At 38.2% G+C, this 144,179-nt stretch overlaps 1 protein-coding gene across 3 annotated transcripts; it reads right to left on the bottom strand.

Annotated features, from left to right (window-relative positions):
* Positions 1-26,037: 26,037 nt before the first annotated feature.
* Positions 26,038-110,624, bottom strand: DDHD1 (DDHD domain containing 1). Of its 3 annotated transcripts, XM_082853068.1 has the most exons (15): positions 109,669-110,624; positions 76,302-76,475; positions 75,643-75,663; positions 68,609-68,710; positions 66,610-66,738; positions 65,380-65,527; positions 56,892-56,998; positions 51,072-51,178; positions 43,647-43,909; positions 41,749-41,824; positions 38,390-38,539; positions 35,753-36,005; positions 34,547-34,738; positions 31,873-31,956; positions 26,038-26,962 (listed from the first exon to the last, which is right to left on the bottom strand). In XM_082853068.1, exons 1-15 carry the CDS (start codon positions 110,519-110,521, stop codon positions 26,781-26,783), a joined length of 2,841 nt encoding a protein of 946 aa, XP_082709194.1. In that variant the 5' UTR covers positions 110,522-110,624; the 3' UTR covers positions 26,038-26,780. The 3 variants fall into 3 exon arrangements, with proteins under 3 accessions (XP_082709194.1, XP_082709192.1, XP_082709193.1); XM_082853066.1 differs by lacking the exons at positions 68,609-68,710; positions 75,643-75,663; XM_082853067.1 differs by lacking the exons at positions 35,753-36,005; positions 68,609-68,710; positions 75,643-75,663 and having other exon boundaries at positions 26,886-26,962.
* Between the last annotated feature and the right edge of the window lie 33,555 nt (positions 110,625-144,179).

Raw genomic sequence — 144,179 nt, 5'->3', positions numbered from 1 at the left:
GCTGTCTGTGACTTGAGGTGATGGTAGTGGATAGAGGAGATAGACATCAACTGAGGCAATTCTCAGTCTTAGAATATTTGAGCTCTGCTTTCCTGAAATGTTGTTAAGTATCCTGTACCAGCTTTCTTTCATCCAGCTGGAGGTTGCATTCTCTTCTTGGGGGTGTGGGGAGGAATATTTTTGAGTTTGGGTTTGGACAACTATTTCCTGAAGATATACGTGTGGTCCTCAAACCAGAGGGAAGCCTGGTCACAATGCTTACTTTTGACCCTATCCTGTGCAATCCTTTGACTGAGTCTGGAGAAACACAAAGGATTAGCTTAAAAAATGTGTAGCAGCAGAAACCTGGTAATGAAAACTAATTAACCGCATGATAGTACCATTACTTGAAAGATATTAACTTTAAGTTTGAACCCAAATTAACAAAATGAAAATTTATACCCAGCAAGGCTCTCATTCAGATTTGGGGAAATCAAAAGCTTTACAGAGAAGCAAAAGCTAAAAGAATTCAGCACCACAAGACCAGCATTGCAAAAAATGCTAAAGGAACTTCTCTAGGTGGATAAGAAAAGGCCACAACTAGAAACAAGAAAATTACTAATGGAAAAGCTCACTGGTAAAGGCAAACATAGAGTAAAGGTAGGAAATCATCCACACACAAATATGGTATCAAAACCAGCAGTCGTGCGAAGAGGAGAGTACAAATGCAGGATATTAGAAATGCATTTGAAATTAAAAGGCCAGCACTTAAAACAATCTTGTTTATATATAGACTGCTATATCAAAACCTCATGGTAACTACAAACCAAAAATCTACAATAGATACACACACACAAAAGAAAAAGGAATCCAAACACAACGCTAAAGTGAGTTATCAAATCACAAGAGAAGAGAACAAAACAGGAAGGGGAGAAAAAACACCTACAAAAACAAATCTAAAATGATTAACAAAATGGCAATACGAACATACATATCAATAATTACATTAAATATAAACAAAATTAAATGTTTCAACCAAAAGACATAGACTGGCTGAATGGATAACAAAAACTCTTAGAGGAAAACATAGGCAAAACACTCTTTGACATAAATTGTATCAGTATCTTTTTCAATCCATAGGGTAATGTAAATAAAACAAAAATAAACAAATGGGACCTAATTAAACTCAAAAGCTCTTGCACTTCAAAGGAAACCATAAACAGAACGAAAAGACAACCCACAGAATGGGAGAAAATATTTGGAAATGATGTGACCAACAAGGGATTAATCTCCAAAATTTACAAACAGCTCATGTAGCTCAATATCAAAAAACAAACAACTCAATCCAAAAATGGGCAGAAGATCTAAATAGACATTTCTCCAAAGAAGACACATTGATGCCAAGATGCTCAACATCGGTAATTACTAGAGAAATGTAAATCAAAACTGCAATGAGATATCACCTCGCACCGGTCAGAATGGCCATCATCAAAAAGTCTACAAACAATAAATGCTGGAGATGGTGTGGAGTAAGGGAACCCTCCTACACTGCTGGTGGGAATGTAAATTGGTACAGGCACTATGGAGAACAGTATGGAAGTTCCTTAAAAAACTAAATATGATCCAGCAATCCCACTCCTGGGCATATATCCAGAGAAAACCATGGTTCAAAAGGATACCTGCACCCCAATGTTCATTGCAGTGCTGTTTACAATAGCCAAGACATGGAAGCAACCTAAATGTCCATCAACAGATGAATGGATAAAGAAGATGTGGTACATATATACAATGGAATATTACTCAGCCATTAAAAAGAATGAAATAATGCCATTTGCAGCAACATGGCTGGCCTGGAGATTATCATACTAAGTGAAGTAAGTCAGACAAAGACAAATATCATATGATATTGCTTATATGTGGAATCTAACAAAAATGATACAAATGAACTTATTTCCAAAACAGAAACAGATTCACAGACTTAGAAAACAAACTTATAGTTACCAAAGGGGAAAGGTGGGGGAAAGGGATAAATTGGGAGTTTGGGACTGACATATACATACTACTATATTTATTTGTTTGTTTATTTATTATTATATTTTTTTTGGTTTGGTATTTTTTTGGTATTATTTTTCTGGTTGTGTCATGTGGCTTTTTTTAGTTCCCCAACAAGGAATTGAACCTGGGCCCACGGCAGTGAAAGCCCATGTCCTAACCACTGGACCGCCAGGGATTCCCCACACTGCCATATTTAAAATAGATAACCAACAAGGATCTACTGCATAGCACAGGAAACTCTACTCAATATTCTGTAATAACCTAAATGGGAAAAGAATTTGAAAAAGAATAGTTACATGTATATATATAACTGAATCACTTTGCTATACACCTGAAACTAACACAACATTGTAAATCAACTATACTCCAATATGAAATAAAAATTAAAGAAAAAAAGATAATGTATATATAGTAGATATTTATAATATTGGTTGCCCAGTGTCCAAAAGCTTTACCTATCTGGGAGGAACCCTAAGATAATAATAGAGAAGCAGCCCCCCTCCACTATGGAGGCCAAAAGGGCTGTTATCCCCCTGGGAGTATGAGCAAGGACAAGACCTAAGCACAGCCAATCAAATGCTGCCACCGGGACTTTATATCCTGAGGGGGTGACAACACAGTTCAGGCCAATTAGGGATGCTTCCTGGTGGCTGTGCAGGGAGGAGTGTCTGTAAGGGCAAAGTGCATGTCCAATGACAGTAGAACCCAGCACAAGGATGGTAGGCATCCAGTGGTGCAGATACCAGTCTTGGGGTACTGAGTGCCCTGTCGGTGAGTGGCACGTCCTGAGCAGCCTGCCACTGTGGCGAGTATCTGATCCATTTCTACTTTTCTTTGCTTCTAGGAGCCACCAGATACCCATCCAATACATTCCATTTCTACTTAAGGAACTGTAGTTGGTTTCTGTTATTTACAATCAAGAACCCTGACAAGTATAATGTATCTGGGTTCAGGATTCAAAAATCAACTGAGAAGACCTGGATACTTGGCAATTCATTGAAACAGACTTCGGAATTTTTGTGCACCATGATATAATGGGTCAATAAAGTGGTGTGGCTGCCAGAGGCTACAGTGGGTAGGACAAAGAAGGTCAGAGGCCTGCTTCCTCATCCTTCTGCTCTTGTTAACTACAACTAGAGTGTATTTTCCTGTTTAAAGCATTTTATTTTAATGCAGACAGGGACAAATTAAAATTTGTCCAGTGGGAGAGTGATTAGGAAGGTGATGAGTCTTTATATGAAGAACCGGAGAAATTTAACTTAGAAAAGCCATACGGAGGACATTCTATGATTCTTTTAAATTATGTTACCACTGAGATAATTTTATAAAAATGTAATGGTACAAAGGCAGATGAAAAATGGCCTTAAAAAACAGCACCCACTGTCTGCACCAAATATCGGATCTGGGTAGATATCACAAAAAGTGAGAGAAAATGAGAGATGAAACCTTCCAGATGGGACTAGGATGAGGAACGAGTGTTGTTTGAACAACTAACTTCCATCACTAGTAGAATGAGCCTGGAGGGACCATTTCCTGGTTCCACCCACTTTCCTCCTGGAGGCCCTTACTCATGGGATGCAGATCTCTTCCTCCCATAAAATGTTTATAAAATAACTAAATAACTGGAGTCCAGAGGCTCCAGATGAGTCACCTTTTCCATCATAGAAGAAATACAAGATCTAAATTTACTGAAATATTCCAAAGGTATACTATTGTACACTCTCATATTCTCACTTTGCTTTCTGGTTTCTAATGTATGAAAGTGAGTGATAAGCCCCAAATCCTGTTATTTCCTTGCAACTTCATAATAAATCTAAGGCCACTTCCATCATCAGTGTGTCCCTGAGGATAATGGTGATTATTTTGAATTAACTATTTCAAGTAAGAAATGATAAATATATCTCGGAAGTGCATTTATTACTTGCATATCTCCTCTAACTTCTATGTGGAATGTAAGAATTGAAATAATTAAGGTTATTTTGCATTTGCAAGAAATAAACATCTCTGAAGGTCATTAAACTCTTTTGCTAGCTTGTATGTAAACTGGTTCTACCACTCTCAGGATCCACTGGCATCAGGAATTGAGAAAAGTTGTGGGGAAACGAAGGCCTCCCCCACCTTCAACTCTCCTTGGCAGAGCACGGAGGACCAAGGCTTCTCCAGGGGAAATACAATCTGGCGATTCAATACCAGCAGGATTTAGAGAGTCAAATAAGAGCTTCATTCAGGCTCATGAGGGCTGCTAAAAGCAATATTGCTGTGAGGATCCTTCTGACTACTGAGCATGCATATTAACCAGCCTAACTTTTGTTCCGTGTTTTTACAGTTATGGCAAATGATCTCGGTTAAGCCATCTCTTCTTCTCCCTGTCCTGTCTTGTGACACATATTTCAGCAAAGTCTGATTGAGGCTTAAAGAACAATCTGTACCAACAGAACAGGCTGTAAGCTCCTTAGGGGGTTGAGAAGGTGTGGAGAGAGGGAGGCTTGGCTTACTGAGTTTTCTCTCTCTTGCACTTAAGAACACTTACAAGCAGGTAGTAAAGGACTGCTGGATTGAATTGAACTAAAAGGAGTGGAACTAACCGGCCCATAATATCAAAACCATACACAAACAAGGAATATTTGCTAGGTAGCTAAACAATTAAATTAATAGATAAAGCAACATTTTGGCAGGGAGAGAAGCTGGGGAAGTATTTTTCCTTGATCTTCATATTATAGCTTGACCCATTGTAGAATAATTTATTAAGAAATAAGAAAAGAGAGGAAGGCCATTTTAAAGAAAGTCAATAAGCATAGCATTTTTTTTTTTTTTTTTACTCCTATTGTCATATTAGATTTGCTACTTAGGAGAAATTGTCAACAATTCCAAAATTAAAAAATTACAAGACAGTTAAATTTATAATTATATTTACCTAAAACAAAGGAAAAAATTATAATTATATTTACCTAAAACAAAGGAAAAAATTAAGGACTTTATTCCATTTCTCTTCACTAAAATTTAATTCTCTCTCTTTAAAAAATTCTTCATATGGAGGGCAATAGAAATGACATACTAATTTTTATTTATTTAAACAACTTCCAAAATGCTACATTAGGCATGAACTGGCATTATTGCACCTAGTACAGCAAAAGGAAGGAATGCATAAAGATAAAAGTAGATTTTAAAGAATTAAAAAACAGAAAAATAGTAATACTAATAAATAAATCCAAACCCAACAAAATTAATAATTAACCCTACTTTCACCAATGGACAGATCATCCAAAATGAAAATAAATAAGGAAACACAAGCTTTAAATGATACATTAAAAAAGATGGACTTAATTGATATTTATAGGACATTCCATCCAAAAACAACAGAATACACATTCTTCTCAAGTGCTCATGGAACAATCTCCAGGATAGATCATATGTTGGGTCACAAATCAAGCCTTGGTAAAATTAAGAAAATTGAAACCATATCAAGTATCTTTTCCGACCACAACGCTATGAGACTAGATAACAATTACAGGAAAAAATCTGTAAAAAATACAAACACATGAAGGCTAAACAATACACTCCTTAATAACAAAGTGATCACTGAAGAAATCAAAGCGGAAATCAAAAAATACCTAGAAACAAATGACAATGGAGACACGACAACCCAAAACCTACGGGATGCAGCAAAAGCAGTTCTAACAAGGAAGTTTATAGCAATACAATCCTACCTTAAGAAACAGGAAACATCTCAAATAAACAACTTAACCTTGCACCTAAAGCGATTAGAGAAAGAAGAACAAAAAACCCCCAAAGTTAGCAGAAGGAAAGAAATCATAAAGATCAGATCAGAAATAAATAAAAAAGAAATGAATGAAATGATAGCAAAGATCAATAAAACTAAAAGTTGGTTCTCTGATAAGATAAAATTAATAAACCATTAGCCAGACTCATCAAGAAAAAAAGGGAGAAGACTCAAATCAATAAAATTAGAAATGAAAAAGGAGAAGTAACAACGAACACTGCAGAAATACAAAGGATCATGAGAGATTACTACAAGCAACTCTATGCCAATAAAATGGATAACCTGGAAGAAATGGACAAATTCTTAGAAATGCACAACCTGCCGAGACTGAACCAGGAAGAAATAGAAAATATGAACACACCAATCACAAGCACTGAAATTGAAACTGTGATTAAAAATCTTCCAACAAACAAAAGCCCAGGACTAGATGGCTTCACAGGCGAATTCTATCAAACATTTAGAGGACAGCTAACACCTATCCTTCTCAAACTCTTCCAAAATATAGCAGAGGAAGGAACACTCCCAAACTCATTCTATGAGGCCACCATCACCCTGATACCAAAGCCAGACAAAAATGTCACAAAGAAAGAAAACTACAGGCCAATATCACTGATGAACATAGATGCAAAAATCCTCAACAAAATACTACCAAACAGAATCCAACAGTACATTAAAAGGATCATACACCATGATCAAGTGGGGTTTATTCCAGGAATGCAAGGATTCTTCAATATACTCAAATCATTCAATGCGATACACCGTATTAACAAATTGAAGGAGAAAAATCACATGATCATCTCAATAGATGCAGAGAAAGCTTCTGACAAAATTCAACGCCCATTTATGATAAAAACCCTGCAGAAAGTAGGCATAGAGGGAACTTTCCTCAACATAATAAAGGCCATATATGACAAACCCACAGCCAACATCGTCCTCAATGGTGAAAAACTGAAAGCGTTTCCACTAAGATCAGGAACAAGACAGGTTGCCCACTCTCACCACTATTATTCAACATAGCTTTGGAAGTTTTAGCCACAGCAATCAGAGAAGAAAAAGAAATAAAAAGAATTCAAATTGGAAAAGAAGAAGTAAAGCTGTCACTGTGTGCAGATGACATGATACTATACATAGAGAACCATAAAGACGCTACCAGAAAACTACTAGAGCTAATCAATGAATTTGGTAAAGTAGCAGGATACAAAATTAATGCACAGAAATCTCTGGCATTCCTATACACTAATGATGAAAAATCTGAAAGTGAAATCAAGAAAACACTCCCATTTATGATTGCAACAAAAAGAATAAAATATCTAGGAATAAACCTACCTAAGGAAACAAAAGACCTGTATGCAGAAAATTATAAGACAGTGATGAAAGAAATTAAGGATGATACAAAGAGATGGAGAGATATACCATGTTCTTGGATTGGAAGAATCAACATTGTGAAAATGACTCTACTACCCAAAGCAATCTACAGATTCAATGCAATCCCTATCAATCTACCACTGGCATTTTTCACAGAACTAGAACAAAAAATTTCACAATTTGTATGGAAACACAAAAGACCCCAAATAGCCAAAGCAATCTTGAGAACGAAAAACGGAGCTGTAGGAATCAGGCTCCCTGACTTCAGACTATACTACAAAGCTACAGTAATCAAGACAGTGTGGTACTGGCACAAAAACAGAAAGATAGATCAATGGAACAGTATAGAAAGCCCAGAGATAAACCCATGCACATGTGGTCACTTTATCTTTGATAAAAGAGGCAAGAATATACAGTGGAGAAAAGACAGCCTCTTCAATAAGTGGTGCTGGGAAAACTGGACAGCTACATGTAAAAGTAAGAAATTAGAACACTTCCTAACACCATACCATACACAAAAATAAACTCAAAATGGATTAAAGACCTAAATGTAAGGCCAGACACTATCAAACTCTTAGAGGAAAACATAGACAGAACACTCTATGACATAAATCACAGCAAGATCCCTTTTGACCCACCTCCTAGAGAAATGGAAATAAAAACAAAAATAAACAAATCGGACCTAATGAAACGTAAAAGCTTTTGCACAGCAAAGGAAACCATAAACAAGACCAAAAGACAACCCTCAGAATGGGAGAAAATATTTGCAAATGAAGCAACTGACAAAGGAGTAATCTCCAAAATTTACAAGCAGCTCATTCATGCAGCTCAATATCAAAAAAACACACAACCCAATCCAAAAATGGGCAGAAGACCTAAATAGACATATCTCCAAAGAAGATATACAGACTGCCAACAAACACATGAAAGAATGCTCAACATCATTAATCAGTAGAGAAATGCAAATCAAAACTACAATGAGATATCATCTCACACCAGTCAGAATGGCCATCATCAAAAAATCTAGAAACAATAAATGCTGGAGAGGGTGTGGAGAAAAGGGAACCCTCTTGCACTGCTGGTGGGAATGTGAATTGGAACAGCCACTATGGAGAACAGTATGGAGGTTCCTTAAAAAACTACAAACAGAACTACCATATGACCCAGCAATCTCACTACTGGGCATATACCCTGAGAAAACCATAATTCAAAAAGAGTCATGTACCAAAATGTTCATTGCGGCTCTATTTACAATAACTCAGAGATGGAAACAACCTAAGTGTCCATCATCAGATGAATGGATAAAGAAGATGTGGCACATATATACAATGGAATATTACTCAGCCATAAAAAGAAACGAAATTGAGTTATTTGTAGTGAGGTGGATGGACCTAGAGTCTGTCATACCGAATGAAGTAAGTCAGAAAGAGAAAAACAAATACTGTATGCTAACACATATATATGGAATCTAAAAAAAAAAAAAAAAAGTTTATGAAGAACAGAGGGGCAGGACAGGAATAAAGATGCAGACATAGAGAATGGACTTGAGGACACGGGAAGGGGGAAGGATAAGCTGGGACAAAGTGAGAGAGTGGCATGGACATATATACACTACCAAATGTAAAATAGATAGCTCGTGGGAAGCAGCCGCATAGCACAGGGAGATCAGCTTGGTGCTTTGTGACCACCTAAAGGGGTGGGATAGGGAGGGTGGGAGGGAGGGAGATGCAAGAGGGAAGAGATATGGTAACATATGTATATGTATAACTGATTCACTTTGTTATAAAGCAGAAACTTAACACACTATTGTAAAGCAATTATACTCCAATAAAGATGTTAAATAAATAAATAAATACATTTATTTATTTATGTTTGGCTGCATTGCGTCTTTGTTGCTGCACGTGGGCTTTCTCTAGTTGCAGTGAGTGGGGGCTACTCTCCGTTGCAGTGTGCGGGCTTCTCATTGTGGTGGCTTCTCTTGTTGCGGAGCATGGGCTTTAGGCGCACGGGCTTCAGTAGTTGTGGTACGCCGACTCAGTAGTTGTGGCTTGCAGGCTCTAGAGTACAGGCTCAGTAGTTGTGGTGCACGGGCCTATTTGCTCCACGGCATGTAGGATCATCCTGGACCAGGGCTTGAACCCATGTCCCCTGCATTGGCAGGTGGACTCTCAACCACTGTGCCACCGGGGAAGTCCCAATAATTAACACTATTTTTAAAATGGAGAATGCACACAAACTAAAAATAGGAAATGGAAATAAATTAATAATCACAGACATAATGGAAATGAAAAAGCCTTATAGGGCTTCCTTGCTGGCGCAGTGGTTGAGAGTCTGCCTGCCGATCCGTGCCCCGGTCCGGAAAGATCCCACATGCCGCAGAGCGGCTGGGCCTGTGAGCCATGGCCGCTGAGCCTGTGCATCCGGAGCCTGTGTTCCGCAACGGGAGAGGCCACAACAGTGAGAGGCCTGCGTATCGCAAAAAAAATAAAAATAAAAAATAAAAATGCTTATAAAAGCTGATTTTGCTCAGCTCTATGCAAATAAATTTTTTAAATGCACAAAATAGATTATTTTCTAGTAAAATATTAATTGCCAATGTTGTCCTCAGAAGAGACGATCAAAACATAGCAATTACTATGAGAGAAATGTGAAAAGTTGTCAAATTTCCTACCAAAAATAAACAAATAAATAACACCCTAGTCAGAAATGATTTTACTAGTAAATTTTACCAACTTTTAACTAAAAGATGACACCAAATGTTCTAGAGTATGTAGAAAAGACAAAAAACCTCCAGATCCTCCTGACAAAGCCAACCTAAAACCGATAGCAAAACATGACAAAGGAACACAAAACAGAAATCACGGACCCAAAGCACTTATGAGTGTCAATGCAAAGACTCCAAACAGATTCAACATCACATAAAAAGAATAGCATACCGGGCTTCCTTGGTGGCGCAGTGGCTGAGAGTCCGCCTGCTGATGCAGGGGACACGGGTTCATGCCCCCTTCCGCGAAGATCCCACATGCCGCGGAGCGGCTGGGCCCGTGAGCCATGGCCGCTGAGCCTGCGCGTCCGGAGCCTGTGCTCTGCAGTGGGAGAGGCCACAGCAGTGAGAGGCCCGTGTACCGCAAAAAAAAAAAAAAAAAAAAAAAAGAGAGAAATCATATGATCATCTTCATATGTCCTTTTAGAAAGCATTTAAAAAATTTCAACAATTCTTGATTAAAATGCTTAAAACATGATATAATCACGTTATATCATTCATATATATATATCCCAACCGGAAAGCCTATGCTCTTATGCTCCATAGGGAAACAGAAGGATGTCTACCCTCACAATTATAACCCAACATCATCCTTCTGGAGATAATAGCGTACCTAATTAGACAACAGAAATAAATAAGAGGTACAAATATTGGACTGTAAAGATAGAATTAAGATTAACCATTATTAATAGATAATATGATTACACACTTGAAAAACTCAAGAAAGAAAATCATATGAAAAAATATGATAAACAACATGAGTATTCACTAAGGTAATTAGGAACAAAGTAAATGTAAAAAATCATTAGCCTTTCTTTTAGGAAAGCTATATGAAATTGCCAATATTTAACTTTTTTAGACTCACAGAAATGGCAGTTCCATATAGCTTAACCTAATGTATACAAATAACAACCACTGAGAAAACATAACAGGTAAAAGAGGCCATTTATAATAGTCACAAAAAAGACAAAATATTCAATACTTCAGTACAGGATAAAACTAAGAAATGTTCACAATCCATACAAAGAAAACTAAGAGAAAAGCTCTAAGAGACACAAAATAAAACTTGAGTGGAAAAACACATCCTTTTCTGAGATAGGACGTTTCAACGTCAAGAAGATGCCTGCTTCATCCCAATTAATCTAGAAATATAACACAATCTCAATGAAAACACCAAAAGAAAATTTTTTTAAGTAGAAAAACTGATTTTAAAGTTCTTACTGGAAAAAAAAAAAAAGTAATGGCCAAGAACTTTATGTAAAAACAGGAGAACAGTGAAGGAAGACCAGCCTTACAAGATAACATAGCATTATAAAACTGCAGTAGTCTAGTGTGTGTGCTTTGTGAATGAAGTCAACGGAATAGATTCCAGAATACAGAAATACACTTATATATAAAGAATTTTAGCATGATAAAAGTGGTATTTTAATTAAATAGGGAAAGGATTGATTATTAAATTAAAAACTGTTGGACAGTTAGTTAACTGAGGGATGATGTGAAAAGCAATACTTCACCTAAAGACCAAGATAAATTTGAGATAGATCAACAGATTTAAAAGTAAACAAACGAATAGAAAAAAACATGGAAAGATTTTTGTGAGATTCTAAATTCTTAGGAAGTTCTTTGGAGAAAGAATTTTGGAAGCTCTTTGGAGGAGCAAGCATTTAAAAAATCTCAGGAGAAATTAGAAGTTTTAAGAAGTCTGATTTTCTGACCATCAGTTGAAGAATGTGTTGGTTTAAACTTCTGAAAGTTTCCTCTTAGAGATAGGAGTGGGGAATTCCAAGCACTTCCTTTGTGCCTGTTTAAACTGTTGATAAATAAATGTATTGCCTCTTTCACAATCTCATTGTGCAGGTCTTTAGTGGAGGGAGGTATAACACAGAAGTCAGGTGAATTACCTTCTGCTTTGAAATTCGAAGGGAATTAGTTTGAGCTCTCAAGTGCCTCCTCAGGGAAATCTGGGTAGTCTGTGCATTTTCCAATCACCTCAGTATTTGAAGAATTAATTTCATTTATCAATTGTTCTGCATTGCTTTGTCCCAATGAGGAGCATCAGCCCTTTCCCCCTCATCTCCCCTTAAATTATCATTGACACAAGGCATTTATGTATGGAGTGAACTTTATAGAAGGTTGCTTGGTTTCCCTTTTCCTTTGAGACCCTTTTCACACTTTCTTACCTTAAACTTACCTGGGCTCTCGGGTTCTCTACTCATCAGCTCAATTCTCTTTATGTGCAGAACTATTTTGATCTTTTCCAGGCCTGCCTGTGCATATCTCCAAACTCATCAGTGTGTTTTGCAAAAACAATGGCTCATCTAAGGGAAGGTGAACCTTGAGCCACAAGGAGAAATACTGGCAAAGACTTTTCTTTTTGGCCTCTATGTGAAGTGGGGAGCAGATATTTTGCCACAGGTAGGAATCACTATTCCACTGTCCTTAGAAGGCAGAAGTGGCTACAGTCAGTTTTGGTCTTACATAATTTGCTTCTTCTCCATCATAAAAAGGACCAGATTTCATAGCCTCTGTGAAAGAATTTTCCTCCTTGCCTAACATTATTCACTACATAAAAGAAACATGAAACAATATAAAGGTAAAACAAAACAATAAACTCATTATGCAGCTCCTAGGTCCTGTGAGAAAGTGTTAGATCTAAATCCTGTTATGCATATTTGAATACTATTCCTAAAATGTTTGGACCACACAGAGGCTAGTATTCATGGGCAAGTGTTATGATTTTAAAAGTTACTTAGGTTATTAGGTTTGACTTGAAGTCATGTCCCTGCCAACACTTCAGTTAGTTCTTTCAGAATACTGGGACAGATCACTCTACTTTTAAAGATTCTGATCCTCTATTCCTTTAAATGTTTGGGTAAGACATTTCTTTCCTGTTTCCAACTTTCTACAATTTCCCAGTATCTTCCTCTGGGATAATAATAATATTTCTATTGCTCAGTACTCTCAAAGAAGAAGAGACATTTGCATTCCATAGTATTTAGACTGTGGTACGTAAAGGTATCCCAGATTATTCTTCATATTATTTTATTTCTGCTATCAGTGGTTGTATTGTTGTTGTTGTTGTTTTTTAAACACATACTTTCCAATAGGTAACTCACACATACAGTTAAAAATTCAAAAGGCATAAAAGACTATATACCTAAAAGTGAGTTTCCCTCCCACTCCTATCCCTCATCTATCTAATCCTCTTTTGCAGAGGAAACCACTGGGACTAGTTTCTTACCTTTCCAAGGTATTTTATACCCCCCAACCCTCTTCACAATAGATTACATTCTATACATTCTACATTCTATACACGCTGTTCTGCGTTTTGGTTTTCACTTAACCATATAGCTTGGGGATTGTTTTATATCTGTACATCCAGAACTGCCTTATCTTTAATTTCTTAAATCTTTAAAGTGCACATCATTCCACTTTATGGAGGTACCATCATTTATTTAACCAATCCCAATCAATGGACATTTACATTAGTTCTAATCTTTTGCTGTCACTAACAGTTCTGCAATGAATTACTTTTATATGTAGGTCATTTTGCACACGTGAGAACATTTGAAGGATACATTTGTAGAAACAGAATTGCTGAATTGAAGGGTATGGGCATTTACAATTTTGATAGCTATCACAAAATTGCCTACCAAAGGGCAAACACCTATTCGTGTTTCCGCTGGCAAACAATTGAGAGTATCTGTTTCCTAGACCCTGACCAACAGAGTACATTATCAAGCTTTTTGAACTTTGTCAGCCTTACAGGGGAAAAGTGGTACCTCATACTTTTAATTTAGATTCTTCTCACTGAGTGATTTAAAATATCAACTTTATCATAGACTAAATTTATCTATTTGATGCCTTTCTTGGCTTTCTAGTTTATTCCATTGGTCTCTCTTGTCTCTTCATACACTGTAGTGTTTTCATCACAGTAGCTTTACACTATGTTTTACTTGATAGTAGGTCTAATTACCCTTATTACTCTCCTTTCCCCTAAGAAATTTCCTTGCTATTCTTGTTTATTTTTCCAATATAAATTTGAGAAATAATTTGTCTTCAAATAAAATCCTGCTGTATTTTTATTGAGATTGCATCATATCAATAGATTACTTAGGGATATCACCACTCACTTGTTATTTAAGGCTTACCATTTCTTGTCCATATCTTTTGAATAATATCTTCCTTGTGCTTATAACACTGTCTTAAATAAAATGTTTTCTTATTCATTCTTCACAGCATCTTTGGAAACAGGCAGGGAAGATAGGAGATACAGGATTAGTCCCAGATTATATTTGATAGAAGATCTTAACCCACTTTTATATCTACTATTTGGTAATGCCTCACCAGTAAGTAGATTTTAAGAAAATTCAAAAACAAAACAAACCTTTCCACCCACAATTAAATTTTCCTATTGCAAAAGCGAGCAATATAGAAGCACAATTCTGCAGTGTATTTTTTGTGTGGTGATCTGTGGCCGAGCAGTGTGGAATGCATTCCAATCATGGAGTAACAATCTCAAGAGAATTTTGAAACCAGAGTTGGCTTGAATGCTGTACAATGACACCCAGCATCTTGGCTTACTTCCCAGATTTTCCCTTTTTGGTTTTCTAGCAAGTTTGGTCATGCCTGGGAATTTGCTGAATATGGTACTTGGATCAGTGACTTCCTGAATGTTACGCTGGGATCAATGGCATTTGTCTGCCCAAGGGGTTTTGGACTATAATTTTTAGATAAACCTCTGTTGTAAATAAGTTCTCAGGAAGCCCTGGCACGAGGGTGCAGACAGGAAGGGCAGTTTGTGAATTGTTAATGGAAGGCAAAGATCTTGTGAGAGTATGTTCTACTGTGAATAGTACTGAGTTGCATACCTGGGCACACTGGTGTTCCAGCTGGAGGATCGTCAAGTTTTTAAGTAAATATCTAATGTATTTATAAGCTATCTTTAATGCCACCCTTGACACTCATTAAAGGTCAGCCAAGACTTGATAAACTGTTGCTAATCTGCAGTAACCTGGCCACTGCCTACCATCACCCTAGTTCAATTAACATGGAGAGAGCCGAGAAAGCGCCTACATTAGTTACTGAATTACTTAGGACACAAATATGTGTTGACATATATCTGAGTATATTTTTGGATTACATTTCCAAAACAAGTACTGTGTGCATCATTTATTTTTAGTCAACACTTTTCTCCTCAATGTCATGTGTAATTAAGACCTGACTTAGGTAAAATATTTTAAAAATGTACAGCAGTGTGACACACATACTTAGGTAACATCTGAGGCTTTTTGGCACCGCATAAATGAGAACTTTCTTTAGCTCGTCCCTCTGCAACAAAAAGACTACTGTGTTCTAAACTAGAATGTTATGCAAGAATCTGAATAGTGTACAGTTTACTGAATGCTCAGCCTGTTTAGTGACATACCAAAAAGTAGGACAAAGGCTAAAAGCAAAAATGTGGGGCAAGTTTTAAGCAGTGAAGTTAAAGGCATATGGATGCTGAAATGTTTAATTATCAAGGCAGAGACCAGGTTGTAAAATCTAGCTAATAAAAGTATAAAGATGAGCTGTGAATGGGATAGTTGTTTGATTCAATGATCTCACTTGTTTGTTGAGCATTAAGAGTGTTGCCAAAATTCTGAAATTAGACCACTGTGAACAAAGAATGGTGATGGTGAGATGGTGTTTTATATCACTTGCCTTTTATTTCCACTATCACGGCAACTCCTTAGATTATAAATATTAACCATTTATACATGAGAAATTAACGAAAGGTGAGGCAAAATGGGGAGCAAAAGTAAAGTGTTACAGTAAATTAGGTAAAGGGTGCATAAAGTTAGGACAGCATTTTCAAGTCTAAGAAAATGACATAAACACAAATTTCATGATTCTACTAAATACAAATTTCATGATTCTCCTCATACTAATAGAATTTGTGTCAAAAAAGTCACATGAGAATCTGACGAACCTCTTAGAGAAATGTAAAACGTGATTTAAACTAGAGAGGGGACTTCCCTGGCAGTCCAGAGGTTAAGACTCCGTGGTTCTAATGCAGGGGATGCAGGTTGGATCCCTGGTCGGGGAGCTAAGATCCCACATGCTGCATGGCGTGGCCCAAAGATAAAAAGAAAAAGAAAAAACAAAAAAAAACTAGAGGGAATTCTAGTTCCTTTTGATGACAATTATTCATTTATGGACTCCTTAGGGAGCTCTATATAGCTCAGAACCTGAGTGTCTTCATATATATATATATGTCATTGTAGAGAACTGTCTGAAAGATTTCAGAGTCTGAATTCTGCAATAGACTTCACACCATTAAAAATGTGGTTCCAGGATATTATGACAGATTACAATACAGGATATTTTTCAGCCTTCCAAAATCTAGGGAATGTGAGTTAACCATTCCCAGGACTGTTTTATTCCTGGGTGATAATATTTAGGTGCTGTGTGTACTTAAAGGAGTACAGGTAAGATTATACTCATTGGGCAACTCACTTGTCAAGACATCGGCCATTTCTGCTCCTAGCCCTGAAGGGGGAAAAGCAGGATGTGATCACCTTGGTTTATTCCTCTCGTGAAATATGCTCATTTCTATCCTACTTGCAAGCACTGTGGTTATTTTTACCAGCATCTGAGACCACAAGCAGGGGAGTAAGCTAGAATTTTGACTGAGTTACAATTCTCGGGCTTTTACCTATAGATAGTGCGGTAGGGTAGAGTCTGGTCCTGAGGCCCATCTGGACTGTTTTCCCACACATTGCACTGGGAGAGGCAGCACAGTACAGGCTTGAGCATCATACACCGCAGCTCCGTCTTCTTGTAGCTGTGTGACCAGGGTCTGGTTACCTCAATCTTTCTATGTCTTGGTTTCCTTGTTGAAAAATAAGGCCTGACAACAGTGTTTACCTCAGGAGGGCACTGTAAACATTAAATGAAGGAATTCATCTAAAGCATCTAGAACAGTGCCAGGTAGAGAGCAAACAGGTAAATGTTCACAATAATTTTAACAAAAGCCACATGATTGAGGGTTTAATAAATTTGGCAAGCTAGTAAGCTCTCCCCCTTCCCCCGATGCATATAGACATATCCTTAAATCTTCTTACAGTAGAGAGAGGGAAAAATGAGCAGGGAATCCTTGAGACAGGTGATGTCAGCAAATCTTTACAACCATAGATCTAGTTGAGAAAAATTCCCAGGTTTCAATGTGTCAAGTTGGTTACTATGAGGAGCCAGTCAGCCCCGAATAAGATGCCCCAGTTGTTCCCACTTGCTAGGTCACTTTCCACTGTCACCGCCTGCGGGAGCAGTCCTTCCCCTCTGCAGTGCTGCGGTATCCTTTCCCCACACAGGTCCTCTTCAGTACAGCACTATCAGAGGCATCTGATATCAGTCAACCATCAGAGGCAAAAGTTTTGTGTAAGTACTGACACAAAACTTTGTACATTTATGTACAGGTACAAACTGGTGATCCTCACCCTCCACAAAAGTTATGCTCCCAAAGTTGACAGCTATTCATATGAAACCTGGAAAACATTCCCTTCTTTATAAACAAAACACAACAGAACATTATAACGTCTCTCACAGAAGCAAAGTAATTGACCAACTACCATTTCCCATGAACTCCATCTTCTCCTCCTTTGCTTGTTTTCTCTTCCTTTATGTTTCAGTTGCAGAGAGGGTAAATCATAAATTACTGTCTGGTATAGAGAGAAAATAGTCTGCAGCTGGAAGGAATTGGGAAAGCACTGAGAATTTTCTTTTCCTAATCATGAATGCAGTGATTACTGACTTCAAACTAAGTAAAAGCTCCGTAACTGGGAAATAAGCAGAACACATTCTAGGGTGAGGGGACAGCAAGCGCAAAGGCAGAGCTACGTGAGCATGCACTGCTACGTTTCGAGAACAGCATATGGCAAGAAGGACATACTTCTTGGTCACTGTAGGAAACACCACTGAGTTACTATGGGGCACAAGTTGGGGAGTAATTATGAATACCTAATTAGGCATTTTTGTTCTGCACAGGTAAATACAACAGTCAGTATTTTAAATAGTACACCCAAGATCTATTTTCAAGTTCACCCTGGCATATAATACTTCCTACTTCTTTTCTGCCACATCCTAGGAGCTATTAATTTTGCTTTCTTTGGTTGTGGAAAAAGCAAGATCCCTTCTGTCTGAGCCTCTTGGTTCCATGTAGGGTTTGCCTATTCTCCAGGCTTCTCCCAATTCAGCAATTCCCATGAATTTCGGTCACGTAATTTTCATGGTTATTCCTAGCACGTACACAGTACCAGTCTAGATATAATTCAATAAATTTGAGCCCCTACGATGTAGTGACCTATGGAGAGTCTGATGATGCTCCCTACCTTTTTTTTTTTTTTTTTTTTTGCGGTACGCGGGCCTCTCACTGCTGTGGCCTCTCCCGTTGCAGAGCACAGGCTCCGGACGCGCAGGCTCAGCGGCCACGGCTCACGGGCCCAGCCGCTCCGCGGCATGTGGGACCTTCCCGGACCGGGGCACGAACCCGTGTCCCCTGCATCGGCAGGCGGACTCTCAACCACTGCGCCACCAGGGAAGCCCGATGCTCCCTACCTTTAAAGAGCCTGTCAGTAAGTGAAAAAGCGACAGGTAATCAAACACCAAATCAAGGCAAAATGAAACCAGTGCATAAAACACATTGTTAATGGGGGGTGCTAAGGACTGAATGTCCCCCCTAAAGTCGTATGTTGAGACCTAGTCCCCAATGTGATAGTGTTTAGATGTGGGGCCTTTGGGAGGTGATTAGGTCATGAGGATAGAGCCCTCATGAATGGGATTAGTGTTCTTATCAAGAGGTTGCCGTAGAAGATGCAGTCACTGAGGAAGTGCTCTCTCACCAGACACTGAATCTGCCACTGCCATGAATCGTGGACTTCCCAGTCTCCAGAGCTGAGAGAAATGTTTGCTGTTTATAAGCCACCCAGTTGATGGTATTTTTGCTCCAGCAGCCCAAATGGACTATGATGAGAGCTCACGAGCTGTTATTAATTTCAACCAGAGGATTGAGGAAAGTCTTCAAAAGACATTGTCCTTAAACACAGAATTTCCATTAGGGATGTGGAGGTTAGTTTTGGTCAAATGATTATTAACTTGAATTCTTCTGGACTCAAGGGACAGAAACCCATCTCAAAATAGCTTAAGCAAATATAACAGGAGAGTGGAATTGGGAACGCTGGGGGTGGCATTTGCTTCAGTTCTCCAGGAACTCTTGGCCCTGTTCATCTGTGTGTGCTTCCCTCTCTCCCAGAGCAGAGGGACATAACCCATGTTGCAGGAGGAAGGGGTGGAGTTTGACTACAGGTGGCTCCATGCTCACATCACACCATGTGCCACCAGAGTGTATTGAATAGCCATGGAAGGCTATCTGCACATACGGGCCAGCAACTCAGTCCTATGGAAGTCCTCTTCTTGGTCTAGTTTGGGGCATGTGCCCATCTCTGGGATAATCACTGTGGCTTACGAGATGGGAAATATGGTCTGATCTGAGACATGTACCCATCACCTGGCCACCGTACAGACCGTGCTTTGATCATGCTGTTTTAATAATAGGGACTCACGCGAAACAAAATAATTTTAACCAAGGGTGGGAAAGGTTGCAAGAAGACTTTTATGGGATTAGCAACTTAGAACCACACAGAGTGGGCAGGGCAAGGGCAGTGCTTCATAAGGAGATGGGAGGAGAGGACCCTAAAGGAGGAGAAACAGGATGTTGGGTAGACAAACACAACAGGTAACCACTACAATAACTAAAATGCATGCATTCTTAGGCGAGTGGTGTGCAGCCTGTGACAGAAACGCTGCTGAAGATAGGCAGTGAGAACTCAGGCAGGAGATGCAGGTTGGGCTAGGGTGTAGGGCCTCCAATGATAAATGGAACCATCCAAGGGCTTCAGTTCAAGAGATGTTGTGATCAGACCCATGCCGCCCTATTACCCCCCCCTTCTCTGAAAACGAAATGTCTAAGCTGTCAGACTATCATGACCAGGTGCCAAGCTTCCTTCCTTCCCCATGTTTGCCTTTTCTTTCTCCAGTTCATACACTGTCCCGTCTCAATTCTGTATGTAGTCCCTACATCCTGGCCATTTATTTCCCAATCTAAAGTCAATACCACTTGAGGGAATTGCTTTGTCTAGCACTGAAATGCCTGGATTCTTACAAAATACACCTAAAACCCTACTTTTCAGTCAGTCTGGCACCAACCAAAGGGTGAGAGAAATGGGAAGTTAAGTGGAACTGTCGTAGTGATTGGTCCCAATCTGCATGGGTTCTTGGACTTAATTTTCTATCAGTGATCACATATTCAGATTAGCCTGAAAGCCTGAGGACTACGGTCATCTTCTGACCCATTCACAATTGAGAAGCTGTGAATGGGTTTTATTCTTCAAGATCAGAATGTGCCAACATTTTCCTCTCACGTTGGAGGGAGCCAGTGTGCCACAGTGGCCACCGACCCTCCTAGTAGGAGGCAGTGTGGTGGCCATTGCTCGTGAAGAGGTAGATTTTAATATTTTCACTCTTCATGAACTTTCTGGATTATCTAATCAAAGATCAGGAGGACTATGTTCCCAAGAATGCTTAGAACAGCCTACTCTTTGAGGCTGTTTACTGGAGGGCACAATTACTTGCACTTGGTGAATGAGATAATGAATGGATCATTCAGCTAGAGAAACAGTGTAATCCAGGAGAGAACTGCATTTCTCTCTCACTTCCTTGAAATTATTAAAGGTGCATGAACTAGTTCCAAATGAGAAAAATCAAAACTGGACAATTCTAAAATGAAAGTTATATATTTTTTGCCCTCTGAACTGATCACTACACAGATCAAACGGGAATAACGCTTCAGTAAAACTGAACATTCTGAGAAAACTAACCTGCTTTGCTAACTGGAAAGGAAAGGCAACAAAGGAAAGGGAAGGAAAAAGGCCACCTTCTGTGAACTGTTACTGCAGTCACTGACAGCACTTAGGCAGGGTAAACGCAAGAAGAGGTCATAGAAGCTGAAAGAAAGGCAACAACGTAAGGGTCGCAAGAGAGTCATAGCGTTAGCTGCCTCTGAGAATTGTACCTAAGAGCAAAAAACAAAAAACTTCCCAGACTCTTACTGGCGGAGTTTGGATTTATTATGACAGCCTTAGACCCACAAAATGGTTGTACTTTTCCATCACAAAGCTCATGGGGAATCAAATATTTTCAGAGATCAAGCAGAGATGGTAGTGAGTGTGGGTGTCGTCAAGGGAAGGTACGAAGGAGCTCATAGATATTCGATGTCTTCCAGGAGAAAGTACTAAAGGTCAAGTATTAACATACTTGTTTTTCATCTTACTCTCCAACAGAAGACCAGATGTAACCTCCCTAAAGAACAGCTTCCCAACACAGCCTGGCAACTGTACAGTGGGAAGGAAGCGAGAGGCACTCTGTGACACATAAATGAAAAGCCAGAAGGTAACAGACAATACTAAGTGCACTCCCACCCCTATTCAAACACAAAGGCCGAGGAAAAGTTCATGGTAACTACCTGCCAAGAGACTGTTTTTGGGGAAAACACGCACACACACCAGAAACTCGTCTCATATTCTCCACATAGTACTTGAATTTTAAAATTTCTATTAGTTAACCTATGTTGGAACAGTTTTAGAAGGGCTCTACTTGTCATGAATTGATAAAAGGTCAACATATAAACAGTATAGAAAGGAAACAAAAGGAATATTAAACATTATTTAACACTGTGCAACTTGTTTCCCTACCAAGTTTGTATTTGTCACTAGAATGGAAAACTAATACAATGTATCCTGGGCATTTTGGCTTTCTCTTATTTTTTTCATCCTTTTGCTTATTGTTTTCTTTGATTGTGCCACCCAGCCCTCGGCAGTGAAAGCATGGAGTCCTAACCACTGGACTGCCAGGAAATTTCCTCTTTTGCTTTTCTTTTTTTGGGGTATTTTGAATCTAAGACACGAAAGGAAGCCTATCCAGACCCGGTAGGGCACTCTTTCAGGAGAGCCTGGGAACAAAGGAGACCAACTGGGGAACTCAAGCCTAGAGCCATTCTTTGAGAGCTCACAGCTCCTAAAGCAACAGGTTACAGCTAGAGGGCTGGGGGAGGGGATGGGGAAGAGAGAGAGAGAGACACACACACACACACCCCTCCCCCCACCCCCCCGCCCTGCCCCGAGGTAGTTTCTGCCATTTAGGAGCTCGATATGTATTATGGGAAGGAAACAGGCACTGTGGTGTAAGACGAAGCTGGGAATCAGGGGACTAGGTTCTAATTCTGACTCTGTCATTGGCTGGCCATGTGACCTTATAGGGTGGGAGTGGTCACTTGTCAAACGGAACGATACATCTCTGTAAAATACAGGAAATTAAATGTGATGGCATTTCTCTAAGTATATTCATATAAAGTTATGGTTAAATACGTTTGGAAAAACTCCCCCTCCTCCACCCCACAGCACCAGATAGATTCACACTGCATTTAATGCATCAGAGGCTCCTGAAAGTCCTGCTGTAAAGGAATCTTCTAAATTTGGTATTTCTCAAACTTATTTTCTGAACCGACATCTATTGAAGTTCCCAGAACATGCTTTGGAAAATGAGGATATCTACAGCCCTTCCAGCTTTAGAATTCTGCTGTGGTCAACGACATTTTCCCTTAGAGACACCATCAAATTGCCTCCTCTACTGCTGAGTATTTAGTCTCTCAATGTCTTTGGGCTGAACCTAACATGCCACCCCTCACTTCACTTTTCATGACCTTTATGCTATTTAAATGCTTACATGAAACTAAAACAGGGTTGGACTAGATGACCTCTAAAATCTGAACAAACCCTGAAATTTTAGGATCCTTTGAATCATTGCAAACATCCAATGAAGACTAAAATAGGACGCATATGACCCAGGCTGTTATCATGCCAGCAGTAACATTTGCTAAATGAGACCTTTGAGATGAAATTTTATATCCTGCCATTCTGTACACTGCTCCAAGCTCAATACTACACATATTTCCTTGGCAACTTCCCTTCCCTCTGACTACTGCAAAAGGAGACAGTGTGGTCTGCAGGCTTCCTAGACTATCCTAGAAGTAACAGAGTCCAGAGTTCAGTCGAGGCGCCTCCTGCCAAATCTGCTGTAGATACAGCAAAAGTTTTTCTATGTAGGTAAGTTATTATAAAATGTCAGGAAACTATATGCATTGCCCATACCTAACCATGAAAGGATTTAATGTGTGTGTTTCAAATTCAGCCAGAGGACCATCTGACTCCTGGCAGAGGCCTGAGGTGCAGGGATGACAGTAGAATCTGGGTAAAAGACAATTGAGAGTAACCACAGAAGTTACCTACCAAACACTCAAGACTGTCTGGTCAAGTTCTAGTTCTCTCTCCAGTCAATGACTGCTACATCCTCTTTTTAGCTCTGCCTTGACTCTTCTTTAATATCGCGTATCTTTTTTAGCCCCATTTCCATGCTAACAAAAGATTATTCAAACAATTGTTAAGACATAACACTCAAATTAGTTTTCTCAATTGTCCAAATGCCTTACTCACTACAGCTGAGAAGACAGAAATATTAACTAACCTAATCAGAAAGCAATTCAGTTTTTTTCCCTCTACTGTAGGCCTTACAGTGAACTTTCTAGGTTTGGTCCGATTCCACCTTAAAGGGCTCAAGTGTCATCACTGGAAGGAGTTGTGGAGCTGGCCGTGACACTCCACTGATGGTTTCCTGTCCTCTGTTTACTCTTTGGGGGAAGGATATGACCCGAATGCTTCAGCCCCCAAAGAGGAAACAACAGAGAGAAAATGAGAATGAGATGAATGTTTACATGTCACTGTCTGAGGGCTTCTACAGAACGTTCAATGTGAGAATTTCCAAAGGCTGACAGATGCTATTTAATAGCAGTCAAACATAAGATTCCTAAGGCTTGCTATGAGAAACTGAGTACATTTTATAATATGTTCTAATATACTGTAACACTGGATTATAACACAAGCATAATTACTGTTGAAAATAAAGTTATGAACTAACAAAACATTCTCCTTATTCTAAGTTTAAATAATTCTTGGGGACCTAACTGGATTAAAATTCTTTGAACAATCTGACCAGTACTCAGAAGAATCATCACAGCAGGTACACAAAATAGAGAATAAAATTTTAATGGTATCAAAAATTTAGTACTTGCTGGAATAAAGTTGCAAAATATTACTCAGTAACTGACTCAGCTTCTAAGTCAAGCTAGAATTACACATACTCTGTATATTACTTGAGTACATACAAGTACATTCCATGATAACATGCAGAGACATGGAAACAAGAGTACTGTGAAATCAAAATCACCATCTCTATTGATGAAATAATGAATTGAAAACAAAACCCTATCCAATAATCCAGAATATCTCATTTTGAAAAGGGGGTTTTGAATGTTGTTTTCAAGAACTCAAGTAACTTCCATGTGGTTAAATTGGATTTTTTTCCTCAATATGAAAAAAGGGAAGCAGATATATTACTATAGCTATGGGAATATACTTTTCTTTTTACTCTGTATCAAATGAAAAGGTTTGCTAGGTTTTCACTCCTCTCAGGTAAAAGGGGCTCTTCACATTCTAATGGTTAAGAATGAATCCCTTGGGACTTCCCTAGTGGTCCAGTGGTTGAGACTCCACGCTTCCAATGCAGGGTGTCCAGGTCCAATCCATGGTTGGGGAACTGAAATCCCACATACCGCAACTAAGCCTGCAACTAGAGAAGCTGCAAGCCGCACGAAGACCCAGAGCAGCCAAAAAAAAAAAAAAGAGAATGAATCCCTTAAAGCTCTTAGGCATTTGAGTGTCATACCACCCAAATGCTCACATACCTTTAATGATAAAGTCATATGGGATATGAGTTTAATTCTCCTGAGAACTAAATAGACCTACGAAATAAACAGGGTATGAGAATGACCTGAGTTCACAGGAATCTCTCAATTCGAAAGACGTTGCTTCAGCTTTGCTAAGATTGCATCAAAAGCCTTTTATAGCAAGAGTTTCTTAGTGAGTCACGTATCTGGGCATGGAGCCTTGGGATCTTTTTAAGCACTAAAAAGAAGTGCTTTATGTTGTGCAAATTCAATGAAAGGCCAAAACAGATAGAGGACTGACAGTGCTGAGTAAAACCTACAAGTAATCCAAAGATTCTATCATCTTAAAAAGAAAGGAGAAGGTGAGATGTACGACCGATCAACTTTGCTCCCAGTTTGACGATTCCTGGGGAGCTTAAGATAAGCAAAGACAGCACCTTAAGTGGAACCCAGTGGAAGCCTCTCAGAAGTATGGGTTGGTTGTGGCAGAGATGGCTACTGATCCCCTCTAAGTAACTCCTCCTTTGAGTGTGAGAACCCAAGAATGTATGTGACGAGTAGGGTAAAGTACTGGCTTCACAGTCATTTCTCCAAATTATGAATTGCAACTCGTTATTATTACTGTTTGCAAAACAAGAGGTCACATGTGAATTATCAATGAACAGCACATAAAAGAATATGGTCTGTCTTCAGTCTGAGCTCTGATTTGCTCTGTAATCAAGGCACTTTAAATGTTTTGGTGCCTTAGTGTACTAACATGTAACATGAGGATAACACTCATTTACTTACCTCAAGAAGCTACTACATAGGTTATTAAATCGCAAAGCACTTTGAGCTCCTGAGATGAAAAGCACTGTGGAAAAAATTACAGCTGAGGAAACTCTTTCAATGCCTCAGAATCCTGAACTATTGTGTCTATGTCTCAATTACGATTCCTTAAACACTTTAAAAATAAAATTTGTTAGTGGCACTCCATCCCCTTTTTATATGTTAATTGTTTGGCACACAGACGTTTATATACTTAAAATTTAGTTGTCATACTCCCTACTCCAAAGAAGTTTACTAATTTGCCAGTAAAGTTTATTAAATATACCCATTATGGAGTATTCCATGTCAAGTTTAGAAAACTTTAGCTTTCTCTGAGGTACACGGGACATAATAAAAAGTTCATTTTTTTCCAAAATAATTGAACTAGTGTTATTTGTGTAAAACTACAACTTTTTAATGAAAAAAATGCTGAAAGTATGCCACAGTGTCTATATATTCATCTGAAGAGTAAAAAGATGGAGTTCTGAGAAAAAAGGGTCTTAACACTATAGAAAATAAATGTGGTTCTTAAATTGTTCAAAGGAAACATTTAAAAAAATGTAATGTTTCGTACATTGACATAAAACAATTAGTCAGAGGTAATAAACTATAAATAGTTAAAATGTTTCTATTTTAGCATTAGTTTTTCTAAACAAGTTAAATTCAAAACATTTAAAATCTGTTACACTCATGTTTCAAAGAAATTGTGGAAATGGAAGCTTTCATGGAAATCGAAAACAATGATACCACCTTGTGATCTTTACGTAGAATACCCTGGACCTTAATCATTTTAGATTTATAACATATTTTGGTTAATACATTAGATTCAACCCATTAATATGCCTTTATATTTGGGAGAAATTAGATTGTGATCTATGACCTTGCAGTCCACCCAAGTCCTCCTTACTTCCAGGTCTTGCTTGATTCTCTGCAGGGGGTTCTATCAGACTCATACTTAAAACGATGAAAACTATAAATAACTTCTTTCAGACGGAACATTTGCTTTGTTTTTTAAAGTAAAATAAAGTGCTTCTAAATTCAAATATTTCTTACCCTAAACAAAAGTGAAACATACTTAAACCTGAAACTTCCGTATGTTGACACATATATTTTAACAGAAAAAAATCAGTTTGGGGCCATTAATGTCCTTCAACAGTTCAGACTGCATCAAAGTTGGGTTTTGCACTATTATCGTGCTCATGTTTGTACATGAAGGTTAAAAGAAAGAGGGCAACATCCAAGGACGACCAATAGGCAGTGTGCGATGTGACAGCTGACCAATAGCGGCTCTCCACAAGGCCTTCTCTGAGTTCAAAATCAATTCTGTGATCCAATTCCACTAAAAAGAAAAGAAGTCAAACAAATGAATAAGTATGACAAGATTGGCTCTATACAGACTTACTAGAGTTGAGAATAAAAATTTACCAAATAGAAGTGACTCTCCTAATTATTATTACTATTTTTTAAAAAGTGACTTTCCACTCTAATCTTACAGGAAAAAATACTCAAGAGCCTCAGCAGCTCAGGATTCTATTTGGTGAACCCCTTCCTTTGTGTGCTCAGGTCAATATGGAATAATAAAGCAAGAAAACAAAAATCTCGCTTGGTATCACATAGTATATTTGGAATAAAGAAACTGGGCTCAAATGCTGGCTTTCCCATTTAATCTTTGTGCCTAATCTGTAAAATAAGGCAAACAGCCTTCTTGCAGAATGATGGGCCAGGCTTACACGTAACAATGCCTACAGGAGTGCAACAGGGCACTCAAAGGGTCCTTCATTGGGGAGGCCCTCTACATCAACTGGCTCAGGGAGACGTGTTGGAAGATAACATCTATTACAGTCCTACCACGTTTTCCTCTCCACTTGGCTGAATTCCCCAAAGGCAGCCACGACACACCCTAGTCTCTATCCTGTCAGCAGGGCCTAACATGCACCTGGGACATGCACGCTCATTAAATGTTTGTTCAATAAAAGAATCCACTAGGTGGCCAGGAAAGTTAAACTGGGAGGGACAATGGTAATTCTTGAGAGGCAGGATTTCATTTTATAACAGTGCTGTCTTCAAACAATTCAGTGAATTCACTCAAGTCTTTTCTAAACACACAGAAAGTCCCTGCAATACGTGTTAGAGAAAAACCACCTTACCAAATCAAGGCGCTAAGATTGTGATCGGTTCATCTAACAAATCCTTAAGAGATAAAACACTTAGAAAACGATAATTTGATCTTCAGGAACTCCTTTAAAACTGTCAGTGAGACATACAATATTTTGAAGGGTCTGTCTTAAAAATAAAAAGCACCGAAATCACTACTATTCAGACACTCAAAGTATGCTCTTTGTTCAGAGTACCAGCAGATGTGAAAAGTAAAAACTGGCAAAAACTAAGGGGGTGGGAGAAAAAGTTGGGTTTTGCTTTACCCTGGAAATTTGGTAATTGCATATAGGAAATCACATCATTTTAGAGAATGATTTCACATAAATGTTTAGCTACTGCTTATTTTAAACAGGTATTTTGTGACAATACCATTTGGTGATTTAAAAATGCATTTACAGTTGTTATTTTCTATTCAATTGTGCTTTTCTGACAAAGAATGTCAGAAAATATCTACCCAGTTAAGGTTATAAAACCCCATGAAATATATCAACATAGGCTTTTCACAAAGTTTTTTTAAAAACAAAATACAAAGTATTTTTTTCATTTAAATTATGATAAGCTAATCCATAATAATAGTTGAAATCCACATGTGGAACTGTGGGATAGTAATGTCTTAATTTTTTACCTTCTGTATTCCATGGGACATTTGTGTTAAAGTGGTAGGTACATTCTGGCACAACAGACAGGAAGATGAAAAGAGGAAATGAATTCTCGAGCACCATGAAGAGGAGTCAAGATGAAGTTAATTATAAAGAAAAAAAAAGGAGAAATAAGAGGAAAAACAGAAGAGATGGGAAACATACACAGTAAAATTGGTGAAGCCCACACCAAGTTATTTCTAAGAATTCACTTTTAAATGCCACTGTAGAATGTCTTCCTAGTCCAAGTCTTAGGTTGACCTGTTGTTTTAAAGTCAAAGAAAGGGAGATTTTCAACTAGTGTTATTTGGCTCCACTTTGATTTTTTGTCCCTGAAATTTATTCTTAATATGCTATTACTGTGCAACACTGCCTTTCATATACTATAAACTCAAATGATAAATTTATTGTTCCATTATATTATATGCCCTTGTACTTCTCATCACCCAGAGGATCTTCAATAAGTGTCACTAACTAGATTGCCCCTCCCTATCCCTTTCTATTTATCTGTAGGTTGTCCCCATCAAAATGGGAATTAGGTAGCCAGCTTGTACCTGATGAACCTATTTTAGCCTCTCATCTTCCTTAAAAGGTTTACCCCAGGCAGTCTGGCTGCCATTGCAGCTGACCTCACGTTTGTGTTGGTTTTACAGGTGGATGGATGGATGTAAGAGGGCCTTTGTCTCATCTTCCCCCTTTCTGTAGATCACAGAATTCCCAAGGGAGTGGAGTTCCTACATGGCAGCACTATTCCATCAATATATGTACTATGAGATGTGCTCTTGGCCAAAGTTGGCCCAAATCTACATGGAGTTGCCTTGGACCCACTTTCTCATTGTTACCATATCAAGAAGGGGTGGCACCATACAGGTTAGTAGTTTTTTCCGAGTTTCTCTCACTGAGTTAGGTCAAAAAGAAAGGAGAACATAAAATCATCACTTTGTCCTTCTTTCTCTCTCTTGAGTGCCTAAGTGCTAAAATTCCTCTATCTACAAAAAAAAAAAAAAAAAGATAAAAGAGAAAGATAAAAGAATGAGATTCCTGAACAATTGAAGAGAGGTAAAAATGAAAAAAAGGTTGTTGGCTTTTAACAATCATCAACAATTAGCACTGTGCTTTCAGCAGAGAATTCTTTTGTGCACAGGGCCTGTCAACATGGATATGGTGTTGAAAAGTAAAATATATGAACAGAAAGTCACCATCTTAGTATTATAATCTGTACTAACTAGACAGGCTTCTTCTATTTAATGGGAGTGTCTTAACTTCCCTGGAGAGAAATTTTCAAAAACGTAATGAATCTTAAAAGTTATCTTATTTGTAAATAACAATTATGGTCATAATTGCATGATTTTTTGCTTTAGGTAGATACCAAGAAAACCACTTAAATTACTAGGTAAAGGAAACTGGGTTTCCAAATGACTGGTGAAAGATTCATTTGCAATAAGAAAGACTGTGCTCAGAGTTCTTGATAAATTGTGTCTTCTTATTTTTGTGCTGCCTCAGAGCGACTATATATTTCATGTGGTTAGGTGTTTGACATCCAAGGAATATTTAAATTTTGTGACTTATCATAGCTTCAAATATATTTAAGAATATTCTCTAACCATCCTGTATTTGAAAAAAATAACAAAAACTCCATAATGAGTTTTATAATCAGTTGTCATTTCTAACCCCCAAATTTCCCGACACTAATATACCCTGAAAGACATTCATATACCTAACATTTGACAACAGATGGGCTATTTGGGTAAATACAGGCTCATGGGTTGAATATAAAGAAACTCCTGGAGATGCCCAGATTTATTGGATCCTCTACCATCTGGTTAGAGAAATGTTCCTGATCATATTCAGAACTACTCCCTTCCACTCATCCTTAGTTCTCCTCAAAACTGACTTCTGGTTCTCTACATACTCTGTGCTTCCCACCTCTGTGTTTCTGCTTATGCTGTTTATTCTCTCTGCACTCTCTCTTCATCTCTGCTTGTCCAAATCCTACTTCCACGAAGCTTTTTTTGATTTCTCCAGGTTAAATCATTTTCTCATTCCTTAGAACTGTCAGAGGCCTTTACCTGTTTCTCTGTTATGTGGCTCATCACGTTCTATCATATATTATAATTATTCCTGTAGTTATCTACCTTCCCTACTAGAATATATGCCCTCTAAAAAATACTTAACTTCCCCACCAGCATTTAAAATCTTTATGGGCAGCACTGAAATCTGTTTCATCTTGGTATCTTTTCTAGTGACTACCTACTTGGCTCATGGTAAAATTGTTGAATGAATAAAAACAGGAAAAGAGAAAACAGAAGCCATATACATAATACCATCTGAATCAGATCAGGGTGGTGCAATTATGATTAGTGGTCTAATTGCTTGGGTAGCTGGGATGGTTTTAAGGTAGTGTATAAAAAGGACTACTTGAATGTAGGACAAATGTGTAAGTGGATTAATTTTCCTTTCTCCAACTAAATATGCAAAAAGCACACATCAATTATTTCTCTGTGGAAGTGACCACTACATGAACAGGGACCAGAGAGAGAGCACTTATATAAGATCATTTCTTGAGGGGATTTCACTGAGTTAGATCAACACAAACTGCTATTATAGAGCCCAAAACCCAAATCAGCTTGTTATGCTGAAACACTGTTTTGGAATCTATTATCAAGTAAGATTTTTTTTTTTAAATAGAAAAAATGCATGAAAATTAGCAATTATAAATACAGAAATTATAAAATTAGATATGGTTAAAAAATCCAAGGAAACACCTGTAACTTTTTTGTTAAAGGTAAAATTCGATATTTAAAAAAAAGGAAAGAGAAAGAAGCTATAAAAAAAGGAATGAGAAGTTAATGATGAAAATAATTTTAAACTGCTAAGATTAATCTTTACTGATACATTTTGAATCTGCTGAAAATTAAGAGACTAAAAATATCTCTTACATCCAATAATAATTTTTTCAAAGCAAACCTACACCTCTAAAGAACATTAAATATTTGTGTTGAAATCAGTATCAGTTATGGCATACCAACAGCCCTAGGGGAAGTGTTATTAATATCTGAAATAATTAGAAATGATAAAATCCTTTATACTATGAAATCCTTTTAAGTATATTATATGAAAAGAATACTTGAATCTCTTTGAAGGCTGTAGGGCAATAGAGGAGAAAGAGAATGGCCTCATGCTTTTCTCCCCTCTCTAAAAGGTTCCTTCTTTGTAGAAGCATATAGGAGTATCATATATTTTAGCACATTAAGGGTCTAATCAATACTCGGGGGTTTCTGGACCACTATATTTAAGATTAGAAAATACAGGAAGAGAATACATATAAAATAGTCTATTAATGGTAACATTCAAGCTGATCTCATAGAACTGATCCAATTTTTCAATGAGCAGGAGAAATCTAAGTAGATCATTTTCATAGTGCTCTGAATGCTATTCCTGACATATACCATACCGAGGGTATTATCTTTATTCTGCATTACATTTTCCGGAAAAAGAAGTTGTGGGAGATTAAAGAACGATTCTTGAAGTCTGAAATCTGTGAAAAAAAAACACAAGATGCTGTAAAGTGTTGGTTGATGGTTACAAATGGCCTTCAGTGATGCAGTGGCCAAAAGTTAGAACAATACTCCCAAATAAGCTGATTAAACCTAGCATACATAAAGAAGTACACACGTTGGTTTTTGTGAAGAGCTCTTTCATGGAAAATGTAAGCATAATTAACTCTGAAATATAATGTCATAATCTGTTAACACCCAAATATCTCCCAAATGTATAGTTCATTTAAGTTCTAACCTAGAGGCAAAACAATGCTAAAAGAAACAGATTCTTTTCATAATATGTTACAAACACAGGGGAGTACAAGAAATGAAACAGTAAAACCACTGGAAATAAGCCTATACTTTTCAAAAGAAATGAAGAGTAGCTATATAAGATGCTTCAAATTGATGTCAATAAGATGGTTTCAACTGACAACACTAAATCTTCAAAGAGAGAAACCTGATTGATCATGAATTCACAGTCTGTGTCCATCTTACCCTCAAAAAGCAAGAGAATCAAAGCCGGTAGCTTCAGAATGAAGGTTATCGAGAAGAACTGAGTCAATCAAATGTGAGCAGAAAGGAAGGAAGGAAGAAAGGAAGAAAGGAAGCCAGAATCACCTAATCACCAAATTCCAGAAAGAAGATTTAAGGAAGAAAGGTTTTATGATTTGCAACATATAGCCAAAAGAGCAATTATGACAAGAAATTTGTCTAAATCAGGATTACATAGAAGAGTGTATTACTGAAGCAAGTCCAAGAATTAGTAAGGTGAATCTTGGGGATTTGATTTAAAAGGCATAATTCTCCTGTAGTAGTGGTCCAATTTTAAAAGTTGGGCTTTTAAAATCTGTATCTAAAGATGAATACATGAAACTAAGAAATCATGATTAGCTCACAGTTAGTTGAGTCTATAGTTGGCAAGTAATTTACCGTTAGGACCAACAAAGAATTTATATGCTAGAATGACAGAAAACATATTCTGTTAAGATATTAAAATATAATAATGCAATACATCTAAGCATCTCTACTCACTTGTACTGGAAGAAGAAATAGGTTTCTTCTTTATTATCACTTTGAAATTTCTACATTAAATAGTACAAAAACTAAAAGATAGGTTTCTTCTCTCAGACCCTATAGACTTCTCTCTGTATGTCTTCATTACCCCGTCTCTTGGGCTCAAAATACCCTGCTCTTCTTGTTCCCTCGTTCACCCTAATGGTTACTAGCATCATTGCTGTGCATTAACTTTACAAGGAATTGTGACTTTTTACCTGTCATTTTACAAAATTCTTTGAAGTTATTTTTCCTCAGAAGTTTAGCTTTCTTTTGACATCTGCATGTTATAACAGAATTTTGTATTTTCACAATCTCATTTCTGATAGTAAGCAGAAGTGAGAGTTTAAGTCAGCAATAGTATAGGAACTCTTATAAGAAAACTATGAATTTTGTACAAATATCAAAATCTGAAATGAATTTTCTAGGCAGTGTTCAAAAGGCTTGCAACTATAAAATTTTTAGTACTCAGAGTCTGACATAGATAGGATTAAGTTAAAAAAATGGAATTGGCCCAAATGGGAATGTCCAACTCAGAAATGGCTAGGATAATTCATCATGGAGTGGAGGTGACTCTGGAGAAAGATCCAGCCCCTAGGACTGTCGCACAGCAATGAATGTTGGTTGTTTTAAAATTCAGAGTAGCAGACACAGTAAGAAAACAAGGCTCTAAGTATCTGAAATGAAATGTTTAAAGAATTTTAGAGGAAGAAAATAAAATTTTCTTGCTATAGTTACAGAAAGGAAGTAGCTAGTTTCAGAGTCAACATTTCCTTATGTAATGGAAAACTAGGACTTATTAGTCTTATTTTACTGGACATTTAAAAATAAGGTTCAAGTTTACATCCTTGGAAGTAAATATATACTAAGTGTATTAGTGTTTCACAACTATTCAAGAGTTTAGACCTTATAAATCCACTGGAAAAAATTAAATAAAGCTCCATTCTAATATAAGTCCAGTATAATTATCCTTTCATTCACTCATTTCTTGAGTATCTATTTTACACAAGGTAGCTGGGATAGGATTGGAAGCGATACAGTGGTTCCAATACAATTAAAGCTCTAAAGGTTTTATAATTCTGTTAGATGAAGGGAACTGAGGGATTAGCACCAGGACAGCTTTGGCATAGCAGTTTTAAAAAGTATCAAGAGAAAATACAGCACAGGTTTGAAGCAATTACATGAATTTTTAAGGCTGAGAAGACCATATTAAAAACAAAAAACCACTTTAGAAACATCAGGGAGTGCTTACCACAAAGAGATTTGTTTTATGCTTGATGTGTAACACCTCTGTGCCACAAGGCCCTGATTATTAATGCTCTTTACTTAATTCACCAACGCAGAGAGTAAAAATGCATTTACCTAGGGATTATTCCTAAAAATGTAAGTAGAAAAAAAGCATTGCTTCTTTAAAAGCTAAGGCAGGCGTTAGATTAGATTGAGTTGACTGCTAGTGTTAATATCTTAACCCTTTGTGCTCCGCACGTTTTAAAAAGGAACGGTGTAAACCTGTAAAGAACAGTATGAACTAACATGCAGAGTCAAGAAAGCCAGAACTGCTATGTGCAAGGGTCTGCGTTGCCACAGTGGACGTGGGAGGTGAGGCAACCGGCTTCTTCTCGTCTTCCACAGAGTCCCTTGATGCCTCAGATGGCTGTGATGCAGATGAACGTCCGAACCTTGAGAACAACATTCCTCCAAGTCCCTTTCCAATGCTCGCAGCCCCTACATTTCACAAAACAGGGCAGTCATTCTGCTGAATTACACCACACACCAGGCTAAAGAGCACCACCCATATTTACAGCCAGTTGGCAGAGGGACTAAGCCCTAGTCACGTTTTTCCAGGGTGGGTACATAAGAAAATTACAATTTATATTGTAGGTTTCTAAATAAAAATGGTGTTGAATAGAATAAGAGTTGTACAGACTCCAGGAATATAGCTTACAAAGGAGTAAAGATTCTATTTTATTCGTGATCATTGTTTTTTAAAGTATTTCGTAAGATTACAAATGTTAATAAAAAGAACCATGCCATTCACATGGGCATATATTCACTATTGATATGCTTACTCCTGAGGTTAAGTGGATATGTTATAAAAAGCTATGAATAAACAATCTTTATGACAAAGTCAAATATCAATGAGTCCAGCAGATAAAGCCTTTTTATAGTGCCATCTTGTGGCATTTTATACTAAAGCAACTTGTAACCAAAAGCAATGGACAAGCTAAAGTGGCACAGAATTGAACTCTGGCGCTACACCATTGTGGCCGGTACTGGAGATCATTCAAAGAGAAATTAAATACCCTTGTTGCCCTCAGGAAGGACACATATTTCGAGAGACTTTTAGGACAGGGATCAGAGAACTGGTCGGCAGGGGCACCCTTAGTACTCTAGCACTCCCTCATTTCATGGATGAGGAAGCAGAGCATTAAAAACTACGTGACTTCCCAAGATCTCACAGTAAGTGATGGGGCCAAGATTAAAACGAGGGACTTGATTCCTCGATCTTCTTTTGTGCATCCAGCTATCTCATATTCTTTAACTACAGGATCTGATCTAATTAAGAGAACTCTAGGGCTTTTGCCCTCAAATATGAACAGTGAGAAGGTGGTTAACACTAACCATAAGGATTAACTGTTGGATGTTTTGTAATACATAGGGTATTTCCAAGTACTTAAAATTTAATGTCTATATAAAAGTGCTTAAATTCATTGATAAGGAATACTGAAAAGAAATTACCTAATATGCTTGCTTTGCCTATATTTGTTATAGATTCCCCATAGTGTCGGCGGGACAAGACTGGTGAAGTCACAGGGCTTGGTATTGTTGAAATGCCTTCACTGTCTGAAATTGAGGTAGGTTCTTTTGCTGGGTGAAGAAAGCTTGGCTTCATATACTCATAAGGTAGAGGATTGGAAGTATTATACCAGTGGATCTGGACTGGTGAAATGTTGCTGTAGTGTTTCAGTATTAACGGTTCTAATCTATAAGCCTTGATTTAAAAAAAAAATTCAAAGAAACAAAACATTAAGGTACAATGCTTGGATTTTAGTAAACTGTTCATTCTTATTTTATTGCATGCTCAGTAGACCTTAGCAAATGTTTAAAAACCTGATATTCTTAACATGCGTTCTTATTTCTTCACTGTTAATAATATGTAGTTTGTCTAATTAAAGATCCTTGAGGAGATTATAAAAAAACAATTAGTCTAGGCTAATAGTGCCCACTCATTTGTTTTTCAGAGAAATAGTCATTTTTATTGTGTTCTGATATCATCTAGCAATTAGATTTATATTAGTCTCACAAACAAAACTGAAGCAGTAAGCAGTAACCTGGAACACAGCAAATGAGGTCAATGTTTAATATCTAAGCTCCCAGTAAGCCCTACTTTCAAGTAGATTCATATAGTAACAAACACGAGATGATGGTATAAGACCATTTGTCTAATGTGAAGTAGGAATGATACAGCAGAAAAGCCAATGGACTTGGCATCAGAACTCCCTGAGTTCATATTCTGGCCTCTGTCACTTATTAACTATATGACACTCACCAAGTCACAAGGTCTCAGAGCCTCAGTTTCCTGAGCTATAGAAAGGAGGTAACACTTCCTACTACCTCACAAGGATGTTGGGAAGAATAGATAACTTTGGAAAAACTGCCTAGCACAATTCTGACATAAGCTATATAAAATAAATTTTCACAGAAGAACTATAAAATGAATAATAAAAATAATTTGTAATAATAAGTTTGGAACCCTCCTTTATAATACAGCTGACCCTTGAACAACACAGGTTTGAACTGCGTGGGCCCACTTATTCGTGGATTTTTTCCCCCATAATTACATGTTACAGCACTACATGATCTGCAGTTGGTTGAATCTGTGGATGTGGAACTGTGGATACAGAGGGCTTCCTGTAAAATTATACCCCAATTCTTGACTGAGCACAGGGTGTACCCCAACCCCTGAGTTGTTCAAGGGCCAACTGAATAACAAAGTTTAAGACTGTACAAAGTATAGGGTATATACTGAAAGTTTAGAGTTCACCTATGATCTCAAGTTCACCTTCAAGTTATAGAAGAGTGAGTTAAATGAATGCATATTAACAAAATACTCAAGGTCTAACTGGGTGTTTTGCACACATTTTACTTAATCCTAATAACCCTATGAGGTAAAATATTATCATCTGCATCATATAGATAAGAAATAGTCTCAGAAGTGAGTTGGCCAAGATCGTGCAGTCAGTATTTGAATCTAATACTAGATTCCATTTCAGTGAAATTTCTTAGATATAACCGTTTTGATTCTTTAACATACGAGAAATTTTCTAAAATTCTGGTGTTTAGTCAATGTTATATTTATTTGGTACTAGCTAAAGATCTTTTAAAAGACTTTATAGAATTATATAAAGCTATTTTTCAGAGAATAAATGCTATTTAAAATAGTTTGTCTTAAATCTAGTTATATCTAGCCTTGCCTCCAAGAGGATTTAAGGAAGAATTTTTCTCATCCAAAAATCATACTTGGTGTTAAACTGGTTACCTGGATGCAGACAGATCCTAGGAGTATTTACATTAAAAAATTTATTTACAGTACAAACATACAGAGAATGTAAAAATCCAAAATGCCATAATTCCACCAAGCTAAAATAAATTCTTCCACTTTTCTATGTTTAATACATAATATTTAAATATTTTCATTTCTAAGAGGATCTACCAATCACATTTCAATGTTGCAGCATACTTTAGAGAAAAAAGTATTTAAAGTGAGATTTTTAAAATTTATGGTTGCTACATTATTGGTATTACAACTGGTTAAGGTTTGAAAGTCCAGATGACTCCTGTCTTTTGGATTAATTGTCTAAAGATAATATTTTTACATTATGCTTTCATCCTACATATACAACATAAACAGAACATCTTTAAGGTATTTTATTTCCTGATCCCTAAACTAATCAAAGAACAAATATTTTAAAAATATGAACTCATGCAAATGTAACAGATAAAGGCATATCTTGGAGATACCGCAGGTTTGGTTCCAGATCACTGCAATAAAGTAAATCACACAAATTTTTTAGTTTCCCGGTGCATATGAAAGTTAAGTTTACACTATATCTGTTAAATGTGCCACAGCATTACGTCTAAAATAACAACATACATACCTTAATTAAAAACTAATGCTGTTGGAAAAATGGCACCAAAAGACTTACTCAGCGCAGGGTAGCCACAAACCTTGTTTGTAAAAAAACGCAGTATCTACAAGAGATGTCTGTAAATGAACGCTTTCTCATAAATTCAGCAGTACCTTGAAAGATTTCTTACAGAGTCTCTTAGGAAAAATTTAATGCTGAGAGATAAATGTCCATATTTGCAACTCACCACTGGATCTGTTGGATGAAAAATGTTTAGTAATCGGTTACAAATCTCTCTGGGCAAAATATGGTCTTGACTTCCAGTGTTTCCTGGGCGGATGCCACGCAATGCCAAAAAAACTGCCAGCGGGGATCCCATACAGAAGAAATTTTCAACCTACAATGATAAAGTCATCCTAAATTTTAAAAGTAGTGAAGTGTTTTTCAAAGAATTTGGGTACAACATAATATATGGTAAAATACAAATAATAAATTTATCTACAAATATATATCTTTTTAAATGAGTTTTGTCTAGATGGTATCTGCATTACTTATTAACTATATAACAACCATTAATTATTCTAAACAGTCTATCCAGGAGCAACTTCCTTATCTTTAAATCTAACAGAAAATGAAGAATGAGGATAAGGAGAAGGAAGATTTATTAAGCTACTATGTTGTGTAAAGTAATAGTATGTTAGGTATTCTAAAGCATATAAAGACCAATAAGGCAGAGCTTCTGCACTCAGAGTTTACAAATCCTGCGGGAGAGGCAGAATAAAATAGTGCATAATAGAGGGAAAGCGTGCTACAGGAGAGTAGACAAAGGAATAATTAATCCCAACTTTGAGGGCTTTACAAAGGAGGAAGCATTTGCACTGGCCATAAAAGATGAAAAGGATTTCCAAAGTTCCAAAGTTCCAAAGTTGGGGTTGGGATATACTGGGGCTGGAAGGATATTCCATACTGATAGAACCACATGAACTAAAGCAGAGGGAGTAAAGAAACTGGCTTAATTTAGAGAATAAAAATAACCTGATATGGTTGAAAATTGAGTGTGGGGAAAATGTAGCTTGGAATGAGAATGTACAGAACATTGACTGTTTGACTAAAAGAGTTGGGCTTAATTTATTTTACAGGTAGTGAAAGACAATAGGATTTGACCCATGTTTTAGTAGATTAGTAAATCTGGTAGCAGCTTGTGAATGAACTGGAAAATTAAGAGGCTAGTGACTTGGAGACAAGTTAGAAAACTATTGAAAGAGTTTAGGCAAAAGATAACCTGCACCCAGGAGGACAAGCTGTTCCATTCAGAAATGGAAATTTGAGAGATTAGGATGGAATGGAATCAACATGAATGAATGGAGATGGGGATAAGGAAGGTGCCAGAGGCAATTCACAAGATTTGGGTCTGGCTGACTGGGAAGATATTAATTAATCCATTAATTGTAACAGATACTCTAAGTAAATCATGTTTTTGTTCATAATTAGTTTGAGGTATCTGTAACACACCTAACAGGTAATTGAGAATTTAAGACAAGAAATAAAGAATTGGATATGCCAACTTTTCTTTCTTTGTTTATGATTGGTTTGCAGTTTGGTAGACAAACACACAAAGGAATTATTCTCTCTCAGATAAGAGTAACGATTGCTTCAGTGTTATCTATATCCATCAAATAATTTTAAAGGTGAAGAAGAGCTTTAGACATTTCGTCTAACCGCCTCATCTAGGGATGAATAAACAGATGAATTCAGAGATGTTAACTGATTTTGATTTGGCTAATGTTACACAACTAGTTAGTGGCAAAGCCTCATGATCACAACCAAAGCTTCCCACTCTCTAGACCAATGTTTGTTGACATTTTTTTCCTCTTTTGAAAGTTCAATGGTAATGTGTGACAAATCTAACACTTTTATTTATGAAAGTAAATCCATCTGCCAGTTAACAGGCATAGAAAGACCTCTGTTTCTTTTAGAACTCAGGAGTACTAAATATTAATTTGCTAATTCATCATATATTCCTTTTTAAATTTCAGATTTCTATATTTTTTTCTCTATAAGTAATTAAATTAAAAATTCATATTATTAGACTACATGACTATGTGTTAGAAGGATACACAATTATAGGGCATCAATTCTGGTAATGTGATAACTGAATTTTGAGATAATAATATACTTAGTGGATTGTACTCAACTCTCTAGTACAAAACCCAGGACATGAAATAGAAGAGTTTACTTTTACTATCAGATCAATGCTACATATTTAACACTGATTATACATAATAATGGTGGTAGAGATGGAACTCAAATTCCAGGTGGGGGGTGACTCCAAAGACCATGCTCTTATGGCTTTTATTTTATTTTTATTATTATATTTTAACATCTTTATTGGAGTATAATTGCTTTACAATGGTGTGTTAGTTTCTGCTTTATAACAAAGTGAATCAGCTATACATATACATATATCCGCATATCTCCTCCCTCTTGCGTCTCCCTCCTGCTTTATGGCTTTTAAATGTATCTTATAACATTACCATATGGCTTTTAAATGTATAAGTTAAAAAAAAAACCTTTATAAGTCATAGAGATAGATTCAATAAGAATTTTTGCATCATTCCATCACTTAACCTGTATGTTAAGTTCCCATGATAAAAGATATCAAGAAGAAACAATATAGTACACTAGACATGGGCATATATTCAACTGGAAATGAGTATTAGGAAACTTACATCATGTTGCATTTAACACTGCAAACAAATTGTTATTCAGGTATAGGCTGTGTCTTCTCCAATGGTCAGGTCAATGTCAATGTCTCTCTGCAACTTTTTATTTTTCTAAACCATTGCTTTCGACAGCTCTATTCCAATGCTCACATAAGGTCTCTTTTTCTAGCTCTTCCTGCTTTCCTACAGCCTCCATGCCCTTTATCCTGTATAGTCTAGCCAAACTGGTTTGCTCACTTTGCTCCAAACTAATTGCGTGCACCTCATCTTGTGCTTTTATCACACAGTTCTTATTGATTAAAATGTCAGCTTTCCATCCCCGAAATCATCACTGATATAATTCCAGTTATTTTTCTTACCACATACCACTAGTTGGTCACAGAGATTTGTTAAATTCTAAATATTAGATATTTACCAGATCTGTTTTTCTTTTCTCATTATTTAAGATTATTTGGTGTTTCTTGGACGTACTATGAAGGTATATCCCTCCACGCCTTTGTTTATGATGTTTCTTTCAAGAACAGAGCAGCATTTCTCCTTTCCTCTACTTGGCAATAACCAATTTACTGAGGTTAAGTAAAAATGTCATTCATTTGTAAACATTTACAGGCAAAATTAAACCTCCTTCTTATGCATACATCATTCTTTATACTGCTAATAGACCCGGTAACACTGTGTTACATATTTTGAGGGCTAGGAAACCATCTTGTCCATTCTTAGTGAAACCCAGAAACCAGCAGTGTCCAACACACTGTAACTGTTAAATAAAAAAAATCATTTGAAAGAATAATTAGGATTTCATTTGAACCCTAACATCATGTTCAAATGATGTGTGAAAAAAACCCTGAGATAAACAATGAAAATATCACCTGTCTTTCCTTACCTTAAATTTTAAGGCAGGTGTTTGTGTCATAGATGATGCCTTCAATCCGTGTAGCCGTTCTTCTATGTCTCTCAGCCTAGAAAGGAGTATGAGATTATGTACACATTCATATTTATAATTTCATAAGTATTAGATGTTTACCAGTTCACTAAGCATAAAGAAGAAAATAATGACCCATCATCCAATCCCTCAAATTAATCCTTATTGACAGAATTTAATAAATGTACCTGCTGTAGTACAGAAAGTCTGAAAGTTTATGAAGGGACTTCCCTGGGAGTCCAGTGGTTAAGACTCCGCACTTCCAAAGCAGGGGGCGCGGGTTTGACCTCTGGTTGGGAAATTAAGATCCCATAAGCCGTGTGGAGCGGCCAGAAAAAAAAAAAAAAAAAAAAAGGGCTAAAACAAAAAGTTTATGAGATAATTAGTAAAAGTACCCCTATTCGTCCAATACATGCTGTTAATAGCTTTTTTGGGGAAACCTTTAGTAAAATGTGAGGCACATGCAAGCATATATACATCTTTAAAAAAAACACAGCAAGTGTTCATACCACATACACTATATCTTTCCTTCTTCTACAGTTAATAATGAATCTTAGCAATCTTTTCACTCGTCTCCTGACCTACTTCAGTCTTTACAACAACTGTAATTGTCCATCATACAGATAAACACAGTTTAACCTTCCTCTGCTGATGAACATTTGGGTTATGTCAACTTTTTCCTATTACAATGTTCTGTATCTAAGTCTGTTAAACTTGTTTTACTGGATTTTATGTCTAAAATATGGCTCTGAGGCTTGCCAACATGACATTTTCTTTCAAAACTATCAATTATTTCTGACACTAAAAAATTTATGTATTTTTCCTATGGTACTTAATAAAATTCTAAATGAAATCCTTAGACAACTTCTATAAGACAAAAATAAATTCAACGCTTCCTGAGTGAAAATTTAAGTCAGCTAAATTGTTGTTTTTATATAATTCTAACTATCAAAATGAGTGACTTTTCACTGTTCTATTAGAATCAATCAGATGATCATTAAGAGAACAAAAGAGCATGTAACTAGAGATGAAGATAGGAATGTAGCAAAGAATTAAAAGATAGTATCAGGGGCTTCCCTGGTGGCGCAGTGGTTGAGAATCCGCCTGCCAGTGCTGGGGACATGGGTTCGAGCTCTGGTCCGGGAGGATCCCACATGCTGCGGAGCAACTGGGCCCATGAGCCACAGCTACTGAGCCTGCGCGTCTGGAGCCTGTGCTCCGCAACAAGAGAGGCCGCGATAGTGAGAGGCCCGCGCACCGCGATGAAGAGTGGCCCCCCCTTGCCACAACTAGAGAAAGCCCTCGCACAGAAACGAAGACCCAACACAGCAAAAAATAAATTGATTAATTAATAAACTCCTACCCCCAACATCTTCTTTAAAAAAAAAAAAAAGATAGTATCAGGAAGGCTGCAAATGATAATTATAAAATCTGTCAAAAATATATATGTCAACAAAAAAAGGGCTTTAAAATTATTTTCAGAATAATAAGAAAGGTAAAGGCCCATCTCTAAGATTAGTAAAACTACGAAGGATTACAAGCTGGTAAACATTTTCAGTAAGGATTCTACAAAGTGACTCAGTTTGGAATAAGTTTTAGATTTCACTCCTAATAAACTGTGAAGAAAAGACAGAAGGAAAAAGAGGAAGATGGAAGAATAATTCATTCCATGCTATAGAAAAACACCTAATTAGTATGAAAATTAAGTCTCTAGCTTGATTAGGCATGTTATTCAATAATCTTTGTACCTGAAACAATGTATTTTTTTCTTTATTATGAAAATCTTAAGTTTTCACCTAAGAAGTCCAGTGATTCCATGAAGACATTTTAAATTCTTTTAAGAGATTAGGGTATTTTACCGTTGTTTAGTTATATAGAGCTCATCAAGAAGATGACGTTCTTCATAGCTCATCCATTGTTCATCAGGCAACTCTTCTTCCTTCTGCAACAACTGTTCATAGAGTCGAACTGGATTCCAGCCAGTCATTATGTCATAAGTGATTACACATCCCAAGGAATGTGACACTATTGAGACTTTACCCCCTTTTTCTTCAAAGTCTGGATTCCGAGAACAGAAAAGGGAATATAATCGATTCAGCTCTTGCTGAAGGCCTTTAACTAGCTGTTTGAAATAAGAAAACATCAAATTAGAGTAATCACTGACTACTATAAACTTTATTTCTAAACTCAAATACACTAAGGAAGAAAAACACATATTACTGGCCAAATGTATCTAGGTTATTAAAATTAACTCAGAACCCTACAGGAAATGAAGTAAAGGTATATGTAATATTTTAATCCATATCAACACTAAAGAATAAAGGCAGATGTTACCCACACAGATCCTTTCATAGTCCTTAAACCAATTACTAAAGCCAGCAGTTCCAGAGATTTAAAAAAAAGTTCCATGCAGATTCTAGTAGATTTCCAAAGAGTCCTGGATATTTCTTCTTCATTGCAATGGACTCATATGCAATTCTAAAGTCTTGTACCTTGTAGTTTTTAAGCCACAGTAAGTTTTAGGAAAAGAATATCTGAGTTTATGGTAACAGGGTTACTAACATATTGTATATGCAACATATATATACTATTACTTTATGCATTCTTTTAAAGATTTTTTTTTTGATGTAGACCATTTTTAAAGTCTTTATTGAATTTGTTACAATATTGCTTTTTTTTTTTTCTTTTAATTTAATGTTTTGGTGTTTTGGCTGTGAGGCATGTGGGATCTTAGCTCCCCGACCAGGGATGGAACCCGCACCCCACGCATTGGAAGGTGAAGTCTTAACCACTGCACTGCCAGGAAGTCCCACTTTATGCATTTAGATAAGAGTAATGTAACGAAAGCCCATTGTGTGACAAAAGAAAAAGCTTATGTTGATCTACTTGATATTCCAAAATTCCCACTAAGTTGGTAATATAGATAACAGCAAAAAGTTGTTTTTAAAAAGCAGGACTTTTTTAAGGTTTAGAGGTTAATAATGTGGAGAGTATCATAGCCATTTTTCTTTGTAAAACTGCTTTCTTGAAATTTAGCTTTAACAAATATTACTGAAATATTCTATGAAGTGAGAAGAACAAGGTTCTTTTGTTACTCAAATTCATTCATACGGGGCCCTGACCTGACTTTTAAGGCAGTCCTCTCCTCTTCCTATCATTGCTTACTACTATTTAGTTATAAAATTCCTGCCTGATATTCAATTTCTCACTTCAGTCCTTCTTAATATGTCAGCTGTTATTCAGACAAACAAACATTATATACTGCTTTCATTTTCAATCTTTAGCCTCCAATAGGTTTCACTGAACATTCTTTAGCAGATACAAACTGGAAATTATTTGAGCATTCATGCTTGGTTGGGTTAGCAGTGACATGAATGAAGGTGCAATGTTCTTTCTGATTGCTGACATCACAGAGCTCTATACTGCAATACTGAGGACTGGTTAAAGCTATTGAAACCATGTATTGGGTCTGGAGGGCTTGTTAAATACAGATTGCTGGGCTCCATCCCAGAGTTTCAGACTCAGCAGTTCTGGGGACCACACTAGTGGCAAATGCATATAAAAATCTCCCAAGACATGGGTTGTAGGTAATTCTAGTCAACAGAATTTAAGAAATAGGCAGTGTGATATCAAATTACATGCTCTTTTCAAAGGGAGCTATAATGTAATGCTTTGGACTTGGCTTTGATAAGAATATGAACCAACCCTTAAAATTTTGTTATTTTCCTAATTTATAATCTACATGAAGGGAGGTGTAGAAAAAGCTAATGTTCCAATAAAATAAATTCCTTTAAAAGCAACATTTGGGGTTTCCCTGGTGGCGCAGTGGTTGAGAGTCCGTCTGCTGATGCAGGGGACGCGGGTTCGCGCCCCGGTCCGGGAGGATCCCACATGCCGCGGAGCGGCTGGGCCTGTGGGCCATGGCCGCTGAGCCTGCGCGTCCGGAGCCTGTGCTCCGCAACGGGAGAGGCCACAACAGTGAGAGGCCCGCGTACTGCAAAAAAAAAAAAAAAAAAAAGCAACATTTGTTAATAGTTTTTACTTTTGAAGGCCTTGATTTTAAGACTCCTACCATGTAAGAATAGAAACACTAGATCCCTTTGTGACCAACTATATTCATTTGGGATATCTGAACCAAGATTAATGATATACCCTGTGATCTTGATTTTATTAATTCTACAATATTATCTAATCAGTTCAGCTAACCCCTTACATACGCAGGCATTGGATGGCTCTTCAAAAGTTTAAAAGTTTCTAATTCTCATAACCACTGCCCCCAAATTAAAATTTATGAAGAAAGTCAAGCGAAGAGGAAAAAACCCCAGCAGCTTCAAGAGAGAATCCAAACACCCAAAATAGGGCTGAAGAATATAATTAGTCATTTGTCCTTCTCCCTGTTACAGGAAATTTTTTTGTTGTTGTTGTTACAGGAAATTTTAATGAGAAAAAGTAATTTAGAGAGTTTTAGTCATATACATCAATTAAACAATTTTCAAATAACAATGGCAAGATAGGGCCATGACAATTCTCTTTATAGTTCTTCATTTTTAAAAGCCATTGAAAAGAGAGTTCAGATGTACAAAAGATATACAGTTCTCTCTGGATTTTTCATGTTACTTTATTTAGGGTTTAAGAAAGAGCCAAAGGCTCTCTGATGATGTCTTGATAGAATGGAGTTAGTTTCTTTTTTAAAAACTGGTCCTCAGAAAGTATGGCCTGAGAAGTACTGATCGATACACAAAACTTTTTCCCTAAGCACACCTTTTTAGTGCACAATCACTAATTAGGGTCCTCCCGTGTGCATCTCAGAAACTTGAGTGAAAAGGGGCCTTAGAGATGATCTAACTTAAACTGCTGTGAAGATAAAAGTCCCTTCAGTAACACCCCTCTTAAGGGATAAGGAGCTCAGCATCCACCCCAGTGAGTGTCTTCATCCAGAAGTGGTCACTCCTATTTAAAAAAAAATTTCCCCCCAGTTTTACTGAGATATAATTGAGATAGACTGTTTAATTTTAAGGTGTACAATGTAATGATGTGATATAGGTATATATTGTGAAATGATTATCACAGTAAGTTTAGTTAAAACCCATCACCTTACATTATTTACAAATTTTTTCATTGTAACACTTCTGTATTTTTAAGGCAGTTTTGCTTATAACACAGTTCTTCATTAGTAACCAAACATGTTCCTTTCTGTATTTTCAATTCACGGATCCTTATTTTACTTTCTAGAATTAACAGAGTAAGTCTATCCCTTTTTTTTTTTTAATTGTAGCCCTTGAAATATATAAAGACAGATATATACTTAATTACAACTTGAAAATCTAAGCACAAGGAATTTATATATCATAATATCTTTGATCCTCATGATAATCTTTATCAACTAGGTATTTTATATCCATTATATAAGTGAGGAAGCTGAGAAAGTGAGAAATTTGATCTAAGCTAGTTAAGTGGCAGGTTTTGAATCTGCATCTACTTGACTCCAAAGGTTGAGAGGAAGAGAAAAAAGACTCTTATTTATGCCTATCAAATAAACCTAACAAGGTTAATTCACCAGGCATGACAATCCTACAGAAGCCCTGCTGGCTGTTACTTATCACTACTTCCCTTAGGAAACATATATTGTTGAAAAATAATTTAGTCTAAATATTGCCTAACACCAACCTTGTGTTAAATGGACTTTGATTCGCAAAATCAGCTTTCCTTTTTAAAGAATGAGAACAATTTTTGCCCACTTCTCACTAAGTTTTTCTTTTATTTTCTTTTGTTCGTCACAATGCCTTAAGCAATGTTCCCAAACTTCTCTGATGCTATCACCTGGGGAACTGTTAAAAACACAAATTCACAGGTTCTATCTCAGACCCACTGAATCAGGATCTCCAGAGGAGGGACCTGGGAAAGTATTTTTTAGTTTCTTTTTCTTAACTTTTTATTTGGGAGTAATTTCGAATTTATAAAATGTTGCAAAATAAAAATAGTACAAAGATCCTCACATAGGCTTTATCCAAAATTCACCTAATGTTAGCATTTCCTCCTATTTGCCTTATCATTTGTTCTGTTTCTGTAACACACACACAACTTTTTTGTGAACCATTTAAGGATATATTACATATGTCATGGTCCTTTACCCCCAAATACTCCAGTGTATATTTCCTAAGACTAGGAATATTCTCTTCCACAATCATAGTGCTGTTATCAACTTCATAATTCACTTTGATATATTTCATCTAATCTAGTCTACCATTCACATTTTAATTTTGCCAGTTGATCTAATATTATCCTTTGTAGCATTTCCCCCAATCCAGTACAGGATACAGTCTAGGATGAGATATTACAATTAGCTATCACATCTCTTTAATCTTCTCTATCTGGAACATTTTCCACAGCCATTCTTTCTCTTTTATTATACCAACATTTTAAAAGAATACAGTCTCATTCCTACTTTTTAATTACAACTTCCTCATTTTATGTTTGTCTGATGCTTCCTCATAATTGGAATACTGCATAAATAATGCTGTGTCCTTCTCTGGGTGTCCCGCAGGAACACCCCATAAAGTTGTTGCTTGATTTCTCCACTGTATACCTTTATTTTCTAAACTAAAAGCAGTCTGAGAGGATATACTTTTAGACCATGCAAATATTCTGTTCCTCATCAAAAAATCTGCCCTCATTTTAGCATCCACTGATGATTCTTGCCCAGTCCTCTCCCCTACCTGATCCTACCATGACGGCTGCAAAATGAGACTTTCCAACTCCAACATTCCTTCCACATTTATTAGTAGGCCCTTAGCATCCTACTGAAGCAAAGGACCTCCCTTCTTCCCAATTTGTTTATTTAGTTATCATTGATAAGGACTTACACATTTTTCAATGATTTAGAATTCCTTAGTACATTAACCTTATTATAATTCTACAAAAGTACTGTTAGTAATTCCTTACAATAAGTAATAATTACTTATTTTGGTGCTCAAATTGTTCCAGATTTGGTCAGTGGGATATGCTTCTTTAATTTGACTATTAAGTCCTTGTGTCTTGCTTCATCATTCTTTGGAGCATTTTTCTACCTTGTGTCAAAACAAATTCTTCCAGCTTTGACTTGGACCTATCCTGCCCCAGCCCTGGAATCAGCCATTTTTCCAAGGAACTCTACTTTTTCTTAGTGGAGAATAACAATGCTAGAGGCAAAGATCTGGGTGCTAGGTATGCTCATTGGACTGGGGTGTCTGCTTCTTGGCCCTTTCAGTGGACAAAGGTAGGAAATACATGCATATATATATACTTCTGTGTTTAAGCATATACGCTTAAATATATAGATGTTATCTACATACACTGGCTTATTTTCAAAATCATAAATTCACATTAATACCCTCAATTCCAATGCCCCTCATGGGGTTCTTTTTTTGCCCGCATTTTTAATGAGCACCACAAGTGACTGTTCTAATTAGGGATGTTTGGGATACACTGCTGAAGATTGCTGGTGAATCTCAGACACAATTCTCAGTGCTTTTCCATGAAATTCAACTGGATCAAAAAACCAACTAATTTAAAACACTGGGTGTTCTTCCATTTCATTTATCTTAACGATCAGTTCCCTTTTCCTACTGAATATCTGGTTTATTCAATTCCATTCTGAGGAAAATTATCTTTGACTATAAGAGCAAACTAAAAAGTGATCACTTTCTCAGTCATCATTCACCAATGGCCAGAGGTCTGAGTCTGGCGCTTTTCTCTTTTTAGTTTTTCTGGATATTAACGCCAACTTAAAGTTTTTAAAAAGCACTTATTACTTTTAGGGGACATGACTCAGCACATTTTAGCCTTGAAGATTCAGGATACCGTTTTAGGAGTACTACCAACCACGTGTGCGTGTGCATGTGCGTGTGCGTGTGTGTGTGTGTATGTGTGTATAGTAATATGCTCTCAGCCCTTCTCTTTCCTTTTCCCCCCGCCTCACTGGTTTACTTGCAATACTATAGTTCAGTGTTCTAACCTTTAGAGCATATCTAATGATGCCCATTGTTCACTATAAAGGAGTATGAACGTGGAAATTAAGTGCTCTACTTCACCGACTAGGCCTTCCTTTTTGGTTAGAATTAAGCCCAGAATAGCAATTCTCCTTGTAGCTTCTTTTACTGTTTGTTCTCAATCAGATCAAGGCAGATCTTGCCCAATACTGGTATATGGCAATGAGGGGATATAGAAAGAGGAATGAAGAAAAATCCTAAGGGGATGGTAGTTGGAAGAGTAGGAATTTTCTGTGGCAACTAACCAAACATATTTCTGTCGATAGGTAAAAGATATCCTAGATTAAGTTAGGGAATGACTCTGAATGAACAAAATCAGCAACGGATTGGCTTGGAGTAGCACAGAGCAGCAGAGCCGCTCTACTGGTAATTACTCCTTGTACTAGTTTCTTTACCTTCAAATGAAGAGACTAATCATATCTACTTCACAGGGTAAGGATTAAACAAGTTAATACATGTTAGGTAATTAATGTGGTTATTCCCATGAAACAAAATTCTTTTTCTGTTACCAATAAAGTGACAAATTGCATTGGTAAAGATTCCCTCATTCCTCTGAATAAACTATCTCCCTTCACCTACCCTCCCCATCTGCCCCCCTTTAGGGTTATCTTTGTGATGCATGAGCAAAATTACCATTTGAAAACTACAAAAATCCACTATAGAAATGACACAATAAAAGCAAGTCTTTTATATACAAAAACACTTGAAGGACATTTCTAAATGTTTAAAACTCTTTTGTGGGACTTCCCTGGTGGTCCAGTGGTCAAGAATCTGCCTTCCAATGCAGGGGACATGGGTTCGACCCCTGGTCTGGGCAACTAAGCCTGCATGCTCTAGAGCCTGCGTGCCACAACTAGAGAGCCCACACGCCACAACGAAGAGCCCATGTGACACAATGAAAGATCCTGCATGCCGCAACTAAGACCTGACACAGCCAAATGAATAAATATTTTTTAAAAAGCTCTTTTGTGAGGATAATACTCATAGATATTACTAATCAGACTTATGAAAACTGTTATTTTTCAAAGAGCTATTTTCTAACCAACCTCTCACTTCCAAGGTTACCCATTTTATTAAGTGTCCCAATGTGTAGTTTAAGACTTCAAATGCACTATGAAATACAGGCTATTTATAGATTAATGGATTCCTATAATTTCTCACTTGCTTGTAAAAAAAGAACATAAAATGTTAAAATTCAGGACACATGTTATCACTCAAAAAAATACCCAATAGCAATAAGATAATCATGATACTTACTTCATCTCTATAAAGTGGGCTAGTATAATACATTATGTCCATTGCACTGCTATTTAACATATCCCTTAAACCTCGCACTTTGTCTGGAGTAATGGAATCAACAGTGTCTACAAGTTAAAAAAAAAAAATTAAACTTAGAGAAGATTCATTTTAGGGAAAGAATAAACTGTGAAAAAAGTTACATTCCTTGAAATAACTGCTTTAAATTAACATTTATATATTCAAGACTAGCTTTGAATCTAATGAACCTTCTTGAAATTTTACTATATGTAAATTTAAAAATAATGATGAAGGGTATTTACCTACCGCAAACATCACTGCACTCATTAGTGCTGAAAGGTTAAAAAACATTTCCTCTAAATCAGGAACAAGCTAAGGATATCTACTTTTTTTTTAATAATTAAAAAAATTTTTATTGAGGTTCAGTTGATATACAATATTATATAAGTTCCAGGTGTACAAACAGTAATTCACAATTTTTAAAGGTTATATTCCATTTTCAGTTATAAAATATTGGCTATAGTCCTAGTGTTGAACAATATATCCTTGTAGCTTATTTATTTTATATGCAGCAGTTTGTACATCTCACTCCCCCCCTTCCCCTATCTTCTCCCTCCCCCCACCCCGTAACCACTAGTTTGTTCTCTGTGAGTCTGTTTCTTTTCCGTTATATTCGCTAGTTTGCTTTGTTTTTTAGATTCCACATATAAGTGATAACATACAGTATTTGTCTTTGTATGACTTATTTCACTTAGCATAATACCCTCCAAGTCCATCCATGTCATTGCAAATGGCAAAATTTCATTATTCTTTTATGGCTGAGTAGTATTCCATTGTGTATGTATATATATGACATCTTTATCCATTCATCTGTTGATGGACACTTAGGTTACTTCCACATCTTCACTATTATAAATACGTAATGCTGCTATCAACATTGGGGTGTGTGTAACTTTTCAAATTACTGTTTTCGTTTTTTTCGGATATATACTCAGGAGTGGAATTGCTGGGTCATATGGTAGCTCTATTTTTAGTTTTTTGAGGAACCTCTGTACTGTTTTCTAGGGCTGCACCAATTTACATTCCCACCATCAGTGTATGAAGGTTCCCTTTTCTCCACATCCTCTCCAACATTTGTTATTTGTGTCCTTTTTGATGATAACCATTCTGACAGGTGTGAGGTAATAGCTCACTGTAGTTTTAATCTGCATTTCTTTAGTGATTAATAATGTTGAGCATCTTATTTGCCTGTTGGCCATTTGTGCATCTTCTTTGGAAAAACATCTGTTCAGGTCTTCTGCCCATTTTAATTGGGTTGTTTATTTTTCTTGATGTTGAGCTATATGAGGTATTGGATATTAACCCCTTATTGGTCATATCATTTGCAAATATTTTCTCCCATTCCAGAGTGTTCCACCTATGTTTTCTTCCAGTTTTGTGGGTTTACACTTAGGTCTTTAATCCATTTTGAGTTTATTTTTGTATCTTGTGTTAGAGAAAATTCTAATTTCACTCTTTTACATGTAACTCTCCGGTTCTCCTGGCACCACTCATTGAAGAAACTGTCTTTTCCCCATTGTATATTCTTGTCTCCTTTGTTGTAGATTAATTGATGATAGTGCATGGGTTTATTTCTGTTCCATTGATCTATGTGTTGGTTTTTGTGCCAGTACCCTACTGTTTTGATGACTGTAGCTTCATAGTATAGTCTGAAGTCAGGGAGTGTGATTCCTCTAGCTCTGTTCTTCTTTCTCAAGATTGTTTTGGCTATGCAGGGTCTTCTGTGTTTCCATACACATTTTAAAATTATTTGTTCTAGCTCTGTGAAAAATGCCCTTGGTATTTTGATAGGGATTGCACCGAATCTGTAGATTGCCTTGGGTAGTATGGTCATTTTAACAATATTAATTTTTCCAATCCATGAACATAGTATATCTTTCCATCTGTTGGTGTCGTCTTCAATTTCTTTCATTGGTGTCTTATAGTTTTCTGAGAACAGGTCTTTTACCTCCTTAGGTAGGTTTATTCCTAGGTATTTTACTCTTTTTGATGTAATGGTAAATGGGATTGTTTCCTTAATTTATCTTTTTTGACAGTTTGTTGTTAGCGTATAGAAGTGCCAACAGTTTTCTGCATATTATTTTGTACCTTGCAACTTTACTGAATTCATTGATGAGCTCTAGCAGTTTTATGGTGGTGTCCTTAGGATTGTCTAGGTATAGTATCACAACATCTGCAAACAGTGACAGTTTTACTTCTTCCTTTCCAATGTGGATTCCTTTTATTTCTCTTTCTTATCTGATTGCTGTGGCTAGGACTTCCAATACTCTGCTGAATAAAAGTGGTGAAAGTGAGCATTCTTGTCTTGTTCCTGATCTTAGAGGAAATGCTTTAAGTTTTTCACCACTGAGCATGATGTTAGCTGTGGGCTTGTCATATATGGCCATATATGTTGAAGTATGTTCCTTCTATGCCTATTTCCTGGTGAGTTTTTATCATAGGATGTTTACTATTTGAACAAATGTTTTACCTGAAGTCTTAGCCAGTGCAATACGATAAGAAAAAATAGTTTTAAGAAATGGAAAAGATCTGTTTTCATTTGCAGGTCATGTGATTGTCTACACAGAATATACAAAAGAATCTACAGAAAAATTACTAGAACTCTCAGTTTTTTGGTTTTTTTTTTTGCTTTTTTTTTTGGTACGCGGGCCTTTCACTGTTGTGGCCTCTCCCGTTGCAGAGCACAGGCTCTGGACGCGCAGGCTCAGCGGCCATGGCTCACGGGCGCAGCCGCTCCGTGGCATGTGGGATCTTCCCAGACCGGGGCACAAACCCGTGTCCCCTGCATTGGCAGGCGGACTCTCAACCACTGCGCCACCAGGGAAGCCCTAGAACTCTCAGTTTTAATGCATGTAGTTTTGCATAACTACCACCATGATCAGGACACAAAACTGTTCCATCACCCTAAAAAAAACTCCCACATGCTGCACTTTAGAACTCAACTCCCCACCTCCAAACCCTGGCAGCCACTGATCTGTTCTCTATCCCTATAGTTTTGTCTTTTGCAGTACGTCATATAAATGGAAGCATAAATTATATAACCTTTGGGTTTCACTTCTGTGATGTTGTGATATAAGAAATACATATTTCGTCCTTGTCCCTGGTTCTGACACAGGGTTCCAAAAACCCTTTTAAGTTCCTGAGTGATAGGGTGAAAGGAATGTCTTTTATAATTCATAATGAGCCTCTGCCAATCCTAACTAAGTATATGCTAATGAGCTGACTCCTAGAGAATGGGGGCTGGTTGCCAGAGGAACCAATTTTGAACTTTCTGTCCCATTCACCAACCTCTGGGAAGGGGAGAGGGGCTGGAGGTTAAGTTCAATTGTCAATAGCCAATGATTTAATCAATTATGCCTACATGATGGAACCTCCATAAAAACCCTAAACAACAGGGGTTGAAGGGCTTCTAGGTTGTTGAACAAATGGAAGTACTAGAAGCATTGTGCACTTGAAGACGACATGAAATCTCTGCACCCCTTCCCCATACATTGCCCTATGTAGCTCTTCATCTGGTTGTTCGTCTGTATCCTCTGTAATAGTCTTTAAACGAATAAATGTAATTTAAACCAGTAAATGTAAGTACAGTTGATCCTTGAACAACATGGGTTTGAATTCTGTGGATCCTCTTATATGCAGATTTTTTTCAATAAATACATACTACAGTACTAGACCATCTGTGGTTGGCTGCATCTGCAGATGGGGAACTGTGAATACAGGGTTGGAATATAAGTTTATACTTGGATTTTTGACTGGGGCTGAGGGGGATGTTGGTGCCCTTAATGTCTGTTCAAAGGTCAACTGTAAATGTTTCCCTGAATTTTGTGAGTTGTTCTAGTAAATTACTGAAGCTCAGGAGGGGGTCGTGGGACCCCCCCCCCCCCAATTTATAGTCAGTCACAACTACAGGGGACAATCTGGAACTTGTGATTGGCATCTGAAGTGGGCAAAAGCCTCGTGAGACTGAGACCTTAATCTGTCTATACTATCTCTGAGCAGTTAGTGTCAGAAATGAATTAAATTGTAGGACACCCCACTGATGTCCACCAAGAACTAAAGAATTGGCTGGTGTGGGGAAATCCCCAACATATTTGGTGTCAGAAGTGTTGAGAAGAGAGAGAAACAGTCGTGTTCTTCCTTTAGCTTCTTTCACTCAGCATAATGCCTTCAAGATTCCATTGCAGTAGTTTAAACCTAACAGAAAATTACAGACGTAGGGGTTTTATTAAATGTTAATTCATCCAAGTTATCTATTGATACATTCCTGAGCAGCCTAAAATATTTATCTGGGTGAATGGAAAAAGCTCAAAAGATAATGTTACTACACCAGAACTTTACATATGAGCTGTTGCTGCTGAGAAGTCTTCTTTGGTCACAATCTTTTTTTGCTGTTGTTGTTAAACGCATTACAACTTTGATGTCACTTTGGTTTATAAGCTATAACTGACATTCCTAACTGACTATGAGGCAGAATCACAGACTAGGAAGAAACTTTGGAAATCATCCAGGGAGGCAGTTCAGATGAACAAGGGCTCTGGTATCGTGCAGACCTAGATTTTTGCCTGCCATTCTTCATTAAATTCACATTTTACTGAGTTTCAGTTTCCCTATTTTTTTTTGTGTGTGTGTGGTACGCAGGCCTCTCACTGTTGTGGCCTCTCCCGTTGCGGAGCATAGGCTCCGGACACGCAGGCTCAGAAGCCATGGCTCACGGGCCCAGCCGCTCCGCGGCATGTGGGATCTTCCCGGACCGGGGCACGAACCCGTGTCCCCTGCATCGGCAGGCGGACTCTCAACCACTGAGCCACCAGGGAAGCCCTTCCTATTTTTAAAAGAGAAAATAAAAGTAGGTATTTCATAGATTTGTGAGAAAATTAAATGAGATACTCCAAGTAAAATGAACCACAGAGTGCCAGGCACATAGTAAAAGCTCAAAAAACAGCAGCTGCTACAATGTTCAGTACAACTCTCTCATCTTTCAGATTATGTAAATAATCAACCTAAACATTCTATTTTAATGGTCTTAATATTCAAAGGACAAAACTTTGTGTAAAGAAAGATGTATATATTATATAATTTCTCTATGTTAGATTATAATTCACCAGCCCAAGGAATACAGGAACAACAATAAAACAAAAGGCCTGAAGGCTTCCCTGGTGGCGCAGTGGTTGAGAGTCCGCCTGCCAATGCAGGGGACACGGGTTCGTGCCCCGGTCCCGGAGGATCCCACATGCCATGGAGCGGCTGGGCCCGTGAGCCATCGCCGCTGAGCCTGTGCGTCCGGAGCCTGTGCTCCACAACGGGAGAGGCCACAGCAGTGAGAGGCCCGCATACCGCAAAAAAAAAAAACAAAAAAACAAAACCCTGAGATTTTTATCTTCCAAATATATGGGAAGAAAATTATTAGGAAGAAAATGTAAGCTTATATAAAACTGTGGACAACAAATGTTTTAAAAGCATTGACGGGTCACTTCTCTGTCAAAAACTTTAGAAAACATTTTGTTCCCTTCACTTGTCTCTCTCCTTCCCCCCATCCACAGAGGGCATGCATAAAAACTGTGTTATCTGTGAAATCTATACAGTGGTCCAAAACGACATAAGTTGATGTAATTATTTTTTTTAAATCAATGGATTTTATTTTCTTAAATAATCTAGAACAAAGAGTGAGTATAACTCAAGACATAAATTAAAGACACTTCATTCCCAATGAGCAACACTTTGTTGCCTGACTAAATCATTTAATTTTTAAACAAAATGTACCTCCATCCAGAGTAAGTTTTGACCGCCACTCAACAGGCAGAAATTCAACATGTGTTGCATGGTTGGAAAAATGCCTTTCTTCTATTTTTCTTGCAGCCTCTCTCATCCTAAAAAAACCAAACCAAAACAAAACTTTATCAGAGTAACTTCCCATATGTATTTACATGGTATAAAATGTCTTTAATCATAACACTTCCACTTGCTTATAACTTTGTCCAATTATGTTTCAATTACTCCTACACTGTGCAACAGTTTGTAATACTAGGATACCTTCATTTCAAAACTATTTTCCTAAATTTGCCATCTATGATTTCAAATATTACAAGCTTCAATATTATATTCTAAATAATTACATGTATAAATCTTTAGAAGAGAGAATAGTATAATAAAATACCCCAGCTCCAAATATTAGCACATCGTGACCTGTTATTTCATCTATTCCTCCACTTGCTCTCCCCACAATATAGATTTTTAAATTTTATTTTGAAAGTTAAGGTACAGCAAAATTGACTTTTTTCCTTTTGGTGTCAACTTTATAGATTCGTGGTTAGCACCACTACAGTCAAGATACAGAATAGTTCTATTATCAAAAAAAACTCCCTCAGGCTATCCCTTTATGTTAGCACCCTTCCCCCATAATATTTTAAAGGAAATCCCAGATATCACAGCAGTGCATCTATAAATAGTTCAGTATATATTTCTAAAATGTAAGGAAAACATAACTTATTCAGAACTACTATCATACCAATCCTTCATTTCAATAATTATGTTTAGAGGTCCCATTTTCCCAGTTAGACTATAGATGTTATTTTATAATAACATAAAAAATATTTTTTTACACTTTTGAATTGAGCTCCGAATACAGTCTATGCATTGCAATTGGAAGATATGTCTCTCAAGTGTCTTTTAATCTATAGATCGCTCTCTCTCTTCTTTGGCTTTGTAAGTCTGTTTATGTTCTGTAGAGTTTCTGAGAGTCTGATTTTTTAATGACTGCATCCCCAAGTGTTATTTAACATGTTCATTGCTCCCTATTTGGTAGTGAGATATAGCGGCCTGATAAGATTCAAGTTCTATTGTTTTGGCAAGACTACTACTCCATAGGTATATATACCTGGTTTTCTCTCTTTTTGGTGACACTAGCAGTTGTTACGATCACTGCTTATATCCGTTAATTTACTATGATTGCAAAAAAGTGTTTTTTAAATCCCATCACTCCTTATACTTCTGGAAAGAGAAATTTCCTCACATCAAGTACCGGCTGCCTTGTGATACAATCAAATAGTTTCTGTGTGAACTGAGAAAAGGCAGGATAAATGGTTAATTCTTCTCTTTTATTAACAATTAAATACTGAGTTGCTATAAGGTTTTATATTTTTTGACATCATTCATTACTAACTCATAGATTTAAACATATTTGAAGTATTCCAACCCACTGTAGTTATTATCCTTACGGATGCTCAAATTGTTTCCGTTTTTGGTCAGTGAGTCTCTTCAAGTTGACATGTGTCTCTTTGACACGACCTCAATAGTTTGGTTTTTTTTTTCAACAATTCAGTGGCTTTTAGTATATCACTGAATTGAACAGCCATCACCATTATCTAAGTTCAGAACACTTTCATCACTCCCAGAAGAAACACCATACCCAGAGTACTCACTTCTGATAATTCCTACCTCCAGGCCCTGGCACCATAAATCTACTGTGTGTCTCTCTGAATTTGACTATACTGGATTTTTTCAGATAAATGGAACTATAATACATGGCCTTTTGTGTCTGGCTTCTTTCACTTAGCACAATGTTTCAAAGTTTGTCCATGTTGTATCATGAGTCACTACTTCTTTGCTTTTTATGGTTGAATAATATTCTACTGTATGAATACACCGTTTCTGCTTATCCATTCACCAGCTGATGGACATTTGAACTGTTTCCTTTTTTTTTTTTTTGGCTATTATAAATAATGCTGCTATGAATATTAACAAGTTTTTGCCTAGATGTATGTTTTCAATTCTCTTGGGTATATACCTGGAAGTGGAATTGTTGGCTCTTATGCTAACTTCACATTTAATTTTTCTGAGGAAGTGCCAAACTGTTTTCTAAAGCAGCTGTTCTATTTTACAATCCCATCAGCAACATGAGGGTCCTAATTTTTCCACATCCTTGCTAATACTTGCTATTTCCCATCTTTTTGATGAGTCATCCTAGTCGTCAGCATGAAGTGGTATGTCTCTGTTCTTGAATTGCATTTCCTTAATGACGAATAATACTGAGCATCTTTTTATGTGCTTATGGGCCATCTGTATATTTTATTTGGATTACTGTTTATTCAAATCCTTCACTCATTTAAAAAATTGGGTTATTTATTTTATTATTGAATTTGTAGGTGTTCTTTATATATGTTAGATGCTAGACCCATATCAGATTTATGATTTGCAAATATTTTCTACCATTTTGTGTGTTGTCTTTACTTACTTGATAGTGTTCTTTGAAGAACTAAAGTTTTAAATTTTGACAAAGCCCAATTTATCTTTTTTTTTCCTTAGTGGCTTTTACTTTTAGTGTTATATATCAGAAACCATTGCCTAACCCAAGGCAATGGTTGTAAATCACAAAGATTTACTCCTATATTTTCTAAGAGTTTTGTAGTTTTAGCTTTTATATTTAGGTCTTTGATCCACTCTGAATTAATTTTTGTATGTGGTATAAGGTAGGGGTTTCACTTCATTCTTTTGCATGGGGATATCCCGGTGTCCTAGCACCATTTGTTAAAAGGCTATTCTTTCCTGATTGCATTATTTTGGTATTCGTGTTGAAAATCAACTGAACTCTCAATTCTATTCCATTGATCTAGGTCTATCTACAGGCCAGCCAGTACCACAATGTCTTGATTACTATAGCTTTGTAGCAAATTATGAAATTGGGAAGGGTAAGTCATCCATCTTTATTCTTTTTCAAGATTGTTTTGGCTATTCTGGGTCCCCTGCATTTACATGTGAATTTTAGGATCAGCCTGTCAATTTCTGAAAAAATGATAGGTGAAATTTTAATAGGGATTGTGGTGAAATTTGTAGATCCATTTAGGAAGTACTGGCATCTTAACAACATTAAATCTTCTAATCCTCAAATGTGGGTTGCCTTTTCCATTCATTTAAGTCTTCTTTAATTTCTTTCAATGGTGTATTATAGTTTTCAGTGTAGAAATCTTACACTTCTTTTGTTAAACTTATTCCTAGGTATTTTATCCTTTTTGATGCTATAGGGAGTGGAAATGCTTTAATTTTCATTGCTAGTGTAGAAATACAATTGATTTTTTTGGCCACACTGCACGGCTTGTGGGATCTTTTTTTTTTTAATTTTATTTATTTTTGGCTGCATTGGGTCTTTGTTGCTGCACACAGGCTTTCCCTAGTTGCAGCAAGCGGGGGCTACTCTTTGTTGTGGTGCATGGGCTTCTCATTGCAGTGGCTTCTCTTGTTGTGGAGCACAGGCTCTAGGTGCACAGGCTTCAGTAGCTGTGGCTCATGGGTTCTAGAGCACAGGCTCAGTAGTTGTGGCACATGGGCTTAGTTCCTCTGTGGCATGTGGGATCTTCCCAGACCAGGGCTCGAACCTGTGTACCCTGCATTGGCAGGCGGATTCTTAACCACTGTGCCAGCAGGGAAGCCCTCCTCTATTTTTAGAAGTTCTTTATATTTAGAGATATTAACTGTTCATCTGTGATACAAGATGCAAATGGATTTTCTCAGTTTGTCTTATTTCTTTTTTTTTGCCATATGGTTTTTTTGGGATTATATATTTATCAATATTTTCCCTTAAGGTCTCTGGATCAAGTTATAGTTAGGACAGTTTTCTCTATTACTAAGGTACATAAGAATTCAAACTCCCCTCAATCCTACCTTTTAAATCCATAGTATTTGTATGGTTTCATTTCTTAGGTTCAAATGTGATCCCACTGAAATTTATCTTAGTGTGAAAAATGGGCCCAATTTAAATTTTTCCATATGGCTGCCTAGCTATCCCAACACACTATTTGTTAAAAGTCTATCTTTCTCCATTTCTAGTATATTTTTATTTTTAAAATTATTTGTTTGTTTATTTATTTATTTATGGCTATGTTGGGTCTTCATTGCTATACAGGCTTTCTCTAGTTGCAGCGAGTGGGGGTTACTCTTCGTTGTGGTGTGTGGAGCGCACAGGCTTAGTTGCTCTGTGGCATGTGGGATCCCCCCGGACCAGGGATTGAACCCATGTCCCCTGCATTGGCAGGTGGATTCCTAACCACTGCGCCTCCGGGGAAGTCCTTCTCGTATGTTTTTAAAGCATTATTTACAATATGATTATATTTTATTGATTATCTACCACCAAAGTTGCCATTTAAAAAGTCTATGTAGATTCTAGGTTGTGAAAAAGAAAATCTGCTTCCATTAACATCACTGAAAATAAAGATGATAGCCAAAACTTCAGACTCTTTTATTACCACATTCTAAAAAGTTTTTTTTTTTGCCATCTTTCAAGTATTCAGCTTTAAGAAATTTGAACATATACAAGAAGGAATATATTTTAAGATTTCTAATATTATTCTATGCACTTATTCATTTTTGATGGCTATATAGCTCATATATATTTCATTATGATATAATAATCAGGAAGTGGTATGTATGTTGCTGTCTGAATGTACAAAATAATAAAGAAGTTCATTTAGGCTAGTGGTTCTCAAACATGCATATACTTATTTTTTCCCCCCTCCAGGGGACAAAGACAATGTCTGGAGACTTTTTTTGGAGACATTTTTGGTTGTAACAACTAGGGGTTCTATTTGCATCTAGTGGGTAGAGGTCAGGGATACTGCTAAATATCTTACAATGTATAGGTTAGCCACCCGTAGCAAAGAATTACCTGGTCGAAAATGTTAATAATGATGAGGCTGAAGAACCCTGATTTTGACTTATAAACTCAAACACTACATTTGTTTAAAATACTGTCCTCTTCTACAGTAAACTGAGACAATCCTCTACTCCATAGGATCACTATCATAGTTCTCAAATGGCCACATATGTAGATACTTTAGGCAAGCAGGTATGTCTACTAAATCACTTGGTTGTAATTAACTGGAGTGACACACACACACACACACACACACAAAAGAGGGGCAAGGGGAAGGAAAGGAAAGAAAGATGAAAGAAGATAATCAGGGATGGAGGAAAAAAGGGAGGGACAGAGATAGAGATAGACAAATAGATAGGTAGCGAGAGAGACAGAGAGAGCGGGAGAGAGAGAACGCACACGCTATGTCCCTACTATTGCCTTACTAAAAATAATAAAATCTGTTTCCTAAATATATAGGTCTTGACTACATGAGAAACACTGAGACCAAGGAGGGATGGAGGAAACAAGAAAAAGGAATGATTTAACAATATTATCCTACAGCTCAGACTTAACCCATTACTGTGCAGCTGTAACGCCATGCACAAAACTCATGATTTCAGTTCTAAGCTTATTAAACTTCCATGTTCTCCCACTAGGCAGTGAATGTTTAGTTCATATTTTGAAAAAGGAAGGAAGAGATTAATAGCACCTGAGAATTAGCATTTAATTAAGGATCATTAAATAGCTCTGAAAAAAAAAGTCTTTATAATTCTTCTCAATTAGGAAAACAATCAATTGATAAACTAACTGGTTTTAAGAATATATATATATAATATATATATATATAATATATATATATGAAAGGAGGGCAATAGAAAATCATGCAAATAATATCCAAGATACATTTTTTTACACAAGAAAGCAATGTCTAGAGTGTATATAGTATGCTGCCTTATGAGTGAAAATAATCTGTATTTTGTCTAAAGAAACTCCAGAAGAATATAAAATAAATAACATTGCTTTGAGACACAAGGATGAGTGACACTGGGGGAAGATGGAGACAGGAAAGGCGTCAGACGTTTTTCACTCTATACATTTTCCTGATTTGATTTGTGAACCATGTGAATGTATTTCCTATTCAAAAAATAAATCTTGTTGACATTCTTGTTTGCTGTGTCCTCCCAGTTTTTTCTGTACCTATGGGTCTACACCAATTTATTAAAAAATTATTTTGCTATCATTTTCAGTGAGGATTTAGGAGGTAATAAGATAAGCTATGTGTTAAATCTGCCAGGCTTAACTAAAAGTCTCTTTTTACTCTTCTAAAATTGTAGCTTTAAAATTACTAATTTGTAAAGCAATTATAATCCAATAAAGATATTAAAAAATAAAATTACTAATTTATTCTATTAGATATATAAGTTCAGTAAAGATTTCCCTTGTAATAAAATGCCACAAAAAGTAAATCCAATTGTATTTAAAATACATTCATCTCTTTTAGTAAACCAATTCTGATATTCCTAGAAGTTGTCTATAAACTTTCTTCTCAACTCATTTAAATAATAAACATATTTTGCTGGAACAAAACTGATTAAATCCAGTTTGAATTCATTTGCACATTCACTAAAATAAGGTAAGAGGCGAAAATCTCTATTTCCAGGCCTCTGGGACATGATTTCAAGAGATCCTCAGAGAACAGCAGGTTGCCAAAGAAGTGGAGTGTGGTAACCCCTTATTCTATGTTGCTCATTTCAACAGTAGTCTCACAAATCAAATCATAAGTACAAGCAAGCTTCAGAGTAGCAATGACAAGGATGAAGTTAATTTTACTTTCTTTAAAGTCCTGAACAACTAACTTAGGAATGGTAGAAAGCCGGGGAAGGGTAAGAAATCCTTTGAACTTTCCCATCTATTATTGAGCAGAATTCCTTTCTGTTTGAATATTTTCCATCAATTACTAATTTATGTGAGGAGTTTCCCATCAAATTAACCTGTCTCTGCAGAAATGATGGCCATCTTCTCTGTAGTGAACACTTTTTTTTGAGTCACCTTATATTTACTCATCCTACTTCCAATGGTAGCTCTTGATTTTTATCTGTGGCTCTACCTCTCCCTATGGTTATGATGAAGCCAACTTCCATCTGATTCTAGGGTGATGACAAGTTTTGCAGATCAGATCATGGCCATGCATAGACTCAGGCAGTTGGAGGTGATACCATCAGTCACTGAAATGCATAGACTAGCAGGGACTTCTGGAAAAAAAGACTTTTCTTCTTGAACTCGAACACAAGATGATATAAACCACATCTGGAACCACAGGAGACGTCTGAAAATAGCTCAAAAATGAAGGCAAGTAGAACAGATAGCAACTGGATTGATGACTTGTTTGGCAAATCTTAGACTTGTCAGTTTTATGGGCTACTGAATCCTCCTTTTGAGTTAAGTTTTCCTTCACTTGCACCCAAAGAAATGAAGCTGGTACCTTTCCAATTATCAATAGCTCCAGAGAGAACACGTTATTAAAACTACTTCTCAGGTTCCTTAGATAACCAAGCAAAAAATTAGCATCTTGACACAGAACATAATATAAATGTTGTGGGAAGTAATGTGCAAATCATCAGAAAATAAAATCAGAATCAGAGGGAAGAGATCTCTGTAATACAAGCTATGGAGATTGACAAGGATCAGGATGGCCTAGAAGTATCTGACAAAGAGTTTTTTTTCCAAATTGAACTGTATTTTTATTTTAATCCATGAGCTGGCATTAAGAGGTATTACAATAAAAAGTGAAACAGAACACTGTATTATTATAGAGATACTGCTGAGGACACAGTTCCTGGTATCACACAGTATTTGCTTTATAAGGACTCAAGAAATACACTTACTTGAAGCTTCAGAACCTGATAAACTGTGTTCTCAACAACTGATTTGTTCTCATCGTATTATAAATCTGATAAGATTTTTCTTTATACTGGCTGCTAGCTCAGAGCCAAGTTTGTGGTGGTACCCTTAACTCTAAAATTTCCTTTTTACACAGTCCTAAACATTTTTGAAGCACAAATACAAACATCCCTCCCCCCAACAACATCTTAAAAATTTTTTAGAATAAAGCTGAATATAAATAAACGCGGTAAATAACCGGCCTGGTGTGTTGGCAAAGCACCCACTGTTTCTTCTCCATGTAAAATTTAGAGTTCAATTTCCTCTGGTTGTAATTACTTGGACAAGTTAAGCTGCTGACTGGCAACTTAAACAATTCTTAGCTTTTTCATAATTATACAGTATTCTCAGTTTCTGCAATTCAGAGAGTAACATACAAACTTCAAACCAGACTTTTTTCTTGCTTTCAACCTCAGTTTAATGTAAACTAACAATATATTAAGTTAAAAAGGCTTTCTTAAACCTCTTCTCCATGTTATGGAGGAAAAAGAATCAAATAAATATCATCATCATCATCTAGATATAATCACTCTCAAAATCTGGCCCAGAAACCTACTCTACAACTTAAACACATAGAATAGTTGGTACTGAAGAAGCATGTGGCATAACGATTAAACTCTATTATAGCCTGGACAAAAGTTTGGACTCTGACTAGATGGAGAATGTATTCATCAAAGAACTCACATGGCTGTATTTTTGATAATTCTTCCTTGGTCCATTTTCTGCCCAATGCCATGCACAACAAATACAATATGGGCAGTCTGTGATGGCTTGTCTTCTAATGTGGCTTCTTCTACATAACCTCTATGAAGTCTGGTCCCACTACTTGATGCTGTAGGAAAATTATGATTCTAAGTTTATTGTTTATTACAGAAATAGCATTTTCACAATATATTGAAAAAATAAAGAAATAAAAGGAATACTACGAAAAAATTTCACTGGGTTGGGGGGGATAAAATTTGTAAGATAAGTATTGATTAGTTCTAATATAAACTGCTGAACTGGACATGACAGCGAAGCCAGAAACCATAAGGCAAAAGGAAAGAAGAAAGGATGAACTGAACACATAAAAATTAAAAACTTCTCTACAATGAATGTATCATGAAGCAAAGATAAAAGACGAATGACAAACTGCGAAAGTTTTTGCAAAATATGACACACAGTAATAAGTTAATTACGTAAGCATACAAAAAGAACTTATTCATCAAAAAGTGAAATGAATCAACCAAATAGCAAAATGGGCTAAAGATGTTGATAAAGTAACTCACAAAACAAATACAACTGACTAATGAACATGTAAATATTCAAGCACATCTATTATCAAAGAATTAAAAATGAGACAGTAAAAAAAATTATCAGACTTAGAAAAAATTTTTGAAAGATTTTTTCATAATGCATTCACCTCCTCCCCAAGTACCAGTCCCTCTTCTCTTTTCTTTTAGTCAAACTTGTTTAAAGAGCTATCTATTCTCACTGCCTCCATTTCTTCAACTTCTACTTAAACTTCAACCCATGCCAATCTGGTTCTGTCCCAGCAATCCATCTAAGTCACCGATGACCTACATCTCACTAGATCCACTGAAAAATTTCCAGTCTTCATCTTTACTGACACTATATTTCAACTGCCATGTTTTATTTCACAGCACTGCCTCAGGTTTGACTGCTTTTGTGCTTTTAGAAGTAAAAAGTGTATTTATTAATCTTGCCAGACCATTCTAAATATATAATTATTCATTAATGAACACATGTTAACTCAGTCACCTTAAAAAGAGTTTAACAGGGTAGTAACTGGCACTAAATTTAATACATACTTAAAAAATACTAAAAATAAAACCTGGATCATCTATTTTGAACATAAGAGAAAAAGTTAGATTCCCAACATTTTGACAAACTCTAGTAATATTTAACAAATACCTTTAGAAAATCCCAGTTTTTGAGTAACTGTTCTTGCAATTTTAGATGTTGTTGCATCACTATAAAGATACACTTCATCCACACTGTGCCAGTCCACGTGGTTTCGACTCAACTTGAAACTATGAATAGCTGTTGCAAAAGGAAAAACTAATTTGAAGGTCTCCAAGACAAACTTCATTTGTGTGAAAATTATAATACACAGATTTTTTGAATCAATATTTTAACTCAGTTCAATAAAAAACTATTTCATTGAAACATATATTGATGTGAAACAAGTAATGGATAGGGACTTTATAAGTTATTAAGCATGCTACAGGAAAAGGCAACTTGTTGGAACAACATGGAATAAACTGGCTTAACTACCATAATTTTAACCTCTATAGGAAATATCCTCTGATTATTAAAGAACTGCTTTCCCAGGTGATGTGGCCATTCCTTAGGACTAAGGGATATACACCTTCATGAAAGTTCTCAGTACAGTTGACATAGAAACTTAAGTTTCATTTCTTCTGTTGATTTTATTTTTTGATCTGTGAAAATTTCACTCAGCACAAGATAAAACAAGACTCAGATGAAAAAAAAATTATCTTTAAACTGGGAAGAGCATCATCTAATTTATTAGAATATAAGGTATTTTTGGAACGGATACTAAAGCCAGTTATCACTGGATATTGCCCACCATAACAGAGCTCCAAGGTTGAAAGATCTTTTAACAAGAAATAAATTTTTTCCTACTATCATGTTCAAATTAGTATGGTTATTTCATTTCTGTAACCGAGGTATGCTTGGTGAAAATGAGCTCTTTAAAAAAAAAAAAAAATGCAAACCTATATCCTTCAGGAATACGCAAACTCTGTGAGGCAGGGACATACCTTGGTCATTTTGTATCACTAGCACCGAACACAGCCATAGCACAGTACTTGCCACATATCACAAATTTAGTAACGTTTGTGGAAGCAACAGTTAAGAAAATTGTCAAAACTTGTCCACCAATTCACAGTTTGATGTCTTACTGTCTGAAGGACTTTAACTTTTCCTCTTTATCTCTTGTATAGAGGTAAGAAAAATTCACATACCTTCAGAAAACGAGCCACCTTCAAATCACTATGCCTAATTTATTTTCTTAAAATCCTCTTTAGGCAAAAATATTATCTCCCATTATATATAAAGACATACAGGTACAAAGGGATTAAGTGACTTGCCACAAAGCTAGTTAGTGACAGAGTCCAACTCTCCTGATTTGAAGATGCTAACTATGAAAGGATGGAGTCCTGGTCAAGATCTAAGATCATAAGACATTTTTGTGAAAAGCTATTTCTTAATAGAATACATAGAAAAGCAAATCATTGCCAGGAAAATGTACTTCTGAGTTATGGTACAAATGCCGCTTCAAAAATTTACGAAAAATCTATTTATATCTTACTTACCTGCCAGGACACATTACTAATATTGAACACAAGACCAAGATGCAATTAACATAACAAACATGAATAACATCTTCAGTTGCAAATAAAACACAAAACCAGTGTACAAACTCAGGTTTTAAATAAAAGAACTTTTCATAAATTAAAAAAAATCTTTTGCAAGAGTTTAATAATTATTTCCTTTTCTACTTCTATGTCTGATCCAAGTCAGTACTTTAAGCCTTTTAATCCAATGTTTCAAAACTGCATTTTGTTAAAATAGTTTTGAGCAACATATGCTTAAAACATTAAAACTATAAGACCAAGTTAAGCCAACAAAATTTTGTTTCTCTCTAAACCTTTGTGTTGTCTTAAAGCATCTTAATATTGGTGAAAATTCCATTATTGAACTATACACATTGTTTGCAAATGTTTACACCACTTATAATTAACACTAAGCAAAATAATACAATGGATACATTTCTAAACTACTAGTAATTTCTATGCTCTAAATACAACCGAATGCTATAAACACAACTGAAAGCTACAAGCCAGGAATATAACTACATGGAGAAGTAAAACTACAATTACTGTACCTTGGGAACGCTTTCGTTTAAGACCTGCCGCATCTGTACTCTCCTTATATCCTCTCCATTTGAACAGAGAAGGGAGGGAGAAGGGAGGGAGGTGGTAGACAACTAAGAAAGCAAAAACACTGAGCTTCAAAGTAAATTTTAAATGAGGTTTTGCCTTTTTGTTGTATTAACTTTAAAAAGTGAGTTGTATTTGACAAACATTATTCTAAATGCTTTATTTATATAATTCCTAATTAAAAATCAGTGCAGCAAAATGTTAGTTTAATAATGTTTATCAAATATATGCTCTACTTTTACTGAAAGTAAAAAAGGCAAATGATATCTAAATTTATCAATTAAAGACAACTATGTGATCACCATTTTTAATGTCTTTGTATAGATGGAATAAAAAAATAGAACACGGCATTTTTGTACGCATAAGAGATTTATAAACCACATCTTTACAATACTAAGGTTATTTACTCTCACCAAATTTGTGACTATGACACAGCCAACATCTGATGTGCAAACTGAAAATGCAATAAATAACCATCTAATGAAGCTTTCCTAAGAAGATACCACAGTATACATTCCACCAGACGCTTTCCCTTACTGAAGTGTAAATAGAGCCTTCCCACAGAACAAAATATTCTTTTCACAACTCTGTTCAAGTTGTTAAAATACTTTTAAAAATGAAACTTTTCCCCCCCAAAATTAAGTTGAAAGCTCTACTTTGAACTGACTTATTAGTGACAAAATAATGAAAGATTTGTTAGCAACAGAATGACAAAAAAAAGTCATTAGTAAAAATGTATGCTGTGACATCTTGTAAGTGTAAAACAGACAACAGAGTAAAGCAGACAACAGAGTAAAGCCAGACATAGACTTGGTATTTGGTAAATCAGTAGATAACCTTAAAGTCAACTCTTTCCCTGTCAAATATTGCTAGTTATATATCAATAAATTTCTTTACATTTTAAATAAGCATTTATTTTTAAATCCACTTAGAATTGAATCTTAAAATCATTTTCTTTACCGTTCAGTTAATCACAGAATCTTTATGATTTAGCTTAAATTTATGTTCTAATACATTTGATTTTCATCCTCACTCCCTTCTACATTAATGTGACATTCAAAGGTTAAACACTGCTCAAATACAAAAATACTTAATTCCCATTGTATAGTACTAGAAGTTAAAAAAGAAACCTGCTGTTATATACAGATAAGGTATATTTAAAGATATATGTGATAAAGGTAATTGAGAAATGCTTATGAGGCACTTAATAACTTTAACTGTATGTAATTAGATGACTATAAAAAAGTATAGACAAGAATTAAAAACTGGGTTGTAAAATCAGGATTATGAAAACATCTCATTGTCATAGAGGGGTGGAAAATGACAACCAAAGTAATTTTCTTCACTGAACATGTTTCTTCTTTCATGTGCCTTCTGGTCAGTTACTGAGGAGTAGATGTATCACTTGCAAGAAACATTTTCACACAAAAAAAATCCTTAGGAAAAAGCTAACATAACAAAGTAGATCAAATTTGGCATAAACTTGAGACTGTACTGCTCAAACAAAACCTAGATTTTATTGTTCTACTAGTAAAACTAACATGAAACAATTCCACATTTACTAAAAAAGAACTAGTGGGAAACACATGGACCACCTGATCACACTTAAAATTACATAAACACTTTCTAAAAGTTAGTCAAGATACAAAAATGAAAGGCTTTTTTCCCCCTAAAGGAATACTAATTTAAGGATTAACATAAAGCCAAACATCCCCATATACTAAAATCACAGAAACATATTTTTAAAATTTTCACAAAATTGGATAGACATGCTTCTTTACCTTCTTCTCATATTTAATTCTTATTTTCACTTGAAGATCATTTGCTTTGTTACAACATCCTCTAGCACAGACAGCTTAACTTTTTTTCAACCCAAAGCAAAGGATAAGTACCACCATAAGTACACTAGAGACAAAAAGGTTTACTTTCATTCCAACAAGGATCACTAAAATAAAGTTTTAGTTAAGAATTCTTATATAGTGTTAGCAAAAGTATGCATAAACACAAAATGCAACTAAAATGCTAATTAAATGCTAACATTTAATAAAACTTTTCATTTATGTATTAAAGTCTTACAAAGCAATGAAAAAGATTTTAAGTACTAAAATACAGTGTTTTCAATAAATTTCTGTACTATAATTCATCTCTTAAAGAAATGTTCTTCATTATATAATTCTGAAAGCAGAGTATCAAAAAAGGGGGTTGCTGGGCTTCCCTGGTGGCGCAGTGGTTGAAAGCCCGCCTGCCGACGCAGGGGACACGGGTTCGTGCCCCGGTCCGGGAGGATCCCACATGCCTCGGAGCGGCTGGGCCCGTGAGCCATGGCCGCTGAGCCTGCGCGTCCGGAGCCTGTACTCCGCAACGGGAGAGGCCACAACAGTGAGAGGCCCGCGTAACGCAAAAAAAAAAAAAAAAAAAAGGGGGGGGGTTGCTGATGATATACTACTTCCTAGAATAGAATAACTCTATTAACTTTTCCCTCTATAAAAGCTGGTAACCTAGATAATCTCAACCGCAAGGGAAGTAGGCTTGCACATCTCAAACCTACCAACTATAATGAGAAAACTTCTGTCAATCTTCTTGGATCTCAGAGAAATTAAATTAAATACATTTATAAAAATTGATAACTAAAAGCTAGAAGGTGGGAGTCCTCTTAGTCACCAAAGAGAAAGGAAAAGAAAAGCCGATTAGAAAGGGTTAATACTCCTTCCCTCTCCCCACCCCGGCCCTCCCCCTTTTAGACTTTTGAAATGATATATTCACAGTTTGGGATATCCTTATCCAGCAATAGGATAGGCACATACACTACATGCCAAATTGTTAAATGCTGTAAATCCTTAGAGATCCACCAACACTTGTGCTGTCATAGCACCCCAAATTAGCCTGAACAGTAAAAAGTCCATTTTTTTCTTTTACTTTCAGCCTACCTGTGATTTTATATTGAATGTGACTCTACTATACAGCATACAGTTGGATCTTGCATTCCTAGCAAATCTGTCAATCTCTGTTTTTTAATTTAAGTGTTAGTTCACTTATATTTACTATAGTTTTGATATGGGTGAATTTAGGTCTACCATTTCCCATATATTTTCTTTGTTCTGTCTGTGTTTCTTGTTTCTCCTTTTGTTGTTTCTTTTGGATTAACTAAATATTTTTTACTATTTCAATTTCTCTACTGGCCTTAAGAAAAAACAAAACACCTTTTTATTGTGGAATAATTTTCAACCTACAGAAAAGTTGCAAAAATAGTACAGAGTTACCATAATATCTTTCACCCAGCTTCTCCTAATGTTAGCATAACTAGAGTACAATTATCAAAAGTAAGAAATTAACATTGGTATAATACTATCAACTAAAATATTGACTTTATTCCGATTTCTCCAGTTTTTCTATTAATGTCCTTTTCTGTCCTAGGATACAATCCAGGGTACCATGTTGTATTTTGTTGTTATGTTTCCTTAGTTTCCCCTAAACTACGACAAATTCCTCAGTCTTTCCTTGTCTTTCATGATCTTGACACTTAAAAAATTTTTTTCAGCTTTACTGAGGTACAATTGACAATATTATAAGACATTGAAAGTGTATACTGTGTTGATTTGACATACATTGTGAAAGGATTCCCCCCATCTAAATATGACCTTGACACTTCTGAAGAATACTGGTAAGTTACTTTGTAGAATGTCCCTCAATTTGAGTTTGTCTGATGTTTTCTCATAACTGGATTGAGGTTATGCATTTTTTGACCAGAGCAGATGCAGAACTACCCATTTAGTTCAACCATTTTTTTTTTTTTTTACTGATTACTGCTTGCATAGATAAATTATAAAATGAGGGAAATACTACTCTAGTACTTTTGAGTATTTACAAATTTACTTATTTGAAGGCCTGGTTTTATTTGTATGATTCATCCCCAGTGAACTTCTAGCTTTCATTTGTTAGGCTGCTAGATAAACATTTCCTAGCCTAGGAGGTGGGGTGGGAAGAGAATCATTTTTAATTTTAACTCTCAGAGAAAATGAAATCTAAATCACAAAATATAATTATACTTTGGGGGTTTATCTTTCTTTGAATGATAAAAAAGTTATGCTAAACTTCAATCGATCATTCATTCCTTCATTCATTTATGGCTATGTTGGGTCTTCATTGCTGCGCGCAGCTTTCTCTAGTCCCGGTGAGCGGGGGCTACTCTTCATTGCAGCGTGCGGGCTTCTCATTGCGGTGGCTTTTCTTGCTGTGGAGCACGGGCTCTAGGTGTGCAGGCTTCAGTAGTTGTGGCTCACGGGCTCTAGAGTGCAGGCTCAGTAGTTGTGGCACATGGGCTTAGTTGCTCCGCGGCATGTGAGATCATCCCGGACCAGGGCTCGAACCCATGTCCCCTGCATTGGCAGGCGGATTCCCAACCACTGTGTCACCAAGGAAGCCCCAACAGATCTTTTTAATTCAATGCTTACTTTGAGATTAGTATGATAATTAATAAGGAGAGAATAATAAATATATTCAGTGTATTTGTGGCAATAACTACCCTAACCAAGACATAGATAAGGGCAGAAGAAAAAGGAATTAGTATTTTATTTCATTAGTATTTTATTTTATTTCATTAGTATTTTATGTCCTTCAAGGCAAGAACTCTGTTAAGTTTCTTAGGAATTCCCCAGAGCACTTAAAAAGAGTTCTTGAATATAGTACTTTAAAATTATTTTAAATTATTAAATACGGGATTGTACTCTATTGTATACTCTACAATACAATAATTGTATTGTACAATTTGTACAATTTTGTACAATTGTATTGTACAATTTTGTACAATTGCACAAAAATATTGTACAATTTATTGTACAATAAATACTCTATTGTACATCCTTTTTCAGAATGTTTAACATGCACTGTCTACTTTGTTACCTTGTACTTACTCTTTGTAACTTCTCATCTGCAGGCTTTGTCATCCCCAAAGGTTTAAAACTCCCTGAGAGCCAAAACCCTGTCTGTTTCTTTCACAAAAGTAACTGGCACAGTACTATCTGCACAAGGAATATTCAAAATCTTCTAACAATATGAAGAGTCAAGGCTTTATCCTATGTACATGAGAAGATTTAGGTGGAAAAGCTATTTTCCCCCCTCAGATTGATAAAATATGACACTTCAGAAGCTTGGAGGTAAGAAGTGAAATAATCAAAAAATTGTAATACTTTTTATCTTTGTATTATAAATTTGAGTTATTTTTCCAACAACAGTAGCTTTTTGGGAAGCAGATGTTCTTTCATTAAGACCAGTGATAATTTTCAAATGTACTCCAGAATTTCCCATAATCTTCAAAGTCAAAAGTCACATTTTAACACATGAATGTATGCTTTACATAATACTAAATAATAAATAAAATGGCTGGAAATTCATGACAACAGTATATATACTGAATTGAATTTATAACCTTTGTTGATAACAAAACATGCTGATGTTTTATGTCACAGTATATTTAAAAAATCAATTTTTCTTCCAATGAACCTCAAAAGATCATCATTTTGGAAGATTACAATACAAAAGTGTTCTAACAGTTTAACAATTTTCTGTTATTACTAATTAGAATTTTACCACTCTTTAAAGCTAGCAAAAAATACTACTATATATAATATCCTAGACTGATACTCGAGAATTGACACAGACTCAAAGATATACTCATACAAACTATGTTCTTTTATCAGACTTATTTAAGTGACTGGATCATAAAATTAGGGCACTTTGAAGAAATCTGAAGTATGCTGCTCCATTTAACATTTCAGATTCCAAGTAGATGGGATCTAGAGATGAAACAGAGCTGATGACTAACTTCCACAGGGAGAATTAGCAAATGGAAAAGAAATGCTTTGAACACAGTATGAGAAAGGGGACAATATACTTATATTTTTATTTTTCATACTCATCCTTTTCCTCCTCCAAGCTCCTGGGTTTTTTCCATGCATTAATAGTAAAGAATTTGGGTGGATAAACTGGGTTTGTCAAGGTGAACTGCCATTTTTGAGGCAAGACTTAAGGAGAATTAATAGAAAGGAAAAAATCCAGAACTCAGCCTTTCCCAATAGGAATGAAATTTTGAAAAGAGTTCAGTCTTTCAAATACTATGAAGTAGGCTTTTGTGGTTATTTTGATAGTGGTGATGAGAGGTTCCAAAATATTTCAGTCACTAATAAAAGATCAGAGATATACAAAATCTGCTATCTGTGCTTTAACCAGAGTATTGTCTTTACGGCAATCTGCAGGAATATAGATACAGCTCTGCTTTATAGATACTGAACTGTTATTTATATATTGATTTGTAAGAACCTTGAGCTTGAATTTCACAGTGAAATAAGAACATAGTTGACTCCAGGGATTAGCAAAATGAAATATTTAAAATTCCTAGAATATGGTATCTGGCACATAATAGACATTTCTTAGATCTAATTACCAATTTATTTAGAAGCCACCATTTTCCTCAATTATGCAGACTTTTAAAGGTACAGAGATATTTTTACTTGGTATAAGCTAAAGTATACAGTTTCCCTGCATGTGTGTGGTGTGTGTGTGTGTGTGTGTGTGTGTGTGTGTGTGTGTGTGTGTGTGTTCAGAGAGAGATAAAAGAGTAAGGAATAGGAGAGAGAAAAGACTTGGAATGTTATTAACAATAAGGGGGAAAAAAGTCAATTTAAAGCTTATTGTTTTGTAATTAATTATGTTATGTAATCAATTGCTCCCAACTACATAATTCATTTTTTCCAAGCTGCATTCTGTGAATTACTTGATCAATATTGAGTTTTTCTGCTTTATAGATGTTTTACAAGGAGAAGGAAAAAAATCACTTAATTCATAGTTTAATTCACTAGATTAAGTAGGGCTTGCCAAGAAACTTCCCAAATAAAGGCAAGCATGGATGAAGAAACACTTTTAGGAAAAAAAAAAAAATTAGAGAAATCCACAAATTCTCATCTACCTGTACTGTTATACTCACCGGAATAGCTGATCCCACTGCCTGCAGTAAATGGAACAACAGAAGTATTTTTAACTTTACCACACATTTTGAATTTTACTCAAGATCAGACACATAATGAAACATGGCAATCTTGGCTAGTATATAAGTATTTTAAACTATTGAAAGAAAAACTATCCAAATGCCAAATAAGGAAATATAAGGAGTAGACTGTTTCAGACTAAAAGTTGATACGGTTATCAATATGGAGACACCTAAAAGGGACTTATACAAAAGAAATTAAAGTTTTTTAAACTTCAGGAAAAGAACCAACATTAAAATATTAGCAAAACTGCTCTTTTGATATAATGACAAGGGATTTTTTATAAGTTCAATTTTCTTTGATGACTAAAAAGCTACTCAAAAGAACTAATTCAGAGAGCACATTATAACAATTTGTACATTTATAGTAAATCATGTGTCACGTCCATGAAAACACATATTAAGTAAAATAAAAATGGAAATAGTTCAGAAATTTATAGCAGTTTTAAATTCTAAAATAATAATCAAATGTTTGAAATAATCAAATTGTATAAATTCTAACACTTCTGAATTACTATTTTAAACTTAGGAACCACTCTAAACTTTATCAACAACTTACTTGGTTTACAAAACATATTAAATATATTAACTGGTCTTACCATCTTTTCCATCTATGGGTTTTGACACTTCAATATCAAAACTTTCCTGCATCTGCTGACCTCTAAAACAGCTAAGATGTTCTTGCTCAATTAAATTACTTTCTTCTTCTTCTAGCGGCTGCCAAGTACCATCAATAAACCACTGTCCACGCATTACTGGTATTTTATCGGACTCTGAAAAGGGAAATCACAGAATTATACGTTTTAGGATCCAACCTCTCAGGAAGTGAAATAGTAACTACAATTTTATATTTTACTACTGCTGTGGCAAAAACAGACTTTTGTGATCCAATAGAATCATTTAAAGTTTTAAATTTCAGACACCAAGCCACAGTATATAATTTTGCTTACAACATATAATCTTACTTGTATTAAATAGTACACGTAAAAGGTACTTTGGCATTAGAAAGGGAGAGGAGCGTTACCTATGTAACTGAGGCCCCAAGTAACCAAAATTAGTAGGCTAAGGGGTTGACAAACTTCATGCAAGACTCCAGTGATAGTTCCAATGTCTTAGAAAATATTGAGATAAATTTCTACAAGTAGTTTAGAAATAATGCGTATTGTCATAGTGTGGTACATTTTTTAGGGCTGCCTTGGAGGTCAAGGGCTCCCAGCGAGTATACGGGAATAAGTGAAACTTTTAATTACAGTAAATTCCTCAACCATTTCAGAAAAAAAACTGAGAAAAAATTTCTTTGAAAAACTGAACATTTCTTTGATTAAACAGTGTCCCATAAACCTAAGACTTTTAGTTGCTATTTATAAACCACAACTGTTAGTTAAGTTGTCTTGAATCCTTTAAAATAACTTTTTTAAAAACCCATAAAGCAAAAATAAAATTGAAACAACAAAACCCTAAAACTAAAAAGCAAAATTAAAAAAAAAATGAACCTTACTATACAGAGTTGGTGGTTTAACCACATATAGAGAAGTTATTTCAAGAGGATTCAAAACACAGTAATTTGTATATATGTATTAGGATATACCCCATGTACAAAAAGAACTGCAAACATATCTTAAACCTTTTGCAGTAGCTATGCTGTTATAATTGTAATAATATTGGTATTGTTAATTTGAAACTGTAGATTAAGATGAATATATTAATTTTATTCATCATTAGAATAAATTAATATAAGAAACCAAGATTTTTAGCACAGGTAAAAAGAGATACAAATATAAAAATCAAAGAAATAAATCTGTATTTTAAATTTCAATTAGAAATGTCAGCATGAAATAAAGATGTATATTTTCTATTTAAAAAAAATTATCCTAAGCTCTGTGTGCCAAAAAGGCCTAGAAATAAAGACCAACCCCGTATAAGTGAGCACTCCTGATATAAAGATCGTGATCTCTAAATATCATTTCCTTAAAGAAACGGCCAATTCCTGGTTTGAAACAAAATTTACTAGATGATCCTGAAACATCTTGTACCAGACTTATACTGTGATGTATTCAAAATCTCCCATTATGTGTTTCTAATTCTTCTTGCGTTATCCTTTATTCTGCTATAGCAATTCTGCTATAGTCAGATGTTTGCTGTGTTATTTGGTGGATAGATACTCAAAAATATAAATTCGTTGAGAATTTTGGGTTTTAACATTATAAAGTACACTCTGTTGTGTTTGATGATTTTTTGCGTGTGTGCTAGATTCTACTTTGTCTATCAAGATTACAAACCCCCTGAGCTTCCCTGGTGGCGCAGTGGTTGAGAGTCCACCTGCCAATGCAGGGGACATGGGTTCGTGCCCCGGTCCGGGAAGATCCCACATGCCGCGGAGCGGCTGCGCCCGTGAGCCATGGCCGCTGAGTCTGCGCATCCGGAGCCTGTGCTCCGCAACGGGAGAGGCCACAACAGTGAGAGGCCCGCAGACCGCAAAAAAAAAAAAAAAAAGATTACAACCCCTGCTTTCTTATCGCTTCCATTTGCCTGTGATGTTTTTGTACATCCCTTTATTTTTAACCCTTTTCTCTGTTTTAGATTGTCTCTTGTATACAGCACAGAATTGGGTTTTGCTTTATGAACCCATTTAAAATCTTTTAATAGGTGAGTTAAGCTCATTTATGCTTACTGATATAACTGATATGTTTGAACTCTCTTTTTCTATAATTACTATTTTTTATTATTCTTACCCTCTCTAGTTGATGATTTTACTTACTCTCTCTAGTTGATGATTTTGCTTTTCAAAAAAATTATTTTGGTATTTAGGAATATTTGCAGTTTTGGTTCTAGGGGTTACCTTCACACATGCATGTGTGAGTATGAATGTATTTTACAGTGTCCTAAGTCTCTTTTTTGTTTATTTAAACTTTTATTACCTGGTCTGTCCATTTTAAGTGGTATCCAAAATTCCCACTTATTACTTATATAATAGAGAATGATCTTATTCTTTTTCCCTTTCTCTCTCTACCCACTTACATATAACAATTACACCCATGTCCCCACCACTGTTTTAGTCTTGGATCTACAATATATTAAATTCTCACTAAAGATTTCTTAAATTCTTTCATGTTCAAAGCTGCTTATCTATAGCCTTGATACTTGAAGGACAGGTTGGCTACCTTGAACTTTGTTTCCTTGAGTTTTAAAAAATGCTCTACTGTAGCCTTCCTTTGTATATCATTCTAGAGAAGTCTGACGTAAGCCTAATTTTTTTTATTAGTAATGTGATTTTTTTCCCCCCACCAGGAGGCCCAGAAAAAAATTTGCCTTTAAAATTACTAACAGTTTTACTAGTCTTTAAATTCTAACAGTTTATGACTCAGAGTTCATTGCTCTGAATCAATTTGCCAAGGTGGGTCCTTTTAATTTGTAGATTTCAGTTTTCCTCTTATTTCTGAAAAGTTTCCTTGGATTAGTTCTGTTCCACTGATTTCTTCTTCAGAGACTCCAATTATAAGTATGTTGGGTCTTCCTTTGCCTGTATTGCATTTCAACCACTTCCTCTCTGAAGCTTTTTACTTCTTTCTGCATCTCATTTTCATTCTTTTGGTTGTTTTCCTTCCTTTCATCAGTGCCCCTTACATCAACATTCCTTTCATCAGTGCCCCTATTAGTATGTCCCTAAGTTTGTTTGAGAATATTTGGTTGGAGTGTTACAATACAGCTTCTCTTTGTTTTGTGTTTGCTTTTGGGGGAAGAACTATAATCAGTGGAAATGTACTGATCTCACATTTTCTGTATTCCTCTTAGAGTAGCTTTGTATGGCATTTGATTTATCTCTGTTCATGAGCATTTTATGGATGGACTTCTTAGTTCCAGAGTGTCTGCTGCTGCAGATTATTAAGAGCAGCTCCTTTAATGGATGGATGTTATGGTGGTGGCAGTGGTGGTAGTGGTGAGTGAAGACTGGATTGGTGTGCCTTGTTCTTCTTTCATTTCTCCAGGACCCTTCACTTTCTCCTTACTTCTTCTTTCCTCTTATTGCCATGGCTCCAAGGGGCAGTATCTTTTCTCTTTCTCCTCTCCCACCGGCAATGTTTCTCTGATGTTACTACTTCTGGTCCCTCTCACTTTCACACACCCTCCCTACAGTTAGTGCTATGAATTACCAAGTCCCAAGCCTGTGTTCGTATTTTTCCAGTTGTGTGGAGAACATTTTCTTTCTGAGGGTGCCTTTGTGCTTCATTTTAACCTCTAATCTCCTCTCTATTTTCACTGTCTCTTAAGCCTCTCCCTGCCCCAGTCTCCAGATTCAGAGGTTTATAGCAGTAACAAGAACTACTGTAATTTGCTGTTTCTTTACTTACAAGTAATTTAAAATTTGTGGTATTGTCTCTCTCGTAGTAATGCTAAAGGTGTCAGCTATGTATGGTTTATGTGTATGTGGCTTTTGGGGAGAATGTGTGGAGATTTAGATTTGGACAGCTGCCATTATCCTCCACATCCAAAAGCTCATCTCATTTAATCTTAACAGTAACCTTAAAGATAGCTATGACTTCCCCAGTTTTACAAATGAGTAAAATGACTCTTAGTGAACCTAAATAATTTGCCTAGAGGCAAACAAGTATTATGAGAACCAAGATTCTAACCAATGTTGACTCCAAAGTTCACTCAAACTCTTTCTACCACACAATGCAACCTACATTCTCAAACAGGAAAAGGTCCCTTTTTATCTCTCTCCCCAAGAAATACAGGCTAGTTAGTTGTATTCGTAATTTTTAAATAAATAATTTGGGAAATTTTACATTGCCAGGCTATTATGAGACTTACAAACCAGAGGCAAGCATGCCTCCCCATAAAAACCATGGAAGTAAAAAGTAGAGTTAAAAAGAGTAAAACAAGTTTTAGCACACATCTACACTCTCAAATCCTTTCCTCTCTTGAGCCTAATATTGGGTTGGCCAAAAAGTTCATTCGGTTTTTTTCATAAGATGGCTCTAGTAGCACTTAGTCTTTCACTTCATTCAAAACAATTTTGTTAGATTGTATGTGATAGCTGTCATATCAGCGTGCATTTAAAAAAACTTATCAAAACTGGTGAATTTTTGTGTAGCTATTTTAATATTGAAGACCGAAGAAAGCAACATTTTCAGCATATTATGCTTTATTATTTCAAGAAAGGTAAAAACGCAACTGAAATGCAAAAAAAGATTTGTGCAACCTATGGAGAAGGTGCTGTGACTGATCGAACGTGTCAAAAGTGGTTTGAGAAGTTTTGTGCTGGAGATTTCTCTAAGGACGATGCTTCACGGTCAGGTAGCTCAGTTTAAGTTGATAGTGATCAAATCGAGACATTAATTGAGAACAATCAGCGTTATACCACGCGGGAGATAGCCGACATACTCAAAATATCCAAATCAAGCGCTGAAAATCATTTGCACCAGCTTCGTTATGTTCGTCACTTTGATGTTTGGGCTCCACGTAAGTTAAGCAAAAAAAAAAAAAAAAAAAACCTTCTTGACTATATTTCTGCATGCAATTCTCTATGTAAACATAATGAAAACGTTCCATTTTATAAACAAATTGTGACAGGAGATGAAAAGTGGATACTATACAATAATGTGGCATGGAAGAGACCATGGGGCAAGCGAAATGAACCACCACCCACCACACCAAAGGCCAGTCTGCATCCAAAGAAGGTGATGTTGTGTATATGGTGGGATTGCAAGGGAGTCCTCTATTATGAGCTCCTTCTGGAAAACCAAACGATTAATTCCAACAAGTACTGTCCCAATTAGACCAACTGAAAGCAGCACTTGACGAAAAGCATCCAGAATTAGTCAACAGAAAATGCATAATCTTCCATCAAGATAATGCAAGACCGCATGTTTCTTTGATGACCAGGCAAAAACTGTTACAGCTTGGTTGGGAAGTTCCGATTCATCTGCTGTATTCACCAGATATTGCACCTCCGGATTTCCATTTATTTAGGTCTTTACAAAATTCTCTTGGGCTTCCTTAGTGGTGCAGTAGTTAGGAATCCGCCTGCCAATGCGGGAGAAAGGGGTTCGAGACCTGGTCTGGGAGGATCCCACCTGCTGTGGAGCGGCTCAGCCCGTGCGCCACAACTACTGAGCCCGCGTGCCACAACTGCTGAAGCCTGTGCGCCTGGAGCCCGTGCTCCGCAACGGGAGAGGCCACCGCAGTGAGAGCCCCGTGCACCGCAACAAAGAGTGGCCCCCTGCTTGCCGCAACTAGAGGGAGCCCGGGCACAGCAACGAAGACCCAATGCAACCAAAAATAAATAAATTAAAAAGAAAAAATTCTCGGGCTTCCCTGGTGGCGCAGTGGTTGAGAGTCCGCCTGCCGATGCAGGGGACACGGGTTCATGCCCCGGCCCAGGAAGATCCCACGTGCCGCAGAGTGGCTGGGCCCGTGAGCCATGGCCGCTGAGCCTGCGCGTCCAGAGCCTGTGCTCCGCAACGGGAGAGGTCACAACAGTGAGAGGCCCGCGTACCACAAAAAACAAACAAACAAACAAAAAAACAAAAAGAAAAAATTCTCTTAATGGAAAAAATTTCAATTCCCTGGAAGACTATAAAAGGCACCCTGGAATCGTTTTTTTCTCAAAAAGATAAAAATTTTGGGAAGATGTATTTATGTAGTTGCCTGAAAAATGGCAGAAGGCAGTGGAAGAAAAGGGTGAGTATGTTCTTCAATAAATTTCTTGGTGAAAATTAAAAATGTGTCTTTTATTTTAACTTAAAAAGCGAAGGCACTTTTTGGCCAACCAAATAAATCTAAGCATGTATCCTCTGGATAGATGTCCTGGGAGCTTTACACCTCAGCTTTGAATTCCAGCAGTATGCAGTCAAGTACTACATCATTTTGGTTCAGGCCTCTGTCTTGAATTCTACATCCAAACATTCAACTGCCAACTGAACATCTCCTAGTAGAAAGATCAATAGTTAACCAGAATCACAAATAGCCATGGAACACATTAGTTTCCTGGAAGAAACAAAACAGAACACAAACCTGTTACTCCACCTGTATTCCCTATCATGGCAAGTGGTGTGCTGACAGTATTTAGCTGGTCACCCAAGACAGAAATCTGGAAGTCATCCAAGATGTCTCCTCCTTACATGTGTCTTACAACTATAGCTGGACACACACTGAGGACTATACATTTTATCGCCTAAGTCACCCTCAGATTCATCCCTCACTCATCAAGGTTTGGGGTGGTGGTGGTGCTGGCATCTAGGCCAGGGATGTTGCTAAACATCCTACAGTGCACAAGACAGCTCCCCGCACCCCACATCACCCCTCCCAGCAACAATGAATTGTCTGGCCCAAAATGTCAACTGTGCGGAGGCTGAGAAACTCTGGCCTAGCAGTACCTTTTAAAACCTAAAAACACTTCTATCTTTTACAGATCAATTCTAGAAATACACTTTATAAGAACTCTTGCAAAAATGCCTAAAGATACAGTACAAAGATGTTTATCTCATTTTACAATAGAAAACAAATAAAAACAAACAAACGAAATGACCTGTATTTCTACCAATAGATGATTGACTATGTAAATGATGCTTGGCACACAGCAGGTGTTAAAAATATTCATTAAATAAATCAAAATATGAACGAATGGATAATAACCTATAGTGAGATAATGCTCAGAAGACATGGAATAATGTCTAAAATAGAAATGAAAAAATTAAATCATAATACTACATGTATATATATTTGTGCATGTGCATATATATGTATAAATAGTATAATCCTGTTTTATAAAAGTATACATATGTACTGAAAATAAGTGGAGAAAAATACACTAAACTATTATTAACAGATATCTTGGGGACGTGGGACTATAAGGATCTTTCTGTTTCCATATTATAAATATCTATAATGTTTGGCATGTCGGTAATATACACGTTTTAGTTTTATATGTAGAGTGGTTAATCTTATGTATCAACTTGACTGAGCCACAGGGTACCAAGATATTTGGTCAAACATTCTGGATGTTTCTGTGAGGGTGTTTTTGTTTTTCTGTTTTTATTTATTTGTCTATTTTTATTTTATATTGGAGTACATTTGATTAGCAGTGTTGTGTTAGTTTCAGGTGTAGAGCAAAGTGATTCAGTTATACATATACATGTATCTATTCTTTCAAATTCTTTTCCCATTTAGGTTATTACAGAATATTCAGCACAGTTCCCTGTGCTATACAGTAGGTCCTTGTTATTTATTTTAAATATAGCAGTGTGTACATGTCAATGTGTAGGTGTTTTTGGATGAGATTAACATTTAAATCCATAGACTGAGGAAAGGAGACTGCCCTCCATAATGTGGGTGGGCCTCATCCAATCAGTTGAAGGCCTGAATAGAAGAAAAGGCTAACCCTCCCTCAAATAAGAAGGAATTCTGTCAACAGCCTTCAAACTGGAATATTAAGCTCTTCTTGCTTGGTGATTTGAACAGGAACACTGGCGCTTCCTGGCTCTAACAGTAGCCAGCTGGCCTCTGGATTTGAACTGGGACATCTCTGTAAATTTCGGACTCGCCAACCTCCAAACCTGCACGAGCCAATTCCTTATAATCTCTGTTATTCTCAGGAGAATCCTAATACATTCAGCAAAAATAAAGATCACATATTTTGGAAGAAACTGCTAGATGCCCGTCCTGTATCTATCCTCCTCCTATTCCTTACAGAAGAATACCAAATTATTCAGGGCAGTAATATGTTCAGTAAAAAGACTATTTCTGGTCTCCTTGGGCAGCTAGGTTTGGTCATGTGATTGAATCTGGGTAATAGGATACAGCAGAAATTACTGGTGGTACAGCTCTTTGACCTTCTCCTCTTTCTTTTCTGCTACCTATGTCTTGAGCTCCTGAAACTCTCTTAGATCAAGTCACTTACAAAGAATGGAAAGCTGAGTAACAGAAGGAGCCTCTGTCCCTGATTACAGTGGAGCTGTCACATAGCCCTGAACTCTAGACATCCATATTTCCTCTAAGTACAGAGAAATAGACCCTTTTGTGTTTAAAGCCACTGTTATTCTGGCTTTAAAAAATCATATGCAACAGAATCTCATGCTGATAGGGGCTTGCACAGATATATATTTAAAATGTCACCTCACTTTGTAGTTATGGAATGGAAAGATCTGGATACATCTGTTATACAACAGAGTATGTAGACAGGGACCAGAGACAAATTTTTCAAAGGGCTAATGGATTAAATTAATATGCTGGAACTAGATTAACAAAGAATTACGTTTCATTTATAAAACACTCATTGAAAGTCAATTTAAACTTAATAAAGACTAGTACTTATCATTACCACCTGCCTGGAAGAAAATAACCAAGTTATTATCCTAATTATAACTCTTAGGCAAATCATAATAAAAGATGGGCCTTTACTGGAATCAAAAGAAAAATGTGGGTTCTCCTTGACTAGAAAACAATTACAAGGTCCATTTTCCACTATGAACACTTCCTTCATTTAAGCAAAAGCTTGAGTGGATCTCTTATGTGTGGGTAGGGGAATTCTGGGAAAAAGGATTTTATCTATTGGGACTTTCCTGGTGGTCCAGTGGCTAAGACTCCACGCTCCCAATGCTGGGGGCCCAGGTTCGATCCCTGGTTGGGGAACCAGATCCAACATGCTGCAACTAAGAGTTCGCATGCCACACTAAAGATCTCGCATGCCACAACTAAAACAGATCCTGCATGCCGCAACAAAGATCCCGCATGCTGCAACTAAGACTTGGTACAGCCAAAAATAAATAAATACATACATACATTGTAAAAAAAAAAAAAAAAGAATTTTAGGTATTAAAAAGCTAGACTTATACCAGAAGGCAGAGGGAACAATTGTAAGATTTCTAAAGGACTGTTTTCAAGAACTATTTCAACCCATATTGTACTTTGCAATGTATGATATGTATAGAGAGAAAGTCTTGACACTTTCCCTCCAGCTTCACTATGCCCTTACAGCTTTACACACCCGGGTACAAAGCATGCCTATAATTCACTGCTCTAGAAACTTACAGAGCACATCTGACCACAGAGGACTTAAAGATGAAGGAAGTCACAGAGTAATGGAAAATAGGAATGGTGGAGTATTGCTATTCAGAGGAAGAAGAAATAAGAAAGGATGGGATATAAGAAAATTAGAAGACATAAGGGGAAGGAGATATGAGAGACAAGGAGGATAGAAAACAGGTGGAAGATTAAGAAAAATACTTAGTACCTAGTATTTACTGTCTAGTACTCTGAACATACTTCTCATAGGATTAACACTATAAATGGTGGCTAGGGTTCTAGAGCAGCCCCACAGAGGCCCACTTAAACCATTATGTGGCTAACATTTTGCTGAATTACTTCTACCAAATTGTCCTTTATAATGGATGAGGAAGGGGTTTCTCTCTCTGGTTCCAGTGTGCTCACCTTATTGAATTCTTGCAGGGAGTGAATTTTATTTTTTAGTGCCCAGGTGCTAACAGCAGTGGCACCCTCCCATGGGCAGCTTTGCCCAGGACCACAGCCCTGCAGGCAGTTTCACTGTGGAATGTCACCTGCTAGGCACCTCCCCTTGAAATACTTTTTCCACACCCGCTCAGGCAGCCTGTGGTGAGTTCCTGTGGAAGTATTCCCCTCAGCACTCCAGGGGGCAGATTTCCAGCAGTCCCAGAGGGATAGCACCTCAGTGACTACTGTCACACTCTCTGGGTCAGAATCTCAACACTGAGAGGAAATAGCCTCTTCCTTGAGTGCTCTATCTCAGTCCTAGGGATGGTGGCTGCTACCTGCATCTGCTATTTCTGTATGTTTCATAGAGTTCTCCTTGTCCTGTGACTTCATTCCTCTGTTAATAATTCTTCATGTTACACTTTCTCTGTTGAAATTACTGTGTGGTTTCTGTCTCCCGACTGGACTCTGATATAACAAGATTTTCACAGAACAGGAAATCCAAACAGTCAATAAAACTATAATATGAAATATGCTCAGATTCACTGGTAATCAGAGAAACAGTTCCATTCCTAGGTATATACTCTACAGAAATTCTGGCACATTTGTAAAAGGAGATGTATAGAAAATCTTTTATTACAGCACTGTTTATAACAGCAAAAAACTGCAAACATCCTAAGTGTCCAAAGAGGAAAACAAACTGTGGTAAATTCATGCAGTGGAATATTATTATATACAGAGAAAACAAGTAGCTGGAGTTAATGTGTCAGCATGGATAAATCTCAAAATCCTAAGCTGAACCAGAAAGCAAACTGCAGAAGGCACAGAATGGCAACAGAATGGCACTATAAAGTTATTAAAACAGACCAAAAAATGTCGATGTGAATACTAATCTAATAATCTAAAAAATATATGGGAATAAACAGCAAATCTAAGAGAGTGATTACTTTTGGACTGAAGAAAAGGGAACGGGAGAAGTTGCAGAGGAGATTTTGATTATATCTGTAATGCTTAAAAAGCTAAACAAGGGGGAGTACTGCCTGGTGGTTATATAATCTAGACTTTTGTATATACTTGAGATAATTCATAATAAAAATCAATATTAAAAGTAACAAACTGACTTTCTCAAAATGTGGGTGATAAGAAAAACATTATGCATGAAAATAATAATGTTTAATTGGTAAATGGAATGAAAGGTAGTAAATTAGGAACTAGATAACAAAATGCTACCTTCCATTCTAATACCTGACGACTTGCTCATTCACTAGACAGGAACTATAATCTGGAGGAATACTGTAGGACAAAGGTAACTAAACAGTCATTATCCTAATCATCATTTAGCTTAGCTACAAATGTTATAATCGCAAAATTTCATTAGTTCCTAGCAATCATAAAAAATTCTATCTTATGAAAGAAATACCTATACCTCAAAACATACCAGGGATCCCATCTGAAAGTAGCAATTACACTAAAAATACTAAATTATGTTTAGGCAAGAGCTACTGTTAATATTTATGACTCACCAATTTAAATCAATTTCATAGGGGTAAGAAACTCTGGGTAATATAATTATACCTTAAATACTTTTTGTTTCTTTTGACTCAAGAAACAAGACCATAAGAGTTTTAAAACCTGCATATATTTATTTCTTCATTAGTGTAACTGTAAAGCTGAATAAGTGGTTTACTGTCCTTCTATTAGTCTGCTAGAGCTACCATAACAAAACATCACATTATTATTTTTTTTTTAAAGATAGTACTTATTACTGCCTTTGGGAAATACATTGGCTTTTTAAAAATGTTATTTTATTTATTTGTTTGTTTATTTATTTATTTTTGGCCACACTGGGTCTTTATTGCTGCACGTGGGCTTTCTCTAGTTGCAGTGAGTGGGAGCTACACTTCATTGTGGTACACGGGCTTCTCACTGTGGTGGCTTCTCTTGCTACAGATACAGAGCAGGGCTCTAGGCATGCAGGCTTCAGTAGTTGTGGCACGTGGGCTCAGCATCTCCCTAGAGCGCAGGCTCAGTAGTTGTGGCGCACGGGCTTAGTTGCTCCACAGCATGTGGGATCTTCCCAGACCAGTGATAGAACCTGTGCCCCCTGCATTGGCAGGCGGATTCTTAACCACTGCGCCACCAGGGAAGTCCCACAAAATGCCACATTCTTGGTAGTTAAAATAAGAGAAACTTATTTTCTTGCAGTTCTGGAGGGCAGAAGTCCAAAATCAAAATGTCAGCAGGTTTTGTTTCTTCTGAGGCCTCTCTCCTTGGCTTGCAGATGGCCACCTTCTTACTATGGCCTCACATGGTCTTTACTCTGTGCATGTGTATCCCTGTTGTCTTTTTGTGTGTCCAAATTTCCTCCTCTTATGTGGACAGCAGTCAGATTAGATTGGGGCCAACCCTAATGGCATTTAACTTAATCATCTCTTTAAAGGTCCTACCTAGAAATACGATCACATTCTGCGGTGATGGCAGTGAGGACTTTAACTTATAAGTTTGTGGGGGGACACAATTCAGCCCATAACAGTCCTCAAAAGTTTTTACTACATGATCCTTCCAGGAATTCACATTACATTTTCATCCTTTTCTCATACTTTCATTCACAGAAGGCAGTTTTTAGATGTTGTTAGCAATCTCTCCATTTCAAAATGGAGAATAGGCTTTAACTCATATACCTTTTTGCCCTTAGCCTTCCAAGGTTAATATTCTGAAGGATCAAAGATCTAAGTAATGCAGAATTTTACATGCTTAAGGTACATATTCTCGCTAGGTACTTGAATGTTTGATATAATTTGCATAGATATGGGAGAGAAACCTGTGCCAAAAATGGAATATATAACATTAAAACAGACTTTTGAATTTTTAATGTTAATTTTAGCTTATTGGAGATAATCAATTCAATACTGACTATGGCCATTCTATCAGATTATTAAAATCAAAAGAATAAGAATTAACATAGTTGGAGCTTTTAGAATCAGCAAAGTGTCATTTAAACCTATCTTTTCCTTATCTTCTCTTTCTATACTCTACATATTTTCCAGTTTTAATGTGTGATTCTCAAACTTGGCCAATTATCAGAATTACCTGTGGAATTAAATTAAAAGATGAAGTTTTCATATTTCCTGCTACACACTTAATAAATCAGTCTCTGGAGATAAGGTCTAGAAATATGTATTTTTTAAAAAGTCCTCGAGGTTATTATTGTAAAGCAAAATGTTCAGACTGATCACTAGTTCCAACCAGTTTAAATTAGTATCTCCAAAAATATTTTAAGCATATTCTCATACATATGTACTTATTTATAAATCATGCATATGCATTACTGTTCTAAAATGTTTTATACATTACAAAACATACAAAAAGAGAAAACTTGAAAAGATGAAACAGAAAGTAAATATGTATTCAAACATTTTTGTTCTAACACACAATATAGAGTTTGCATACCCCATTTTAGAAACCACCAGTTTAAATTATGAGGATTTTTGCATTTTTAATTGCAGCACTGTTTTCTTCTGAGCTCCAGACCTATTTATCCAAATGCCTAGTGAACGCTTCTACCTGGGTGTACAATAGGCACCTTAAATGCAATGTCAAAATAAACTGTTATTTAACTTCCCTCTGCCACCCCAAGATGGACCTGGGTGGGAAACCTGTTCTTCCACAACCCACCCAAGTTAAAAACATCAGCGATAACCTGGACCACCCTTCCTTTTACTCATATTGCACTGATAGCGTACACTCTACTTTCTTAATATTTTCCTCTACCCCTTCAATAACCATTCAAAGAGTGATGCCCTAAGACCAGGGGTCCCCAACCCCTGGGCCGAGGACCAGTCTGTTAGGAACCGGGCCGCACAGCAGGAGGTGAGTGGCAGGCAAGTGAGCGCAGCTTCATCTGCCGCTCCCCATCACTCACCTTACCGCCTGAACCATCCCCCCTGCATCGCTCACATTACCATCTGAACCACTGATCTCATTACCGCCTGAACCATTCCCTCCCCACCCTTCCATGAAATCGGTCCCTGGTGCCAAAAAGGTTGGGGATGGCTGCCCTAGACCCTCACGGTTTCTCACTTGCAGTACTGCAGTAACTCCTTAACTAGTCTCCCTGATTATGATATATCACTTTTCTGGCTCTCCACTTATTTTTTTTTTTTTTTACATTTTTAAACTAATTACCTTTTATTGAAGTATAGTTGACTTAAAATGTGTTAGTTTCAGGTGTACAGCAAAGTGATTTACACATACATATATTCATTTTCAGATTCTTTTACCATATAGGTTATTACATAATATTGAGTATAGTTCCCTGTGCTATACACAGTAGGTCCTTGTTTATCTCTTTTATATGTAGTAGTGTGTCTATGTTACTCCCAAATTCCTAATTTATCCCTTCCCCCCACCTGGCTCTCCACTTATCTTCCACATGGCTGTCAGAATGATAATTTTAAAATGCAAAACTGGTCAAGTAATTACTCCATTTTATACCTTCCAATGTTTCATTTTCATAGGATAAAAGTTTCAGTATGAAATGACCTGTCCTGATCTAGTCTCTATCTATCTACCCAGTTTCCCTCTTCCACTCTTTTCTACCTTATTTCCAATGCTCCTGCCAAAGAGAGCCTGTGTCCTCTGCATGCATCATCTTCCTTCATAACTCCAGGCCTTTAAACATGCTATTTCCTCTGCCAATAACATCCTTCTTTAAGATCAAAATCAAGCATACATTTCTCTGGAAAGCTTTTTATAAACTTGAGGTAGAGGTGATCACTCCCTTCTTTTATCTAGTAGACATTAGATGAGTATTGTGGAATGAAATAAAATGTGACCTGCTGATTTAAAAAAAAAAAAGTACTGAAAGAAAACAATTCATATTATAAAAGAGTAGCACAAAATTTAGGAAGCTGGCAAACAAATGTCAGACTGTCAAAACAGTTTCTCTTCAGGCAGGTTAACTAGCCATAAGTGAAATGTGATCATCAGAATTTAAGCTCTATGTTGGGTCAAAATCAAAAGAAAAACTAAAGCTGAGGAAAACATTTGAGAAGTTCCTAAGACTAAAGTCACAAGGAACTTATATTCAGGAACTTTATTAAGTTCCTGAACATATTCAGAAACATATTCCTATATTCAAGGTACATATTCAGAAAATCATCAAATAGAAGGAATAAGTAGCAGTAAACATGGGCAAGTTACTCTTACATAGGTTACAAAATACTCCAGGATATTAGGTATTGTTGGCATATAATCTTCACATCTGACTTCACATGGCATAAGCTGTGACATCATGGATGCTGTGATACAGCAGAGAGGAACTGGTTAAGGACTCAGAAGGCCTGGGCTCTAATTCCAGTTCCATCCTTAACTTCTCTGAGCCTCAGTTTATTATCTGTAACATAAGGATATTCTATCTCACTGCAGAGTTATAATAGTGATTAATAAAATAACTTATATGAAAGCATTCTGTAAACTATAAAATCCCATTCCAAATTATGGCATTATTGTATACACACTATATCTAAAACCACATGCAGCAGTTAAATCTGACTATATCAAGACTAGCTCTCTAGAATCCTCAGCCATTTGATTAACCTAGCCTCCTTTTCCCCCATCATCTCTTCCAAAATGAAAACCTCACACTGTGACAACCAGAAAAGCAGGCTCAGAAAACCAAAAACTAGGGACTTCCCTGGTGGCACAGTGGTTAAGAATCCGCCTGCCAAAGCAGGGGACACAGGTTCGAGCCCTGGTCTGGGAAGATCTCACATGCTGCAGAGCAACTAAGCCCGTGGGCCACAACTACTGAGCCCGCGTGCCACAACTACTGAAGCCCATGCGTCTAGAACCATGCTCCACAACAAGAGAAGCCACCGCAGTGAGAAGCCCGCATACTGCAACGAAGAGTAGCCCCTGCTCACCACAACTAGAGAAAGCCCGCAGCAATGAAGACCCAACACAGCCAAAAAATAAATAAATTTATATATATATATACATACATATATATATACATAAAAAAGAAAACCAAAAACTAAGTATAAGCTAAGACTTGCAGATGGGATCACAGACACACGTGACTGGCAGCTTAATCCAGTGCTCCAATTTACTTCCTGGTGATATCAATAAAAGGTGCATCCTTTGAATGTGAAAACAGATCCTCAAGAGTCTGTTTTTACGTTGAGTTAGAAGAAATAAGATGGTAAAAGAAAGGTGGAGACTAGGAAGCATGAGAAATTAAATGCAGCAACTGGTCTGTTAGGCTACAGGTGGTATGCCAGCAAAAAGAGGCAACAGCAAAGAGTTCTGATGTACAAATCACTTCTATTCTACAGCCCTATATAAAAACAGCTGCAGAAGACGTCTCAATTCTAGTCTGTGTGGCAAACAGCCACTTGATCCATATTAGCTTACTAAAGGTATTATCTTTGTCTATTCCAACATTCCTGGGAAGGAAGGCATGCAGGATATGAGAGTAGTAGGTTGTGCCTAATAAAGGGAGAAATAAAGAAAGATCAAGAAGTGAGAGACTAAATCAGTTTGCTCAACTGGAAGGACAGACTTCTACTTCTAGCCAAAAGTAGACTACTACTTCCAGCAACACATACTGGATTTACTATCCTACCTTAACTAGAAAATCAGACAGAACACACGGAACAATGAGCTTTCAGATATTGCACAATAGGCAGGGGAGGACAGTGATCATGAGAGAACTCCTACAACTGCCCAAGCTTTGTGCCTGGAGTTTCCAGGCTACAGCACAGGAAGAGGTAACCCACACAGAGTCCAGTGGTCTTGCTCAGTAGTGAAATGGCTCACAGTTCAGGGAGGTCAAGATAGCTAGAATGTGTGAGGCAAAATATTGGAAAGTGGAGGGCTTTCCAGAAAGAAAGTGCTGGAATTCTCTAGAGGAGTTCCCTTGAGTCTTTGGTCAAATACTCCCCTATGCACGCATGGGAGGAAACTACCTGAGGTCAGGGAAAAGGACCACTGGAAAGGGTAGGTGGAACAATCTCCAGAGCTCAGATAGAGCTAGGAACAGTTCAAGTTCTAATCAATCAGAGCAAAAAAGACCTATTCCATGGGGAAATGAGTAACGTTCTCAGAAAGGTACTGCTTCAGTAGCAGGAATAAACTATCCCCAAACTAAAGGCTGCTCTCACCACCCTAATAAAGCTCAAAAGAAAGCCTCGATAGGATCAAACTAATCTGAAGTGACAAATGTGTACTAAAACAAAGTCCAACAATGTTAAAGGAATCCTACAAAATCCAGCACACAATATAAAATTTATAACATCTGGCATGAAAGAAAGAAAGAGAGAGAGAGAAAGAAAGAAAGGAAGGAAGAAAGGAAGGAAGAAAGAAAAGAGAAGGGAAGGGAAGAGGTGGGAAGAGAAGAGAAGGGGAGGGAAGGGGAGAGGAGGGGAGGAGAGGAGGGGGGAGGGGAGGGGAGGGGAGGAGAAGAAAAGAAAGAACAGGTATTCAAAGCAGCAGGAAAATTCAACCCTTAGGCAGGGAGAAAAGTCAATCAACAGCAACAGATTCAGAAACAGCACAGATGGTAAAGTTATCAGACAAAGATGTTAAAACAGTCACACACTCCCTAGATTCCAGGAGGCAGAGGAAAACAAACCTAATGAGGAATAAAGTGGAAGACAAAGAAAAACCTAAAACTGAACTTCTAGACATGGAAAATACATCAAAAATGAAAAATATACCAGACTTCCCGTGCAGTGGTTAAGAATCCACCTGCCAATGCAGGGGACACAGGTTGAGCCGTGATCCAGGAAGATCCCACATGCCGCAGAGCAACTAAGCCTGTGCACCACAACAACTGAGCCTGCGCTCTAGAGCCTGCAAGCCACAACTACTGAGGCTGCGTGCCACAACTACTGAAGCCCATGCGCCTAGAGCCCATGCTCCACAAGAGAAGCCACCACAATGAGAAGCCCGTGCACCACAATGAAGAGTAGCCCCTGCTCCCTGCACCTAGAGAAAGCCTATGCGCAGCAACGAAGACCCAATGCAGGGGAAAAAAAAAAAAAAACCACACCAAGACACATCATAATCAAACTGCAGAAAATCGTCAATAAAGTGGGAAAAGGTGGAGTGGGGGAAGCTGTCAGAAAAAGAAAATGACATCTAGAAGAAAGATAAAAGTAGCAGCATACTTCTCAAATACCACACAAGTGAAAGGTAGTGGAGTGACATGTTTAAAGTTCTGAAGGAAAAATGTCAACCTAGGATTCTATATCCAGCAAAATTATCTTTCAAAAATGAGAGAGAAATAAAGACTTTTTAGATAAAAGCTAAAAGAATTTATCACCAGCAGATTCACAGTATGAGAAACCCAAAAAAAAGTTCTTTAAGCAGAAGAACTAGATGAAAATTTGAAGCTACATAAAGGAATGAAAAATAATAGAAATGATAATTTTGGTAAATATAAGACTTTTCCTTTTGTTTAAAGAAATCTCTTTTAAAAATTGCTTAAAGCAAAAATATTTTATAACATATGTAATAGTAAAATGTATAAAACAATAGCAAACAGGCTATGAGGGAATAAATGGAAGAACAATAATATGGTTTTTCTTGTACTCTACATGAAATGAAATATAACTTTTGAAGTTAGACTGTGACAAATTAAAGATGTTCAGTGTAAATCCTAGAGCAACCACATATACAAAGAAGTACAACTGAATTTCAAACTTTGTTTAGGATGTAGAAAGCTGAAAGAATGTTGCTTCTACCCTGAAAACAAAAAAAAAAACCACATTTAATTTGTAAAATTATGTCTTCTTACACCCTTCAGAGACCTAAGGACACAGGGCAACTAACTAATACAATATGCAAGGAAAAATAGGGAGAAACAAAATGTGAGCACTTACTTACACCAGATGCCATACAAGCCAGTAAAAAAATTTCAGCTAAAATTTTTAACAAATTGCAAAAGTTCAAGTGTGGGTTACATCAGGAAAACAGAACCCCTGGAAGACACAAAAGGAAACTGTATCTGAAGGGACACAAAGGGAAACTGCACCCTTTGCCACCCACCCCCTTCTCCAAAAATTTCATGAGGAGCTCATTAAGAAAGACTGGGGGAGGGGTGAGAAACCTGAAAAAGTATCCTTTCATGGTGCAAGCCTAGGGGAGGGATACCAGTAGCTGTGGGAAAGATATGAAGCCTTGCCTGGAGCCTTCCTCTCTCACCTATAGAGCAAAAATGTTAAGCTGCTGCTAGAAGGGCAGCAAATTCTGTTGTGTTTAGGGTACAGATGAAGACTCGAATCAGTTGGGAAAAGCCAACAGAAACGAACAAACAAAACAAAAACAAAACAAACTACCCCTGGTGTAGGGGCAGGATGCTGTCCTGGGTCTAGATCCTACAGCTGGGGCAGGGGTAAAACCACTGAGAAGACCTCACTCTGAAGACTCAAACATATTGCCCCTAAGAATGAAAATGCATCAGAACAACAGAGAATGGCCCTTTCTCCACTCCCACCATTATCACCAATACAGCAAACATTCAATCTACTCCTGGGGAAGGGTAAGCGCATGGAAAAAAACCCTTTGGTAAACCAGCCACCAATCTAAACACAAGGTAAAGAAGGCAATTTTATGCCTGTAGTGCATTGATTTTAACTATTGTAGTAATAAGATCCAAACCCAGTTCAATCCCCAATTAGATTGATCAACCTCCCCAGCTAAAGGCCTAACAAAAGACCAGGTGTGCCTAATTCTAGGCATAAATACTCTACTGTCCAACATGAAATGTCCAGCTTTCAGCAAATAATTGAGACATACAAAGAAGAGGAAGAAAAAAGAAAAAAAGCAGACCATCAACAGACAAAACAATCAACAGAACTAGACCAGAGATGTCCCAGATGTTGGAAATATTAGAGAATTTAAAATAACTATGATTAATATGCTAAAGGCTCTAGTGGAAAAGGTGGGCAACATGCATGATCAAATGGATAATTTCAGCAGAGATGGAAACTACAAAAATAAAAAATGTTAGAAATTAAAAAACACAGTGAGAGATAAAGAATACTTTTGATGGGTTCATCAGTAGACTCAACACAGCACAGGAAAGAATCAGTTAACGTAAATCAAAAGAAGTTACCCAAACTGAAACACACACACACACACACACACACAGAGTGGTGGAAAAATTAAAAAACAGGATAGAGCATCCAGGAGCTGGGGAGCAGTATCATAAGATCTAATATATGTGAAATTAGGACACAAATAGCTCAGAAAACACAAACCAGGATAACTATGAAAAAGGTATCCCCAGAAGTTAATAATGAAGATAAAAAAGAATCATAACTCAATCCAAAAGAAGGCAGCAAAGAGGAGAAAAAGGAACAAAGAGAAATGGGACAAACAGAAAACTAGGAAGATGGTAAATTTACACTCAAACGTAGCATTAATCACATTCAATACAAAAGGCCTAAAACACCAAATAAAAGGCAGGGATTGTCAGAATGGATTTTAAAAAGCAACATCCAATAGGTATATTAAGACACTTGCAAATTTAAAAGTAAAAGAACAGGAATAGATATAACATGCAAATACTAATCAAAAGAAAGTTAGGAGAGACAAAGTAAGTATCAAAGTAGACTACACTACAAAAAATAAACCAGAGATAAAAGGACATGCTTCAAAATGATAAAGGCATTATTCCATCAAAAGGATGTAACAATCCTAAATGTGTATGCACCTAATAACAGAGCTTCAAAATACATGAAACAAAGTAGTTCCCAAAACTGGGATGTATGTAATGGGATTGTATGTAACTGGGATGTATGTAATGATTGTAAAAATGATCAAAGAACTCAGAAGAAGAATGGATGAACAGAGGAAGAAGTTAAAAATTTTTAACAAAGATTTAGAAAATACAAAGAAGAGCCAAACAGAGATGAAAAATACAATAACTGAAAAGAAAAATACACCAGACGGAATCAGCAGTAGATTAAATGATACAGGGGAAAGGATTAGCGAGCTGGAGGACAGAGTAGTGGAAATCACTGATGCTAAACAGAAAAAAGAAGAAGAAATAAACACAGTTTAAGAGACAGTGGGACAACATCAAGTGTACTGACATTTGCATTATAGAAGTCCCAGAAGGAGAAGAGACAGAGAAAGGGGCAGAGAACATATCTGAAGACATAATAGTTGAAAACCTTCCTAACCTGGAAAGCAAACAGATCCAAGACTAGGAGACACAGAAAGTCCCAAACAGGATCAAACCAAAGATGACCACACCAAAATACGTTGTAATTAAAATGCCAAAAATTAAAGATAAAGAGAGAATATTAAAAGCAGCAAGAGAAAAGCAGTAAGTTATGTACAAGGGAACTCTCATAAGGCCATCAACTGATTTCCCAGAAGAAATTCTGCAGGCCATAAGGGAGTACATAGAGTTATGAAAAGCAAAAGCCTACAACAAAGAATACTCTACCCAGGAAGACTTTCATTCAAATTTGGAGATATCAAAAATATAATAGACAAGCAAAAGCTAAAAGAGTTCAACACGACCAAACCAGCTTTGCAAAAAATGTTAAAGGGACTTCTCTAGCTGCAAAAGAAAAGGCCACAAATAGAAACATGAAAATTATGAATGGAAAAAGCTCATCTATAAAGGCAAATATAAAGTTAGTAAACCAATCAAATTCAAAGTTAGCAGGAAGATTACAAGACAAAGGTAGTAAAACACCTATACTCACAATTAGCAGTTAAGGGGTACACAAAACAAATAGATGAAAATATGTCAAAAACAGTAACTGTGAGGGGAGGGGAGTAAAAATGGACGGTTGTTAAAATGCATTGAAATCGAGAGATCAGCAACTTAAAATAATCACACACACACACACACACACACACACTCTCTCTCTATATATATAGCTATATATAAACCTCATGGTAATCACAAACCAAAAATCTATAATACATACACATACAAAAAAGGGAAAGAAATACAAACATAACGATAAAGATAGTCATTGAATCACAAGAGAACAAAAGAAGGAACAACAACAACAAAAGAACTACAAAAACAGCCCCAAAACAATTAACAAAACAGCAGTAAGTACATACCTTTAATAATTATTTTAAATCTAAATGAACTAAATGTTCCAAACAAAAGACATAAAGTGGCTGAATGGATTCCATATATATGTTACCTATAAGTGACTTGCTTCAGATCTAAAGACACACACAGACTGAAAGTGAGGGGATGAAAAAAGGTATTCTATGCAAATAGAAATCAAAAGAAAGCTGGGATAGCAATACTTACACCGGAAAAAATAGACTTTAAAACAAAGACTTTTACAAGAGACAAAGGACATTACATAATGATCAAAGGATCAAGCCAACAAGAAGATTTAGCAATTTTAAATATATATGCATCCAATCAAAACAGTATGGTACTGGCACAAAAACAGAAATACAGATCAACGGAACAGGATAGAAAGCCCAGAGATAAACCCATGCACCCATGGTCTCCCAATCTATGACAAAGGCGGCAAGAATATACAATGCAGAAAAGATAGTCTCTTCAATAAGTGGTGCTGGGAAAACTGGACAGCTACATGTAAAAGATTAAATTAGAACATTCTCTAACACCATACACAAAAATAAACTCAAAATGGATTAAAGACCTAACTGTAAGACTGGATTCCTCTAAAGCTCTTAGAGGAAAACATAGGCAGAACACTCTCTGACATAAATGGCAGCAATATCTTCTTTGATCCACCTGCTAGAGTAATGAAAATAAAAACAAAAATAAACAAATGGAACGTAATTAAAGTTTCTGCACAGCAAAGGAAACAATAAACAAAAAGACAACACACAGAATGGGAGAAAATGTTTGCAAATGAAGCGACTGACAAACAATCTCCAAAATATACAAACAGCTCATGCAGCTCTGTATCAAAAAAACAAAAAACCCAATCAAAAAATGGGCAGAAGATCCAAATAGACATTTTTCAAAAGAAGACATACAGATGACCAAGAGGCACATGAACAGATGCTCAACATCACTAATGATTAGAGAAATGCAAACGAAACTACAATGAGGTATCACCTCACACTGGTCAGAATGGCCATCATCAAAACAATCTTCAAACAATAAATGCTGGAGACGGTGTGGATTAGAGGGAACCCTCCTACACTGTTGGTGAGAATATAAATTGGTACAGCCACTATGGAGAACATTATGGAGATTACCTAAAAAAAAAAAAAAAGAGCTACCATATGACCCAGCAATCCCACTCCTGGGCATATATCTGGAGAGAACCTTAATATTTTTTTAACATCTTTATTACAGTATAATTGCTTTACAATGTTGTGTTAGTTTCTGATGTATAACAAAGTGAATCAGCTATATGGATACATATATCCCCATAGCCCCTCCCTCTTGCGTCTCCCTATCCCACCCCTCTAGGTGGTCACAAAGCACCCAGCTGATCTCCCTGTGCTATGCAGCTGTTTCCCACTAGCTGTCTATTTTACATTTGGCAGTGTATATATGTCAGTGCTACTCTCTCACTTTGCCCCAGCTTACCCTTCCCCCTCCCCGTGTCCTCAAGTCCATTCTCTACACCTGTGTCTTTATTTCTGTCCTGCCCCTAGGTTCGCCAGAACCATTTTTCTTTCTTTTTTTTTTAGATTCCATATATATGTGTTCGCATACAGTATTTGTTTTTCTCTTTCTGACTTACTTCACTCAGTGTGACAGACTCTAGGTCTATCCACCTCACTACAAAAAACTCAATTTCGTTTCTTTTTATGGCTGAATAGTATTCCATTGTATATATGTGCCACATCTTCTTTATCCATTCATCTGTTGATGGACACTTAGGTTGCTTCCATGTCCTGGCTATTGTAAGTGGTGCTGTAATGAACATTGTGATACATGACTCTTTTTGAATTATGGTTTTCTTAGTGTATATGCCTAGTAGTGGGATTGCTGGGTCATTTGTTAGTTCTATTTTTAGTTTTTTAAGGAACCTCCATACTGTTCTCCATAGTGGTTGTATCAATGTACATTCCTACCAACAGTGCAAGAGGGTTCCCTTTTCTCCACACCCTCTTCAGCATTTATTGTTTGTAGATTTTTTGATGATGGCCATTCTGACCCGTGTAAGGTGATACCTCATTGTAGTTTTGATTTGCATTTCTCGAATGATTAGTGATGTTGAACATCTTTTCACGTGTTTGTTGGTAATCTGTATATCTTCTTTGGAGAAATGTCTGTTTAGGTCTTCTGCCCATTTTTGGATTGGGTTGTTTGTTTTTTTGATATTGAGCTGCATGAGCTGCTTGTATAGTTTGGAGATTAATCCTTTGTCCGATGCTTTGTTTGCAAATATTTTCTCCCATTCTGAGGGCTGTCTTTTCATCTTGTTTTTGGTTTCCTTTGCTGTGCAAAAACTTTTAAATTTCATTAGGTCCCATTTGTTTATTTTTGTTTTTATTTCCATTACTCTAGGAGGTGAGTCAAAAAGGATCTTGCTGTGATTTACGTCACAGTGTTCTGCCTATGGAAAACCATAATTTGAAAGGATACATACACCCCAATGTTTATTGCAGCACTATTTACGCTAGCCAGGACATGGAAGTAACCTAAATGTCCATCAATGGAAGAATGGATAAAGAAGATGTGGTACATATATACAACAGAATATTACTCAGCCATAAAAAAGAACAAAATAATGCCATTTGCATTGAAATGGATGGACCTAGAGAGTGTCATACTGAGTGAAGTCACGGAGAAAGACAAATATCATATGGTATCACTTTATATGTGGAATCTAAAAAAATGGTACAAATGAACATATTTACAAAACAGAAACAGACTTAGAAAACAAACTTATGGTTACCAGTGGGGAAAGGTTGAGGGGGAGGGATAAATTAGGAAGTTGGAATTAACATATACACACTACTATACATAAAACAGATAATTAGCAAGGACCTGCTGCATAGCATAGGCAACTCTACTCAGTGCTCTGTAATAACCTATATGGGAAAAGAATCTGAAAAATAGATATATGTATAACTAAATCACTTTGCTGTACACCTGCAACTAACACAACATTGTAAATCACCTATACTCCAATACAGGGACTTCCCTGGTGGTCCGTGGTTAAGACTCCACACTTTCACTGCAGAGGGAACGGGTTCGACCCCTGGTCAGGGAACTAAGATCCCACATGCCACACAGTGCAGCCAAACAAATAGACAAAAAGAAAGAAAGAAAGAAAACCAAAAAACTATACTCTAATATAAAATAAAAATTTAAAAAATAATCACCAAAAAAAAGCCCTGAAAATTAGATCAGGTGAATTGAGACTTATAAAGGTCTCCATAAAACAGAAACAAAAATTTGTGGCAGCCCTAAATAATGAAGCTAACAAGCAAGCAAACATCTGAGGCAAGGCTTGCCTATCTGTGTACAGAAGGGACTTGGGGAAAGCAGTAGAAAAACATTCTCTTTTTTTTTTTTTTTTTTTTTTTGCGGTACGCGGGCCTCTCACTGCTGTGGCCTCTCCCGTTGCGGAGCACAGGCTCCGGACGCGCAGGCTCAGCGGCCATGGCTCACGGGCCCAGCCGCTCCGCGGCATGTGGGATCTTCCCGGACCGGGGCACGAACGCGTGTCCCCTGCATCGGCAGGCGGACTCTCAACCACTGCGCCACCACGGAAGCCCAAAAAAGGTAGGTACTCTTATCCACGTTTTACAGAAGAAACACGGAGCATTTAAGTTGCCCAAAGTGACACAGACAGTACACAGAAAAGCTGCGATTTGGACCTAGTTTGCCTCCAGTGGTTATTTACACTCATAATCACTATACAACACTGTCTCTCTAGAAAAACTGGTATGAACTGAAACAGAGGTGGCAGAGATGAAATTGATGAGCTGAGGTAGGATAAGAGTTGATCTGAAAACAAATGTTGTGAATCAGGTCCACCCTTTATGTTGTGATCTACCATACACTTTGATGGGTTCTAGGTCTGTCCATAAAAGACAGAATCCTGGCAGGCTAGCATAATTCTAAAAAATTCAATACAGTATTCTATCTAGGATTAGGGACATTCACTATGTATGAGAAACAGTTACACCCTTCTCCCCCACCAAAAAAGTGTAACAGATAATGTAGTTTACACAAAATAATATGAGGCTAAATAGTAAGCAGGTTAAAGAATAAACTGCAACTATATTCAAAGATATTCTAAAATATAAAGGTCCCAATTTTTTTCTAGTGAAAGGCAAAGAGCAGAACCATGGGTAGTGGTGCTAGTCTTAAACAAGAAGAGTAAGCACAGTGGCTACACAATGAAAATGTCGAGCAAAGGCAAGAATCTATTCATAAACATTACAGACACGTACACCTGTCTCATTTAGTGCCAGACATATATACGGGTTCATTTCAGTAGTGGAGAGCCAGCATGGAAGAGGGAATGCCATTGAAAGTGCTTGACCAGTGTACTGTGCTTTCCTCAGGCTGAGTGGTCCTCGACAGTCTCTTTGAAGTAGACTCTCCTTGCAATATCTTTGGAATCACAGCAAAGATTTCATTTTCCAAACCATAAACAAACGTGGGGGGTACTTAACATTAACATTTATATCAGCTGTTAAAATACAAGTTTTCCTGAAGATCTACGTGGGTGAATCAGGTAGAAACGGGATACCCTGGGCCTACTTATAAGCGATTCTATAGAATGAGAAGCAAATAATGTATTCAGTCGATAAAATATTAACTAAAAGTTGATTATCTGTAGTAAGTAGTAAAATACAAGGTGGGATTGCATTTAACTACGTATATCAAGGCTCAGAAGTAATTCCAACTCTGCTCCTTGTGCTTCACCTAAAGTTATTTTTGCAGCTCCTTCCACAGCATGTGATTTAGAGTCTTACGTTTTAGCATAGTTCATCCAGTTCTTTGTCCTATATCATGTGTCCCAAGAACTATCTGCATCGATGTTCAGAATGATGGTTCACTGAGAAGTAGCCAAAGGGAGAATAGTAATATTAGAGAGTTTTCCATTCATATGGTTAAAATTCTACAATAGTAAATAAAAGCTTAACTCTCAACTATTTGGAAAAGCCATCCATTCAGATGGAATTTATATTTCTCAAAGATTCCAGATATCTGAGGTCCTTGGGTACAGAAATATTAATAACATTGTAATTTCCAAAGACTGGCCTTGTCCCCAACAGTCAGTGAAGAGAGTTTATTTGAACACACAAGTGTAATGATTATAAAGATTATGTAGATATAGTTAAATGTAACAAGATATTAGAACAAATATTAATGATTGTATAGTTTATTCTTATTGTATGGTAATCTGGCAAAATTAGAATAACATAGAATTACTTTTATATGATCATATCAATATTTCTACCATTTTCCCTTAGTTCTCTAGCACAGGCGATTTCTATTTTTCACCACTTTGAATTCCACGTGTCCCCTAATCCAGGGATATCAAAAAAAGTATCTGTATTACGCTTTTCATCCCATTAATCCACTCTTGTGTCAGTGGTTCAACATCTCTTTTTTTTTTTTTTTTTTTTGCGGTACGCGAGTCTCTCACTATTGTGGCCTCTCCTGTTGCGAAGCACTTCGGACGCGCAGGCTCAGCGGCCATGGCTCACGGGCCCAGCCACTCTGCGGCATGTGGGATCTTCCCGGACCGGGGCACGAACCCGTGTCCCCTGCATCAGCAGGCGGGCTCTCAACCACTGCGCCACCAGGGAAGCCCTCAACATCTTTTATAGGCACAATTTCCCTTCACCAAGGCAAGCTCAAAACAGTAGAATTGTAGGTTAAATATAGTGGCTATAAAAATGTTTTTCCTTGTTTTACTTTTTAACTGAGCTTCTAGGAATGTACTGTGGCAAAAAAAAAAGAAGAGACTATATCTATAACCTTCATCAGTGTTGAAGTTCTTCTTGATAAAGTGCACAGTTTAAATTTCATCAGACTCATGAAAAGATAAAGGTCTTGGATCAGACTGCCCAACAATCAGGGATTCTAGGACTGCCTACCTCCCCATCTCTTCTGCCAGGAATCTTCATCTTAGGCTTCCTGTGAACACATGCCATACTTCCCTCTCTCCTTTTTATCCCCCTACTCTCCTCACCCAGTGAGGATAATTCTCAGAAGATTCCATGACCAGCACAGCATATCCAGCTTTTCCTTGCTCTCTACAGAAAAGAATCAGCCGTAGGGTTTCAGACATCAAAGATCTTAGCAAAGCAGAAATTACAGGGTGTAATGTGAAGATAAAAGACCCAGGAAATAAAATTTGGAAGAGGGAAGAGTAGAAAAAGTCTTTTTTTCCAGCAAAATAGTAAAGGAGGAAACAAGAGGGTGATGACAGATGGAAGAAAGAAAAGCATACTAATTAGTCTGAACATTTATATAAAGTAACTTGCACAACATGCATTATCACATTTGAGCCATACACAAACAAGGTGGATCAATAACTGATCTTAAATCAGTTTTTAAACTAATGGTACAATGCAAAGGGAAAGAAAAGTCCTGAATGCTTTGGTCAGGCAGTGCCAAGTCCTACCCTCCATACAAGTCACCCACTAGTCATTCATATCTTTGTGCTATTTCAGTAGGTCTCTGAAACAAAGTCTAAAGCAGGCTTGATCTGGAAGGGAGCTCTCAGAAGATTTCCGCCAGGGTTCTAAAACCTGAACAGTCAGAATTCCAGTGCAGCCCAAGGCTGCTTTCCAGGCTGAGCTAGTGGGAGATAATGCAGTTAAAAAGAGTAAAAGATAAAAGTCTCCCAAATTTTTTAGAGTCAGGCATCTCTAGTCCCTATAGCTCTGCTTTACTGACGGCAGAAACTGATCAAGAAAGAGTACCTTCTACCAGCTTGGACTCTATTACTTTCCCCTGATGCCTTGTGCTTCATAAAGGATTATTAATTATTAAGGTTATTAACCCTTGAATGAAAAAGACCTAAGAGATGGTTACAGCTACACCAAGTTAATAAAAATCATATAATTTAGGTACTTGCAGAAAAAGCCCTAATTTTTCTGCCTTTTTATTGGGATAACACTTTCCAATATTTTATTGGGATAATAATATTTTCTCTTCAACATATCATGAAGACTGATTAATTTCTGAAGTGTTTGAAACTGCAAATGGCTTAGAATTATAATAATGTACATAGGCCTGATAGTACACAAAATGGGGGAAGGGCAGGGGTGAGGGAAGCTGTGGATTATAGTTAATGACTGCTTCTGGAAACTACACATTCATATAAATATTTGGTCAATTAAATAACTAATTTAGGACTTCCCTGGTGGCGCAGTGGTTAAGAATCTGCCTGCCAATGCAGGGGACACGGCTTCGATCCCTGGTCTGGGAAGATCCCACATGCCGCAAAGCAACTAAGCCCGTGTGCCACAACTACTGATGCCACGTGCCATGGCTACTGAAGCCCATGTGACTACAGCCCGTGCTCTGCAACAAGAGAAGCCACTGCAATGAGAAGCCTGCGCACCGCAACGAAGAGCAGTCCCCACTCACCGCAACTAGGGAAAGCTTGCATGCAGCAATGAAGACCCATCACAGCCAAAATAAAAATAAAATAAAGTTAAAAAAATAACTAATTTAGTCAACGAATGGATATTACATATTGCCTAGTGCACACTGCACACATCACTGCTATCAGAATTGCTTTAAAACGATTCTTTTTTTGTTTTGTTTGTTTTTGTTTTTTTTTTAATTTTTGGCTTCATTGGGTCTTCGTGCTCCATGGCATGTGGGATCTTCCCGGACCAGGGTTCGAACCCGTGTCCCCTGCATTGGCAGGCGGATTCTTAACCACTGCGCCACCAGGGAAGTCCTAAAACTATTCTTAACTCATCAAATATCTCTATAATGTTCCAAATGCCTTCCCATAGCCTACTACTAAATGCTTCGGCCATTTCTTGTTATTATTCTTGACAAACATTTCATGTGTGATGAGGTAAAGGCCAGTGACAACAAACCCTGGGTACTCAACAGTTTGAATACCCAGTCTTATTAACCTTCATGTGAGTTTCTACAAGTAAGGTATAAAGTTTTCTGAGATCCACACAGATATAGTTAACACCTAGTACTTTGTGTCTACTATTGTTCTAAGCATGTTATAATAATAATTCTCAAAACAAGCCTATAAGGTGGCTACAAGCAGCTTCGTTAAAACACAGGGAGCAAGGGAGTTCACGTAGCCATTATCAGCAATGATCAGTTTTTATCTAAAATGTCCACATGCATTGAGAAAAATATCTGAACAGTCAATAAACAAAAATAAGTTTCCTATAATTAAAGTTTTCACATGTAATAATATTGGCTTCCTAGCTATGGTAGACAAAACTTTTGTTCCCCTTCCAATTAATGTACCCCAAATTGGTTCAAATTTTATCTGTCAGTAAGAATTCAAAAGGAAAAGTAAATATAAATTAAATTAACACCTTTCTTTTAGACTAGGCATAGATAGCTAACGTATTGGCTTCAATACCCAGATAAAGTGTACTTAGGTCACAAAAGTCACTAGAATCCTACCACCATTATATGTAGGAACATACTGGACTCTTTTTTAACCTTTCATTACCACTATTTGGAAAATTTCCAGAAAGGTTTAAAAAGAAAAGTAAAAAGGAGGAAGGTGAAAAGCTGCAAAGTTCTTAAGAGTCCTTCCATTTGAAGAAAGGCTGAAGAGTCCATACCGGGACTGAACCCTCCTGAGGCGGTGTGAAAACTTACATAATACACAAAGACCTGAAGAGCCAACTAGAACAAAGTTACATGGGATTTTTTGAGAAGTAGTAAATTATGGACAAAAAGCACTATTTTCCTTTCAACTCATATGGAGGCCTGGGATACCCACAGGATTGTATCTTGCAGAAAACTACGTAGAAAATGCTAAAATGGAGTCAAAAATAGGTGTTGCTGTTATGCCAGTAAACAAAAATTAATTTATAAGCTATAGTTGGTCTATTGGTGATCTGATTTAGGAAAGAAGATTTGAGAAGACTAAGCTTTTCCTTTCCGGTTAATTTTTGTAGGCCCTAACTGTTCCTCGATTTATGACACTAGCATTCTAATGATATTCTCCAACTGTCCAATTCAACCTTTGTGTTGTCACTAATCATCTAAGTAATAGAGAACCTTCAAGTGTTTGGTTCCCTGATACAGGGTAAAGTCCAAACTCCTTAGCACTGCATGCTACCCTCCCAAATGCACCATTCACAGGCAGATGCTTCCTTCACAGTCACCTCATGTCCCTAATCAAACACGTCTGTCTCCGTGGTGGTCAAATCTCAAACCTAAGCTGTGTGGTTTGACCGCTGCAGGTATAGCCCTAATTTCCTCAAAGTGCTATGAGGTTTAATGCTTCTGTATCCTTGCATATGTTACTCCATCTGGCTGGTATGCCTTTCTCTCCATCTCCCTGGTTCTTCTGTCTGATTAAATTCATCCCTGAAGACTCAGTCTCACATAATCTGAGAAGCTTTTCTGACATCCTCATCCCTAGGTGGGTCAGATGCTCTTTGGACACTGGGCTGTATTCCCCCACTAGACTATGAACTGTTTTACCACTTTCTAGGTGAGTGACCTTGGACAAGTTCATTAATTTCACTGAGTCCGCTTCTTCATATAAAGAACATTAGCAATCATTTGCTGCTATCACTATGAAATAATGAATGTGAAAAAAATCACTTTGTAGACAGTCAAGCACGGTGTAAGCATTAACAATCTTATCATAAACCAAAAGAACACACAGTATTCTAGGTGAATATACTTCAGTTGATCTAAAGGTAAGATTCATCTCTTGGTTTCCAGGCCTCTCCAAGGATGCCCTGCATTTTATCCAACTTTATGACTCCAATTAAGTCCTTGTGCTTCTATCTTCAAAGGAAAAAAAAAATCTATCATGATGTCTAGGTCATCTGAAGAAAAGACTTAGTGGGAAGCTCCTCAAGGGTAAGGATTGTCCTTTTTTTTTTCACCTTTCCTATTGCCTTCACAAGAGTACTGCATGATGTACAAATACTGGTAAAAAGGAAAAAGATGAATGAGTGAGTGCATACAAGCATATCCTGTCCTTAGTGAGCTTATAATCAAAAGGAGTGAACGATCTGACAAGTCCCATATGAATCTGGCCTGTGAAAGTGGTAACAAATGCCTTCAATGTCATCTTAAAGTGTAGTAAGAAACTGAATTTCCTGCTATGCTTATTTTGTTTGGTGATTTGATACATCTTGTAATTGCTATCTTAGTGACTCATGCTTAACGTGAATGTTTTAACATTATAGAATCGCTTATGCAATTCAATACCTATTTTAAAAAATATTTTCTGCACTAGGCCCTATGAGAATATGAAGACAAAGGTGATGGACTTTGCCCAGAAGATGCTAAACATACAGAAAGGAAGCTAAGTCATCAATACATATAATTACTACAAGGCAGAATGTTGTAAGATGTACGGAAGACATCTGAGCTAGGCCACTGGGACCATAAAAATTATAGCTATATATCACAAATTACTGGGGGCCAATAGCTTCTGCTATTATAGAATATTATATACATGTATATATATAAAGCATTTGCTACATGCAATGGTGGATATTTCTGACGGCCTTCCTCCTTAACCTAATTACAAACCTAACTGTGTTGTTGTGTAATGAATAAGGACTTACCGTTAACACCTACATCACACGTGTGTACCAAGCACAGTTCCAAGGCCCTTAGGTATATTGCCTCATTTAATCTCCACAACAACCCTACGAAGTAGATACAGTAATCCCTATTTTACAGAGGAGAAAACCAAGGCATAAACCTTGTACCTTTTCAAGGTTAAGAGGCAAAAATGAAAAGATGTAAACAAGGACCTGAGAGAGAAAAACGAGTATTCCACATAGAGAGAGTGAGCGGACTCCACCTGCCACAAATGCTTCGACCAGTGCTTTCCACCTCTCCCAAACGCACCATTGGGAACAACCTATCTCCCTTCCCTTCCCGCCAGGGATTAATTTTCTTTTCCCAAGCCCATAACTGATTCAGATTCTTTTCCCAAGTCCATAACTGATTCAGATTCTCTCAAACGTTCCCAACCCAGAGGGCAGACTGGTATTTAAATCATAGGCAGTTCAGGGTAAATGAGACCGAATCAGATCCCGGGGTGGACGAAGCTCAGGTAGGATCACGAAATTAAAGCTTTGGCGCTGGCCATCCGTTCCTGGATCACCTCCAGGGGATGGCAGCAGCACCCGGCTGACCCAGGGGGCGCTACCCCGGCAGTATCCCCCAGGCGGCTGGGGTTTTGCCATCTGCTCGCTTTACCCTTCACCTGCCGGTGCTGCCTGCACGGTCTCCACCCTACTCGAACCAAACGCCAGGCCTCACGCGCCTCGCTCTCCCCGCGGTCAAGTTCCAAAGCCACCCGGGTGCGTGTCGGCCCCCGTAGAGGCAGCCCGTCCCGCTCCCTCCCCCGGCCGGCTACTCACGGTTCCAGTACACCGGGTAGCATTCTCCTTGGGTCACATCCACCTCGTAGAGGCCGCCCCGCACACACACCCGCTCGATGTTCACCAGCTCCTCCATCTCGCGCCCGTGCCCGGCAATGCGCGGACAGAAGCCGCAGACGCGGTCCTCGGCGTCGTCCTCCGCGGAGCTGGACGCCGGCCCCGCGGGGGAGGCCGGGCCGCCCACATGGTCGCCGTCCGGGTCCTGCGCCCGGGCCCGGGCCCCGGTGGCCTGCGGCAGGGTTCGGAAGGCGAGCTCGATGCGGAACGAGTCGTAGCCGATGAAGGGCTTCCAGGTCTTCTTGTCCTCCTTGTAGAACCAGCGCACCTCCTCCGGGCCCAGCTCCGTCACGACCTCGTAGCGGTGCCGGGCGGCCGCGCCGCCAAGCCGGGTACGCTTCCTCTCCCCGGGCCCCCCTCCGGCCGTCCCGCCGCCCCCCGAGTTCGTCGGGACCAGCGGCGACTGCTGCGGCGGGTGCAACGACGAGGAGCTGCCGCCGCCACCACTCTCGCCCTCGCTGTAGTAGCGCAGCGAGGAGCCCGACTCGGCCGAGCTGAAGTCATAGTTCTCGTCACTGAGGCAGGGGTCCAGCGTCAGGTGGTGGTTGTGGTCCTCCGCTCCCGACGCCAAATGCAGTCCGGGCTCCCCGCGCAGCAGGGCCAGGGGCACCTCGTCGTCGCCCGGGTCCCCGGCGGGCAGGTGGTCGAAGCAGCAGACGCTGCCGCCGAACGCCGGCTGCGCATCCGCGCCCAGCTCCCAAGCAGTGGCACCGCCGCCGCCGCCCCGGCCGTTATGCTCGGGGTTTCGGGGAGGCCCGTGGCCCGGGTAATTCATGCTGTGGAGATGCAGCCGGCTGCCCGGCCCGGCGCCGAGCCGTGGCCCACAGCGCTTCCGCCACACATTTAACGCCGCCGCCCTCTCCACCAGGAGTTTTTAATCTTTCAAATCCTGACCGGGGCTGCGGCGGCAGCGGCGGCGGCTCCGCCCCCACCGACGCCCCCGGCCGCCGCAGTAGAGTTCCGCCGCCCGCCCCATTGTCACGCAGCTCGACGTAGGCGGCGCTTGGCCCGGAGCCCCGCCCCGCCGGCAGCGTGTGCAGTCCCGGAAGTCCCTACTCAGCCCAAGCAGTGCGGGATCCGCGCCTCTTGCCCTTACCGCCGCGGGGGAGGGGTGAGCTCATGATTCCTTAATTCCCTTCACCTCCTCTCCCTTCTCCCTGCCGTGCTGCTGCTTCGGACACCGCCCTTCTGAGGGTCAGAGTCCAGGTGTGGAGAAGCAATGCGGGTCTCGAGCCCAAAGGCTTAAGCTACCCGTCGAGAGGGCCCTGGGAAATTGGATTCTCCTGACACTGGATTTGTGACCTTAGGCCTGCCTGCAGCCCCAGCTGGACCTTATCAATCACGTGGTTCTGGTCCCTCCAGAATTGTCGGCCTACGCGAGGGCACTCCACCACTTGCCAACTGATTGCTTACGTTGTGCCACCACTCCCACTCAAACCCAAGTCTAAATCTCCCTTCATATGCCATCTCATATTACTGCTAGTCTTGCAATACTTATTTCCTGTTTTCTCAACCTCATTGTAATGCCCCTGTTGGAGACCAAGTCTATATGTCTCAATCTCTCCCACACACAGTGGATGCACCGTCAATGTTGATTATAATGGTGTCAAGCACAGCCAGTTGTGATAGATTACTGGATTGAAAACCAGAAAACCAGGTTCTAGACTTAGTTTTGATAACTAACCACAGGCTGGTCACTTAATCTCCATCTGTTTGGTTTCCTCATCTGTAAAATTAAATGATTATTGGACTAGATGCTCTCTTAAAGTCTCATAGCAATGGAATTCTGTAACCTTTTTGTAAAAAATTAATATTTATTTATTTATTTGGCTGCGCCAGGTCTTAGTTGCAGCACATGGGACCTTTTTAGTTGCGGCATGCGGGATCTAGTTCCCCAACCAAGGATAGAACCCTGGCCCCCTGCAGAACTGGAACCTGTTCTCCATGCATCTCTGATTCTGTAGCTTATTTCCTGGGATCAGGTTGAATGCTGAGGCTCCCCTATGCGGTTCTTTTATATTACAAAAAAAGTTTTATAAGCCAATCACCCTATGTTAAAAATCCAGAGAAAAACAATCTCCAATGTCAGTATTCTCAATTCAAGATCAGACAATATTCAGTTTCTTTTTCCTCCATTTGTGATGGAATCAGATTGATAGAGCATTTTTTTCTTGCTGCTGGGATCTAACCTGTCAGAGATTGCCATTATTTAAAACAGGACAGTCTGGGACTTCCCTGGTGGTGCAGTGGTTAAGAATCTGCCTGTCAATGCAGGGGACACGGGTTTGATCCCTGGTCTGGGAAGATCCCACATGCCGCAGAGTAACTAAGCCCACATGCCACAACTACTGAAGCCCTCGCACTCTAGGACCCCCGAGCCACAACTACTGAGCCTGTGTGCTGCAACTACTGAAGTCCATGTGCCTAGAGCCGGTGCTCCGCAACAAAGAGAAGCCACAGCAGTGAGAAGCCTGCGCACAGCAACGAAGAGTTGTCCCCGTTTGGCACAACTAGAGTAAGCCCACGTGCAGCAACGAAGACCCAACGCAGCCAAAAATAAAAAACAAAACAACAAAAAAAGGACAATCTCTAGCTTGTATGTGTTTGAAAAAAGGCATTGCTTCCCATGGGCAGATACAAAACACTGTTGGCAGTCATGGCTTGGTAAGTAGAGCGTAGGCTGGATTTCTGCTCCAATTTGTGCCCTTGGCTGGATAATCTTACACAGTGAACAACCCGCCCAACTGGACACTGCAGCCCTGACTCAAAGCACATAAGATCAGAGCCCTTGTTTCTGTTTATATTGCTTTCTGAGTACCTGCATGTCAATTTCTTCTCCAGTCTTTCTGTGGACAACTTTCAGAATCTGAAATTAGCTCTGAGCTTTGATCTATTTGCTACCCATAACAGCATTCATTCTACAGTGTTTTGATGGTCACCTATGTGCCAGGTATCTCTGTGCTCGGTTCCAATACAAAAGAGAATGGGAGAGACTCAGTTCCTTCTTCAAGGACATTATTGCCTAGTGGGGGATACATACAAGTAAACAGATACATTATAGTACAGTGTGCAAAGTACTATAAAGGTTATTTAATATACGGGATATAACAACTTTTAAAATATCTCTATCCCTTTAGGTTTCTTGATGGACTACCTGTACAGCTACCTGGTCAGAGTATTTTCCTCTGTAAAAAAAAAGAAAAAAGAAAAAAATTATTCCCTTCCCTGTACTGAATGAATGTTCCTGTTGTTTAAATGTTGTGCTTATTAGGTTATGCTGCGAAGATTATCCTCTTGGGGACCATTGCCTAAGGCCACAATTTTTTAGGTAGCATGATCTTTCTTGAAGAAAATGTTGATCCTCAGAGATGATGAACAAAATCACTATCCATTTGGCAGGAGCAGGGAACCTCAGGTTCTGTCCTGACCTCACTATCTTGATTTAGACCTCGGTGAGGGCAGATATCAATCAGTATTTGTGGGAGTTAGTTGAGATTGCCTCTGTCTCTTGGAAATGAGCTGGGACCAGAAGGACAGAGCCATGTAGCCAACCTCAGGCTGACAGTGAATAAAAGATATTTGAAAGTATAATACCTAATTTCACATAACTGTATGTGTTTATTTCATTGTTATTCCTTAGCCATATCAAGGCAAAAGCCACAAAGCTGCTCTATTCAACGTCTTCTGCTTTAAGAAGTCGTCTTTTATCTGATTCTTCCTGCTACCACTATCCTACCTTTGCTTTCTAGAGCATCTTTTCAGATCACATGATCCTGACAAGAGGGGGAAGGGTTCCTCTATTCCAGTCCCAACCTGTTGGAACAGGTGTCAGGTGGGTCCTCACCACTCTACATTATTAGTGTATGCGATTCACACAGCAGTATCTGAACTTCCATGGTTGTATGCAAAGCATTTTATTTTTTTTTAAATAATTACCCAAGACCAAGCCTTCTTCCCATAAGCCAAATAAGTATGATCGATTCAGACTTTTGGCATTTGTGGACCCATGCTGCTGCAATAACCAGGTGGATGTGGAGCCAAGCCTGGAAAGTTCTCATTGGTTGGGAGAGAAAAAGAGGCAAAGCCAGCTGTTTTGTAGTATAAGAGACTGAAGCATCTCATCGGCACATCTTGCCGTGCTCCATTTACTATTGGGCACATGGCAGGGGCTATCTAGCAATAGCAGCCATCTTCCCCTTGCCGCCTCTCAAAAGTTACATGGTGCAATTTTGTGCTACCCTTCCCTTTTCTTCTCTCTCTCTTTTTTTTTTTTTTTTTTTTTGCGGTACGTGGGTCTCTCACTGTTGTGGCCTCTCCCATTGCGGAGCACAGGCTCCGGACGCGCAGGCTCAGCGGCCATGGCTCACGGGCCCAGCCGCTCCGCGGCATGTGGGATTCTCCCGGACCCGGCACAAACCCGTGTCCCCTGCATCGGCAGGCGGACTCTCAACCACTGCGCCACCAGGGAAGCCCGCTTTTCTTCTCTCTTAAAGGTTGTCCCTGTTGTCCATTTTAATCCATTTTCACCTGTGTAAAAATATTAGGGTTAGCCTTATGCCATGTAATTTATTATGAGCCAATAACCCACACCTGCACCTGAAATGGCTTTGTCCAAAGTATATGGCAGAATATTTAGAGTGAAGAAAGTCATATAACAATACCCTCCGTCTGCTGTATTTCCTATTTGATAAGCCATCTGCTACATTTAAATTTTTTATTTTAGGATTACTATTTATTTAGTTTCTTAAAATGTGAGTGTCTTAGTCTCAGGCTGCTATAACAAAATATAACAAACTGAGTGGCTTATAAACAACATTTATTTCTTATAGTTCAGGAGGCTAGTAAGTTCAAGGTCATGGTGCTGGCAGATACTGTGTCTGGTGAGAGCTTCCTGGTTCATAGATGTTGTCTTTTCATTGGGTCTTCACTTATTGGAAGGGGCTAAGGAGCTCTGTGAGGCTTCTTTATAAGGGCCTTCATGACCTAATCACCCTCCAAAGATCTTCACAGATGAAGATCTACCCACCTAATGCCATCACCTTGGGGATTAGGATTTCAACATATGAATTTTGGAGAGACACAAACATTCAGACCATAGCAGAGAGTGTCTTTGGTCACAGACTAAATGGAATGATAACCTAGCCTGAAGCAGGAAACATTCATTGAACCTGTATAAGATGTCTACAGAGTTTCAGGCATTATCCTAGGTCCTGCAGTGAAGTATTCAACTATCTAGAGGTATCTTTAAATAAACCCAGAATGCCAACTTTTTAGTTCCTGTGAGGAAAATATTGATAACTGTAACGCCACCATGACCACAGGAGTCATTCTTTCCCTAAAGGCAAATCAAAAGAGGAAGCCAAGTTACAATCAAAAGGTAGCTAGGCAAGCAGAAATAACGTAGGAATACATAATGAATAAAATCATTCATCCTTTTGTTTATTCTTTCAACAAATATTTATTGTCTAGTGCTATTTTGCTGATGGTTTGTTGTTTTTATGTTTAACTGAAGTCACGCTTAAGAGGTAGAATTATTAAGTGCATTTACTTAAAGATTTGCAAGAAGTCTGCCCACAAAACTGTACTTATCAAAACCTCATAAAATTTTTTTTATATTCCTTCTGAAAATAAAGGTCAATGGTATTGAAGGTTTATATACAAATGAAAGAAAATGTAAATCAATACAATATTGATGCTCAATGGAGGCAGCCGCAAAATCCTCAGCTTGTTTGTATCAGAAAGAGCAGATTTAGCTATTTCCCTGACCTTTCATTCTAGAAAAGTGAATTGAACCATAACCATAGGCTGCTGTGAGGTCTGCATTATGCATGCATTATAGATGCATTTGATGACGTTTGTGCTTCAGGGTTCTTTCCTATCTCACCCTGGGGCTAAACTGAAAATTTAGTATATAAACTGGAAATACAGCAGTTATATAGTATATAACTCATATGGGCCTTCAACACAAAGTAATTGATAAGCATAATATTAGGCTGAGAAAGACTTAAAAGCCGCATCATGTATGTGTATAGTTTATTCTGGTTTTCATATAACAAGAGAAAAAGGAGAGAAGAAAGAAGTCATGTTTCAGTAGGGATTTCCATTAGAGCAACTCTGGGTAATTTGCAGAGTGTTTCAAGGACTGAGTGGCAGAATCGATTCACTGTTTTTGCAACTGCTGCTTAAGAGTGTTTATCCTTACACCATAAAGTCAGCATTTCAAATATAAGGTTTCAGTTTGAATAATATATTTCTAGACTCACAAGCCCACAGATAAAACCTCTTTCACAACTTTCCCACCGGCTTTTTGACCCACACTAAACAGCTGTTAGGGTAAGGTCATTGATGAATTAAAATGGGATGGTAGGAAAGCAAAGTTCTTCAGGAATACAATCTTCTTCAAGATTTAACAACTTGCATTTTGAATACAAGAAATGAGTAACAACGGCCTTGCCTTTACACTCATTATTTCTTCACTCCTTATGTTTGATTAGTTTGATTCAAACTAATACTTAATCATCAATGAGAGCATACAAATAGTCCCTCATCTAAGTATTCATATTACCATGCTTCTCAAGTTAGAAATGATAAACCTTGATCACTCATATAACTGTACTTCCAGGTTAGAAACTATAATCCACAGGTGCTCTTGAGATAATTTTAATAAAGGCATAGAGGGACAGTGTATCAGTTCCCTAGGGCTGCCATAACAAGTTTCCACAAACCGAGTGGCTTAACACAATAAAAACTTATTCTCTCATAGTTTTGAATGCTAGAAGTCCAAAGTCAGGGTAGTTTCCTTCTGGAGGCTCTGAGCGAGAAACTGTTCATGCCTCTCTCCTAGCTTCTGATGGTTGCTGGCAATCCTTGTTTTATAGCTGCATCACTCCAATCTCTCCCTCTGTCATCACAAAGACACGCTTCTTCCTTGTGTGTTTGTGTCGCTGTGTATCCTCTCCTTATAAAGACGCTAGCCCTTGGAGTTAGGTCCCACTCTAATCCAGTATGACCTCATCTTAAGTAATTACATCTGCAAAGACTCTATCTCCAAAAAGGGTCACATTTTAATGTTCCAGGTGGACAAGAATTTTAGAATATGCAAACACAAGTGTTTAAACAACTTTGTTGAACATATATATATAAATAATGATTAGATTAATTTTTACTTGGAGAACTCTTGTATATGTAAATTAAAATGGTAGGTGTAGGGCTTCCCTGGTGGTGCAGTGGTTGAGAGTCCGCCTGCCGATGCAGGGGACATGGGTTTGTGCCCCGGTCCGGGAAGATCCCACATGCCGCGGAGCGGCTGGGCCCATGAGCCATGGCCGCTGAGACTGCGCATCCGGAGCCTGTGCTCCGCAACGGGAAAGGCCACAACAGTGAGAGGCCCACGTACCGCAAAAAAAAAAAAAAAAAAAAAAAGTAAGTGTAAAATCATAAATACAGACGCAGGAGTTTCAACATTCCAAATACTGAAAAGCATATGGTACAAAGAAGATTTTGCAAAATGTTTACTACAATAAGGGCAGTTATTCATTACAAAACAAAAATGATATTTGCAGAGGTTGCTCCAGAAAAAGTGGCTTTTGACTCATTCGGCCATTTCCATTCTCTGCCATCCAATTATCTGTTCATCTTCTCACCTACTCAAAAAGAATTTAAGGTGATTTCTAGAAGTGCATTCAAAGCAATGAATATAAGTGAAAAAATTGGATAAAGGGGAAAAGTGAGTTTAGAAAAATAAGAAGTCAGCAAATAAAATGTACAGGATAAATTCTCATGTATTTGTGAAGTAGAGATGGACCACAGTTTGGCTCTGAGCTTTCCAGTATATTAGTTATATGATCCATGGTCTTGATAAAATGAAACAGTTATTGATATCTTTCTTTATATACAAACAAGGAAATAAACATTATTTAGCAAAGGGAATTACTTATTTTCATCTTTAGAATTTTAGATGATAAATATATTATTGTAGTACTTTACTATGGATATTCTTTTCCGAAATTTCTCAGAGAAGTCATGGGTTTTCTACAGAACGTTTTGCGGCTTGGGCAATGGGAGAGAGTATCTTTCCTAAACACTTACAGAGACATAGTACTAGAAAATACAATTCAAACTGTATTATCTCTGTTTTGAAAACAACACAATAAGAACAAACAAAACAAAAAAGTAACCCAGAGTAGAAAGTATCTTGGCATTGGAATAAAAATAGCAAAATGGTTAAATAATCTATTGTACATCTGTGAAGCTATGGAACATTAGGCAAAGAGCAATTAAAAAGAATGTATTGGCACAGAAAGTTCTCCAAGTTGTATTACTAAGTGAAAACAACAAGTTACAGAAGAATTATCTGTGGTTTGATTGCATTTTTACATTAAAAACACAAACCCACACTCTATATGTGTATATAGACACATGTTTGTATATATTCACCTACATCTGTGTAAATAATTGGTAAAAGTTTGAAAGGATAAGCTGCAAATTACCCACATAGTTACTTCCGGAAAGAAAATGAAGTTGACCTTAAGTTCTATATTCATTGAACTTTATATAAGCATACATTTGTATGTTACTTGTATAATTAAAAAATTACTGTACTGATATTATCATCTTTCTCATATGGTCCCACCAGGGGCTTATCCTGTGTAAGTCTTTGCTCAGTTTTGATGGGAAGGACATTGCAAAGCTCAACCTGCTTCAAAATATTGATATTTCTTCAACAGCCTGCCATGGTGAGTCCTTCCTTCCTACCTGGTCTGATATACACCCATAATTTGAGGCACTTTCTTGAGTTATATAATAAAGGTAGGTGTATTGTTCTTGTATATGTACCGCTAAAGTGTGTATAACTGGTATGGCCAGGCTTTTCACTAAGTATAAATGAGGTCATATTAAGTTTTTAATGCACAAATTATTACTTAAGCTCCTACTGACTGGATTGCTAGTCAAACATTTCCCAAATATTTTCTGTTGTCCCCAAAAGGATGGCTTACATCTTCTCACAATCTGTTCTGTCCACTACAATAATCATCCTCGCCCACCACATTCCATTTCTACTGCTCTGGTAGCACTGTGTCTACCCACGTGTTCTTACTGGCCTCCAAGTATCTAAGGAACCTCACTGTCACCTTACTAATGGCGCCATCCTCTCCTGATATTGGCAGTAGCTTTGCCAAGTTGCTGTCTTCAGACTCTCCCCGAGCCTCTACCATCCAGGTGCCAGAGTAGTGCCAGGCTGAGCTGGGAGGAGAAGAGATCAGCCCTCTTCTGGGCTCTGAGAAACACCTTTCACCTGAAACTTAGAGACTCTGCCTAGAGTCACAAAGCTTCCCCTTCAACCTCTCCCTTCAATTTCCAGTCCCTAGGGCCAACTCTCAGTTCCCTTCTTCTTCCTGTCTTTCCCCTTCCCAACATAAAAGATGAAGATAAAGCCTGGGGTCAACTAGCACAGAACAGTATGTGCTCAGATTGGAACATGTAGCATCTGTGGTCAAGTTAATACACGAAAAAGGTCAAGCACCTTAATAGCTTCTCCCAAGAACAAAGGAATAGTCTCCGCCAAAGGCAAAGAAAGAAGTCTCTGCTTCTGGGTACAAAAGAAACTACAACTCTTATATGACAACGTTCTCACTTATACTCACTGTATAGGAAAACCCTCAACTTTCCCCCTTCCTCCTGTTAGGGGAAAACCCAGTTCTTCCTTACTGCCTTTTTCTCCTGTGTGTCTCCTTTACCTTCAAACAGAATGCTTCACTTCTGACACTTCTGGTCACCAAATACGTGGAGGTTTTTCCCACACCAAGAAATTCTCCATGACACCAGCTGGGTGTCCTACAATTTAACTCAATTCTGACACTATCTACCTGGAGATAGTGTCAGATCCTGCAGGTTAGGGGCTCAGTCCCACAAGCTGCCCCTCCCACCACACTTCAGATGCCAACTGAAAGTAGTAGGTTCCCAGGTTACCCACCACTTCTGTCTAACTTGGCTGCAAATGCAGATTTCCACAATCTCTCCTAGTTTTAATTTGCTAGAGTGGCTCACAGAACTCAGGGAAACACTTACTTACTTTTACCAGTTTATTAAAGGATATGATAAAGGCTACAGATGAACAGCCAGATGAAGAGATACATAGGGCAAGGGATGAGGGAAAGGGTCTAGAGCTTCCATGCCCTCTCTGAGCCCACACTCTCCTGGCACCTTCATGTGTTCACCAACTGGGAAGCTCTCCGAACCGCATACTTTTGAGATTTTATGGAGACGTCATCATGCAGACGTGGTCAATCACTAATTCCATTTTCATTCCTTCTCCCTTCTCAAGAGAATGGGGGGGGGAGGGGGCAGGGCTGAAAATTCTAAGCTTCCAATCAAGGCTTGGTCTTTAGGGTAACCAGCCCAGCCCTCATCCAGAAGCCATCCAGGAGCTGAATCAGAGTCACTTCATTAGAACAAAAGACACTCCTATCACCTAGGAAATTACAAGGGTTACAGGAGCTCTGTGCCAGGAGCTGGCAGCAGGGACCAATACGTATTTTCTATTGTCTCCCACTCACCCAGGTTTGAAAAATCTTAAGGCCCAGGCCCAGCTAGGGCATCCTGGGTACAATGGAAGTTCTGCCATCTGGAAGGAAAAAGATAGCTTTTTTTCATTATCCCAATAAAGTCACAATAGTTTATCAGATTGGTAAAGGCACAAAGGGTTAAAACTCTTAAGACCAATCAGTGTCAGTGTATGAAAGAGTTGGAGCCAGAAAACACTGGATAGTTCCATATGAATCTGGTAGAAAACAGGAAAGACAGAAGGTAAGAGGAAAAGCTTCCAGAAAGAGATTCTAGACATGAGTTGTGTGGAAGAAAAACTCTGGCCCTATCAATTAAGTGATAAATGTTTTGACTTTCTAAATTCACCCATAAGTTAGTATCATCAACAAACTGAAAAAGTTGTCATAAAGATGACTGACATAAGATTATAAATCTTAATAGATAAAGAGTTCCTATTCATAGATTGGAAAAACTAATAAACCCCTGTCAAAAAACTGGGCAGAAGTTATGAAAAGAAAATTAGCTGAAGAGGGAAAGAAAACTTAAAAATGGTTAAAAGAATTGGATAAAAGGTTTATTTGGCACATTAACAAAACCAAATATAAAGTGAAACAATACTTGCATTCTATTTTGTGCCAAGCAAAGTTTGTTTTTGCTAGATCACAGAGGCCCCTGAGCCAGTACCATGCTCGTGAGGCTAGAATTTATTCTGTAATACTAGGAACACACAGACTGTTTTTTTAGTAGAAGAGTAACATCATCTCAGCCCCTTCCCTCTTTTTGAAAGGAAGATTAATTAGTCAATGGGGTATAAGATGGATTAAAGAAAATGAGATTGCCTATCATAATTGTAAAGATGAGGGAACAGTTCTAGAAATGATCTGCACAGGCATGTTGTTGGAAATCTAGCTTTGGCAAAACCCATGAGAAAGGACTGAATTATGCACTGACTTCTTCCATCCATTATACTGTCTCTCAGTAGAACTTGCTGCTTGATAAGTGATGCTAATGTATCATGAGGCTCTGTATAAGTGGATATCACACAAGAACAGCCCAGAACTCATTTTTTTCAAATTGAACAGAGGTGTCCTTTTAAAGAAATTTTGTCCTTCCACAAAAATTAGGAGGCATCAGCATCAAGAATTAGGGGATTTCCATTTTCAGAAAGTCCTTTTCTTTTTTTTTCCTTCTCAGTGTCCATGACCCACGAGGAACAGTTTTCTAGGCCTCCTTTTTTTTTCTTTTTTTTTTTGTGGTATGTGGGCCTCTTACTGTTGTGGCCTCTCCCGTTGCGGAGCACAGGCTCCGGACGCGCAGGCTCAACGGCCATGGCTCACGCGCCCAGCCGCTCTGCATGTGGGATCTTCCCGGACTGGGGCACGAACCCGTGTCCCCTGCATCGGCAGGCAGACCCCCAACCACTGCGCCACAAGGGAAGCCCTCTAGGCCTCCTTAAAATGGCTATGCCATCCATTTTTAATCGTCCTACTTCATTGCAAAGATAGCCTACCTTAATTAGGCTTCCTTAAGTTTGGCTTCACTTCAAGAACAAAGAGTTTTCAGATACATATTTTAATAAATACTGCAACCTTCTTAGAAGATGCCCTTCCCCAAATGAACATAAATATTGCTTCCTTGTTTCAAAGAAATAACAGAACAGCAATTCTGTTTGATTGGCAATAACATTAAGCAAAGCCCCATTTTCCTGTCTAGATTTCTTCTGTTTACTTCCCATGTTTTAACTATGTTCCCCACAGCTCACCAAGGAGATGATGATGCAATGATGGCTTACCCTTTGCCCAATGGAGGCTTGCTGTCATCTGGTCCATCAGCTGTACTCAAGTGACTAGAGAACCAGTTAACTGTTTTTATTTTGTTTTGTTTTGTTTTAATAACTATTGCATGGAAGTATTTTTCAGAACTTTTCCAGGAAGAGCTCTGGGTTTGGAAAAATAATATTTGGGCTCTAGTAACTTTCTCTTTCTTTCTGTAGGTGGGTGCAGTTGGCCTTGTGGATCCTGGAAGTCCTTAGCAGGGTCCTTCATAGAAATGGAAAGAAAAAATTTGGTACTATTAACAGAGATCAGGGAAAGCATCTGTGTTTCAAGATATAGAGTGAATAGCAGCATATGGGAATGAAGGAGTGGAACAAGCATGCGACAGGAAATTAGGAAACCAGGATTCTAGACTTAGGTCTGCCACCAGCTAGACATGTGACCTCTGGCAACCCTTTTAGTCTCACAGGGTCTGACTTTTCTCATATGCAATAGGAGGAAATAGAGCTAAGGTTGTTTCTAGCTATGATCCTCTATGATTATTTTTCTTACCCCCAAATTTGGTGTCTATGACTACATAAGATTTTTGGCTCTTTTGCCAAATGGGGGCATCAGGCATGCCATTATTAGCACCTACCAAGATGTAAGCAATTACACTGATATGTTCACCCAGAGGGAACTAAAGCTATTGAAATAGTGGGAATGGCCCGTGGGTTGGGGGGACATTGGATGTGGCTTAGTAACTGCTTACATGATCTTATGTATTCTCTCTCTTCTCTATGCTTTTCTCATTTTTTCATTCTTTTCTTACCTTATTCTTGTGTTTTACAGTGTTTTATATTCCTCTCCCAACTCTGACCCTTTTCTTTCCTTTACAGTATTCAGGTTTCAGTGCTCTTGCAAAGGAATTTTCAGAATTCAGGGTCTGAAAAAAATGTCATATTGTAACTCTTGCTAAACGAAATATAATCCTGGCCAACTTCATGCATCAGTTCACACTGGGCAAAGCCTCTGGAGTGTGAGTGTGGGTGGCGCTGCCCCTACACTGGGGTCCTGGGAGAGGATCCTTATACTTGTCATCCAAGTACAAGTGCCATGTGACTCCCACGGCATGAGGTAGAGGCTCTCGATTTGCTTCTCTCCATGTTAACCTTGTGCCCTATCTCCTTGTTTTTTTGTTTGTTTGTTTGTTTACGGTACGCGGGCCTCTCACTCTTGTGTCCTCTCCCGTCGCGGAGCACAGGCTCCGCGACGCGCAGGCTCAGCGGCCATGGCTCACGGGCCCAGCCGCTCCGCGGCATGTGGGATCCTCCCGGACCGGGGCACGAACCCGTGTCCCCTGCATCGGCAGGCGGACTCTCAACCACCGCGCCACCAGGGAAGCCCCTCCTGGTTTTTTAAAAACACTTTTCTCTCTGTTTAAATTGCAACTTCTATTAACCAACGTAGAGTGTACCCATTTCGGGCTACATATGCAGTTATGCAAGGGATGTTCCCTCTTTTTTCTCTATTCTGCCAGGTGGTCAAAATTCATATCAGGGTCTGAGTTCTGGGGTGCTCACCTCTGCCAGGCGCCTGGAGGTGGGGAGTCGGGACATGTGTTTTATGTTGTCATCATTTAGCCATCCTGGCATCTGCCAAGATCGTCAGCTTTCCTCTCTGATCTTTGATGGTTGGCCAGTGGGTCACTCTTGTGTCTCCCTTGTCCCGATCTCAAGGCATCTTCAGGCCTGCTGGTCCTCTCTCAGTTGTATGTTGGGCATTGTTCAACTTGAAGGCCACAGTGGTACATGGAAAACTCTGCGAAGCTGTCTCAGGCACTCTGGGCAAGGGGAGACCTTGTGCAGCCATTTCTACTCTCCTACGCTAGGCCAAGTGGGCAAAGGTGAAGGACCTAGCAGGCTTCCTAGGTCCCTCTGGAGACAGCGAATGTAGAAGGACCTACTGCGGGGCCCAGGGAAGGGCCTAGGAATACCAGGCACTACTGAGTGGAGGGGTGGGGGAGGGGTAGAGGGGTGAGCATAAGGGGGAGAATTCTAGGTTAATATCGCAAAATATTATCCCACTACATCAATATTAATGAGTCTATATTTAATCCTTGATTTGGGGCACAACAATAATAAACCTATAAACTATTTTGACCTTTTCATTCTAAAGATGTAGCTAAGGTAGGATATTGTATTCAAAAGTCCAATGCTGTCCATAGTAACAGTGATTTAACAAAGGGTTGATGCTGCCTGGTGCTTCTGTTTTCCTTTTCTTCTCTCTTTTTCTGTCTTTCAGTGCTTCCTCTTCTGAGTTGCTTCTGCTATCTGATTTCTTCTGTTCCAGGGGAAAAATGAGATATTTCATTCATGCTGAAAGTCTCTGTCCATAGGAGTATTTAAAATTTTTAAAAGGGTAGTAGAGATAGGTCAATGTTTAACACAAAGGAATGTATCACCATAAGTGGAATTTAAGATAATCATAGGGGAGAGATTTTTACCTCTTTTTCACTACAGGAGTGACCATTCTATGGTTCAGGGGAAAGGAATGGGTACTCTCTCCTCCCTCTCTGAAAGGCGGGGCAAATCAGGTAAGGGAGGAAAACTCAGATAAAAGAGCAGCCCTGGAGGCAGAATGAGCTGATGTGAGGGAGTATCTGCAAGGCTGTATGGGGCAGAATTGCAAGGCTGCTGTCAGAAGGAGCCAATCAGAGACAGGCAGGCATGGAACCTGGCTGGTACACTGGAACATCAGGATGGGTTGAGAAGTACCGGTGGGGGCTGAGGGCTTCCCGGGTGAGGTCTAAAACTCAGAATGAGAAAAGACGTTTGCTTTATGTGGTGCTTGGCGTTTGTTGTGGGCTTAAAGATACAGAGCCAGACTGGTTAGTGATCATGACGAAAAGATGAGGGAAGTAGACTCTCTTTAGTGTTCTTGGAAAGTCCCTACCATGCAAATGTTCTGTTTCCTGTGTTTTGTAATACAGTCAGAACTTATTTTCAAGAGCTGGTATTTGGCATATTCCATAAGTACCAAGCAAAGTTCTTAATATAATGGCTTTCAGATGTATCTTATTACCTATATTCTCTGCAAAAGTTGTAAAAAAATGTCTGTCATAGTCTTTTGGGATGCCATTACAAAATAACCATAGACTGGGTAGCTTTTAAATGATGAAAATTTATTTCTAACAGTTCTGGAGTCCAAGAAGTCCAAGATCAAGGCCCTGGAAGATTCAGTGTCTGGTGAGGGTCTGCTTCCAGGTTCGTAAACATCCGTCTCCTTGCTGTGTCCTCACATGGTAGAAGGGGTGAGAGAACTCTCTTGGGCCTCTTTTATAAAGGCACTAATCCCATTCGTGAGGACTCCACCTTCATGATCTAATCACCTACAAAAGGCCTCATCTCCTAATATGTCACATTGTGGGTTGGGATCTCAACATATGAATTTTACGGGGACACAAACAATCAGTCCATAACAGAGTCTTACTTCTAAGATCTTCCAGTGTAGCTGGATCCTTTCATTTCAACTTTGGCCCAGCAAAGTGGGCCAGGGTCAGTACACAAGGAATCACCTAGAATATTGTCAGGCTCCCACAGTCTGGCCTGACCTGCCCACACCTGGTTCAGTGTCTCCTTACAAAACTTAGCTTGTCCCAATGCATCTGTATCTGTTTAGTCAACCCTCAGCTGATTGGCTGCTTATGATTCTGGACTCTGGCACCAATCTCCTGCTTTCCTGACTGCAGCTCTTCACTCTTGGCCAGATCTGGATGCATGTGCCAAGGTCTAGGGCCACCCTTTGGTATATTGTTGTCCAGACATGAGGACCTTGATTAAATTTATTAGTATGACGGAGGGCGGGATTGGGAGTAGAACCCAAATAAATACATTTAAGCTATAATTGAATTTCCCCTACTTGTCTTCAGTTATTGAAAAAGATACTATACTTGGGATGCTAATTGTAATCCTACAAAACTTCTTTTCAATAATTTATTTGTAGTCCTATCATCACTGATAGTTAGTTAACTAAAATAAAACAAATAATAATTTTTTTTGCTTCCATTTTTCTGGGTGACAAGCCAGCAGAATACACCTTTAGAATCAGGTTCTTCTTTTTTTTTAAAAAAATTTTATTTATTTATTTTTAGCTACATGGGGTCTTTGTTGCTGTGCAAGGGCTTTCTCTAGTCGCGGCGAGCAGGGGCTACTCTTTGATGCAGTGCGAGCACTTTTCATTGCGGTGGCTTCTTTTTGTTGTGGAACACGGGCTCTAGGCACACTGGCTTCAGTAGTTGTGGCATGTGGGCTCAGTAGTTGTGGCCCATGGGCTTAGTTGCTCCACGGCATGTGGGATCTTCCCCGACCAGGGCTCAAAACCATGTCCCCTGCGTTGGCAGGCAGATTCTTAACTGCGCCACTAGGGAAGTCCCTAGAGTCAAGTGCTTCTTAAGAATCATTAGCAAAAGGGATTATTGACTGAAGGCTGACGAACCTTGCTTGGGAGACTCTGCTGAGGTGAGGTGAGAATTAAGATGAATCAACTTCAGACCAAGGAGGAAATGGATACACTGAGTTAAATACACACACTATTCGTAGCTGTAGATTTTGCAAAATGACAGGAGCTAACAAACAAGCCAAATACTTAAGAAACCCTGATGGGGCTTCCCTGGTGCCACAGTGGTTAAGAATCCCCCTGCCAATGCAAGGGACACAGGGTCGAACCCTGGTCCGGGAAGATCCCACATGCCGCAGAGCAACTAAGCCTGTGCGCCACAACTGCTGAGCTTGTGCTCTAGAGCCCGCGAGCCACAACTACTGAGCCCACGTGCCACAACTACTGAAGCCTGTGTGCCTAGAGTCCGTGCTCCACAGCAAGAGAAGCCACCACAATGAGAAGTCCACGCACCACAACGAAGAGTAGTCCCCCACTCGCCCAATTAGAGAAAGCCCACGTGCAGCCACAAAGACCCAACATAGCCCAAAATAAATAAATTAAATTAAAAAAAATAAAAAAAGAAGAATCCCTGATGGCAGGACTTCCCTGGCGGTCCAGTGGTTAGGATTCCATGCTTCCATTTCAGGGGACGTGGGTTCGATCCCTGGTCAGGGAACTAAGATCCCACATGCCATGCGACACGGCCAAAAAAACAAAACAAACAAACAAACAAGAGTCTCTGATGGTGTGGTCCTTTCTGAGAAACATTTCAGGACAGAGGTTAATTAGAAAGTTTCACAAACACAGTCAATTCTTGCTGAGAGCAGTCTTACATTACCCAGAGGCTTACTCAGACAGCAAGAGGTCCATTAGCACAGCGGACAGAGTCTGAGCTTGGGAGCCAGACAGGCCTGAGTTGAAGTTTTGAGCCCTCCAGTTTACCAGCTGTGTGCTCTTGTGTGAGATGAGCAAATCTTCTTCAGCTTTGGTTTTCTTCAGCCAGAAAACAGGGATAGTAATACTCATCTGATAATGCATATAAATCTGTTGGTCGATAAAAGACAGCTTTTATCTCAGTGAAGGAAGGTCAAATTGCAGTAGCCCATAAAGCTTGTTATCTGGTTATGACAGATGAAATGCATACATTCCTGGATTCGAAGGCACAGCTCAGAGTGGTTTGTGATTGCCAGCATGTTCCACAGAAGCCTGTTTTTAGACTTCCCTTATTTTTGCCAAGTAGCGATAAATGCTGATAGAAACTGTCACTTGTCACATTCCCAGAAGCCACGCATCTCCCTTATCTCTCTGTTCCTCTCCAAGGAGGCTGTCAGGGAAGGCAGATCAAGAGTTCAAACAAGGGAGACACTGAATGAACATGCCTGCTGCTTTGGCATCACTCCTTTGCTTACTTGTGGAGACGGGCCAGGCGTTCAGAACTAGCTGGAGGAGCCCAGATAGTTTCACAGTAGTGGGTACTTCCACACATTAGTTTTAAGGAAAGGCTGATATGTCTGTATGATAAATATTACCCCTTAAGTGTGGTTATGGCCAGAGTTAATCACAGTTTTGTTTTGTTTTTAAAATTTACTTATTTATTTATTTCTCTCTGTGTTGGGTCTTCGTTGCTGTGCGTGGGCTTTCTCTAGTTGCGGTGAGCGGGGTCTACTCTTCGTTGTGGTGTGCAGGCTTTGCATTGCAGTGGCTTCTCTTGTTGCAAAGCACAGGCTCTAGGCATGCGTGCTTCAGTAGTTGCAGCACGCAGGCTCAGTAGTTGTGGCTCATGTGCTGTAGAGTGCAGGCTCAGTAGCTGCGGCACAGGGGCCTAGTTGCTCTGCGGCATGTGGGATCTTCCCGGACTAGGGTTGGAACCAGGGTTCCCTGCATTGACAGGCGGGTTCTTAACTACTGCACCACCAGGGAAGTCCATTAATCACAATTCTAATCTGCAGTGCTGCAGTGTAAGCAAATAGGGGGTCCTGGGAAAGTGTCCTGGACTTTTCAAATTTATCTTAAGAGAATGTATAGAACTTCTGGGTGTTATTGCTGACACGAATTCTCACTTCCGTACTACATGGGTTCTCATCTCCTTATTTAATTACCAACTTATTTCAATATAAGAGTTTACCTCCTACTAGTGACCATCAAGGTGACAGCGATTTCATAAAGTCAGGCCTGGAGACAGAAATGAGGTTTGTGTTCACTCGATGTCGTCCACTGTCTTTCAGTCAGTCATGTATGAATAGTTTGTTCATTCAGTGCCTCCACTGCCTCAAGCCGAGTGACAGAAAATATCAGAATCACTGTCACCACAGATATCATCACCACTGAGTAGTATTTATCATAAATTCACCACTGCACGATGCCAAAGCAAGACAGATAGGCAAAATAATTGCCCATGAGTCAAGCCTGCTTAACAGACAGATAATTTCACAGAGCCCTCCAGACCCTAGTGTAAATACCCAAATGGGTCTTTGTTAATTTGCAACAAAGATAAATTATGTAGATAAAGGGGCAGGAGAGTTGGTAATATTCTAAGTTATTTAATTAAAAAATATAGTTCTCTATCCTTTTACCTTAAAGGTCTTCAAAAATGGAAAGTGGGAGATAGGGTACTATAGTTTAGTGATTTCTAGATTTTTTTTTTCATGAATCAGTTAAATTTAAAAACAAGAATTGGAGGGACTAATATAAGGATATGAACTCTTTTGCAGATTTGTCAAGTGAGGAAATTAAAAATGAGATTGACTATAAACTATTGTTAACATTTCATGAAGAAAGACATCTGAATACCAAAATAAAAGGGTGGATATCATTTCAGAATAAGGAATGGTCTTTCAAAGTGAATAACAGTGAACAACAATTATTAAACACTTATTACGTGCAAGGTACTGTTCTAAGCCATTTGAATGTACTATTTTGTTCATACAACCTTGTGAAATGGATACTATTATTATTCCTATTTTACAGATGAGGACATTGAGGTACAAAGAGGTAATGTGTCTAAAGTAACATAGTAAGGGGAGACTTTGGATTCATTTCTGCAGAGTTCATGGTTTTAAAAACTATGTGATAAGTCTTGGTAAGCCCTCACAAAGATTTAATTTTACTAAAAAAAAAAAAGGTTACATAACTTATTTTTCTAATTTTGATATTAACAGATGAAAACCTGGTCACAGATCTGCTCTCGCCTGAAAATCAGGTTATCTCTCAAGGAAGGGGCAAGAGGTGGGTGGTGAGAGTAGGAGGCCAGTGTAGGCTTTGGCCTGAGCTCCATGAGGGGCCTCAACTTTAGACTTTTGATGCTATCTTCAAATATTGCTCTACCTGTAGACACAAAGAGACACCAACTCGTTTAAAAGACAAAAGCAGTCATTCACCAAACTTCTTTTTACATACCACCTGTAGTGCACTTGGAGTTGACTTTTTTCCAAGTCAAGTGTGCAAATTATTTTGTGAAAAACACCATTCTGACATTGAAACTCTATTGTGAGGGAGACAGTACTTATTTCCCACTCCTCATATTTCCACACAGGGATGGATGATCCATTGCCTTGCCAGGAGGAATAGTCATGTCAGGACTCCTTTTATCTTTTGCTCCCCACCACCAACTCCTCCCCCAGGGAGATGGGATAACTTGGCCCACTGGGGGCTTAGCTTGGCTCTGTGCCTTTTGGGTTTATCTTTCAGAGCCATTCTGTCTCTGGGATGCCCACCTCTTCTGCTCTTCTCTGTGGTTCACTCACTGAGGCATCTCTGCACCTGAGGTCTGCTGTTTCAGAGTTGGGGTAAATTCACTTTGGGGAGGGTCTTATAAACCCCTTTGGCTTCATATCTAAACTCACTTTATCCAGTCAGCTTTATCTGTTATAAAGTTAACAGATATTTATGTTTCTGTCTCGGGTTTTATTTCTTATTTGGTTGCAGATTTTGGAAAGGAAGAAAGGAGCTCTTATTTATTTAGTCCCTAAACTCCAACACTGCGTGATATCATACAGTTGTAAGAGGGAACTTAGAAGGAACCTTAAGAGGTCATCTGGAACCACATCTAAGCTAAAGACTTCTACAAAATAATCATCCTTAGCATTTTTCTTAGCACTTACTATGTGACTGGCACCAGATCACAAGCCTCTGCACTAATGACCTCATTTAATTCCTATTGTATGAGATGGGTACTATTGACACTGTCACTTTATTAATTAGAAACTTGAAGCTTGGAGAGGTTAAATAATATGCCAAAAATTACAGAATGATTTGGTCACAGAGCCCTATTGAAGGGTGAGCCAGATAGATTCCTTCCCAGCTCTGCAGAGAGAAGACAGATATTGAACAATTAACCAAATAAATAATTCATAACAGCTGTGAGGAGTGTCATGCCCAGTGCTGAGAACACATAACCTCTAGTCTGAGGGTCAAGGAAAACATTCTTGCCTGACAAAGTGAGTTCAATTGTGAGCCTTGACACTGCGTAGGAGTTAGTGAGGCAAAGGGGTGAGTGGTTGGGTGGGCTGGGAGTCAGGATGAGGGGAGGGCACTATTCCAGGAGGAGGGTACAAGAGCTGGGAGGGTCTGAAGTGAGAAGAGGTGTGGTAGTCAAGAGCTGAAAGGCTGCTACAGGGAAGGTGAGGGAGGAGGGAGCACCAGACGAGGTGGGAAAGCCAGGTTGGGGTCCTGGTAGGAGATCTGCAAGCCACACTAAGGATTTGGGATCTTAGGATCAACATGATGCCCTTGAGAGGTGTACTTAAAGGGTGTGACAATGGCGACCATTTCTCTCTGTACCAACCCCTATTTCTAAGCTTTGAATTCTGACTCCATCAAAGAGAAAATTCCTATTAGGTGCTAATCTCTCTTCAACACCTTTTTTTTTTTTTTTTTTTGCCATGCCACGCAGCATGCAGGACCTTAGTTCCCTACCAGAGATTGAACCCATGTCCCCTGCAGTGGAAGCTCGGGGTCTTAACCACTGGACCACCAGGGAAGTCCCCACCCTGTGGCTTTTGATGAACAGCTCATCTCCCTCTTAATAGGGGCAGCGTGTGAGAAGTCTGTTCAATAGTTCTTAGCCTTGGTCTTCTGATCACCTGAAAACCTTTTAAACATTCTGATGCAAGGCGGCACTCAAGCCCGATTAAACCAGAACCTGATTTAATTGGGAACCAAGCATCTGTATTTTTCAGACACAGCAGCCTCTGCAACTGAATTTAGCAAACATCTATTAAACCCTACTGATCCTAAATACAGGCGCTCTGTGAGATGCCAGGTGTACAAAGCTGAGTAAGGATGAACAACAGTTAGCAGCTGTGAACTATTCCAAAGCTGTCACTGCTGCAGTTGCTACAAAAGCAAGCAAGGTTGAGCAGCCCCAGAGATCAGACAGCAATGAAAAGAATCCTTGAAGTCAATGAAAATAATCAATCACGTGGTTGCGTATCCATAGTATCTCACCTGTTTTTTTCAAAGCATCACCACTTGGAAGGAAACCCCAGAAATTAGGAACTCAGACTGAGGAAAGGTGGCTGATCAGCCTCCCGGTGCCCTGTGTGAAGATTCAGAGCAGTCAAGGCAACCTGCTGCTTCAATTTCTTCCCCTACTTTTGCCTTGGAGAATTGGCCGGAGGAAGGAGGCAACACATCATGTATTCAAACATTTATCGAGCACCTACTTTGTGCCTGGCAGTGCGCTAGGCATTGAGGCTACTATGATCATCCACATTTCCTGAACTCAAGTTGCTCACAGAAGACAAGGGATCCAGGGACTTCCCTGGTGGCACAGTGGATAAGACTCTGTGCTCCCAATGCAAGGGCCGGCGTTCAATCCCGGGCAGGGAACTAGATGCCACATGCATGCTGCAACTAAGAGTTCACATACCACAACTGAAGAGACTGCAAGATAAAACTAGGACCTCTTTTTTAGTTTATTTATCAAATAAACTAATAAATTTTAGCTTATTTATTGATCTGTGTGGAAAAAAAGATTATAAACATTCAAGTGTTTTGGAAAATAAGGAATCCATGATGGGTCAAGACAAAATTCTATACCTGAATCATGAAATCATAAACCTTCAAGGTTTGCTATTTATGCTACGGATTTTGGAATGTGTTTTCAGAGAACAGCAATGATTTCTTTTTCACTTGCTTTATGTATCCTCTAGCATTGTATCAGACACAAAAGGGTATTTAACAAATGTTGTTTTGATTACGGTTAAATCCAAGCTAGAAAGGATACTCTTTCTTTTTCTTAACAAAGTTAAGAAAAAAAGAGAGGACATTCCAGTATGAAAATAAGCCAAGTGTTGAGGCCAATAAAGTTTGGACAGTTTTAAAACAATATAGAATTATGTCTCATTTCTAAAGCTCTGGGGGTAGCCTACATTTATAATGGTCTCTGGGAGCTTGAAATTCTAAGGTTTCAATCCAAATGAGACAGGAAGGCATCTTTTAAAAATAAATATCCAAGTTTTTATTGAAGTGCTTTAAGTGTTTCTCTTACTTGGCTCCACTTTGAGATAAAATTAGAAAAAATAAAGATATATTTCATAGCCTTGGAGAATCTTAGAAAAGGGAGGAGGGAGGATCCAGAAGGCCATCCAGAATGACCTTGAGAGCTTTTTCAGAACATACCTGCTGGTCTTGGATGGGGTGATCTGGAGTACAGGAGCTAGGCATGGGAGACCGGGCATGGATACTTTTAAGAAACTCTCCAGATGATTCTAGTTCAGAACACATATGAAGTCCAGTCACTCTATTTTATAGATGAAGAGACTAAGACCCAGAGATTTGAAGTGAGCCGCTCAAAGTCTCATAGCTCGTTAGTGACAGAGCTTAGTATTGTGCCTTCTATTATACCACATAGATTTCCATATTTCAGCTAAGGTTATCATAGCCTCAATTCCATTGACACAGCTCTATAAATAATTTTAAAGTATTTTTTCTTGGATGTTGTATAAGAGGGAAGCTTAGCTCTGAGTGGACCAGTATGCCTAATCAGAAGCAGCAGTTAGGAGGTAAGATCATAAATGCCTCAAAAAATCACTTAAATTAAAGACTGGGGTACACTGGTGCAGTCTCTCAGGATGTGGAATTAAAAGGAAACTGAAAGATCATTCATTTGGTTTAAAAAACAGAACTATTTATCACAGTACAGTCTCTTTTGCTCTACTCTGACTTTTGAAATGAAATATACACAGAGTAGTTAAATAAAATTTAAAAAAAACATAACATTGTGTATTAAGAGCACATTTAAAATTTTCCTTACCGTATAATAATTTGGTATAAGTACCTTTCCCCCCCCACCTGCTGCTAATAAAATCTAAGATACTTTCAGTGGAATAAGTCAGAAAAAGAAAGACAAATTCCATATGATCTTACTTATACGTAGAATCTGAAAAAACAACAACAAACAAACTCATAGGTACAGAGGACAGACTGACGGTTTCTGGAGGGGCAAAATGGGTAAAGGGGTCCAAGGTACAAACTTCCAGTTATAAAATCAATAAGTCCTGAGGATGCAATGTACAGCACGGTGACTACAGTTAATAATCCTGTGTTGTATATTTGAAAGTTGCTAAGACAGTAAGTTCTAACCGTTCTCAACACAAAAAAAGGTTATAACTCTGTGTGGTAATGTGTATTAGCTAGACTTACAGCGGTGATCATTTTGCAATATATACCTATTTTGAATCATTATGTTGAACACCTGAAACTAATACAATTTTAGTTATCTTAAACATATAATTATATCTTAATTAAAGATATTTAATCTTTAAATGTATCAATTATATCTTAATTAAAAAGTTTAAGATACTTTTCCCTCCTTCTCAAATTTAAGTATGATCAGAAACTTGTATCTAACTGAACTAAATACATATTAAGTGGAAAGTTTTTCCACAGTTTGGATTTCACACACATTCTTACTTATATCTGTCTTGAAATACTCGAGACTCGTATGCACAATGCTATTTATTCTAAGACTAAATATAAATGCAGGTCACAGTGGAATTGCAAGTATGTTTGTTCCAACAGCTCCAAATTATAAGGTGAGCAACCTGTTTTTATGCTCTTTTTCTCTGGCCTTTCTAAAATTGCAAACTGTCCAGCTAGCTTAGCCCATGGGTAAGCTGATAACTGGCAATGTGGGTGGAGGTGTGTGTGAGAGAGATGGAAGAGGAATAGACAAAGTTAGAAAAGGGAGTTCCACTGAACTACTAAGGGTAACAAGTTACCTTACTATCACTTCCCAGTTCTTATTCGGTAAGTAGCCCTATGCTTTCTTTGGTCCTATGCAGCTATCTCTCTTTTTATTTCTTAGAGAGACAATGTTATACTACGAATGTTAGATTAATCATTCATAGTATCGTAAAAAGCACTAAACACCAGGTGACAGAGGGCCAAATTTCCAGAAGCTCAAAACCTTAAGAAAAAAAAAAGCCATGCAATGAAGTTATTCACAATTCCCTCCTCAAAATGTGACCACTTCCAGACACTGATAGAATTTTGCCCATGCCCTCCTAATGCCACAGGCCATCTTCTACTTTGTACCCTTAATTCCACTGTGCAATATACATGCATTGTGGCCAGTACATTTAGGCATCTGCAGCTCCCATAGCCCTTAATCTGGTACCTTGTGTATAGTAGGCACTCATAAAGGAGTATCAGAACATTCCATCTCTAAGATCAACCTAAGGGGAGGGGAGTCACTACCTGATAAAGGATGTGGCGTAAAATATTCATGCGAGGCTTGAACGTACCAGTTTCATTAAGGAACTATTCTCACATTACATAGCAATCAGGCAGATGCTTCAGGAGGGAACAGGTTTCTTTCAATTGTATGTCATGTCATGGGACTTTGAAAGGAGATATACCTAGTGCTTTAGAAAGCTCTTAAGAGAAGCTCCCTAACTCTCTCTAGGAAAGCTAAAAATAGGAAGGATGAAGACCACAGTGAAAACCATTATGGAGGCTCTGCAATGTCTCTTACAACAATGCCCCAACTTGACAACCTCTCAGGGGCAATATTACCTGACTCCAAGAGTCAACTCCTTGAGAATTTCTTCTTCCGTGGTTTTCAAAGTTTGTTTCTGAACCAACATGTTGCTCGGACACCAGCTAGAAATGTAAAATTTTTGACCATCCTGGGACCTACTGAATCAGAGACTCTGGGGTGGAGCCCAGCAATCTGTTTTTTAACAAGCTCTCCAGGGGATCCTGCTATAGGTTAAACTTTGAGAACCACTGCTCCACCCAGCACCTCCCAGACTGCTGTGTGCCAGTGGCTCAGATCACCTGGGAAATCTCATTTGGGCTCTTGGACAGTGGAGATACTGAATGTTTGTGGGGGGAGGGGGGAGGGAGAATGAGACTTATAATCCCTTTTTTGTCCTATCAAGATAAAAATACCCCAAAGGTCTCTCCACAAAAATAACACTTAAATTATCAATTCTAGTCTTAATAGGGATTTGCTAACTCAGCTGAGAGCTGGAATAGAGTTTGTTTGGACACTGTAAGTCGATTTGGACGGACTGGGCTGAGTTAGCCTGAGTTGACATTTATCTTCTGTGATGGCCATGAAGGAGGGTTTAGTAAGATGATCTACAGTATATGAACTATTTTAAGAGTATGTTTAATTTACATAACAAAAAATATCAGAGCTACAAGAGGCCTTAGGAACTGATTGTTTTTCTGATCTCCTCATTTTACAGAGGTCTCACAGAGGTGATAGAGGCAGGACCAGAAAGTGAGTTGTCACCATTCCTAAAGAGAGCTTGTTCTAGGGATTCTAATACACTATATGCAGTGCCAGGAATACCTGATAGCTCTCAACATTTCCCTTACAGGGAATGGATGGTAGGTCTAACTGGGTAGACCAAAGACCAAGATGATATCCTGTTCTCAAGGAATTCAGTCTGATGGTTAACAGCCATCTCAATATCTCTTCAAGTTCTAGTTGACCCAGTTATACTTGTTCATCATTTCATCAAAAGATCCCAGAAATTTCTCTAAGAGAATCTATTATATTAATTAGAATTATTTTGGTTGCAAAAAATAGAATCTACCTGAGCCAGCTTAAGCAAGAAGGGAGCATTGATTACAGTGCAATCAAAGAAAGAATTGGACAAGCAGGCCTCTAGAGGGTAGCAACCAGGGTCTGGAGCACTGTAAGGAGCCCAGAAAGTTCTTTCATGGAACAGAATGGTATTTTTCTGTTTCACAGGATACATAGAAGAAAAGGTACAGATAGTCATGAGTTCTATATGTTACATATAGAATTGCCTACTGAAATACTTGATATTTTTCTTTTTTTAAGTTAAAAAAAAACCAGCTTTAATGAGATATACTTTTAAAATTCACATACTATTGAAACTGAGCAGGACCCTGTGGGACCCTACCGGGTACAAATATTTTTCCATGTTCCCTGTTTTTTGTTTGTAGGAAAAAGGCTTTATAACCTTCCCTGAAGGTTGTGGCAAAGGGCGTATTCAAGCAACTACTAATTAGGGGAGTGAGGGATTGCAGAAATAAAGGAAAGGCAGTCAAGAAAAAATAATGCAGTGATAGGGTACCTGATTCCTCCTCAAGGGATAGACATAACAATCTGATACGTATCTCTGAACTCTTCTGTAGGAACTAAGGCCCCACCCTGGTGGAGGATGGTAACCTCAGGCAGAGCACAAGCATTGGACCCCAGACTGGTTGGAACCAGAAGGTTGATGATTGAGATTCCTGGAACACCACCCTGTTACCTCCCCACTAACCAACCAATTAGAGGAAGATAACACATCCTGCAGACGTCCCCCCAAATTTTGCCTATAAAAACTCTTCTCTGAAAACCATCAGGGAGTTTGGGCTTTTTGAGCCTGAGCTACCACTCTCCTTGCTTGGCCCTGCAATAAACCCTTCTCTGCTCCAAACTCTGATGTTTTGGTTTGTTTGGTCTCACTGTGCTTCGGGCATATGAACTTGGGTTCAACAGCACTACCAAGTTCACTCTTAAGTGTACAACTCAGTCTTTTTTCGTATAGTCTCTCATTCATGGACCTGTGCAGAATGGTGAAAAATTTGAATTGCTGGACACACACTCTCATACTAAAGACAAGTACCCTTTTTGTAGTCTATTGAGGGCTCATGTTTAGCATTTTTGTGTTTTTGTTAGTGATGTTGCTGGTTTGAATGGCCCCCAAGTGTAGGGCTGAAGTGCAGTCTAGGGTTCCTAAACACAGGAAGGCTGGGAGGGGTCTGACAGAGAAAACGCATGTTAGATAATTGTTTTTCGGGCATACGTTATAGTGCTGTTAGCTATGAGTTCAATGTTAATGAGTCAACAATGCTGTACATCCAGAAAAAGGAATAGGCCATTTGCCAAGTATTGATGTAACACCTATATAGAGTGATGAGGCTATGGAAAAGATGGAAAAATGGCTAAATTTGTGGATTCATGAGATGATAACCAACTTTAAAAAAGCATAAGTATAGTAGATAGCATAGTTGTGATGCTGAAAGCCAAAGAAATTTACTGTCACATTACCCGGGTGAGGAAAATGTTAAACTCTTCTTGGCTGGTGTTTTGGTATAAAGAAATACTAAATATAATTACTTAAAAGAAATCTATATTAAGTAAGGTGTCTTTAAACAGAAACACACACAAAACAAGGTAATGTATGATTGACTGATGAAAATGTTATGACCAGAAGCTTTGGAAACCTAATCCTATATTTGCCTTAGGAGCAATGCCTCCGTAGTCACTAATTCAGTGTTTGTGGCAATTTTACAGAACATAACTACCATGAAAAATGAGAATTTACTGTATATTCACAAAATTATGTCTCAGTCACCACTAACCAATTCCAAATAAGAATAACCCCAAGACTTCCCTGGTGGCACAGTGGTTAAGAATCTGCCTGCCAATGCAGGGGACACGGGTTCGAGCCCTGGTCTGGGAAGATCCCACATGCCGCAGAGCAACTAAGCCTGTGAGCCAAAGCTACTGAGCCTGCGCTCTAGAGCCCGTGAGCCACAACTACTGAGCCCATGTGCCACAGCTACTGAAGCCTACATGCCTAGAGCCCATGCTCCACAACAAGAGAAGCCACCGCAATGAGAAGCCTGTGCACCGCAACGAAGAGTAGCCCGCTTGCCACAACTAGAGAAAGCCCTCACGCACCAACGAAGACCCAATGCAGCCAAAATTTAATTAATTAATTAATTGATTAAAAAAAAGAATCATTCCCAAAAGAAGCACTATACCCATTAGCAATCATTTCCCGTTTCCCCTCTACCCCCAGCTCCTTGCAACCACTAATCTATTTTCTGTTTCTTTGGATTTGCGTATTCTGGACATTTCATATAAATAGAATCATACAATATGTGGTCTTTTGTGTCTTGGTGCTTTCACTTAGTACAATGTTTTCAAGGTTTATCCATGTTTTCCTAGGTGGCTGCACCATTTTTCAATCTCACCAGCAGCGTATGAGGGTCCCAATTTCTCCACATTCTTTTTTTTTTTTAATTAATTAATTAATTATATTTTTGGCTGCATTGGGTTTTTGCTGCTGCATGCGGGCTTTCTCTAGTTGTGGTGAGCAGGGGCTACTCTTCGTTGCGGTGCACGGGTTTCTTATTGTGGTGGCTCGTCTTGTTGCGGAGCACGGGCTCCAGGCGCGTGGGCTTTAGTAGGTGTGGCACACAGGCTCAGTAGTTGTGGCTCGCAGGCTCTAGAGCACAGGCTCAGTAGTTGTGGCGCCCGGGCTCAGTTGCTCCGCGGCATGTGGGATCTTCCCGGACCAGGGCTTGAACCCGTGTACCCTGCATTGGTAGGCAGTTTCTTAACCACTGCACCACCAGGGAAGCCCTCTCCACATTCTTGCCAACACTTGTTACTGTTGTCTTTTTGATTATAGCCATCCTGGTGGGTGTGAAATGGTATTTTTTTGTGGTTTTTGACTTCCATTTTCCTGATGACTGATGATGTTTGATATCTTTTCATGTGCTTATTAGCCATTTGTATATCTTCTTTGGAGAAATATCTATAGAAATCTGTTTCCCATGGGATAGTTGTTGAGTGAAAGAACTCTTTATTTTGGATACAAGCCCCTTAACAGATACATGATTTGCAAATATTTTCTCCCATTCTAGGGGTTGTCTTTTTATTTCTTGACAACTTAATAGACTTTTTTTTTTTTGGCTGCGTTGGGTCTTCATTGCTGCGTGTAACATTTTCTCTAGGTGTTTCTCTAGGTGCAACGTTTTCTCTAGGGTTTTCTCTAAATGTGGCAAGCGGGGGCTACTCTTCGTTGTGGTTCACGGGCTTCTCATTGTGGTGGCTCCTCTTGTCGTGGAGCACGGGCTCTAGGCGTGCAGGCTTCAGTAGTTGTGGCTCGCGGGTTTAGTTGCTCCGCGGCATGTGGGATCTTCCTCGACCAGGGCTCGAACCAATGTCCCCTGCATTGGCAGGCGGATTCTTAACCACTGTGCCACGAGGGAAGTCCCCTGAATAGACTTGATCCAGATGCCAGATCACTGGTTCAGTTTGCACAGGTGTCTACTTCTCAGATGATAAAGCAACATTGGCAATTGCTCCCTGTGTAACCATGTGAAGTGGGGAAAAGGACAATTCCAAGAAAGAGGACTGGACAGGGCAGACGATCAAATAGGGATTCACTACAATTATACAGTTATTATATCATTTCCTTTCATTATAGGGAAGTATATATAATAACTCTAGAGATTACAGATCACTAATGGTTAGAGGGCTAAAGATATGTTACTCACTAACAATGACTTTAAAAAAGACAACCACGCTTCTTGAATCAAAAGATAATTTTAAAATGCCTGCCTGATTTCTTATGAAAGTGTGTAAACTCAGGAAACAGTGATATTTCAAAATCATCCATTTTCTTTATTTTTTAATAGAGAAAAAACTGTATGGCATTTACAAAAACATTCTCTTCCTCAAATAACAGTCCCTTCTTCAAAATTTCAGAAGCTGCTCAAATAATGCTCCTAAAAAGTAGCATTGTCTAGGTACAATGTACAGTAAAAGGCAAAAAATATGGAAGAAATTTTATATTTGTTCCAAATATGTACTTTGAAGTTGACGACTTTGAACAGATATCAAATGAGCCCTGTGTTGTACCTAATATTCTTTGTCCTATTAGGCTTAGCTAAGCATAGATCTTGCTTAATTTTATCCCTTGTCAATACAAATATCTTTCTTTTTAAATTTTACTAGTGTTATGAGCTATGTTCCCCCAAAATTTATATGTTGAATCCCTAACCCTCAGTACCTCAGAATATGACTGTACTTGGAGATAGTCGTTAAGGAGGTAATTAAGTTAAAATTAGGGCAGGCCCTAATCCAATATGACTGGTATCCTTATAAGAAGAGGAAATTTGAACCCAGACACATATGAAGGAAGATCACGTGAAGACACAGGGAGAAGACAGACATCTACAAGCTAAGAAGAAAGGTTTCAAAACTAACCTTGATAACACCTTAATCTCAAACTTTTGGCTTCCAGAATTGTGAGAAACTAAATTTCTGTTGTTTAAGCCTCCCAATCTGTGGTGCTTTGTTATGTCAGCCCTAGCAAACTAACACAGTTAGTTAGCTATAGAGATGATGTTTCTTTTTTTTTTTTGCAGTACGCGGGCCTCTCACTCTTGTGGCCCATTGCGGAGTACAGGCTCTGGACGCGCAAGCTCAGCGGCTATGGCTCACGGGCCCAGCCGCTCCGCGGCATGTGGGATCTTCCCGGACCGGGGCACGAACCCGTGTCCCCTGCATCGGCAGGCGGACTCTCAACCACTGCGCCACCAAGGGAAGCCCTAGAGATGATGTTTTTAAGATATCAACTTTTCCTCGGTATCTGAAAAGGAATGTTGTGAAGGGCTTTGTTCCTGTTTATATGCCAATATCTGCTAATTAAAATATGTCATTAAGGCAGATCCAGAGGAACTGCTGCCTGGACATTCTGTTAAAAGAATTGTTATTTATGGTTGTAAGAAACAAAACTCTTTTAAATTACATGCAAATGTAACTTTACCAACTGGCTTCTCCTAAATTAAAGTGAATTAAAGAAGGGTTGGGTTTGCTAATTTAACAACTGAGAATTTTATTTTTATGTTCAAAACTTCTTTCTTCTTCTTTCTTTTCCTCTAGATATTCCTCCTTGAGAACTAATACTTATATAGCACTGACTATGGGCCATGCTATAGTCTGAATGTTTGTGTCCCCCTGTCCCTTTGTCCACGTAAGGTCACAATGAGAAGTCTGCCACCAGAAAAGTCCCTCAGCCAAACATGCTGGCACTGTGACCTCAGACTTCCAGCCTCCAGAACTGTGAGGAATGAATTTCTGTTGTTTATAACCTACTCAGTCTGTGATATTTTGTTATAGCAGCCTGGATGGACTTGGACAAGCCAGGTTCTTTTTAAAGCTCTTTACTTGTTCATTAGATATTTCTAAAGCACCTGTGATGTGCCAGGTCCTCTTCTAGGTGTTTTGGATATATCAGTGAAAATAAACCAGAAAAGTTTCCTGCTCTTGGAGAGTGAGCAGATTGACAATTAACCATAGTCACCATAAAGAAGTAGATGACATAGTTTGTTAGAAGGTTAAAAGTACCACAGAAAGGGCTTCCCTGGTGGCGCAGTGGTTGAGAGTCCGCCTGCCGATGCAGGGGACATAGGTTTGTACCCTGGTCCGGGAAGATCCCACATGCCGCGGAGCGGCTGGGCTTGTGTTCCAAAGATCAGGTGTGCTCTAAGACTAATCCTGCTATCGATTTACTGTTTTAGCTTGGAAAGATGTAAGATTTCTCCCCCCCACCAAAGTTACAATTTCGTTATTAGCTAAAACAAGACTTATCCAGCAGTATATCCCTTACATTTGACGGACTACAACCTGTTAAAAAATTTCCTGGACTAGTACAAAGAGACATTTTAAAAGATTCCTGGATCTCACTGGCTACTGAAATTGCCTTGCCATCATATGATTTTACTAAATAATAGGTAACCAAACCACTTCTCTGTAAACACTTGAACAAGACCTTGGATTTCTCTTTCACCTTCTTGGCATTCATCAAACACCAATAGCTACTATAGTCTCTTGACTCAGTGGCAAAACCTGCTGGCCTTGCCTGAGGGCAACAGCTGCGGCAGCTAAACTAGTGGAGGTTTCGGTTGACTTGGTTCTAGGGTGTCCTTTAACCTAATGGTCCCTCATGCTGTATAATCGTCATTGCACACTGATACCATGCAACACTCTCAGCAAGTAGGGTTACTTCTTATGAAATCCTACTATGTTCTTCCATCATCGTTGTGGTCTTTAAAATTCTGTTATTCTTCCATAATCTGAAGAAGGAGAAACTCATAAATGTTCAACCTCTGCTTGTGAACTGTGCCCCAAACTGATTTACTAAAATCACTTCAGGAAATTCAGACTGAATCTTGTTTGTTGACAAGTCATACCTTAAAACTGAAACAGGTGGGATGCACTGTAACAGGTGTGACTTCACACTTCAAAATATGACCTCTTGCCAGAGGCAAAATTTGTGCAGGCGGCAGGACTCATTGTCCCCATCAGAGCTTGTCAATTAGCTAGGGCTAGGAGATTTAACACATACAATGAGAGTAGATATGATTTTGGATAAGTTCATGGTTTTGAAATGCTTTGGATACCACAAAAGTTTTTAACTTTGGTAGGAACCCTTTAAAAATGGCCAGCAGCTTAAAGAACTTTCGAGTGATCTAATGCTCTCTAAGGAGATGGCTACTCTAAAGCTAGAAGCTCATGCAAAGGAGGATAACATGGAAGCTAAAAGAAATGCTCAGGCTGATCATTATGCCTCATAGGCAGCCCTTGCTAATATCCCAGCCCCTATGGAACCCTGAGACCAAGTTTTTGCAGAGTTTCAAAAAATCTATTCTAGAATGGCACTGGTTAGCTTCAGAGTCAGAAGAAGATACTAGGAGAAATCTGGATGTAAATCACACGAGAATAGTCCCTGGCTTCTTGTTAGCAACAGAGGTGCTCAAATGGGACCTTGCAAAAAATTTTCATGAAATTATCCACCAGAGTAAGGATAAATTGGGTACTATACTTAATCTATATCGGTGTCAAACTACTGAGGGTGTTTCTGGTTCATGTCTCATTTGTAACCAGCATAATCTTGGTAAAATTGTGAAGGTAGTATATAGACACCTCCAAACAGATTTCTCATAACTACTGGCAAAGGTATTTTTAAAAGTCAAATTTATTGAGCTATAATTTGCATTCAGAAAAAGTTTCTCTTTCAGCGTACAATTCTATGAGATTTGACAAACACATACAGTCATGTAATCACTACCAGAATCAAGATATAGAACATTTTTATCACCTGAAATGATTCCCTCATTACCCTTTGTCAGCAACTCTCCTTCTAGCCTCTGCCCCTAGAAACCACTGATCTGTTTTCTATTCTTATAATTTTGCATTTTCCAGAATGTCTTATGAACAGAAGCTAAAGTATGTAGCCTTTCAAGCCTGGTTTCTTTCACTCAGCGTTATTCTGAGGTTCATTTGTATCATTGTATATATCTATAGTTTCTTTTTATTGAATGCTTGTACCATAATTTGCTTATCTATTCATGAGTTGAAGAAGAGTTATTTACAGTTTTTGGTGGTTATAAATAATGCTGCTACAAACATTTACATACATG

This window comes from Leucopleurus acutus, assembly GCF_964270905.1.
Source record: "Leucopleurus acutus genome assembly, chromosome: 1".
Lineage (NCBI taxonomy): Eukaryota > Metazoa > Chordata > Mammalia > Artiodactyla > Delphinidae > Leucopleurus > Leucopleurus acutus.
Note: the sequence above shows the minus strand (reverse complement) of the source record. Positions and strands in the feature narration are given on the sequence as shown.

Excerpts from the sequence above, each read along its gene's own strand:
- DDHD1 (XM_082853068.1), bottom strand. The coding sequence starts at position 110,521 with ATGAATTACCCGGGCCACGGGCCTCCCCGAAACCCCGAGCATAACGGC. Across the intron at positions 51,179-56,891 it reads AAAACTTACTCTGGATGGAG|ACACTGTTGATTCCATTACT; the intron begins GTACATTTTGTT and ends TTTAACTTGTAG. Across the intron at positions 36,006-38,389 it reads TTCATCCAACAGATCCAGTG|GCTTATAGATTAGAACCGTT; the intron begins GTGAGTTGCAAA and ends TTTTAAATCAAG.